This window comes from Polistes dominula, unplaced genomic scaffold, assembly GCF_049000335.1.
Source record: "Polistes dominula isolate Pdom_NZ unplaced genomic scaffold, Pdom_raw_medaka contig_11, whole genome shotgun sequence".
In the NCBI taxonomy this organism is placed as follows: domain Eukaryota; kingdom Metazoa; phylum Arthropoda; class Insecta; order Hymenoptera; family Vespidae; genus Polistes; species Polistes dominula.
Window position 1 is genome coordinate 3565890 of NW_028301154.1, and position 144179 is coordinate 3710068.

At 26.5% G+C, this 144179-nt stretch overlaps 9 protein-coding genes and 4 long non-coding RNA genes across 21 annotated transcripts in view; 8 read left to right on the plus strand and 5 right to left on the minus strand.

Moving 5' to 3' along the window:
• The first annotated feature begins 35568 nt into the window (after positions 1-35568).
• Hdc (histidine decarboxylase) lies at positions 35569-55999 on the plus strand. Its single transcript, XM_089178548.1, is given in 16 exon segments — positions 35569-36334; positions 38709-38995; positions 40219-40476; positions 41798-41941; positions 43992-44058; positions 44185-44347; positions 45639-45709; positions 46220-46239; positions 46367-46465; positions 46562-46697; positions 46700-46781; positions 47996-48108; positions 50694-50864; positions 50982-51058; positions 51201-51336; positions 52286-55999. Coding segments are annotated over 16 exon segments (2289 nt in total). The 5' UTR covers positions 35569-36306; the 3' UTR covers positions 52723-55999.
• A 2025-nt stretch (positions 56000-58024) lies between these two features.
• qvr (glycosylphosphatidylinositol-anchored protein quiver) lies at positions 58025-77178 on the minus strand. 5 transcript variants are annotated; one of them, XM_089178557.1, is made up of 7 exons: positions 77162-77178; positions 76690-76798; positions 75390-75803; positions 72007-72182; positions 67991-68038; positions 65830-65976; positions 58025-64769 (listed from the first exon to the last, which is right to left on the minus strand). In XM_089178557.1, the coding sequence occupies exons 4-7, from the start codon at positions 72032-72034 to the stop codon at positions 64510-64512; spliced, it is 483 nt and encodes a 160-aa protein (XP_089034683.1). In that variant the 5' UTR covers positions 72035-72182; positions 75390-75803; positions 76690-76798; positions 77162-77178; the 3' UTR covers positions 58025-64509. The 5 variants fall into 5 exon arrangements, with proteins under 5 accessions (XP_089034683.1, XP_089034682.1, XP_015188297.1 ...); XM_089178556.1 differs by lacking the exon at positions 77162-77178 and adding an exon at positions 76972-77103; XM_015332811.2 differs by lacking the exon at positions 77162-77178 and having other exon boundaries at positions 76690-77109.
• A 2148-nt stretch (positions 77179-79326) lies between these two features.
• LOC107072674 (uncharacterized) lies at positions 79327-82420 on the plus strand. Its single transcript, XM_089178504.1, has 4 exons — positions 79327-79456; positions 79824-81075; positions 81184-81322; positions 81408-82420. Exons 2-4 carry the CDS (start codon positions 79877-79879, stop codon positions 81624-81626), a joined length of 1557 nt encoding a protein of 518 aa, XP_089034630.1. The 5' UTR covers positions 79327-79456; positions 79824-79876; the 3' UTR covers positions 81627-82420.
• Positions 82132-85097, plus strand: LOC107072675 (uncharacterized). The gene is given in 9 exon segments (XM_089178656.1): positions 82132-82206; positions 82656-83228; positions 83285-83447; positions 83556-83800; positions 83878-84056; positions 84147-84387; positions 84462-84643; positions 84713-84847; positions 84926-85097. Coding segments are annotated over 9 exon segments (1842 nt in total). The 3' UTR covers positions 84975-85097.
• Positions 85098-95555: 10458 nt separating this feature from the next.
• Positions 95556-105464, plus strand: Vps15 (vacuolar protein sorting 15). Of its 3 annotated transcripts, XM_015332815.2 has the most exons (18): positions 95556-95987; positions 97963-98126; positions 98259-98439; positions 98536-98679; positions 98816-99161; positions 99258-99653; positions 99750-99982; positions 100058-100366; positions 100460-100843; positions 100926-101249; positions 102529-102858; positions 102927-103080; positions 103175-103288; positions 103377-103569; positions 103663-103828; positions 103919-104189; positions 104258-104588; positions 104682-105464. In XM_015332815.2, the coding sequence occupies exons 2-18, from the start codon at positions 98035-98037 to the stop codon at positions 104908-104910; spliced, it is 4197 nt and encodes a 1398-aa protein (XP_015188301.2). In that variant the 5' UTR covers positions 95556-95987; positions 97963-98034; the 3' UTR covers positions 104911-105464. The 3 variants fall into 3 exon arrangements, with proteins under 3 accessions (XP_015188301.2, XP_015188298.2, XP_015188299.2); XM_015332812.2 differs by having other exon boundaries at positions 99258-99982; XM_015332813.2 differs by lacking the exon at positions 95556-95987 and having other exon boundaries at positions 97853-98126; positions 99258-99982.
• On the minus strand, positions 105089-107141 carry LOC107072685 (uncharacterized). Its single transcript, XR_001476626.2, has 2 exons — positions 106235-107141; positions 105089-105938 (listed from the first exon to the last, which is right to left on the minus strand). It is a non-coding gene; the product is annotated as an uncharacterized LOC107072685 (long non-coding RNA).
• A 1856-nt stretch (positions 107142-108997) lies between these two features.
• LOC107072684 (neurocalcin-delta B) lies at positions 108998-110924 on the plus strand. Its single transcript, XM_089178469.1, has 4 exons — positions 108998-109590; positions 109937-110267; positions 110353-110551; positions 110709-110924. Exons 1-4 carry the CDS (start codon positions 109506-109508, stop codon positions 110757-110759), a joined length of 666 nt encoding a protein of 221 aa, XP_089034595.1. The 5' UTR covers positions 108998-109505; the 3' UTR covers positions 110760-110924.
• Sec20 (vesicle transport protein Sec20) lies at positions 110553-111986 on the minus strand. The gene is made up of 3 exons (XM_015332819.2): positions 111828-111986; positions 111316-111730; positions 110553-111232 (listed from the first exon to the last, which is right to left on the minus strand). The coding sequence occupies exons 1-3, from the start codon at positions 111903-111905 to the stop codon at positions 111045-111047; spliced, it is 681 nt and encodes a 226-aa protein (XP_015188305.2). The 5' UTR covers positions 111906-111986; the 3' UTR covers positions 110553-111044.
• Positions 111987-116850: 4864 nt separating this feature from the next.
• On the minus strand, positions 116851-118163 carry LOC149030591 (uncharacterized). The gene is made up of 3 exons (XR_016178549.1): positions 118014-118163; positions 117752-117840; positions 116851-117599 (listed from the first exon to the last, which is right to left on the minus strand). It is a non-coding gene; the product is annotated as an uncharacterized LOC149030591 (long non-coding RNA).
• Positions 118164-120744: 2581 nt separating this feature from the next.
• LOC149030592 (uncharacterized) lies at positions 120745-126280 on the plus strand. Its single transcript, XR_016178561.1, has 6 exons — positions 120745-120895; positions 121045-121205; positions 121313-121401; positions 121548-123063; positions 123155-123444; positions 123545-126280. It is a non-coding gene; the product is annotated as an uncharacterized LOC149030592 (long non-coding RNA).
• Positions 126281-126459: 179 nt separating this feature from the next.
• LOC149030593 (uncharacterized) lies at positions 126460-127491 on the minus strand. Its single transcript, XR_016178562.1, has 2 exons — positions 127412-127491; positions 126460-126724 (listed from the first exon to the last, which is right to left on the minus strand). It is a non-coding gene; the product is annotated as an uncharacterized LOC149030593 (long non-coding RNA).
• A 140-nt stretch (positions 127492-127631) lies between these two features.
• Positions 127632-131929, plus strand: E(z) (histone-lysine N-methyltransferase E(z)). 3 transcript variants are annotated; one of them, XM_015333912.2, is made up of 12 exons: positions 127632-127889; positions 128167-128474; positions 128565-128828; positions 128905-129121; positions 129356-129376; positions 129686-129786; positions 129866-130043; positions 130124-130498; positions 130617-130907; positions 130997-131179; positions 131280-131445; positions 131534-131929. In XM_015333912.2, exons 1-12 carry the CDS (start codon positions 127754-127756, stop codon positions 131592-131594), a joined length of 2301 nt encoding a protein of 766 aa, XP_015189398.1. In that variant the 5' UTR covers positions 127632-127753; the 3' UTR covers positions 131595-131929. The 3 variants fall into 3 exon arrangements, with proteins under 3 accessions (XP_015189398.1, XP_015189397.1, XP_089034608.1); XM_015333911.2 differs by having other exon boundaries at positions 127633-127889; positions 129353-129376; XM_089178482.1 differs by having other exon boundaries at positions 127750-127889; positions 128181-128474; positions 129353-129376.
• A 392-nt stretch (positions 131930-132321) lies between these two features.
• Adcy2 (adenylate cyclase type 2 Ac76E) overlaps positions 132322-144179 on the plus strand; it is a 33164-nt gene continuing 21306 nt past the window's right edge. The window contains exon 1 of the mRNA XM_089178671.1: positions 132322-132876. Coding sequence (XP_089034797.1) covers positions 132864-132876 — 13 coding nt within the window. The 5' untranslated portion in view covers positions 132322-132863. The remainder of the gene's footprint in view (positions 132877-144179) is intronic.

A 144179-nucleotide genomic window follows, 5' to 3' on the forward strand; every position in this document is an offset into this window, starting at 1 on the left:
ATCAAAATGGTCGGAGTGTTGAGGTGAGAAACTGACGGAGGAAATCATTTCACTTCTGATTTTTTTAACTTTCTTTTTTTTTTTTTTTTGTTTTTTGTTTATATCATAACTTTATTCCAACTTGAATTTACGCGATATACGTGCAATTATGTTCAAAAGAAAAAGTTTGTTCTATTCTTTTTTCTTCTTGATTTGTTTTTTCTTTTTTCTACTCTTTTTTTCCCCCGTTCATTTTTCATTTTCACAACCTCGTCAAATTTACATCCATCTACCTGTTTATATACATATGTATATGTACGTATATATGCATAGGTCAGTATATATGTATATATGAGAATATATGTTCAAAAAGAGAGAGAGAAAGAGAGAGAGAGAAAAAGAGAAAGAGATAGAGAGCTACCGGGTTTCGAGTCATTCAATTTTATCTCCAATCTCGTTCGGTCTCATCGAATTTCCGTGTCGTCGGCACGCGTTCAGCAAAAATACAAGGCGGAAGCGCGACATGCATTTATAGTCTGCAATATTACACACGAAAGCCGATCCTTTGTACATATCTACCTAAATACATAGTGTATATATATATACATGTTCGAAATAAAACCAACAAAATAAAAAAAAAATATAAAAAATGCAATAAAACATGTTTAATCCTAATTACGTAAAGTTGACGTTGTTAGCAAAGAAAATGAATATTAACTGAATTTCGATCATGTTACTCTCTCTCTCTCTCTCTCTCTCTCTCTCTCTCTCTCTCTTTTTCTTTCTTCTTTAACACGTTGTGGACTAGGTGAATTTTTAGGGAAATTCTCGTCAGGCCACAGGCGTTACTTTGTATTGAAAAAATAGTTGTACGTGTCAGTCACCCGTGACGGACACGGCCTAAACGGAAAAAGTCTAGTGTCAGTCACCGATGACTGACCTGGCGCTCAATGTGTTAAAAAAAAAAAGATAACAACACAACAAGAAGACAAATCAAACTGATAGAATTATCATCTGTTGGTGAAATACCAAGTTGGTTTCAATATCTTTGGAATACACCAACTTGGTCTTTCCTGGTGTTCAACGTGACAACCTAATCGTCATGTTCCCTATCCGTATCGTTGACAACTTTGCAAAAGTCACGCGTGTCCCGTTAACAACAACCAATCAACCAACATACACATACACACACATTCACCCACATGAGTTTACTTTGCATGTATGTATATTCCTCTTCTCTCTCTCTCTCTCATCCATAGATCAAGGTATACCTTATATGGAAAGTTAGATGATAAAGAGAGAGAGACAGAGGGAGAGAGAGAGAAAGAACAAAAATCTAAAAATAGATAGAAAGAGAAAAAAAAGAGGCCCTAGGAAGGCCCGAAAGGTTCACGGCCGAGTGGGTTGCTTTAAATCAGGTAGGCACAAGGTGGTTTGACGGGGAAGAGACATAGCACGCCACGTGGTGGCCAAGAGGTCATTGTCCTTGAAGCAACGAGCTTTGTCGAAGTGACTCGCACGACTCCGAACTTGCCCAAAGTTAGCGGCCAACTCTTTCCCTCCCCCTTTTCCCTCCCCTCCTTCTCTCTCTCCCTCTCTCTCTTCCTTCCTCTCTTTTTTTCTCATACATTTTGCTGGCACCTTTCAGTTCTGACATCACGGCGAAAACCTCAACGAGGTTTCTTTGCTACTTATCTTTACTTCTAACCCCCCATTCTCTCCTCACTCCTTTTCCATCCAAACACCCCACTCTCTGTACCTTCTTTTCTCTTTAACGAAAGGTGTATCTTTTGTGTTTTCTTTCAACCCTCTCACCTCCTCCTCCTCCTCCCATCGTCCCCCTGCTCGATAAAAGACACACCTGCGTATTCTTTCCTCAATTTTTTTTTTTGCAATTTATTTTTATTTTTAATTGAATTAAATGCACAAGTTTTGTTCTATGTGATACGACAGATTTGTAAATTAAATGGAAAAATAGTTGAGTGTCACGGTGAAGAGAGAGAAAGAGAGAAAGAGAGAAAGAGAGAAAGAGAGAGAGAGAGAGAGAGAGAGAGAAAGAGGGATGGGAACCCTTTATTGGAGTTGGGATTTAAATAACGTGTGTGTTCGAATAACGGTGCTTACGAATTCCAAAGGATTTATCTCGCTCGTATCTTAGATTCTTATATTTTTGTAGTATTTAGGAAATATATACGAAAGATTTATCAATTTTTTTATATATAGATATAATATTTTGTTTTGTTATTGTTATTGTTCACAATATGCGGTATAACACGTCCTGTAATTTGTTTTTATTGCAATTATTTTATATATTCTATTGCTACTTTAAGGATTTATTATTTAGAGTTTATCAAGGTCTCTAAGTTCTATGAGTTTTCAACAGATGACACTGTATTATAATTCAATTATTTGGCTATATTCACGCCGTACGTTTTTTACAGATTTTTCAGATTTACATATGACATAACTAACCTTACTTTTTATATATTTTCTCGTGTATTATTATTTATTTTATGTTGTTTTATATCTAATTTGAATTATCATAAATTATTAAGGAATATTCATTTGACTAATTTTGTATTTTCTATTGCTACTTTAAGGATTTTTTATTTAGAGTTTATCTAGGTATCTAAATTCTGTAAGTTTCCAAGAGATGACACTCTATTACAATTCAATTATTCTGCTATATTCACGTCGTACGTTTTTTTTCAGATTTTTCAGATTTACATATGACATAACTATCCTTTCTTTTTATATATTTTTTCGTGTATTATTATTTATTGTATTTTGTTTTATATCTAATTTGAATTACCATAAATTATTAGGGAATATTAATTTGACTAATTTTGTATTTTCTATTGCTACTTGAAGGATTTATTATTTAGAGTTTATCAAGGTCTCTAAGTTCTATGAGTTTTCAACAGATGACACTCTATAACAATTCAATTATTCCGCTATATTCACGTCGTACGTTTTTTTCAGATTTTTCAGATTTACATATGACATAACTATCCTTTCTTTTTATATATTTTTTCGTGTATTATTATTTATTGTATTTTGTTTTATATCTAATTTGAATTACCATAAATTATTAGGGAATATTAATTTGACTAATTTTGTATTTTCTATTGCTACTTTAAGGATTTATTATTTAGAGTTTATCTAGGTTTCTAAATTCTATAAGTTTTCAACAGATGACACTCTATTACAATTCAATTATTCCGCTATATTCACGTCGTACGTTTTTTTCAGATTTACATATATGACATAACTAACCTTACTTTTTATATTTCTTCGTGGTATTATCATTCTTATTGTGATATTATTATATATATTGTTATAATTTACTAAATAGTTTAGAATTACATTAAATCAACATTTTCTAACAAAGCCACATCAACACGTGGCTGAACTATCCTAGTATACATTTATATATATATATATATATATATATATATATAAATCTCAGTACGTTAAAGTATTAAAGATAAATTTTCTTAGAAAAGAATGATTCGGTAAGTTTCGGGACTAAGAAAAAGAATTTGAGAGTTAAAGGAAGGAAGGAAGGAAGGAAGGACAAACCGAATGAACGAGCAAACCAACGAACGAACGAACGAACGAGTAAGCAAGCAAGCAAGCAAGCAAGCAAGCAAGCAAGCAAGTATTAAAGAGAAAGAAGGAAGAAACGAACGCGTAGCACCTGCGGTCGACGACCCTTGCGGTGCTATCGAATACCTGCCGACACGACGACCCGGTCGTTTACTCGCTCGTAGCAGTCGTGTAGAGCTCTTTCGGCGGGCCAACACATAAGGGGGTTCAAAGAGAACTATACACGTAGTTAAAAGGGATATCAGCTTAAACCTATGTCGTAAAAGTATCTTATAGAACAAGGGGGAGGTGGGTGAAAGGAAGAACCTAACGAGAAATAAACCCCATTCTTCTCTCCCCACCTAGCTGATCAATTTCAAATCATCTTGAATCATATCAGCACCATTTACTTCAAGACTCTACGTTTGATAGAAAAATATTATAAAAATGTTATATGTTCATATAAAGGGACTCATTGATAAGTATGATTGACCTAACAATCGATGGTAAATCAAGAAAATATATATATATGTATGTAATAAAGTATTTGAACAGTTGAATTCTAAAATTCTATAATCCCTTACCTATCTCGTTCTTTAAAATGATTATGAAAGTATGCGAAAAATGTTCCAAGTTTAAATGTCCTTCATCCCACTCCCTCACTTCCCCCATTGGGATCAATCTCCTGTTAAGAATTATAAGTGAAGGAATTAAAGTGTGACTAAACATTCATATCTGTCCAATTATTTGTGATAATTCATTGAAAATATGCAAAGAATCGAACGACCTTCACCTCGGTTATTATACTCTTTCGTAAAGGAAGCTCTCTCTCTCTCTTTCTGTGTTTCTTTCTCTTTCTCGTCAAAATTACACACTCGAATGATCCTGTATTCGATTAGGCTAGAAAGCTCTCAGCTTGCTACGTGTGCGAAATAAAGGAGTAGAAGAATGATAGAACAAAAGGAAGAAGAGATAGGTAGTTAGGTAGGTAGGTAGGTAGGTAGGTAGGTAGGTAGGTAGGTAGGTAGGTAGGACCTTGAAGGTATGAAGAAGAAGAATAAAAAGAAGGCATGCTGTTTCGTTTGGTCCATGGTCGTCAAAGTTAACAGAGAAACACGAGGAAAGAAATGAAGAAAGAGAGGCGTCAAGTCAAAGACACTGGGGGTTCTGTGTATGTGTGTGTATTTATGTGAGAGAGAAGGTAAGACGAGTTTAAGGATTGAAAGAAAGAATGAGAAAGATGGAAGTAGTAAGAAACAGCTGGTAGGTTGAACGAGCGCGAGCAAACCACTGAGAGTTCAATGACTGAGGAACAGAATTGCGTCGACTATGCCAACGGAGAACCGTGTTGATAACGACACCAACCGACAATGACAACGATGAATAAAAATAGAAAAAGAAAGAGGAAGAAATAGACGATAATATGTTCTCGAAAAAGAAGAACAAGAAGAATGAGAAAGAGTGAGAAATATATTAAGTAGGAGTTTGCAGTTAGGTAGGTTGGTAGGTAGGTTGGTTGATTGGTTGCTTGGTTGCTTGCTAGAAATAGTTGAGGTAGTGTTCTGTTCTGTTAGCTTTACTGTGTGATGTGTTGTGCTGTTCTGTGCTGCATTGTGTTCTGCTATGTTCTACTATATTATGCTTTTGTTTTTGCTTTGCTACATTGTGCTTTTGATTTGCTTTTGTTTTCGCTTTACTACATTGTGCATCTGCTTTGCATTTGTTTTTACTTTTGCTTTGCTACAGTGTGCACCTGCTTTGCATTTGTTTCTACTTTTGCTTTGCTGTATTGTACTTTTGTTTTTGCTTTTGCTTTGCATTTGTTTTTACTCTGCTTTGCTATATTGTGTTTTTAATTTGCTTTTGATATACTTTTGTTTTTGCTTTTGCTCTGCTTTGATTTTGTTTTTGCTTAGCTTTGCTTTACTTTGATTTGATTTGCTTTGTTTTGCTTTCGTTTGCTCTGCTTCGTTTTGCTACCGGTGGTGATGGTAGGTAGATCAACGTACGAGTTCTTCCTCCTCCTCCTCCTCTTCATCTTTTTCCTCCTCCTTCTACTCAACCTCCTCCTCCTTCCTTATAAGACTACCGATTTATTGCGTCACGCCAACTCAACAAACGTATTCGACTACATAAGCAACAGGGAGGTAGAAGAGAGAAGAATTCCTCATACTGCCTGGAAATCCGCGTTATGACTCATGGTTAGCTAGATAGATATTATATATATATATGTATATACGTCAAGGTCTTCGGGCTTTTATATTCTCCTTTTTTCTTTCCCCTAGTCCAAGGGATAAATATGAGAAAGAAATAGATGTGTAGATGTATATTCTTTGCTTTTTTCTTTCTATTTTATTTTGTTGAATGCATCTTTCAATTTTTAACATCTTCAAGGTCCAACCTCGTTTGCAGCCAATAATTTTGATTTTTTGTTGCTATTAATAAATAATAAAAAAATAAATATTTATAGAAATGTGTGTTTAGTTTAGTTTCTTTGTACTTTGCAGGGTTTCATAGTTCAGGGTTTAGGTTTTCTATTTGAGTACATTGAAATGAAATTATTTAATAATTAAATTAGAATTTTTTTCTTGAAAATATATTGCATATACTTTAACTTTAAACAATTAACTTTAATAATTAATAATAAAATTAATTATAATATATATTTGGAAAGATGTTAATCCACGATGCGCCACTATATTGGTGCATCGTACTGAAAGATGGCATCAGCGAAAGCAATATGGTGACGCGTCGTATTGGAAGATGGCATCCGTTTAAGCCACTATAGTGGCGCATAGTGCTTAAGAGGTTAACAAATGTTTTTTTACTAAAATATACTTGTGTTTATCATTCGTAACAATTTTGAAAGAATAAAAATAACTTTTAAAAAAATAAAATTTCAATGTCAATGTGAATACAAGTGTGGTAGTAAAAAGACCTTGAAGAGGTTAACACCTTCTTTCCTTTTGAAACGTGCCTACCTTTTTTTTTCGTTTCATTTTTTTGTTCCCCTTATTATATTTTACACTGGCGATGACTAACACACACGCGAACAGGATGGGCCAACAAATTTAGTTTAGAGTCTGCGGTTTGCAGATAAAAAGATAAGAAATGAAAAAAAAAAAAAAGAAACAGAGAGACCATAGAACCAACAAAAATTAAAAAAATACTTTTTAGCGAGTCAGACAAAAAAAAACAATTGAATAATTTTATTTTTCATTTATTGGTACTTTTGTTTATCAAATAATTATTGTGCATATAATTTGAGTATCACTGTTATAAAAAAAAAAGCATTTTGTGTAAACTTACTGAAATTGATACAACTAACTGTTTCTTTCGGAATTTTTTTTTTTCTTGGTAGAAGAGTAGAGGTGGCATTTAAAAAAAAGGGGAGAAAGGAAAGGAAAAGGATAGAAAAGAAAAAAGAAGTGTGTAGCTTTCCCTTTCAGGACTTTTTTCCCCCCTTTCATACACACACACACACACACACACCTTTCTTTCGATCAACGATAACGCAATCCGATCTTTCAAGTCCCCTACTTCAAATCTCCTCCAAAAAATCACATTAAAATATCATTATTACGACATTACGCTCGTTACCGTTAACATTACCAACCACCACCATCACCAACACCACCATCAATACCAACACACATCTAATATCATTCGGTTTCGAACCATGGAACGTGAAATATTTTCTTAGAGCGATCGTGGTTCGCTTGAAGAAGAGAGGAACAACTTTCTGGTCATGGGTTTCTCACTCACATACACTCAAACACACACACACACACACATAGACATTCCTTTATTTCTTTTTTTTTCGTTGGGTAACGGTACTTTTCGACGTAATTTGGGTAGAGAACCACCTCCTACGGACTCGTACAATCTCGGTTCATTGCCTGCTTATTTCTTTTACTTCTTCCTTTTCTTTTTCTTTATCTTTTTCCTTTTTTTTTTTTTTTACTTCCATATATATTTTTGCGTATGTGTTAGTATTGGTATGAGTGTACAAGTTTATCTTTAAATTTAAGTATACGTATAAACAAATATTTTATATATATGTATGAGGAGGATTTTTTATTTAGAGATTTACTAGGTATCTAAATTCTGTAAGTTTTCAATAGGTAGCATTGTAGTACAATTCAATTATTTGGCTATATTCACGCCGTACATTTTTTTCAGATTTTTCAGATTTACATATGACGTAACTAACCTTGCTTTTTAGATATTTTTTCGTGTATTTATGTTGTTTTATATTTAATTTGAATTCCTACAAAAGTATTAGTGAATATTAATTTGACTAATTTTGTATTTTTCATTGCTACTTTAAGGATTTTTATTTAGAATTTATCTAGGTATCTAAATTCTGTAAGTTTTTAATAGATGGCATTGGATGATGACATTAAATTGTTTGGCTATATTCACGTCTCGTACTTTTTTCAGATTTACATATGGCATAACTAACCTTACTTTTTAGATATTTTTTCGTGTATTATTATTTATTTAATGTTGTTTTATATTTAATTTAAATTCCTACAAAAGTTTTAGTGAATATTAATTTGACTAATTTTGTATTTTTTATTGCTACTTTAAGGATTTTTTATTTAGAGTTTATCTAGGTATCTAAATTCTATAAGTTTTCAATAGATGGCATTATATAATGGCATTCAATTATTTGACTATATTCACGTCATACGTTTTTTTTCAGATTTTTCAGATTTTTCAGATTTACATATGACATAACCAACCTTGCTTTTTATATATTTTTTCACGTATTATTATTTATTGTATTTTGTTTGATATCTAATTTGAATTACCATAAATTATTAGTGAATATTAATTTGACTAATTTTGTATTTTCTATTGCTACTTTAAGGATTTGTTATTTAGAGTTTATCTAGGTTTCTAAGTTCTATAAGTTTTCAACAGATGACACTGTATTACAATTCAATTATTTGGCTATATTCACGTCTCGTACTTTTTTTCATATTTACATATGGCATAACTAACCTTACTTTTTATATTTTTGCATAGTATTATTATTTTATCTATTTGATGCATAAAATACATAGAATATATTTGAAACAACATACAAAAAGGAACATATATATACAAATTATTTAAAACAATTTGCAACAACAATAAATATATTAATTCTATTTCCATCGATATTTTAATATTTAAAAACTCATTAAATAAATGTTTATACAATTAGCATTGCACATGTACAATCATATATACACACACATACATTTATATGTAAACGCTTCATACAAAATTCGGTTGGACGCGAGCGGTCAGTTAAAATATCGTCAAATAAAATTGTAAACGGTTGGACGCTCGAAATTCTTCGAAATGAAATTTGCGAACGTGACAGGGTAAAATTGTATGTATGTGTGAGAAAGAGAAAGAGAGAAAGAGAGAGAGAGAGAGAGATAAAGAGGGGGTGGGAGAGGAAGGTGGACGCGATCTTCGGACGCGTGTCTCCGTGTAATTAAAATCGACACCGTGGACGAACGAACGTCGTTCGAGCGAGAAAAACATTGGAAAGAGTGAAAGAATGAAAAGGAAATGAAAGAGAAAGAGAGAGAGAGAAAGAGAGAAAAAGGGAAAGAGAGAGAGAGAGAGAGAGGGTTGGTAGGGCTGATTTGTTCGAGTGTAATCGACGAACAAAACGCGAGGAATCGCACGTGCGTAAAATTTTCACGCGCCGAATAATAAAATCATTCCTCTCACCCCCTTCTACTCTTCTACCCACCCCTTCCATGTGTGTGTTTTGTTATTGTCTTTTTTTTTCTGTTTCTATTAATATTCCAAAATTCAGAACTACGAATATCAAGATTATTTTTAGTGACGCGTTGCGTACTACTGTGTACGACAATGTGTAACTGTAAAGAGGGTTGGGGGGGTGAGTTTTTTGTGGGGTTGTACGAATAAACGAATGGGTAAAGTGTTGAAATGCATTTTCCGAGTTTTGCATTTGTATAAAAACTAAAGGAAGGAGGGAAACATAGAAAAACAAAAACAAAAGACATCTCGGGGTTTTAGGATCAAGAGTTGGGACCAAGTTCGTAAAGGATTGTATAAAATAGAGAACTGTACCATTATGAATGGTTTCTAGGTTCTTTTTAATGTCCTAGATATTTTTGTTATTGTTATATTGTTGTATTTGTTGTTGTTGTTGTTACTCATCAGGAAGGGTTGCATTTCTCTACTTTGTTTTGCTACTGTTGCTTGCTGCTGTTGTTGCTGCAGCTGATGATGATGGTGGTGATGGTGGTGCTGGGTTTTGTTACTTTTGTTAGGGTTGTTGCGAAATGAAAAAAGAAAAAGAAAAAAAAAGAGAAACTAGTAAGACAAGTTCGTCAAGAATTTCTCTTCCCTTTTTTTCTTTTTTTTTTTTTCTTCATCAGATTTCACGTTTTTTCTCAAATGATGACAATTTCGAAATGCAAATTTTTTTACAGTCGACTATATAACAGTTTAAGAATTAAATAGGAGGTTTGCACAAATATGAATAAGTGAGCAAGGGGTTAAAGGAAACGAGGGATAAGGTAACAAGGGGGTTGATATCTGTTTTACTATTACTTCTACTACTACTACTACAACTACTGCAACCTTTTTCATCATTATCTCGTTCTCTTGTTTTCAATCTTGTTGAACATTCAGAGAAATTCGAAGTTAATCGTGCGCAAAAAAGGTATTGGTGTTACCTGACTTGGAAAACTAAAGAAAAATAAACAAAAATAAGCAAAAAAAAATAAAAAATAAAAAATAAAAACAAAAAATCCAATAAAAGAAAAGAAGGATTATGCGAATGCGTGAACGCGTACCCGCGCGGGTCGTCCTCAACGGGAAAAAAACGAAAGAAAGAAACTAAAGAAAGAAAGAAAGAGTTAAAAGAGTTAAAAAGAGTGAATAAGAGAGAAAGAGAAAGAGAGAGAGAGAGAGAAAGATAAAAGAGTGAACGTGTACACGCTCGTGCGCGCGCGCGCGCGCGTGCACGCGAACGTGTTGGAGGGTTCGTCGACCCCCGGAGGCTTTTGTTCGCGTCCCCAAGAGTGCCGAGTCTCTTTCTCTCTCATTCCAAGAGTAGAAGAGGATTCAAAAAATGGTGGAACGTACATATCGGCGCCATCCTTGTATTTTTTCTTTTTATTACCCCCTCCCTTATCCATCCTCACCTCCCACCCTTCTTCTTATTTCAGGGCCCCTTTTTTTGGGAGGAGGGGGAGTCCAACTTCAATTTGTTCATATAGAAATTTCTATTAATTTATTATTATTCTATTTCTTTCAATGTGACAAGTAAATAGTTACACACATACATGCACACATACACACACACATGCACTAATATACAAAAAGTTTGGCCGAGTTAAACGTAATCGATCGTAACGCCCTTTATGACGCCAGAGAGACAGAGACAGAGAGAGAATCCCAAGGTCTTTGCCACCTGTCACGACAAAAAACAAAATGTAGAGGGGATTTCATCAGGTTTCGCTACCTGTTACAAATCTTTGAATCATCCCCTCCCTTCCTCCTTCCCCTTCCTCTCTTATCCGCCAAGCTAAGCTTTTCAACGAATCCCTAATTCTATTCAATTTATCGAATGAATCTTTCCAAATTTCTATTTTAACGTGAACGAATGAACAATGTTGGTTGCGTCAGGGTTACGTCAGGGAAATTTTTTTGAAATATTTTTCTTTTGATTTTTCATTGAATATTTTCCATAAATTGTTGATGATAATATATTGATCAAATTTGAAAATGTTCAACAGCACTCGATAATGGAATGATTTCAACGTGGTCATCCGTATAATCTGATTTAACATGGAGCTTACTACTATCATCACTATATATATATAATATGCATTGATGCATTTCCGAAAATGTCAATTTTCCTATATATGTACATATATAATAGAATTTAGTTGAATATTTTCCAACAAAACGTTCATCATTTTTATTGATCAATCCTTTATCGATCAGAACCTTTACAAAAAAAAGTGAAACAATTTATTTTATCATAACTTAGTCCACGTTTTTAAAAACAATTAAAGAAAAAAAAAACGTACACACACACACACACACACACACAAGCTTACACACGTACACAATTGTTTAAGTCTATTGAAATAATTATTCCTAATGATAATGATCTAACAAATAGTTATGAGTCATAGTTCACTATTCTATATAGGTCTGTCTAATAATCGTCATTATCAACTAACTAACTAACTAACTAACAAAGTAGCAATACAATAGTATTAGTAGTAGTAATTTAGGTGTTGTGGTAAATTGTTTCGTTGAGTTATAAATCGATAATAAAGAAACAGTTTAACTGAACAACACACGTTAGTGGGGTGTAAAACGGAATCCTGAGTAGTAGTCACCAACGAGAATTACAAATAGAAAGAAAAGGGTTAGAAGTTAGGACTAGTGGTAGTAATGGTGATGTTGATGATGGTGTTGGTTGGTAGTGGTGGGGGGACAAAGAGGGATCAGAGGGTAAGAATAGGAAGAGTAGTAAGTTTAGACGAGAAGCTAGACAAGGATTACTACTACTACTACTACTACTACTACTACTACTACTACTACTACTACTAGTAGTGGTAAACGTTCGCGGATTCAGGAACCAGAAGAGTAGCAAGCTAGCAAGCAAGCAAGCAAGCAAGCAGGCCGTGTTGCTCTCCGCGTCCGCCTTCGTCATCAGTGTGTTACTGACCTCGAGTGACCCTGCCATCGTGACCGCAACACGGTCTCTCTTACCTTCCGCAAACGAGTACCCGACCGACCGATCGCTCTCTTTAAATTCTTTCCATTTATTTTCTTTCTTTCTCTCCTTTTTGCTAAATACCCTTTTAACTCTGACATACGTTATAAAACCCTTTCCTTTTCATTTTCCAACTTTTTATCCCTTTGATGTTTATGTTCATTTCTATTCTTTTTTTTTTCTTTCGTAATATTTTTGCAATTTTGTTAATAACTTCTTGTTTTTTTTTTTTTTTTTTTTTTTTTTTTTAATGAATTAGAATTATTGGACTATATTAAAAACAACATCTCAATGTTCTTTTTATATTTATTTTTATAAATAATTATATAAAATTAGATCGTAAAAAAAATAATTGAATTAATTCTTACCTCTTATAGTGCTAGGCATGATGTCCGAGATCACATATCCTGTTATCCAAAAAATTTAACGAATCCTCCGTTTAATTTGCTTGTCACCTTTTTTTATTTTTTTATTTTTCTTTTTAGTTTCACAACGTATTTATATATTTATACATATATACCTAATTAAATATATATATATATACTTATCTATTTATAATATATAAATATATGAATTAATGTAATTAAAAAAAAATATATATATAAATGTATGTATGTATGTATATATATATATGTACGTAAAGAAATGATATAACACAAGAAAAAAAAGGAAAAAAGAAAAATTTCTAACAAAAACAAATTATCCTTCACTGTCGTCCTTGATGAAAAGAATCGTCCTGAGGACGCACCCTCACCTTTGCCACCACCCTTCGCGTTCTGTTAACACCGCATACCCGGTAAACGTCACCCTTCGGCACACTGTTGTCATATGTTTTGTATTATAACCCGAACGCACTGTTCGCGAACGCGGACACACGACGATTAAAAAGGTGTAGGAGGAGGAGGAGGTGGAGGAGATGGTGGTGGTGGTGATAGTGGTGGTGGTGGTTATTGTGGTGGTGGTGAAGGAAGAGGAGGAGAAGGGCAAACTACGCAAACGACTACACAACTTCTTGTCCCATCATCGATCGTCGATCCGAAGTTTGACTATATTTATGTATCCCTTTTTTTCCCCCTTTTCTTCAATTCAATCGCAAATAGTCCCTTTTATATGGTATATCTAGTAAATTACTGTATATATGTGTATTGGGTTACTTCCGTTGGAAACTTAACGCGACACACACCATCTACCCTTCTGGGTACCTTTTAATTTCCGTGATTAAAAACGTTATTACCGTCTAGTAATAATAGTAGTACCTTTTGCTTTATTTTTCTATTTATCAATAAAAACCCTTTTTCTTTTTAAATTAATTTATTCCCAATTAATTATATTGTAAAACTTGTAATTAATTTTTGTTGTTGATCGACGATCGATAGGATTATTGATCTATGATCAAACTTTGAATAAATTTCTTTGCAAATATATTTTCTTTTCACTGATAATATTCAACAATTTACGAAAAAAAATCCAATATTTAAATATTAATACTATACATATATATATTTATATTTGTATAAATGTACAAATTTTAAACAACAACAAACAAAAGTTCACTCGAGAATTATATCGTTAAGCGTAGTTTGCCAAAGATCAAGAAAAATTCATTGCCAATGGGATAAAGGCTGACGATGAAAAATAGGAGGACGCAACAAGATCCGTGGTCCGTCGTCTTCGTTGTCGTCTTTTTCTTCCACGTTGATCCTCGGCCGATCTTTCGAGCGTCCTCCTCTTGGTCTCGGTGTTTGTCATCAATGCTGATGACGACCCAAAATCAACCCCAAACAAATAATCCACCTTTTATGGTACTTGTAATCACCTCAGATAACTCGTAGTATTCTTCACAATTTATTTTTACCTTTGTCAATATTATTCTTCGCACTATTTTTTAATCAACCTTTTCAACCAACAAACTTGAACAAAAATCCTTCAGCTGTTGTTGTTGTTGTTGTTGTTGTTGAAGTTGGGGTGATAGGTGTTGTTTGTTCCTTTAGGTACGTTGAATATTATTGTTAATAAATCCAAGATTAAATAACAAAAAGATTTGAGAAACGAGGTTGATAGGTAGGATAGTAAGTTTTGGGGTAGTAAAGGGTGTTGTGTATAACAAAATGTTCGAATGGTGTTTCACGTTTATCTATGAACGAAGGTTTTATCCGCGTGGTGGTCCGGTGGTGGTGGCCGGTGAGTGACTCTACCGCGAACAGCACGGTGAGATCCACAGGTGCTCCGTACGGTCCTCTCTCTGTATGCCCTTACCACTGCCACCCGCCCACCCCCACTCTACTTTCCCACCGCCATCGACACCACCACCGTCGGAGTTCGAACCAGCCAGCGAGCCTCTTCCGCCTCCTCCTCCTCCTCCTCTTCTTCTTCTTCTTCCTCTTTCTCTTTATCTCTCTCTCTCTCTCCCTCTCTCTCTTTCTTCACCCTTCACCTCCTCTTCGTCATCATCATCATCAGCAGCAGCATCATCATCATCATTATCATCATTTTCCTTCTTCTTCTTACTTTCTTACTTTCTTTCTTTCTTTTCTTTCTTTGTGTTTGGGCCCCTCTGCTGACTCCCCTCCCTTCGAGAAGAGGTGAAGGTGGAAGTGGTAGGGCCCCTGCTTCTGCTTCGCGTTACACTCAGCCCTCTTCTTCTTCCGCGATGGGCTCGTCACTAGGCTTTTGCACCGTTCACCGTTATTCCGTTCTAAAGGGCACCCTTTTCTTCTTATTCTTCTTATTCTTCTTTTCTTCTTCTTCTTCTTCTTCTTCTTCTTCTTCTTCTTCTTCTCCTTTCACGGAATGAAATATCTCTGATCGGAGGGAGATGTTGGAAGGGGAGGGAAGAAGGAAGGGCTGTGTTACTCGTGAAATGGAGAGTTCCGGTTGTCTCGAATCATCATCGATTTGATTAATCGTTCGAATGTTGCAATATCGTTTGTTTATTTATCAAATTTCATTTTGAAAAAATTTGTTTTTTTTTCTTTAAGAGGAAATATTAATATTAATATTTCTTTTTTTTTTATTATTAATTTTATCCTGTTTTATTTGTTTGAATTCTTTGTGTGATGTAAATACGCGAAACTAGTCCTCCCTCCCTAGTCCTCTCTTAACCCTCAAGTTTCTGGATAATTTGAGATTAACAAACAATCTTGTAAAAAAGAAATTTTCAGATTCGAAATTATTAACATTATAATTACCAAAATTATAATTCAATCGATAAAAAATTGATCTTCACTGGTGACGCGACTAATCGTCGAATATTTTTGCATCGTTTGTGAATTTGCAAAACATTTTGCAGTCATTTGTACTTTAATTTAAAATGTAAAAAACAAAAAGGACTCGAATAAAATGATTGACAAATGATTAACAAATAATTGCAAGAAAAAAAATAATAAAAAATAATAACGAACGAAGTATTTTGCGAACTGAACAGAAAAATAATATGTGTGTGTTGTATTAGTGTGTGAGTGTATTTAGAGATGCAAAATAAAAATGAAGAGAAAGAATTAAACAAAAAAAAAAAAAAAAGAAAATAAAAATTTAACGGTAATAAAAAATCGTATGGAAATTAATAAAAGAAAATAAATTTTTGTGGATTTCTTGACGTTGAAAAAAAAAAAGATAAAAGAAAAATAAAAGAAAAAATCTTTAACGAGATTACACGGTAACAAAAATTGTATCGAAATAATATCAAAAATTTCTATTGGATTTCTCGACTTCAAAAAAAAAAAAAAAAAAAAAAAAGAAAAAAAGAAGAAGAAGAAGAAGAATAAAAACAAAAAACAAAAAAAAATCAGAAAAAAAATCATTCTCAGCAAAATCGTAGCCACTGCCAGCTGAGTTGGCACGAAGAAGTTGAATAACCTCTGTTTTCATTCATCGAATGCCAAGCTTCTTCTTCTTCTTCTTCTTCCTCTTCTTCTTCCTCTTCCTCTTCTTCCTCTTCTTTTCTCCGAACAAAATGCTTTTTTAATTCTTTTCAATCCATTACTATCGATAGTTCATTTTTTATTTTATTTTTTTTTATTCAAAATTGGACAAGTTAGAAAGTGCAAGAGTAAAAAAGTGCACAAGTGTACAAGTATCCTTTTTAGCTGATTTTAGGGGGTTGGAAAATGGAACGAAGATGAGTTCATATATGAACTTCATATATTGCGTATAGAAAGAGAAAGAGAGAGAAAGAGAGAGAAAGAGAGAAAGAGAGAGAAAGAGGATTGTGTTAGAAACGAATTTCACGATAATCCAAAGAGCGAAATCTTCTGAAAGCTGCTGAGAGGCCAAGCCCGACCGTGTCTGCTGGCGGCCGAACGTGAATATTCCGATGGTCGTTGACCTCGGTGCTGGTCTTTAGCGCCGAACCCAAGGCTAGTATAGTATATCTCTCTCTTTATTTCTTTCAACATCTATACAAATTTCTTACCTATCATCGATTATTTAAATAACAATTTTATATATCATTTTATTATCAAAATATGTCACGCACTATTCATCAACATTTTCAATTTCATACTCAACTATCTATCCCAAGTTTAGAAAATTAAATAACAAAATTATAATTTCAATCAAACTAAATCTAGATAATATTTTATAAATAATTATATTATTATCAGAAATTTCACTAACGTCTAAATATTTTATCAAAAAAACCCGGATAACTACCTATTTTAATTATTTTTCATATTTTATATATATATAAAATATAATATATATAATAAAATATATATTATTTTTATATTAATAATAATTTATATTTATATAATAATATAAATTTTAATTTATTATATTAATTATATTTAATTTATTATATTTAATATATAATTAATTATATTTAATTTATTATATTTAATTAAATTTTATATTAATAATAATTTATATTATATATAATAATAATTTATTATTAATAATAAAATATATATATATATATATATATATATATATATATATATATGGATATCAAAATAACATTTTATAAATAATTATATTATTATCACTAATTTCACAAATTTCTAAATATTTTATCAAAAACCCATCTACTTACTTATCCCAATTTGATTTATTTTATATTTTATATATATTTAAATAACATTTTATAAATAATTATACTATTATCATTAATTTCACGAACGTTTAAACATTTTATTAATAACCCACCCACCTACCTATCCCAATTTGATTTATTTTATATTTTATATATATTTAAATAACATTTTATAAATAATTATATTATTATCATTAATTTCACGAACGTTTAAACATTTTATCAAAAACCCACCCATCTACCTACCTATTTTAATTATTTTATATTTTATATATATTTAAATAACAATTTGTTATTAATTTTATTATAAAAAATTTCACGCACTTTTCTACATTTCGAATTTCAAACTCACCTAACTATCCCAATTTTCATTATTATTTATAATAATTAATAGACTAGTATAGTTTATACTCTTATTTTCTTATTTCTTTCAACTTTTATAGAAACTTCTTACCTATAATCAATTATTTAAATAACAATTTATAAATAAAATTTTATTATTAGAAAATTTACGACACTTTTCAACATTTTGTCAAAAACTACCTACCTATCCCTAATTTTAATTATTTTATAATCTTGTTTGAAATTAAATAACAACGATGATGAACAACGATAATAATAATAATAATTGTTTGTATAATAATTCTAATAAGATTTCATTTGTTATATTCATATTTTCTCATATAACACAATTACAAACGTTCATGTATTATACATAATATAATATATAATAAATACATACACACATGTATAAATGTATGCATACATATCCACCTACGTAAGTATCAAAGTTAGCTTCTTTCGTTTCCGTATAAACGATCCACATGACTCACGTCTATCGTACATATATGTTAGCTCAGCGGAAATATTAGAATTGTATTACAGTTTCAGGATCAGCAGATAAAAGCTAACACTCCTTTTTACATATGTATATACATAACATATATGTATGTGTACATAATTATGAAAGTGGTCTGAGTGAGTAAAAATTACAAACAAAATCAGTTTTTTTTTTAGTTATTTCACAACATAATATTATTTTAAATTAAATCAATTTAATATTATTGTCATAAATGAATTGTATTTGTGATAGTATTTGTTATATTTCAATATTAAAATAATATAAAGTTGTATTATATAGTGTTTGTTATTTTTAAATTAAAATAATATAAAAAATTATATATTAAATTAATAATTAATTAATAATATATTAATAATATTTGTTTTCATATTAAAATAATATTTTTATATATTTAATATATAATAATAAAATAAATATATTATATATTTAAAATAATATTAATTTCAATATTAAAATAATATAAAATTATATAGTAAAATTTTTGTTATTTCAATATTAATATAATATAAAATTATATAGTATAATTTTTGTTATTTCAATATTAATATAATATAAAACAATATAGTAAAATTTTTGTTATTTCAATATTAATATAATATAAAATTATATAGTATAATTTTTGTTATTTCAATATTAATATAATATAAAATAATATAGTATAATTTTTGTTATTTCAATATTAATATAATATAAAACAATATAGTATAATTTTTGTTATTTTAATATTAATATAATATAAAACAATATAGTATAATTTTTGTTATTTCAATATTAATATAATATAAAATTATATAGTATAATTTTTGTTATTTTAATATTAAAATAATATAAAAAATTATATATTATATAGTGTTTGTTATTTTAAAATAAAAATAATATAAAATTGTATACTATAATTTTTGTTACTTCACAATATTAATATAATATAAAATTATATTATAACGTGTTTGTTATTTCAATATTAAAATATAATGTAAAATTATCTTATACAGTCAAAATTATTATTCAATAAATTAATATAATTAATATTATTATTTCAAAACAAAAGATATATGACTTAAAACACTTTCATAATTATATCCACATATATATCTAATAATTTTTTACAAATAATTAAACATTCTTATCTTTAAAAATATTATTTACTTTTATACACTTTCTTCTATTCCTTTTCATTCTACTTCTTCTTCTTCTTCTTCTTCTTCTTCTTCTTCTTCTTCTTCTTCTTCTTCTTCTTTTTCTTCTTCTTTTACTTTTATCAAGAAATATCTTTTTAGCATGAGCGTTTACTTTCTCATATATTTGACCCACCTTACCCACGATTAAGTTGAACCCAACTAAAACTTATTTACCACTACCATTAATACCTTCATACTAATTTAACGTATCCACCCACGCGATAATAACCAGGTTAAGGACTAGGAAACAGTCCTCTTGGAAGGGACAACATTCGTAAACCATTAGCGAGAACGGTAAATTTACTGTAAACTGCTATAACTAATACTATTAATACTATTACTATTACTATTAGTATAATCTACTCAAATAAATCCATTTTCAAGAGAATGATCAAATAATTTCAACATTTACCCATGAAATTTCTCAAAGATCCCCCTCCTCTCTACCCTCATCTCAAATCCTCCCACTACTACTTTAATTGCTTTACAAATTGGACACTAACGTAAGTATAATTATAATTCTTTTCATTTATTAATCAAGATTGATAAATAAAAGAAAAAAAAACATCGATTAGTATAAAAATCCTTTCAACAATTCCTGAAGTTCGTTGATACGCGAGACAGCTTGTAAAAGAAATGAAAAAGAAGAAAAAAAGGGTTTCCCTTGTATACTCCGTTCATCGTCATTGTTTTCTAGTCCCTAGTCCTTCCTACTACATGTATAATCTTTCTTCTTCTTCTTCTTCTTCTTCTTCTTCTTCTTCTTCTTCTTCTGAATAACTCCTACGCGAATAGCCTCTGGCTTTGTCTCCAAGAATAGCAAGAGAAATCCTAACGCGCATCGTAGAAATTATTTCTAACCTCTTCCTATGGTTTGTAAGAGGTGGAACAGTCCCCCCACTCGTCTACACTTCTCCCCACTCCTCGTATAAGACAAACGATATTCGTATTATAATATATTTAGTATTTCAGTATTTGTCTATTTTTTTTTTTTTCATTATTTTTATTCTAATAAAAAATATAAATATTACAAACAAAATGTTTTGACAGAAGATTCTGATCAGATTAATTTTTTAATGATGGTCAAACATACTTGGATGTTCTATAAACTATTAACTGATGATTATTATAATAAATATAAATGTAATTGTTACTCTGTGAAAAGGTGGGGGGGGGAGGGGGTTGGGGTTGGGGAATAATTTTTGTATTATTTCAACTTTTTTGTCATTAATCGAAATAGAAAAAAAGATTAGATAGTAATTGTTCCGATGAAGCGTGTCGCCTACGCGTTCATCCGCGAAGCATTGAACAACATTCGACAATAAGAGACGAGTTTTATCATTGACGAATGAAAAACTAGACGCGAAGTCTTCTTCTTGGTGGTTGCTTGGTTGGTTGCTTGAATCTTAGTGATTTCGGTTAACGGTTTGTCATCTTACTTACTTTGTTACTTTTCTTTCCCTATCTAAGAACATTTATTTCAATATCTGCTAAATAAAATCAACGTTTGTTACAAAAGCAAATTAAAACAAAGAAGACTTTGAATTATTTTCCTTTTTTTTTTTTTATATTATAAATTCGAAAAGCAAACACCATGATTTTTCAATCGATATATTATTAAAATTACCTAAAAATAATATCAAGAATAATTAATTATCTTGTAATATATATATAAGAAAATGAAATGACGAAAACTCAATGAAAAATAAATTATCATTACCAATATAACGAATATAATATATATTTTCTTATTTCCAAAATTTTCCACACGAGCACCAATCTTTCAAATTAATAACCATTGGCAAAATATTAATTCATATAATCAATTTTTATTATTCTTATTATTTCAATAATTGAAGAAGAAGATAATCAAAAAACAAACGTACAAGCAAAATACCAACAGCATCCTGCAAAGTATCTTTAATTCTCCTCTTCCTTTTCCTTCTCCTATCCCAAACCCAATGGGCATTAGAGAGCCATTGTTACGCGTGCGTCGCATTGGTTAGAATGGCGGTTACGAAGAAGGAGAAGAGGACAAAATAGCGCGCGAAAGATCATCAAACCATCCCATCCCATCCCATCCGACCATCCGTCCATCCGTCCGTCCGTCCGCCCGTCCGTTCAAACAGGCAAACGAAGAGCGGGTCCGCAACGGTAAAACGTAACCGTTGTGCCCCCGACTGCGAGAGGCCGATTCGTGAGAGTGAGTGAGAGGGGTGGGGTGGGGGGACACTGGAAGCGTGACAACGACGAACAAGAAGAAGAAAGAAGAAGAAGAGTGGGGATTGGTAGCAGCGTGGTGTGGTGGGGAGGCTGACGCGGAGGCCCAGTCGGGAGTCGGAGTGGGGGAACGGGAGACCCAAAGCCCACCACTGCTCCCCTCCTACTCTCTCGACGCACGATGTAACACTGCCGGATAGCGGTACTCAGCATCCCTCCCCTCCTGCCCCGCCCCACACTGCGTGTTCCTCTCGATGGAAACGACTTCGAGGTTCACGGACACCCGTAATTCGTTCCTCTATCTCGTCTATAACCCCCTCTCCCCCTCTCAGCACCCCTTCTGCGCCTTTCTTTCTTTCCTTCCTTTCCTACACGCCATTTTGCTGCATCATTTTTTCTTCTTTTTTGAAGTGAAAACTTCTTTAGAATGGAGGAGGGGTGATTGAAAAAAATGTAACGGAACGACATAACGAAAACGGGCCGAAACGGACGTAAGAAAAGAAAAAGAGACAAACTTATAGGACTGAGCCTGCGAGAGAATGAGACAGAATATAGCATTGCAGTATTTTCCTATTCTCGGTCTCCTCTTTATGCTATGCTTCGTAGTTATCATCGCTCCTGGTTGTATATGTGTGTGTTTGTGTGCGACTGCATACTACAAAGCGTGGACACATATTATTTCGATACTCAAAATGTTTGTAGGTAGGAACGATAGAAGGGTAGACGAATAAACAGAGATAAGCACATAGGTATGCGACAAAAGAATAGGGTACAAACGAACCGACGTTTGAAATAAAGAAAGAAGGTATGTAGCCTGGATTTGTAAGTTCTATAAGTGTGTAAGTCTGTATGAGTCTGCAAGTTATATATATATATATATATCTTTAAATCTTACATCAACGACATTTGTACAGTAGCGCGTATCGACCTAAACTCGTAACCTAGAGAGATCGCTGGATCAAGTCTCATCAGATTAACTTCTTAATTTCATTTTTGAAGTGAAAACTTCTTTGGAATGGGTGTGATTTGAAAAAATGAAACGCAGCGGTAGGCAGCGATGTAACAGAGCGGCGGGCGTATATGAAACAGCCACGATACTAAATAAGAAAAGAAAAATAAAAAACATGTGTGCAAATCACACGTGTTAGAAGTGAAACCTTCAAAAAACTAAGTTTCGAGATAATGAGATGCCCCCCGCTACCGCCTATGTCACCCCCCGCCTCCGGGAGTTAAATCATCGGATATTTCTAAATTAACGAACATCGTATATTGTTTATCATTAAAATGAACAAATTCATTAGAAAAATAATATAAATTATCAACTAAAAATGAATTAATTCCACAACGTATTATATCTTATAATAATAATAATAATAACTATATCCTATAATAATAATTAACCATTTTCTATCAATAAACATCGGACATTGATTTACCACGTAATAATAAATTTCTAAATCCTAGAATCTTCTTCTAAAAAAAAAAAAAACCCATAATCATGAATTATAACAAAAAATATCATGTGGGCAGATCACACGTGTTAGAAGTGAAACCTTCGAAAAACTAAGTTTTGAGAGAATGAGACGAATGCAGAATATCAGGTGTAGAATAATTATAGGGTTGTTACTTTATAAAAATATTATTATTATATTGTTAACACTTTCAAAAATTAATTTACGTCTTATTAACATAATATACAAAACATATTACACAGTAGGCAAGTTCTCAATTCGAAGAAATGAGACAAGTTGCTTCAGGTAACTAAAAAATGTATGGTAACTAAAAACCTCTCTGCATTCAAGCAATGCAAAAACGCCTTCAATCGAACTCTTTGAAATTTTCCAAGTATTTTCTTTCTGCAGATTTTCACGAAACTAGCGTTATTATTCGGTTGCAAGACACTTAAATAACAATTCACAACATCAAATTGCAAATAATCTGAATAGAAAATAAAAAAAAAATGTTACAAAAGTGATCTATTAAAATTATGCTTGCCTAGTATGAGTAAAAACGAAAAAGAAAGATATATATTGATTGGAAGCTATTTAATAAAGTCCTAAGGTCCTAAAAGTAGTAAGGTTTCTACTAAATTTAGAAAAAAAAACCCACTACTTTTCGGAAAGAACCTCACTACTTTTCGAAAAAAACCTCACTACTTTTCGGAAATACTATACGTACTTATCTTTTTTGAAATACACTGCGGAACTTTCAGAAATACCCTTCGGTTTTTTTTTTAAAAGTTTGTAGGTTTTTTCCAAGAAGTTTGAAGTTTTTTTCCTAAAAGTGCATAGGGTATTTCCGAAAAGGTCGTAGAGTATTTCAAAAAAGATAAGTACGTATAGTATCTCCGAAAAGTACGTAAAGTATTTCCGAAAAGTAGTGAGGTTTTTTCCGAAAAGTAGTACTCTATATTTAGTATAGTAACTGTTTCATAGCTTCGTTACATAGCTCTGTTTCTGTTTATTTACTTTTCAAATCACTCCTATTCTAAAGAAGTTTTCACTTCAAAAAGAATGACCATTGATTAACAACACTTTGCATAGGACACAAAAAAGAAAGGAGGTTCAAATTTCAACTAAATACCTTCACGCATGTCGCATACGTGCGTGTTTATGTATATATATATATATATATATATATATATATATATATATATATATATATATAGTATATAAGTGTATGTCAAGTATGTTAAAGTGATGATTTTAATCCTACAAATGAATAGTTGTGTAGAAGAAAACATGGAAACGATCGGCAAAAGCTGCTGCCTGACATCCTCGTCGTCGGCATTGACTTTAACAGAGTCCCGGGTGGTATAAGACGAGTTGTTGCAAGAAGAGGAAAGGGGTTGGGTGGTTAGGGTGGGATGTTGGTTGGGGTGAGGGGGGAAATGAACGGGGAATGCCTGTTTGTCGAGGTTCAAAGTCGGCCGCAACTGACTCTACCGACAACGATGAGAGGAAAGGTACGTGGTGGTGATGGTGGCGGCTTCTATTCGGGGCTGATACTGTTGCTGTTGAAGTTGCTGATGCTGCTGATGCTACTTGGTTTCCTTTCGAATGGCTTTTACGACGACGACGACGACAACAACGACGACGACGACGACGACGTAAACGACAACGAGGAGAAGAAGAAGAAGAAGAAGAAGAAGGAAATTCAACAGTCGACGGTAAATACCTGGCTAACGGTGCTGTCGGTACACGTAACTCTTCCTTTTTCTCATATAGGTATCCCGTAAAAACAATATAAGACACATCCGATACATCACAGTTCACCTGAGAAAGAGAGAGAGAGAGAGATTCATGCCAATTCCTCCTTTAGAGTCTTACGTTTATGTTAGATCTCTACTTGAGATTATATCTCTCGACTTTACTATATATATATATATATATATTTATCATACAATATAAAATAATATAAAATATGTACAATAAAAAATAATAAAATATATATTTATTATATTATATTCTATATTATATTATAATATATTATATTATATTATATTATATTATATATATATAATTATAATATATACATATATATAAATACTAAAATAAAAAAAAATTACTATATATATATATAAATTTATTAACATATAATTATAAATATATGATATTAATAATATATAAAATAAAAAAATTAATTAAAAAATATTATTTTAAATTAATATTAATAATTATTATAATATATATTATATATATTATAATATTATTCATATATAAGAAATATTATAATATTGAAAACTAATTTATTTCCACTCAAACGATATTTAAATTCAATCCTACCAACTGAATTATATATTTGTCAATTACAATTATCTCTAACTATTATCTCAACATTGTTAACAATTATTTATATATTTATAATTCATTCGTTTGCACGTGTATACATTAAACGTTTATTACTAACCAAAAAAAAAAGAAAAAAAAAAATAAGAAATATCATTAAATAAAAAGATTTATCTTTATTGATAATCAGTTTTGAAAATAAATCGATTAACCGAACGAGATTATCGAGTGGGCATTCTTAACGGGAATTTCGATCGAATTTACGATTAAAAACGGTAGATCAAATTGCTGTTCGAAAAGCACCAACCTTACCAATGAACGAACGAACGAACGAACGAACAAACCATACGAACCATACGAACACCAGCTTCCGTCTTATAATTTGGAGACGGTCGATTTCGTGTGAAACGATTCGTCGAATCGATCGACAACATATATATTCCCCTTGGTATAGTGTTCACAACCATACAACGAAAGGTGTGGAGACGTGTACAAGAAGAAGAAGAAGAAGAAGAAGAAGAAGAAGAAGAAGGGATTAGGAGGGAAAGGGGTTGTGCCAGGCGGTTAAACGCCCACGGCAATCAACGGTACATCGCGTTCCCTCGTAATGCTTCTTCTTCTTCTTCTTCTTTTTCTACTTCTTCTTCTTTCAACTTTAAAATACGTAAATGCGTTTTTTTTTTTTTCAAAATATCCTAAAGAAACCCATGTTCCGTTCTATCCACTAAAATGTTTAATTGATAAATAATATCTTTGTAATTAATTAAAATCATTTATGAATCGTTTAATGCATTCTTTGTATTCACACATTTTCCTTTTGTAATTTTTAAAATCCAAATTTTTCTTCTCTTTTTTTGAAGATTAACAAGTTGAACGCCACGCTCATTTTTAAGTAAGTCCCCGTCAGGCCACGCTCACCACTCAGACATATTATGTCATACGATGTCAGTCAGTAATGACTGACGCGGCCTAAGTTGAAATTTAGTGGCAGTCACCGATGGCTGACGTGGCGCTCAACATGTTAAAATTTAAGTTAGTTTATTATTTTCATCAAATTAGAAAAATATTCAATTTAATATCATAAGACTTGTTGTATAATATTCAATGATATTATTTTATTCTTTATTTTGTATTCGTTCATTGGAATTTTTATTTAAAATGACTTTTTTTTTTTTAATTAATTTTGGCGCCTGTAGAATGGCAACCATTTATACTCGATGAAAATATTGCTTGCGAGTGCCATCTCTCGGCTTATTTATATCACGTGTAAAAGTGGTTGCATTATAGGGAGTTGATGAGACAAATTTTCTCAATAGATGGCGCTGATAAAAAAAACTACTTTATCGACCGTACATAGTATGGCGCGAAAATAAAAAATTATTATGATACTTAAATACATTTGTAAACTATACAAATTTATGAATTATTATTGATAAAATAATACTTATACTATTATTAAATAACATTTAATAGCAATGTTAATAAATTAAATAATCTACTATTGTAATATTAGATAACTGTCCTATCTGATGTCGATAAACGAATTTGTTTCTTTGAATTTTATTATAAACATTGTTGTTAAAAATAAAAAAGAAGAATAAAAAGAAAAAGAAAGAGAAGAAGTTTGTTCAAAAATTAGTTAGATCTGCGAAAATGTTTAAATAACAACATTATTTTGTTGTAAAAAAAAAAAGAAAAATGATAAAAAACAATCTCGCTTAGAACGATCAAAAATACGAATAAATACGAAGCATCGTATTTATAAATACGAAAGTAATAATTATAAATAATATAAAATAAAATAATACAAATATATAATAATATAATAAAATATAAAAACTAAATAAAATATTAATAAAGTAAATATACGAAGAAGAGCATCGAAAATAAATAAAAAATAGTCGTAATTTTGTTTATACGATAAACAATTAGATTCAATTGAAAAAAATTCCCTGAAAAATATAATCTCGAAGTTGTTTAGTTTTATTCACGGATATTCTCTATCGTCATAAAATCGAAATATTATAAAAAGTTTCGTTTAACGATGCGAAACACAATGCGCGTACATTTTAGTTTTATTTTTATTACTACGCTCGTCAAAATCATTTTACGGATCTCATTTCAAATTCGTAATGTAATAATATTTTACACGTAAAAACAAAAAACAAAAAAAGAAAAAAAGAAAATAGATAATTATTTATATAATCGTGTATCTTATAATGTAACTTTTTGTTTTGGTTTTCTATTTTTTTTTTCTTTTTTTTTTTTTATTGTTAAAGTCACATAATCACAATTAAATTTTATATACATATATACATATATATATATATATATATATATAAATATAAATATAAAAATTAATTACTTTATATTTAACTGTCTAATTACCTCATATTTATTATTTTTATTATTATTATTATTATTATTATTGTTATTATTATTAGTGTTCATTTTTTTTATATCTTTAATTTATCTTTACGATGATACATCGTGAATATAAATAATACATAAATAATACATAAATAATACATTTCCTTTTGGTTTTTTTCTTTTTTAAAGTTACATACCCATAAACGAATGTTATATATATATATATATATATATATATATATATATATATATATATATTGAATTGTTCGGAAATTAATTTCGTTTTTCTTTTGTGAACATAAATACAATATTCGCTTCGAGATAAAACCTAGACCTCTTTCAAGTTGGCATAAATAATAGAATTTTATAAATTTAACCACTTACCAAATCTTACGTGTTGTTATTTACCGATTTGCATTAACTAATGCCAAAATTGTGTCAAGAAAAAACGAAATTACTTTTCAAACAACCCAATATAATAGAAATAGTAATAAATATGTAACTCGGTATAGTATAACAATTCTAATAGCTATTGTTAATACGACGATATGGAAATTTGTCTCAACAAAATGTCCTGCATAAATAATAATAATAATAATAAAATGTAAAGAATAAATAACCACAAAAACGCGTAACACAACGTTATCGATTACTTCCTAAGATGTCGGTTCGAGTAAATAAAAAAAAAAAAAACCAAATAATACTACTACAACTATCACCATCACAATCACCATCAACACCATTCACCATCATCATTTAGTTCCTTCGTCAAAATTAATGATTCTCATTACGCAAGACTATACATTATTTTCTAATTACCTCATATTTTTTATTATTATTATTATTATTCATTTTTTTTATTTTTTGTATCCTTTAACTTATCTTTACAATTATACATTGTGGATATAAATAATACTCATACATACAAACACCCATATATATATATATATATATATATATATATATATATATATATATATATATATATGTATAGATGATACGTAGGAAAAAAACAAAACAAATGATAACTCAAAAGTATTCCTTAAGGGAATCATTTTTCTTGAAACCCTTTTTTAAGAAAAATCCTACAAGTATTAATAATTTTTTTCTTCTTTTATTATAAAACAAACAAATGTAAGAATAAATTACCATCCCCCTCCTCGTCCCTTTTCCTAGTTTTATTCAGCCTTTTTTTATACCCCACTCCCCCTCATCCCTCTGCTAGTTTTATTCAGCCTCTTTTTAATTCCTTTTTTATTTCCTCTTTACATCCCTTAAACCCCCCTCCCCTCTCCACTACCATTTACCGTTCTAGTTTTCTTCAAATCGCTACTCTCACCCTCATCCCCCTACTCTTCCTGCAACCCCCATTTTCTTCATCTTGAAAAGAAATAAGATATTTTAGTTGCGCGCGTTTTTTCCCCTCTCCATCATCACACCACCAATGATCATCACAATGTACATATATATGGATATACCACATACACATAGGAACACACACGCTTGCGCTTTTCCGTTCGCGCGTCCGTTCCGTTCGCACACGCGGATTTTCGAAGTGCGCTTGCACTATAAAAGCGGAGCCCACTTGTTGAACGATGTGCATTCTTCAACGATCAACTGCAACATACGCGGATACACCATTAACATATTTTTGACAGAAGAGGAAAAATCGAGAATTTGTTACGTCCAGAGGGAAGGGGGGTTGAAGAAAGTTTAACCCCTTTTTTTTCCTGACCCTTCTTCTTCTTCTTCTTCTTCTTCTACTTCTACTTCTATTTCTACTTCTTCTACTTCTACTTCTACTTCTACTTCTACTTCTACTTCTACTTCTTCTTTATTTGGAATCATCCAAAACAGGTTTGAATAATATTTGATTGTATTTGTCCTTTTTTTTGGAAATTGAACGAGTTAATTATTATTATTATTATTATTATTGTTTATTTTTATTATTATTTGAAAACTTAAGAGGTTTGAATAATATTTGGTTGCATTTGCAGTTTTTTTTTCTTTTTTAATTTGAAACAGTTAATTTCTATTATTATTATTATTAATGGAATATAAAAAAAGGTTTAAACAATATTTGGTTTTATGTTGAGTTTTTTTTTGTAATTTGAAACAGTTAATTTTTATTATTATTATTAATGAAATATAAAAAAGGGTTTGAACAATATGTAGTTGTGTTTTTATTTTTTTAAAAATGAGAGTTAATTATTATTATTATTTTTTATTTTTATTATTAATTGAAACCTTAAGAGGTTTCAATAATATTTGGTTGCATTTGCAGTTTTTTTTTTTTTAATTTGAAACAGTTAATTTTTATTATTATTATTATTATTAATGGAATATAAAACAAGTTTAAATTATATTTAGTTGTATTTTTTTTTTTTGGAAAATGAGAGTTAATTATTATTATTATTTATTATTTTTATTATTAATTCTAATTAATTCTATATAATTGAATTCTAAAAAGATTTCAATAATATTTGGTTGTATTTTCAGTTTTTTTTTTTTTTTTTTTTTTAATTTGAAACAGTTAATTTTTATTATTATTATTAATGAAATATAAAAAAGGGTTTGAACAATATTTGGTTGTGTTTTTAATTTTGTGAAAATGAAAGAGTTAATTATTATTATTTTTTTTTATTTTTATTATTAATTGAAACCTTAAAAGGTTTCAATAATATTTGCTTTTATCTTCAGTTTTTTTTTTTTTTTTTTAATTTGAAACAGCTAATTTTTATTATTATTAATGAAATGTACAAAAGGGTTTGAACAATATTTGGTTGTGTTTTTAATTTTTTGAAAATGAAAGAGTTAATTATTATTATTTTTCTTTTATTTTTATTATTAATTAAATTTCTAAATAGGTTTCAATAATATTTGGTTGTATTTTCAGTTTTGTTTTTTTTAATTTGAAAGAGGACTATTATTTTATTTTTTATTTTTATTATTAATTAAATTCTAAAAAGGTTTTAATAATATTTGGTTGTATTTTTATTTGTTTACAACTCGAACGTATTAATTATTAATAATATTATTTTTTTTATATTATTAATTGAATTCTAAAAAGGTTTCAATAATATTTGGTTGTATTCTTATTTTTTTTCAACTTAAATGAGTTAATTATTATTATTATTATTATTATTAATGGAATCAATAAGAAGTTTGAATAATATTCGATTGTATTTTTATTTTTTTACAATTCGAACGTGTTAATTATTAATATTATTATTATTATTATAATTAAAAATATTAGTTTTGTGTGTTTTTGAGTGATGGATAGAGGGGTGTGTGTTTGAACAATTTTGTTCATAACTAACTGTTTAATTGTAGCATTAATTAAATAAAATTTCTAAGATAAAGTTTGGAAAGGTTTTTTTTTTTTTTTTTTTTTTTTAAATAATATATTAATATCGAAATAAAAAATCAATAAAAAATCGATTCGATAATTTGTGTGTGTGTGTGTTTCTTTTTTTATTTTTTTTGCTTCATTTTCATTACGAGACATTTATTTTTTATTCTGTCGTATGTAATTTCTTTGTTGTTGTTGTTGTTGTTGTTTAATATATTAATTTTTAAATTTATTTTATTTTTACTTTTTTCGTATCGTTAATGAGTTTCTCACGTTTTCTATGTTATAAGAAAAGTTTTTAAAAGATATTTTTTTGTCAATGGTTTAATAATAAGGATCACTCATCTTTTGGGTTATCAAAAGTTAAGAATTTTTTTTTCTTTTCTTTTCTTTTCTTTTCTTTTCTTTTTTTTATTTCTTTCCATTTTTTTTTTCTACTTTCCATTTTCTGATACTTTTGCAATTTAACTTGTACTTATCACTTTCTTTTTTTTTCATTTATTATTTTTTTTTTCCTTTAACTATCACGATATTAAATTTGTTTCAAAACGATTTCAATCTTCGCAATACACATCAACTGATAAACGAAATTTTTCTGAAACACGTCAATGTTTTTTATATTTTTTTTTTTTAAATAAATAATTTAGCAATTATCTAAATAAAAATAAATATTATTCAAATGTTATGTTATCTTTTTTCAATTCAAACGAGTTACGAATTACGAATAAGCATTCAAGTTTTTACAAATAATTTCCTCTTTGTCCTTGCATCGTTGTCGATGGTGACAAATGTGAAGAAAAAATTAACCAAAAAACAAAAAATACAAAAGTTAATACTACAGAAAAACGTGCTTGATCATCATCATCATCATCATTATCTTCCTTTTTTTTTTTAATTAAGTAAAACAAGTATCAAGTGAGAACATTTTAATAAAACACGCGTTAGAACTATTTTCTAATAATTTCAAGTGAGGATTATAAAAAGGAGCAAAGATTAGCTTAAAAATTTGACAAGTGTTTAATCATCATCACCGTCATCATCATTTTTATATTTTTTTTTATTTAAATAAAACAAATATCAAGTGAGATGATTATTAATAATACACGCGTTAGAACTTTCACTATTTTCCAATAATTTCAAGTGAGGATTATAAAAAGGAGCAAAGATTAGCTTAAAAATTTGACAAGTGTTTAATCATCATCACCGTCATCATCATTTTTATATTTTTTTTTATTTAAATAAAACAAATATCAAGTGAGATGATTATTAATAATACACGCGTTAGAACTTTCACTATTTTCCAATAATTTCAAGTGAGGATTATAAAAAGGAGCTAAGATTGGCTTAAAAATTTGACAAGTGTTCAATCATCATCACCGTCATCATCATCATCTTCCTTTCTTTTTATTTATTTATTTTTTTTTTATTTAAATAAAACAAGTATCAAGTGAGAACATTTTAATAAAACACTTGCTAGAACTTTCACTATTTTCCAATAATTTCAAGTGAGGATTATAAAAAGGAGCTAAGATTAGCTTAAAAATTTGACAAGTGTTCAATCATCATCACCGTCATCATCATCATCTTTCTTTCTTTTTATTTATTTATTTTTTTTTTTTATTTAAATAAAACAAGTATCAAGTGAGAACATTTTAATAAAACACTTGCTAGAACTTTCACTATTTTCAAATAATTTCAAGTGAGGATTTAGAATGGGCTTAAAAATTTGACAAAGAATTGACAATTTCTCGTTAATCGTCATGGTCGTCGTCGTCGTCATGGTCGTCGTCGTAGTCATGGTCGTCATCATCGTCCGAAGTATGATTCTCGGCATAATAATGCGGGATAAATCCTTCGAATCGTACAAGCTTAGTGAAAGCTAACGGGAAATTAGAAAAGTCGGAAACGGAAACGGCAAAAGGACGAGCTTTTAATATCACCGACACACACACCACAATCCTCTACCTCCTCCTCCTCCTTCTCCTCCTCCTCTTTCCCTAACCACTCTTAAAGCTTTTTCTTTCTTTCTACCCTACCTACCATTTTCTATCACCCTTTTCCCTACCTAACCACCCCCACCCACTCATTCACTCATTTTACTTTTCACACTGTTACCACTTACACATATTATATTCAAAATGCATTTTTTTTACCTTTGATTCGTAATCTAAACACACACACACACTCACACACATATATATGTACACTTTTGACAATTATCGTTTCGTTTATTGTTTTTTATTTTTAACTTATACAGGTTATTTCATATCATAATGTGAAGCAATTATTGATAAGAATTTACGAGGTCATTTTTGAGTTATTTGGAAGAGTGTACATTTCATTTTAAAATTGTTTTTTTAATTGTAATATTAATTATTAATTATTAGTATTATTATCGATAGATATAACAACTCTAGGTTCTTATACTTCTCTTCTATTACAACACTGAATAATAATAATAATAATAATAATAATAATAATAATAATAATAATAATAATAATAATAATAATAATAATAATAATAATAATAATAATAATAATAATAATAATAATAATAATAATAATAATAATAATAATAATAATAATAATAATAATAATAATAATAATAATAATAATAATAATAATAATAATAATAATAATAATAATAATAATAATAATATAATATAATGGTAATAAATTATATTTTTAAATATAATTAAATTATTAAATTATTATATTATTATTACTAAATATATTATTATTTATAAATAATAATATAAATATATTTTAGAAATTATTTATAAAACTAATACAATAGTATATATTTAGTAATATAATTATATATTATTATAAATATATAACATATATATTTGTATTATATTTATATTTAATTATATTTAATTAGAATATATATATATATATATATATATATATATATATATATATATATATATATATATATATATATATATATATATATATAATATAAATATAATACAAATATAATACAAATATATAAATACAATTATAATACACAAATAATATATTTAATTTATATATTTATATAATCATTACTAAATATATTATTATTATTATTATTATTATTATTATTATTATTACACAATAGAAATAAAATTCGCGATAACAAGTTTGAATCTAGTTGCAAAGGTTAATAATAAATATGACGCATTGTTTAAAGATATAGAAACAAATTTGGTAATAAACTTTCATTCCCGTTAGTATTTCAAACACCAAGTGAAATTCTGTGTTTTCCAAAATGGGATTAGCAAAGAGGGTGGTGTTAAGAGAATAAAGGGGGAAGAGAGTAATTCGTGTTTGATTTTCGTTCGTAATTGTCCAAAAGTAGTAATAGTACTACTACTAGTACTAGTACTAGTAGTAGTAGTAGTAGTACTAGTAGTAGTAGTAGTAGTAGTAGTAGTAGTAATACTACCAAATTCAGAAACAATACTTGTTGTTCTGTTTTGTTTTTTATCAACTATAATACTTTGACAATGTAAACAAAAAAAATAATTTAAAAAATAATAAAACAACAGTTATTGTTGTTATATTTTTTTTATCAACTAAAATACTTCAACAATCTTAAAAAAAATTAATTTAAAAAACTATGCAGTAAAACAACAGTTATTGCTGTGTTTTATTTTTTATCAACTAAAATACTTTGACAATGTAAACATAAAAAAATAATTTAAAAAATAATAAAACAACAGTTATCGTTGTTAAATTTTTGTTTATCAAATAAAATACTTTAACAATCTTAAAAAAAAATTAATTTAAAAAACTATGCAATAAAACAACAGTTATTGTTCTGTTTTATTTTTTATCAATTAAAATACTTCGACAATGTAACCAAAACAAAAATAATTAAAAAAATAATAATAAAACAACAGTTATTGTTGTTATATTTTTTTTATCAAAAAAAATACTTCAACAATCTTAAAAAAAAAAAAAAAGAATAAAAAAAATATATATATATAACGATTAAGATGAAATAATTTCATAGGAATGAATTCGTATAAGTTTGTTCGTAGTAAAATGTTTGAGTGGATTCGTGAGGGTGAGGGTGGTAAGGGAGATGTGAGGATAGGGTTGGTTAGTTAGTAAAGGTGATAGTTGGTAAGGGTTGGGATAAGAAGAAGAAGAAGAAGAAGAAGAAGAGAGGTGACGTAGGAGTGAATGAAAGGGGGCAGTTTGGTTCTAGGACGTTACGAGCCTTGTCACACTACCCTAATAAGCTCGGCCAGCTTGTGTGGGGGTGGTGCCATGTGACACAGCACCCGATCGATGATTGGATGAATCCTTACAAATATTTCAGCATTATAACGCACTACTAAATTCTCTTTACTTCGTTTTTCTACTCATCTACAATCGTCAAAAGTTTGAACGCGTCAACGTTGTTTCAATTTATTAACGTGTTTGCTCTTATGTTTTCATTTTTTTTGTATTTTATTTTTTGGCTCTTGTTGTTGTTGTTTCTTCCATGTATTCGGGGAACATTTTAAATCGTCTCGCTGATTTTTTTTATTAAATAATGATTTTTTTTAATTAAATATCATTATATTTATTAAATTGTTTTTCTGGATTTTCTGGATTTTTTGATTCCAACTTTTTGTTGAAACAATGTTTGTTTAAAGTTTCTTTTTTTTTTCGTATTCGTTTATTTTGTGTTTTGTCCTATGTGAAAAAAAAAACTTAAAAATTGAAGGAAAGATAGAGGGTGAAATAAATAAAATAATAATAATAATAATAATATAAATAATAAACGTAATTGAATAATAAAACAATAAAACAAAAAAGGCCACATGTGCGTGAAACGGGTACATCGTAATTTCGAAATCTGGTTGTTGTGAGACCAACACCGATTTACAAAAAAAAAAAAAATAAAAAATCGAATATTGATTCGTGAATCTTTAAAAAAAGAAAAGGTGAATAATACCTGCTGTTTGTTTTATCCATCAATCCCTGTTGATTCCATAGGGTTGAGCTTGCTGAACGAGTGAAATTCGATCAACGAAGGAAAAATTAAACCACCAGATCGAAGAAGAAGAATATTTAATTATTGACGAACGCAAAATTATCATTGAAGATTTGTTCAACTTTATAAAAAAATTAAGTTACTAGTTTCTCCAAAAAAAAAAACAAAAAAGAAGACAAAGAAGCAACCAAAATGAATTTCGAAGAATATCGCAAACATGGTGAGTACAATTACAATATTTTGTTCTTTCTCTCTTTCATTTTTTTATATTAAAAATAATATAACAATTATAATTGTATGCAACTTTGGAAAAAGAGGGAAGGTTAATTTAAACAAGAATAAACAAACAACAAAATTGAAAATTTTACGTGAACAATGTGAGTGAATAATTTTGACGTAAAACTTCATTCATTTCTAGTCCCTAAAAAAATTACTAGAGATCCAGTTTAAAAAAAAAAAAAGAGAGAAATAAATAAATAAATAAATAAATTTATTTAACAATAATTTAAAAAAGAATAAACAAATAACAAAATTGAAATTTTACGTGAACAATGTGAGTGAATAATTTTCTACGAAAAACTTCAATCATTTCTAATCTTTAATCAAAGTATTTTTTAATAAATGTATCTCGAGATACTCGAGATATTCGAGATACTTTGATTTGTATTTTTTTTATTTTTTTTTTTATTTAATTTATCTAACCAACCACCATGACATCATTTATAAATTTGTTTTTTTAAAAGCTTCATTTTTCACTTGAAACACATCCCCATAAACATTTCTTTCTTTTTTTTTTTTTTTGTTTTTTTTTTTACTTACAAATAATTTATTCTCACGAGAATAATTTTTAACTGTAAAAGATAAAACAAAAAACAAAAAAAAAAAGATTACCAACCATTGCAAACGATCAAAGGATTTTCTATTCGACATTTTAACTTTATGAGAAACCATATGATTCTCTTTTCACCCTCTACCCTTTCCATGTTATTTTTTTTATTTTTTTTTATTTACACGTTTAAGGAAACAAATGAGACATCAATGAAACGAATGAAACATCGATGAAACGAATGGGACATCGATGAAACGAATAAAATCCCTGGAATCAACCTAAATCGTAAAATTTATTCGACAAAGTAAAACAATATCCTTCCTATCCTCATTTATATACGTAAACGGATGTTAAGGGGTGGTAAGGGGGTAGGAAGAATGAAGGGAAAAAGGGATACTAAATACTAACATCGATAAGAATAAACATAGATACGAGTAAACACCTTTACGACAAGATTTTATGGGGTTTAACATGACTCTGATTGACTGACTGTGACTTTGATTCTGATTCTGACTGATATTGTCTCTAATAAAACTACGAACAATAATATAATTTATGTTAAATAAATAAATTCAAATGTTTACGGTTTAAAAAAAGGGTTTTCCAAATTGAGACGCAATGAAATCTTTTATTTATTTTATAAATTTCTTTTAAGAGTACTTGATTTTTGTTTGTTTGTTTATTTACTACACTAACGTGCATGGTACTTTATGGTATTTTATATGGTAGATATAAATTTATATATAAATTATTATTTATTTATTTATTTATTTATTTATTATATTATATTATAATAATAATAAAAAATAAAAGTCACAATATAATAATAAATATATAATTATTAAATAATACATATATTAATATTTATAATGTTAATATTATAAATAGGAATATATTTTTAATAATAAAATTATAATTTGAATATTAAATAAAATAAATATAAATTTATTTATAATTTAAATATTAAATTTATTATAATTTAAATAATAAATTTATTATTTTTATAATTTAAATCATTATATTTATTATTTAAATATTAAACATTTAATATTAATTTAATATATAAATATAATTTTTATAAATTTATAATTAAATTATTATTATATATTATTACTAATATAAATAAAACAATCGTAGTTTTTTTTATCAAAATTTATATTTTAAAATGAAACCTTCAAATTTATCAACTATTCAACTTCGTAGTTTTTTTACACCTAGACATTTTATTGTTTCTTTTTTATTTTTTTTTAATTTACTTATTTATATAAATGATGTTCGACGTATTTAAAGGGTATTACATTCTTCAGTAAGGTTCATTCAATGAAAAGAAAAGAAAAGAAAAGAAAAGAAGAGAATAGAAAAGAATAGAAAAGAAAAAGGTTTGTTAATGGAAGACACCAAAAAACAATCAAAGAAAATGAGTGTTTAGATTTTGTCTATTTTGTCTAGTATCTACAAATATTTGTCATCAAATGTTAACACTTCGTGTTTTAAAGTCAATCGAATGAATCCCTTCTTCTCCTCAACCCTTTCACCCTTTTTCTCTTAAGGATATTTCTTTTTTGTTTTTGTTTTTCTATTCAATCAACGATCCTACACAACTTGAACGTTAGTTTCAAATAAATTTTATAATGGTGGTTTGTTTACATTTTTTTTTTTATTTTCCAATGATTTTCTTCTTCTTCTTCTACTTCTACTACTACTTCTACTTCTGATTTATTTTATTTTATTTTATTTTAATTTATTTTTGTTTTGTTTAAAATAGGAAAAGAAATGGTGGATTACATTGCCGATTATTTTAAAAATATTCGTTCGAGACGTGTATATCCGTCAGTATCACCTGGTTATTTGAGAAACGCATTACCAACATCGGCACCATTGGATGGTGAACCATGGGATGATATTTTTGCCGATATAGAAAGATGTATCATGCCGGGTGTTACTCATTGGCAAAGTCCACATATGCACGCTTATTTTCCTGCACTTAATTCACCAGCTAGTTTGTTGGGTGACATGTTGGCAGATGCCATCAATTGTCTTGGATTTACTTGGGTAAGAAAAATAAAAACAAGATAAATTATGTTTATCATTTTTGTTCTTTTTTTTTCTTCTCTTCTGCTCTTCATTTAACAACAGATCAAATTGAACACGTTCCGTGCCACGTGTACCACCGGTGGTACACGTTAAACTTGTTTTTCAGGCCATGTTGTATCACCGCTGGTACACTTAACATTTTATACATTGAAAATATATTTTTATAACATATTGAATTTTGTACAAAAAAAAAATATTCCTATTAAAATATACAAAATGGAATATAGAACAGAGCACATAAGTTTGTTCAATTGTTATATTTACAATTATTAATTATTGTAATAAATAATTATTAAAATAACATTTATATATAATATTAATTATATTATAGTTTTAATATTAATTTTAATATTATTAATAATTATAATATTATATATAATTTTAATATTAATTTAATATTATTAATAATTATAATATTAATTATAATTTCAATATTAATTTTAATATTATTAATAATTATAATATTATATATAGTTTTAATATTAATTTAATATTATTAATAATTATAATATTAATTATAATTTTAATATTAATTTTAATATTATCAATAATTATAATATTATATATAGTTTTAATATTAATTTAATATTATTAATAATTATAATATTAATTCTAATTTTAATATTAATTTAATATTATTAATTATTATAATATTAATTATAATTTCAATATTAATTTTAATATTATTAATAATTATAATATTATATATAGTTTTAATATTAATTTAATATTATTAATAATTATAATATTAATTATAATTTTAATATTAATTTTAATATTATCAATAATTATAATATTATATATAATTTTAATATTAATTTAATATTATTAATAATTATAATATTAATTATAATTTTAATATTAATTTTAATAATTATATTAATAATTATAATATTATATATAATTTTAATATTAATTTAATATTATTAATAATTATAATATCAATTATAATTTCAATATTAATTTATATAATATTAATATAATTATTAAAATAACATTTAATATATACATATTAATTATTGTAATAAATAATTATTAAAATTATATTGATGATTAATAATTAAATTGGTTGAATTTTGTAAAAGCAAAATTAAATGGCCTGAATGACAAGTCTGGTAAAAAAAGAGCTTGCCACTGAACGTGTTAAAGAGTTTTATTTTATAATTGAATTTAATTTACAGGCGTCCAGTCCAGTTTGTACAGAATTGGAAATGATCGTGATGAATTGGTTAGCTAAAATGATTGGTTTGCCTGAACAATTTTTACATAGGCCTGGTGTAAACGATGGTGGTGGTGTCATTCAAACAACAGCATCGGATTCAACCCTTGTTTCTTTACTCGCAGCAAGAACTCGTGCTATCAGAGATGTTCAAGAAAGTGAACCTAATCGTAGTGCAGCTGATATCAATTCACGTCTCGTCGCATATTGTTCTGATCAGGTTTTTTTCTATCTTTCAATTTATTTTTCTTTTCTTTTTTTTCTTCCAATTTCCTCGTCATACTTTCATAAACAATTATTATCTTCAAATGCGTGGGATTTTATTTTTTTTTTTATTATTTATTTATTATTTCTTTTACTAACAAATTATTACAAATAATAATTAACATTATTATAGAATGGGTTTTATTTATTTATTTTTATTATAAAAAGGGTTTTATTATTTATTTCTTTTATAGTATGGGTTATATTATTTATTTTTATTATAGAAAGGATTTTATTTAATATTTCTTTTACTAACACATTATTTTAAATAATAATTAACATTATTATAGAATTGGTTTTATTTATTTATTTTTATTATGGAATGTGGGTTTTATTATTTATTTTTATTATATTATGGATTTTATTATTTATTTTTATTATGCAATGTGGGTTTTATTATTAATTTTTATTATAGCATGGGTTTTATTTAATATTTCTTTTACTAACACATTATTATAAATAATAATTAACATTATTATAGAATGGGTTTCATTTATTTATTTTTATTGTAAAAAGGGTTTTATTATTTATTTTTATTATAGTGTGGGTTATATTATTTATTTTTATTATAGAAAGGATTTGATTTAATATTTCTTTTACTAACACATTATTTTAAATAATAATTAACATTATTATAGAATTAGTTTTATTTATTTATTTTTATTATGGAATGTTGGTTTTATTATTTATTTTTATTATAGTATGGGCTTTATTATTTATTTTTATTATATTATGGATTTTATTATTTATTTTTATTATTGAATGTGGGTTTTATTATTAATTTTTATTATAGCATGAGTTTTATTTAATATTTCTTTTACTAACACATTATTACAAATAATAATTAACATTATTAAAGAATTGGTTTTATTTATTTATTTTTATTATAAAAAGGGTTTTATTATTTATTTTTATTCTAGTGTGGATTATATTATTTATTTTTATTATAGAAAGGATTTGATTTAATATTTCTTTTACTAACAAATTATTACAAATAATAATAACCATTATTATAGAATGGGTTTTATTTATTTATATGTATTATAAAAAATGTTTTATTATTTATTTTTTTTTATAGTATGGGTTATATTATTTATTTTTATTATAGAATGGGTTTTATTTATTATTTCTTTTACTAACATATTATTGCAAATAATAATGAACATTATTATAGAATACAAACGAAGAAAACAATGTTGTTATTCAAATGTACTTTTTTTAATAATACCATTGTAATATTTTATTTATTTATTTATTTATTTATTATGTAAAAAAAGGCACACTCAAGCGTAGAAAAAGCCGGACTTATTGGATTGGTAAAAATGCGATACATCGAATCTGATGAGGAATTCAGCATGAGAGGTGAAGCACTTGAAGAAGCATTGGCCCGTGACCGTGCTGATGGTTTACTACCATTTTTCGTAAGTATTTAATTTTTCCATACATTTATTTTAATACAACAACCAACAACAACAAACAAACAAAAAACAAAAAGCAAACAAAAAGAAATTGAAAAACTTTTACATTTTTGTAACTCCTGCTTTCAAAGTTCAATTTTGTAGCCTTTCCTAACAACCGTAAAGTCGCGTATTCTCGTGATGGTGGTAACTATCTAGTAACTATGGTTATTACTATAGTAGCGTGCGGGAAAGTAATACTTTCCAACCGATTGACCGTGCGGGAATAAAAATTTTGGTAACTATGTAATAACTATGATTGTTACTATAGTAGCGTGCGAGAAAGTAGTACTTTCCAACTGATTGACCGTGCGGGAATGAAAATTATCTATCACTTTAATTAAAATAAAAAAAAAAACTTGTTAAAAATCTACGTGAACAATGAATGAATTAACGAGACCTTGTACGCCTGCAGACCTAGTATCTGCTGCTAAAAATGTTACACATGATTTATTACCGGCAAAATTTCGACCAAAATACAACTAAGTGATAACTAATATAGTTAAGCTAATGACAACATTTCTTTGTAAATGAATAATTTCTCTCTATTGAACTTTGAAAGCACTCGTTACAAAAAATATTGTTCGATAAATATGTCCTAACTGAGGCATTCACTGGGCTTAATTAAGACACTCGCCAGAAGAAACAAGGCGTTTACGATGAAACCGAGTAATCTTACCACCATTCGCCTAACCGCTCGTGGGGGCCTAATCTGCGTACTCGGCCCTGTTGTAAACGCGCCGTTTCTTTGGCTCATGTTTCAATTTTTAAGCCCTTGAATGCCTCACTTTGACACATGTATCGAAAATATCTATTTTCTAATAAAAAAAATAAAATCCTGGTCTTCCCGATGCCACTAACAATGTTGCATATTGTGTTTCGTATTTATCGTAAAAAAAAAAAAATAAATAAAATTGATGAAAAATACAAAGGGTAAGAGGGGTGAAGGAGGAAATAAAAGAGATTTGGAAAAAAAATTATAAAGAAAAATTGTAAGTAGTTACGGTACACGATATAAGACAAATCACTGATAGTTGCCAATTAACCTTTTCCAAAGTTTAAGTAGTCATATCGTTGCTATAGTCAGACAGTAGACTCCAATTCAGATTGACGTTTCACTAATTGGTCCCTTAGGGCAAACACCATCCGATTATCTTTTCTTAGTTCGAGTTTTTACTCGAATTACCCTTTATTTCAAACAAATTGAAATTTAATGATGATATTGCAAAAATATCATTGCAAATATTTCGTGCAACATATTAAAAATCATTTGTATCATTAAAATGATAAAAACAAATAGTATGCATTTTTTTATCTTAAATGAAAATTAAATAATTAAATTGTTTTCCATATATAAATATATGTATGAATGTTATAGTATTTAAATTTAAAAATTAATTATTATTTATTTAATGCGTTCGTAATATCAATTGAAATTTTAAATATAATAATATTTTTAATATTAAATATAATATTATTATATTACAAAATAATATTATATAATTTAATATTTTAATTTAATATTTTATTTAAATAATTTTATAATTTAATATATTTATTTATATATAATTTATAATTTATATTTTATATATAAAAAATTTAATTTTATATATATATATATATATATATATATATATATATATATATATATAAAATAATAAAATAAAATAATAAAAATATAAAGTAAATAATAAAATAATAATATATAATAAATAATAAAATAAAATAATAAAAATATATTTTTATATATAAAATATATTAAATTATAGAATTATAAAATAATATATTAAATTATATAAAAAATATATTATATCCTATAATATAAATTATTTAATATATATATTTATATATGTATGTGTTCGTATTAAAATATAATTTAAATTATTATTATTATACTACCTGTTGAATAATTATTTTATTTTATATGAATAATTATTTTTTTATTTAATTACGTAGATATAATATTATATTATAATAATAATATAATATTTGTATATTTATCAACTGATCACAGGTATGTGCAACTTTGGGTACAACAGGTGCATGTTCTTTCGATAATCTCATGGAAATTGGTCCGATATGTGAGTAATTTGAAATATTGTGAAAAAAAAAAGAAATTGAATTTACAATGTATGTATTATTAATTAATTAAATAATTAATCTAATTAATTAATCTATGATCGAATTGTTTGATCGATTTGTTATAGGCATGAAAAATGGTTTATGGTTGCACATCGATGCTGCATACGCTGGAAGTGCATTTGTTTGTCCTGAATTTCGTGGTTGGCTTCAAGGAATCGAATATGCCGATTCTTTTGCATTCAATCCAAGCAAATGGTTGATGGTTCATTTTGATTGTACTGCTATGTGGTAAGACATATATTTTTATTTGTTTTATTATATAAATATAATTAATTAAATAAAAATTCATTATATATATTTAAAATTAAATGCTTCATGTAATTTTAAATGAATTGAACATTGTGTTGAATTTTTTTTTTCAATTGGTTTTTATTTTATTGAATTAATATTCGACATTATTTAATAAAAAATAGAAAAAGAAAATAAAAAAAGAAGAATAAAAATTAAAATGAACAAAATGTCGTTTAAAGATTTAAAAAAAAACAATTAAATACAATTTAGTTATTAATTAATTAATTTTAATTAAATAAATTGGAAATTGTAGTTTAATTTTTTTTTCAATTGGTTTTTATTCTATTGAATTAATATTCGACATTATTTAATAAAAAAATAGAAAAAGAAAATAAAAAAAAGAAGAATAAAAATTAAAATGAACAAAATGTCGTTTAAAGATTTAAAAAAAAAAAAAGCAATTAAATACAATGTAGTTAATAATTAATTAATTTTAATTAAATTAATTGGAAATTGTAGTTTAATTTTTTTTTCAATTGGTTTTTATTTTATTGAATTAATATTCGACATTATTTAATAAAAAATAGAAAAAGAAAATAAAGAAAAGAAGAATAGAAATTAAAATGAACAAAATGTCGTTTAAAGATTAAAAAAAAAAGCAATTAAATACAATTTAGTTAATAATTAATTAATTTCAATTAAATAAATTGAAAATTGTAGTTTAATTTTTTTTCAATTGGTGGTTTTAATTTCATTGAATTAATAATCGACATTAAAATTAATAAAACATAGAAGAAAACAAATTTAAAAAAAAAAAAAAATAGAATGAAAATTAAAAGAAACAAATTATCTTTTAAAAATTTATAAAAAAAAAATTAATCAATTTTCACAATTTCTTCTTGTAACTTTTCTCTCTCTTTTCTTTACTTTTCTTTTTTTTTTTTTTTGTTCTATTCTCTCGTAGATTTTATTGCGGAAACTAGGCCTCCTTTTTTTTTTCATTTCATTTCTTTTCTTTTCTTTTTTATTTTTTTTTTCTATTTCTCCTTCATTCTTTCCGCAATATCCGCCTTTAAGAATTCCAACAACGATTTTCTAGTTTTACATCGTGGATTGTGAACAAATCTATAAACCTTCATCCCCCGATGATATTTCAATCGTATTTTAAAGTCGATCAAACCACATGAAATTGTTATAGTTTTTAAATAATACGAATCGGTTAAATTATGCGTTTTAACATTTCTTCTTCTTTTTTTTTTTTCTTAATTTTTATTTTTTATTTTTACAGGGTAAAAAGTAGCCAAGCATTGCACAGAACATTTAACGTTGATCCATTATACTTAAAACACGAAAATTCTGGTAAGAATTGTAAATTAATAATTTTATCTATGATTTTATCAATGTTTTATTTTACATATATATATAAATTATATTATATTATATAATTATTATTTTATAATAATAATTATAAAATATAATATATTAATAATAATAATAAATATATTATATATAAATTATAAAATATATATATTATAAAATAAAATATATAATATATTTATATATATATATATAAAATATTATATAATATATTATAGTATTAATTTATTTAAAATATTATATTAATATAATTTATAATATTATAATTAATTAATTATATATATATAATATAATATTATATAATGTAAATTATAATAATAATATTATAATATTATTATTATTTATTTATAATATTGTTATATATTTTATATTATCTTATATATATATATATATATATATATATATATATATATATATATATATATATTTTTTTTATTTTTTATTATATATATATTTATGTACACAACAAATTAACATTTGCCATTTTCGTAGGACTCGCTATTGATTTTATGGTTAGTATACAAATTTATGACAATATATAATTAATATAAAATATTATAATCTTAATTATTCATGTATTCATATTTTTTCTTTCTTTTTTTTTTTTTTGTTTTTTTTTTGTCCAATAATTATTTTTAGCATTGGCAATTACCATTGTCGAAGAGATTTCGTGCATTGAAACTTTGGTTCGTAATCAGGAATTTTGGTATAAGTGGACTTCAAAGGCACATACGCGAGGTAAAAAGAATATAAATTAAATATAAAAATAGTCTGATTAAAATAATAATAATAATAATAATAGAATTGATAAAACATATTGTTATAATAATGTAGGGCGTAAGATTGGCACAAAAGTTTGAAGCATTGGTATTGGCAGATCCACGTTTTGAAATACCTGCTACGAGACATTTAGGTTTGGTTGTATTCCGTTTACGTGGTGAAAACAATTCTACTGAAAGATTATTAAAAAAATCAATTCACGTGGACGAGTACATTGCGTACCAGCTGCTTTACATGGAAAATACGTCATCAGATTTAGCGTAACTTCTACCAAGTAAGTTGTTCATTTATTTATTTATTTATTTATTTATTAGATTTGATTGAACCCAAAGAATTTTCGTGCTTTTATTGTAATTAATATAATAATTATAAAATAATCTCGCTCATGCACACAAATGAAGTAAATTTTTATTGACATTTAAAATAAAAAAGAACAAAAAATAATAAATAAATAAAATTAAATAAACACTTATTTTTTTATTTATTTATTTATTTATTTATTTATTTATTTATTAGATTAGATTAAATTAGATTAGATTAGATTAGATTAAACCTAACAATTTGCGTGCAATAATTAAATTATTATAATAATGTCACATGCACACAAATGAAGTAATTTTTATTGACATTTAAAATAAAAAAGAACAAAAAATAATAAATAAATAAAATTAAATAAACACTTATTTTTTTATTTATTTATTTATTTATTTATTTATTTATTAGATTAGATTAAATTAGATTAGATTAGATTAGATTAAACCTAACAATTTGCGTGCAATAATTAAATTATTATAATAATGTCACATGCACACAAATGAAGTAATTTTTATTGACATTTAAAATATAAAAAAAAAAAACAAAAAATAATAAATAAATAAAATAAAATAAACTCTCATTTATTTATTTATTTATTTATTTATTTATTTATTTATTTATTTATTAGATTAGATTAGATTAGATTAGATTAGATTAAACCTAACAATTTGCGTGCAATAATTAAATTATTATAATAATGTCACATGCACACAAATGAAGTAAATTTTTATATTGACATTTAAAATATAAAAAAAAAAAACAAAAAATAATAAATAAATAAAATAAAATAAACACTCATTTATTTTTTTATTTATTTATGTACTTATTTATTAGATTAGATTAGAACAGACTAAATTAAACCCAGAAATGTTCGAGCTTATAAAAATTGAAATAATTAAATTACTATAATAATCTCACATGCACATACATAAAGTAATTTTTATTGACTTTTGAAATATAAAAAAAAAATAATAATAAATAAATAAAATAAAATAAAACAAATATAATAAAATGCACGAACATTTTTTGATTCAACCCTAATATCTTGGTTTGTTTTTGTTATATTAATTAGAAATTTATAGAATTTTATTAATCTAATTATTGATTTTGTTTTTACTTTTTTTTTTATTTTTTTTTTTATTTATTTATTTATTTTTTTTTTTTTTTTTTTAGTACAACCAACGAGGATATATTGAAGGATTGGGCAGAAATACGAAATACGGCTAATGAAATATTATTAGGTGACAATAAGGATTCGCCAGTAAGAGTAAGAGTACCATTGGCAGGTAAATCACAGGAAGATCTTAGACAGGTGCAATCCGCATGATCGATAATTCTTCCCAACATATTTTGGAGATTTTATTTACTTTAGTTATATTATAAAATAGTCAAAAAAAAAAAAAAAAAAAAAGAAAAAGAAAAAGAAAAAAGAAACAGATTACGTATTAACACGTTGAGCGCCACGTCAGTCATTAGTGGCTGACAATAAACTTTCCGTTTAGGCCACGTCAGTCATCGCTGACTGACAGTACATAACATGATACATAACACTATCAAATTTACATTGTTTTATGGAATTACAGACAATTTATTGAAAAAAATATCTTTGAAAAATTCAATACAAAAAACGTGTTGAATGAATGCCTATAGGCCAGGAGTCGGCAACCTGCGGCTCGCGAGCCACATGCGGTTCTTTGGATGTGAACATGCGGCTCTTTGGATGTGAAGTTGCGGCTCTTTGGATGTGAAGTTGCGGCTCTTTAGTTAAAAGAATTTAAAGTCGTTCTAAATCGATTAATGAGGAATAGGTTTTTTTTTTTTATCAAAAAACTTTATTTATTAATACTATTAGTTATTAATACTATTTATTGTTGGCAAGGAAGAAAAAGTTTTGTGGTTGTTTAAAAATTTTGAAATTTTGTAAATTGTAATTTATGGCTCTTCCGATTGAAAAGGTTGCCGACCCCTGTTATAGGCATTTCGTTCTAAACGTAAATCATCTTCTATTACGATAAGAAACAATCGGCTTACAATATTAGCCCTTCTTCTAAGTGACACACGTGGCCTGACCGGGGATTTCCTTAAAATTGGGCATTGGCATCCAAAACACGCTCAACGTGTTAACATGAATTATAGAAACAAAGTGTTTAGGTGTTGTCGTTTGAAAAATTAATATATTAGATTCAATTGAAAATAGATATATATATATATATATATATATATATAGAATATATTTTTTCAATGAGAAGTAAAGTGAAAAAAAAAAAATAAAATAAAATAAATAAATAAATAAAAAAGAATACTAAACTCATGACACTTTTTCGAATAAACTATAATAATAATAAATTGAACGAACAATATTAGGATTATATATGTTTTATGAAGTCAGTGGTATATATAATATATTATATATATATGGTATACATATATATGGTATAAATATATATATATATATATATATATATATATATATATATATATATACATATATTTTATATTTTATATTAGCACATTATTATCTTTACTTTTGATTTTTTTTTTCATTGTTTTATCTTCCCTAATTAAATATTACTTACTTATTCTTATTATTATTATTATTATTAGTATTATTACTATTATTATTAGTTATCTTATTTCTTACATTAACAAATTTGAAAACAATTAATAAATTATATATTCTTCCTTCACAATACTATTTATTATTTTATTATTATTCTTCTTTTTTACCTTTTGTTATCTATTAAATTGTTTTTACATTTTTCCTATCTTTCTTTTCCTATTTTATTCCTACTTTTTGTTTTTTTTTTTTTGATTTTTCAATAATATTTCTAATTTGTACACAAACAAACATACACATATCATACTCATCATCATTATCATCATCATCTTCGTCATCGTCATCATAAATCAGTTTCCTTGAATATTTTGCAATTGTATTTTTTTTTTAATATTAAAATTTAATTTGATAATAAGTGGGTGGGGTTGGGTGGAGGGGGTGATACAGGGTTTGTATTAAAATTAATAAGTTAATAAGTCAGGTGTGTTAATTTGTGTATGTGTGTGTGTATATAAGGATTGGATAGAAAATGATGATAGAAGGGATGATATTTATGGTTTATGGTTTATGGTTTATGGTTTATGGTTTAGGATTTGTGGATAGGATTCAAGGTTAGGACATGACTTTTCCTAATTTTTTGTTTGAAAATAAGAAAAAATCATGGCTCGCGTGGGCAGGGGCGCATCCCTGAAGTAAACTTATTTTCATTTTGAAATCATGAAAATATAGTCTACCCGCTACCCTTATTTATTCACCCCCTCCCTCCCTCCCTCCCAGGATTAATTACAAATGATTCATCAGATTTTTGCATTATAATTGCATTAAAGTTGCATTAGAGTTGCATTACAGTTGCATCAGAATTTTCCATCAGAATTTGCATCAAAAAACTTTGCATCTAAGTTTTCTTCGTTTTATTTTATTTTTTTTTATTTTTTCATATAATAATAATAATAATAATAATAATAATAATAATAATAATATATTATTTATTAAAAAATTTAATATATAATATTATTATTAATTATATTATTAGTTTAATATAAATTATATATATAAAATAATAATAAAAAAAATTTATATATTACATAATTAATTATATAATTATTATTATTATTATTATTATTTATTATATATTAAATATTTGTATAATATATTATATAATATTCGGTACTTTTTTTTTGTTAATGAACATTTTCTTGTATGAAATAAAACTATTTTATTAAACACGACGAATCATTTGTTATTATCTTGTCTACACTAATAAATAATTATTGATTTAAATATATATACATATATATATATTTTTTTTTTCAGATACTCGCGAGAAGAATGAAAATTTTGGTTCGAGTTTGTTATTAGCCAATTCACCTATGTCACCTAAAATAGTTAATGGCAGTTTTGCAGCAATTTACGATGCAACCGATGTATTCGACGAGTGTATGAAAAATTTCGGACAATTACGCGTCGAAGCTAAAGATAGTCCAGGTAATTTATATATATATATATATATATATTATTTTTCTTTCAATAATTATTACAACTCTTTTTCACATTTTACAATTATCAAATTATATTGTTAACTCGTTTAAGTATTATTTGCAGCAATGAGACGTAGAATTCGTGGTATTCTAATGTCCGGTAAACAATTTTCTTTAGATTCACGCATGGATCTCGTACAGGTAATTTGAAATCATTTCTTTTGTCATTTTTTTTTTTTTTTTTTTATCATATCGATATAAAGAATAATTGACTTGTTGTACATGTATGATAATATAAAACGTACAGATATATATTTAAATAAATAATAATTTATGAAACAAGGGTTACGTATGTTGCGGAAGATTAACAGAAACATCAAATGAGCTTCCACAAATGAAAGAGGACGATGACAGTATGACACATTTCGAATCAACATTAAGCATCGATAAAAATGACGATGATTATTCTACTTACAACGGTAAATTTCATTTTTTAACATCAACCATGAGATTTCATTAAAAATCTTTGAATACTATGAACGCATATATGCATTTGATAAAAGTTTCATATACATATATGTTTGTCAATATAATTACGAATAATATAATGTTCTTTTGTTTATTAATTGTTTTAACAATATAATAATCTATAAGAAACAAAAAAAACTTAAATTATTAGTAAATGTATATTTAATATTATATTATATATATATATATATATATATTAAATATAATATAATATTTATTATAATACATATAATACAAATTTTATATATGTTATTATATTATTATTATAATTTTATATATTTTATTACGATATTTTATAAATATTACAAAAATTTATAACAATATAATAATATATATATATATATATATAATTTTTTAAATATTTCAATATTTATAATACATATAAAATATAAATTTTATATATGTTATAATAATATTATTATAAATTCATATATTTTATTACAATATTTTATAAATATTACAAAAATTTATAATGTTATATATATATATATATATATATATATATATATATATATATATATATATATATATATATATATATATAAATTTATATAATACTATATTAATTATATATTTAAATAATAAAAAACAATTGATTATTTAATATATATTTTATATTTATAATATATATATTTATTATTTATTTATTATATATTTATATATATTTTCTTATACAAAAAATCAATTACAATAAAAAAAACACACACACACACAACCATACTAATAACAAAATAATTCCATCCCTAATATAAACAATTCATTCAAAATTATTCAAAGAATTACATCTAACACAACATAAAAATCTTTGATCTTTCAATTTTATTTTATACTTTGCAATTTGTTCTAACATCTATGAAAAAAAAAAAAAAAAAAAAAAAAAAACATTTATTTTTATTTCAGAGATATCTCGAGAAAATACGATGGAACGTTCGGAATCTGATGAATTTCATGACGATAATGATGATGATGATGATAATAATAAAATAAAAAACGAAATAGCCAAAGTTCATTCAGTATGTGCTATAGCCAATAGTAATAATGATTCATTTATCAAACAACAAGATATTCAAGGTCAAAATTTATCAAGTATGTCATCCGGAGAAAAGGGTAGTGGTGTTGGTATACCTAGAAGTGAAACCATAGGTGCGATTGGTCATCGACCTTACACAGGTGGTGAATTATTAACGACTCGTATTAAATCGAATCAAACTATCAAGGATGATAAACAACAACAACAACAAAAACAACAACAATACGATGATGACAATTATAAGAACGATCATGACAAGGACGGCATACTTTGTCAAAAGTGTGGTCATTCATTGAAACGTCAGTAAAATTATAATATTATTATTATTATTATTATTTATTATTTTATATTAATTTATTTCTCTTCTCTTTTTTGTTTTTGTTTTTGTGTGTTTTTTATTTATTAATTTTTTATTCTTTTTTTTTTATTGTTTGAGTCTTCTTTTTTTTTTTGAGAAACAACACCTACGAGTTTTGCAATTATTGAAAATCTCAACTCATCTTATGGGATTATTTATTATTTTTTGTTTTTTATATATTTTTTTTTTATTACTTTCTATCTTTCTCTCATTCATTCTCTATCTCTCTTTCTCTCTTTCTTTTATTTTTATTTTTTTTTTTATTTCGATATTCTATCAAACTATTTAAGAACTCACCCTTGCAATCACCGGCTCTAGGGTTTACCAATAAACAAGGTTCAATTAATTTTCAAATTATTCAATTATAGTATGAACAATAATATATTAACAAATTCTTACTATGATTAGTTTTTAAATCAATTATATATATATATATATATATGTTTGTTTTTTTATTTTTTTATTATTTATTTAATTATCATTATTTAATATTGAATTGTTCGAATAATAAAATAAAAAACAACACATGTAATTAAATGAGCCACGTGTATTACCCTTGAGCCGGTAAAATTACAAATTTAATCTAACTAGTTATCTCTATCTATATTTATCCATCTATCTATCTATCTATCTATCTATCTATCTATCTATCTAACTATCTATTTATCTATCTAACTAACTTGAAAATGAAATGTTTATGTCGTTTTTAAAAAAAAATCGACAAATGTACGACGATCGTTCGAAATAAATCGTAGATGCAAACGAAAATTAATTCATTGCAAACAATAAATCAATTTAAATGCCTGTATTCAATGATTTATTTATTATAATTCTTTCCATATATCCTAATAATATTTCAATTATTATATAAATAAATAATTCAATCATTATAATAAATGAATCAATCCTACAATTATCTTACTCTTGATACTCTGCATTCGTTTTATTCTCTCGAAACTTAGTTTATTGAATGCACACATGATTTTTTATTTATATTTCATATAAAATACTAAATAATATTCTTAAAAGTATGCACAAATGAATTACAATATTAAAGTTCAATTTTATATCATTATTTATAATAATATTTGATTTACAAATATTTTTTAAAGTATTTTATTATTTACTTTCTTTGTAATTATTATAAAAATGCGCGCCTGTAAGAATGCAACCCTCCAGACACACTTTGAAAATGTTGCTTGCGAGCGTCATCTGTCGGGACGGAATTTTTTTTCTGCCCGAAATATAGGCAACCCGTCATACACACGTGTATAAACAGTTTTGATTTGAAAAAAATTCTGTCCCAGTAGATGTCTCTCGCAAGCAACATTTTCAAAGTGTGTCTGGCGGGTTGCATAGGAACAGGCGCGCATTTTTATAATTAAATTAATAATTAAATAAATCATTACTAATTAATAGTACAAATAATATTATAATAATATTGTATAATAAAGTATTCTCGAAACTTGTTTATTTGAAGGTTTCACGTCTAACTTGTGTTTTTTTTTTCATATAATGCAAATGAAAATAATTATTGTAAGGTGTTTAAATATTCCCAAAATTAACAAAAATATTTATTCGTGTAAATTGAAATTGTTTAAAAAAAAAAATATATTAAAATAAAATTTTATTTTCATTGAAATATTAATTAAATAATAAATGGAAAAAAAATTTTATTTTTTTAAATCTTCTGATACGTAGACATATATTTATAATAATAATAATAATACATAATAATACAAATACCTCATTTATAAACAATATTCATCGGTATTGGATTAAAAACCTGTAAAATTGTGCTCAAAAAAGTATCAAATATTTATTTTAAAATCAATGAACAATTTTCTTAACAGGTATGTTAATATAATAACTATATAAATATAATAATAACTAATTTAAATATAATAATAACTTTATTATTATAATAATAAATAATAATAATAATAATAACAATAATATTATTATTATGATAATAACTTTATTATTGTCTTTAAACGTCCTGAATTTATTTTACGATAAATATATATGTGTTTATATATATTCTTGTGTATGTGTGTGTATAAATTTTTTTTTTAATGATTATTTTTCATAACAATCTTTCGATATTTTTCCATTTAAATTTAATTGTTTATCTTGTTTATCTAATTTTTTTGTTCTATTTCTTTTTTATTTTTTAATTATATTGACCACTTGGATCTACAATGAATATATTTATATTTATATTTATATTTATATTTATATTTATATTTATATTTATATTTATATTTATGTTATATCAATTATATTAAAAAAATATTTTAATTATATTATGAAAATGATACATCTGATAATTGCATATAAATCATAAAGGTTTCAAAATTAATTTATATAGAATTAACAATATTTCATTTTTATTAATAAATTATAATCGTTCTTACTAACCTATCCTATCCTACAGCATGAATGTGTGTTTGTATATATATATATATATATCTATGTTATTGTTTTTTTTTATTTAATATTTTCTATTTTGTTTTTTTTTTGTATACATCATTTCTTTTCAAAAAAAACATTTTGCAACAATTTTTTCTCTATCGAATCGATTATTTAGAAAAAAATTCCATTACCAAGTAAGAATAATAATAATAATAATAGTTTATAATAATTAGTTTTTTTTTTTTTTTTTACAATTTAATTAATACACATTTTGTTTGTCGAAGAAAAATTCAACAAAAACACAAAATATTATTATTAATAATTAAAAGAAAGATTATTAATTATTATTAATAAGTTCATTTTTTGGTTTTGTTTCTGTTTTTCCCTTTTTTTTTTTCTTTTTTACAATGCAACATTAGAAATAGTGTTTTATTGAATAACCTAATGAACATTTTTGTATATGTGAATGTGTGTGTGTGTGTGTTTACTTTTGACAATAATATTATTATTGTATAACATCTCATTATGCATATGATCGAACAATTAACAATTAAACGTGGATATTTATCGGCTGCGAGGCCAGATTCTAAAATTAACATTTATTCATTTCTACGTATTAATTGTTTATAATAATATATTAATTTACATTGATTAATTGATTGAATTGATTTGATTTGATTGAACATATTCGCCAGTTATTACAAAATGTTGTTGTTCATTATAAAATACATTTAAAAAACATATTGTTATTAACGTATTTATTTCTGATCGCAATTCAATATTAATAATAGCCCTTTTTTATTTGTTTAAATGTTTTTTTTTCTTTTTTTTAAACGAAGAAACGTCATTCAATAAAATATAATTATTAATTTCTATAAATTATATATTATATATATATATATAGTTTTTATTTCTTATATTTTATAGATTTTATAAATTATATAAATAATAATAATTTATTATTAATAAATATATAATTATTAACATATTATAAATTTATATTAATATTTAATATTAATATTTAATATTAATATAATATATAATTAAATATTATATTAATTTATATATATATATTAATAATTATATAATTAATATTATTAAATAATATTATTAATTAATATTATAAAAATTATATAATTAATTATTAAATAATATTATTAATTAATATTATAATAATTATATAATTAATTATATAATATAATATTAATTAATATTACAATAATTAATTATATAATTATCAATATATACTATATAATATTATATATTTATAAATAATAAATTATTATATAATTATTCAATGAGATATAATTAATAATAAATTTCTATAAATTATTTCAATTTGTTTCCTTATTCTTTTTCCATACAATAATTTCTTTCTTGTTTGATACGACAATCAAATATTATTATATAATTATCAATTATTAATAAAAATTCAACATATATATATATATGTATTAAATTCCAATAGGAATAACAATTAATAAAAACTAATCTCCTTATACTTTTTTTTTGTCTATTCCCCCTTGTTAATAATATTTGCTTTTTATTATTTTTTTTCTTTATTTATTAATATTTTTAAATTGTGATATGAGTCTGTTTTTTTCTTTTTTTTTTTTTTTTTTTTTAAATCGATGAGATGATCCAAACAAGGGGATGCCCCATAGAATTCTAAAAATTCCTATGAACTAATATCATTTATTTTTTTCTATATATTATTTCTAATTATTGATAACATCTACAGCCCTCCACCTCCTCCACCTCTACCTCCTCCTTCACCTCCTTTTACTATTATTGGTCTATTAAAAACCACTTAAATTATTTATAACAATGATATGACACGTGATCGAATTAAATGCGATATTTGAATTACACACACACATGTGTATTATATTATACACACATGTATATAATAATCCTATGGGATTAGCTTATAAGATAATTATCTTAAAAATATTATCAATATTTCCCTAACGAACGATCGATTATAAATGATATGATTTTTTATTGATGTTTTTTATTTACCCAAACCCCCCACCCACCCACCCCCTCGCCCCCAAACCCCCTATTACGAGATAACACACATGGACAAAATTGTCTAATTTTGCGACGTTTCTTCGTATTCTGCATTAATTAATTAATTAATTAATTATATAAATGATATAATTGAAAAGCTTAGAAGATCTTATTTTTTTTTTTTATTTACACAACACATAAAGGCATTTAAAATAAAAAAATAAAAATAGAAACAAAAAATATATATATATAGATATATATATATATAATTGAAGAAAAAAGCTGACTTTTCTTATTTACAACATGTAAATGCATTTGAAAATAAACAAATAAAAAAAAAAAAAAAATCAAAAGAAAATAAAAAAATAATATTTAAAGCTGACAATAATAATAAATAAGAGCAAATAGATATTATGATGCGATCGGAAATTAGCGTTATTGTTATTATTATATTAACATATAGCGATAGAAGAATTATTTTTGTGTTAATAGTAATAATAATAATAATAATAATAATAATAATAATGGTGGTAGTAATAATAGTACTAATAGTACTTGTGTATGTGTGTGTGAATATATACATATTAGTAATAATAATAATAATAATAATAATAAAAATATAAGAATATAATTATTATAATAGAAGAAATAGTTATTGTATAAACAATAGTAACGAAGTAGTGTGAACAACGAAGATAATTATACATACATATATATATATATATATATATACATATATAATATTAGAATGAACCAAAAAAGTTCGTGAATTTGTAATTATGTTGAAAATTTACCATGAAGTTGCATAAAATGAATTATGTGGTTTATATTGTAGTAAAATTTATTTTTGTAAATAAAATATTAACCCATTTGAGATTCACTTACACACACACGGTAGGTGCAATCATATTTAAATATTATTAATTATTTTGAATAAAGTATTCGTTCATGTGGGTTTTTATTGTATTAAAAATTTACTTTGAAATTGCATAAAATGAATTATGTTTTTTATTTTTGTAAAATTTTTTTTTGCAAATGAAATATTAACCCATTTGAGATTCACTTGCACACACACGGTATGTGCAATCATATTTAAATATTATTAATTATTTTGAATAAAATACTCGTTCATGTGGGTTTTTATTATGTTGAAAATTTACTGTGCAAATTGCATATAATAAATTGCTTTTTTTATATTGTTGTAAAATTTATTTTTGTAAATAAAATATTAACCCATTTGAGATTTACTTGCACACACACGGTGTGTGCAATCATATTTATATATTATTAATTATTTTGAATAAAGTATCGTTCATGTGGGTTTTTATTGTATTGAAAATTTATTTTGAAATTGCATAAAATGAATTATGTTTTTTATATTGTTGTAAAATTTATTTTTGCAAATGAAATATTAACCCATTTGAGATTCACTTGCACACACATGGTGTGTGCAGTCATATTTAACTATTATTAATATTTTTGAATAAAATATTTGTTCCACACACACATGTGGGTTTTTATTATGTTAAAAATTTATTTTGAAACTGCATAGAATTAATTATTATTTTTATATCTTTGTAAAATTTATTTTTGAAAATAACCCATTCAAATTAAATTAACCCATTTGAGATTAACTTGCACACACACACACACCGTAAGTGTGCAATCATACTTAGCATAAATAAAACTGCATAGAATTAATTATTATTTTTATATCTTTGTAAAATTTATTTTTGAAAATAACCCATTCAAATTAAATTAACCCATTTGAGATTTACTTGCACACATACACACACACACCGTGAGTGTGCAATCATACTTAACATACATTATTTTGAGTAAAATATTCATCAAGATAAGACTTTTTTTTATGTATATATAAATATTAATCTTTAAAGTAAAAAAAAAAAAAAAAAAAAAGAAATTTGTCATTGTAAACTTAATAAAAGTATAATAAAAAAAAAAAAAAGAAAAGAAAAGGACGGTTCTCAAAAATGGCTTTTGAAAAACGTGTTAGAAAAAAGCCGTAGTCTCGAATGGGGTTATAATGTCAAGATAAAATGCACGAACTTTTTTTGTTCAACCTCTAATAGCATTATACAATATTATGAATAATAAATATTAAATAACAATAATAATAATAATAATAATAATAGCCTCGCAGCCGCGCGTGCGACAATGAACAAATGACGCGACACGAGCCGCATGGCTTGCCAGAAAAACATCGGTGAATTCCATCAACCAATGCAAGCACCGAAGCTTATTTGGCAAAAGGCTCCGTTAAAGAAAGCCTCTCTGTGAGGACATGAGCGTTCAACTTGCACGAGTCATATAACTCAAAATACAAATCAAATAATAATAATAATAAATTATTTTATTTTTCTAACAAAAACTTGTTCTTGTTTCGTTTTCTCAATTCGTACAATTTTCTTCCAAATTATCCAAAACAAAAGATCAAAAAAAAAAACAAAACAAATACCCCAAAAAAAATTGAAATAAAAATGTCAAGATAAATTTCAAAGTAAACCCTCCCCTCTGCCCCTCCCCCCTACCCTCCCTTAGAGGGGAGGGAAGGGATAAACAAAATAAAACAATTTATCTATTTATTTATCTATCTATGGATTTTTATCTTTCTGGCGATTTTTTTTTTTTTTTTTTTTTTTTTTTGGTTTTCTTGGCAATGACTTCGAAGTAAGATGAAGGCCCACGCTGTGCTTTTTCTTTTTTTTTTTATTACCTTTTTTTTTTTTTTTTTAATTCTTTTTAGTTTCTATTCTTTCATTTCTTCCTATTTTTTTGTTTTCAAATTTTTCTTGATATTTTTTTTTTGTTTTTTTTTTTTTTTTTTTTTCATTAAATCTGCCTCGCATTGCATATTCCCGTCAGGGGTTTATTGGAAGGTTTCGTAGGTAATTTTGTTTTGTTTTGTTGTTGTTGTTGCTTTTTTTTTGTTTGTTTATCGTCGTTTAACTCGTCGAAAAGTTGGATTTGTGATTGATTATTTTGTTTTACATTTTTTTTTTTTTTACATTTGGAAATTTTTCTTCACTCAAGATTTGCAATTTTCGCGGAAAATTGGAATTAAACAAACACACGATGATAACTTGTGAAATTTAATTGAACAATTTTTGAAAATATTTTATAGTCGAGCAATTTTATGGTTTTTTTGTTTCTTGCTTTTTTTTTTTTTAAATAATTTGAATTGAAATGTATTGTGTAAACAATTGAACAAGATATATTGTATACAAATAAATTATGTGCAGCTCGTAAAAAGAGTCAAACAATTTGTTTATTACAAATGACGACGAAATATTGGATTTTGTATGAAATTTAATTTTTATGAAATTAATTAATAAATTTGGAATAATTTTTATTAATTATTGAATAATACTTTCTTTGAATAATTCAGAATTGAATTGTTTTCAATTTCTTTGTATTTTTTTTTTTTTATTTTTGTGTGATTGTTTGAATGATTTTTCATTAAAGTTAATAAAAACTTTTTGACGAGTAACGACGACGGAAATTGGAATTATTCGAATCACACGCAAAAGAGTTAACTAAATGACAAATTGGACATGCAAGTTTGTGTCAAAACATGCAATGTTTGTGCTATTGCGCACACACAACACGATAATAGTAGTAAGTGGATTTGGAAAATGTTGTTTGAGCGACAGAGAAGGAGAGAAGACACTTCTTTCTTCGATTTAAATTTATAAACAAACAAACAAATGAATAATCCAATTGAATTTTGTTTACTCTATTGTCCTCCCATGCACTCAAAAAAAAAAAAAAAAAAAAAAAAAAAGAACATTCTTCGATTTGCAAAAGGTGTACACCCTTCTCCCTTTTAAATTATGCCCAAAAATTTCTGATTAATATATTCGTGATTGATCATTTTACGTATGTTGTTGTAATTTCGTACATACGAACGAGGTGTGTTATCGAAAATTTTATATAAATAATTTTTGGTATCTTTTATTTAATTTATATCTCAACAATTCATTTTGAAAGTCCAATATTTATCTCAATAATAATAATAATAATAATTTCTTCAATTTTTTATATTTAATTTATCTCAACAATTAATTTATTAATAAATTTAATATTATTTACATAATTAATTATATAATTATATAATAATAATTATTATTATATAAATATATAAAAATTATATAATAATAAATTAATAAATAATAATTAAATTATTAAAATAACTAAATTAATGATAAATTATTAATTAAATTAATATAAATATATTTTTAAATATTTATATATTGTTTAAATTAAAATTAATAATTTTTATAATATTATAATAATAAATATTTATTATTATTAATATTATTTAATAAATTAATTCGATTAACCAGCAAAAAAAACATTCAAAAATCAATTAATCAAATTCGATAATTAAATTTGTTATAAGAAAAAAAAATTCAAATTACAAAAAATACACAAATAAGCACATCTTTTAAATTGATAAACTATGCTATGTTCACACATACATAAAAAAAAACCCCCATAAATCCTATAACAAAATCCTTTGATCAAAATTAAAATATAAAAATGCAAATATCAATGAACCCTAAACGAGAGTTGTGTTCAAGGGTTGTTTCTTTCTTATATATATATATATATATATCTATATTTTTTTGTTTAATTCAAAGATAAATGAACAAATTTTCAAAAACACCCTCGTATCAATTAATAGAATAAACCGAAATAAAAGATTTTGTTTATTTGATATTTGATTGAATATCGTTGATCGAATCAAATCGGTGTGTCATTGTAGTTTGTTGAGAGACATCAAAATATCTAATATGCCAGGTGTGAGCCCAGGTGCTAAGTCGATGGAGAGATTGGGAGAGACCGGACCCTCCCACCCCTGTTGAATTTTCACATGCCGAACTAACAACATAAACACCACCATGCGGCCTACGGCGTTTATATCCGCGAATATATTCATATATATATGTTAATCTCATCTATGTATTAATATATTAACAAATTTTTCCATTAAAAATAATATTAATTATTTTTTTGTGGTTTTTTGTTTTTGCTTTTGTTTTTGTTTTTGCTTTTGTTTTGTTTTGTTTTTTTAAGAGCATGAAGCACTTAATAAGCTTAAGATGTAAAATACAAATATAAATATTGAAAATGGGTACGCGTGTTGTGATCGTGGGCTGAGTAAAGGGGGGTGGGTAGGTGTGTGAAAAAGGGAAAGGGGTGAAAATTCAAATTCACTAAAATTTTCGAAGAAAAAGACAATTTTGTAAAAGTCTAGTGTCAAAAGTGCACTAATACTAGGTGCATAAGGTGAAAGAATAGAAGTGAGTTTTCTTGTCAAAATTATTTTCAATCAAAAAAAAAAAAAAAAAAAAAAAAAAGAAGAAACCAGTGTGGGTGCAATTTAACGATAGATTCATCTAAATTTAAATTATAATAAAAGAAACAAATATATAAAAGAAGATTCGTGACCAAGATTTCTAATCACTTTTCTAATTATTTTCTAATCACGCAAATCCAACTATTTCGCATTAACTTTTTAATCATATTTGCAATACTTCTTTTTTTCTTTTCTTTTTCTTTTTCTTTTTCTTTTTTTTTTTTTACGTTTCATTGTAAAACAATTACAATGTATGATATTTAATTGTTACATTAACACGTTGAGTGGTGGCCACGTCAGTCATGAATGACTAACGATGAACTAACTTCACATTCAGACCGAGTCAGACACCGATGCCTGACGATGAACTTCACATTAAGACCGTATCAGACACCGGTGACTAACGATGAACTTCACATTCAGACCGTGTCAGACACCGATGCCTGACGATGAACTTCACATTAAGACCGTGTCAGATACCGGTGACTGACGATGAACTTCACGTTCATGCTGTGAACTTCACATTAAGACTGTGTCAGACACCGATGCCTGACGATGAACTTCACATTCAGACCGTGTCAGATACCGGTGACTGACGATGAACTTCACGTTCATGCTGTGAACTTCACATTAAGACCGTGTCAAACACCGATGCCTGACGATGAACTTCACATTCGGACCGTGTCAGACACCGATGCCTGACGATGAACTTCACGTTAAGACCGTGTCAGAAACCGGTGACTGACGATGAACTTCACGTTCAGACCGTGTCAGACACCGATGCCTGACGATGAACTTCACATTAAGACCGTGTCAGACACCGGTGAATGACGATGAACTTCACGTTCATGCCATGTCAGACGCCGGTGCCTGACACTCAACTTGTTCACGGCTCGTTTTGTGATGCATGGCCTGACGATGATTTCTATAAGAATTTGCGTGGCCTGACGATGAATTTTGTAAGAATTTGCATGATGCTCAACGTGTTAATAACATCTACTGTTATAAGATTGATAAATTAAGTTTAAATTTAATCGTTTCCCATTGATTAAAAAAAAACCAATTCGTTAAAGGTAAAGACAAAAAATAAATAAAAAAATAAGTAAGTAAAATGTACAAAAGTTAATGCGACATTTTAATCATTCAGATCTTCCAATTTTGTAACGAAGCATTTACTAAACTATAACAAACTATACTACTTTAGCCACCTATCAGCATATTTCTCTTATCAATCTTATCATTCGCTGTAAGTATCAAAGAAAATAAAAAAACAATATACAAAAAAAAAAACCTATATGAAAAATGTTGCTGGGTATACAGAAGACGTTTGATGAATCAAAAAATAGAAAGAAAGAAATTAGAAGAAAAAAAATAAAATCTAAGAGAACTCTCATTCTATTCTAAATTTCAAGTATTCGAATAGAGAAAAAGTTATTAGAAATAGAAAGAGAGAGAGAGAGAGAGAGAGAGAAAGAGTGAGACAGAAGGAAAAATTTGTATGCAAAATTCTTATTTTTTTTTTTTGTGTTTGCAATATTTTGCAATTTATGCAAAAACTTTTACGTTTTACTTATTATCTCTTTTTTTTTTTTTTGGTTTCTTTTTGTTATCTATCTTTTTTTATTGTTTTTGTTATCTTTCTTTCTTTCTTTTTTTTTTTAAGTTCCACCCGTTCACAAAAGGGAAATGGAATAATAATAATAATAATATTTAAAAAAAAAAAGGGATTTTAAAGACAAGAAAAAGAAGAAGAAGAAGATGGAATAAGAAGAAATACGAAAAATTGAAGGGTTCAGTTAAAGGAGTGATTTAGTCAAGGTTGGATTAAGGGTAGGGGGTTTGTTGAACCTATTTTGTGATCTCTAATAATAATAAGAATAATAAGAATAATAATAATAATAAGTGGATCGAAGAAGAAATCGGTGTTATACGACGTGACCATTGCAAAGATCTACTAAGCAAGCTTGGGTTCCTAAAATGTTCGAGCTTAGAAAAACTATTGTTGTTAGGAGTAAAAGGATTAGGTTGGGATTCGAACACGAGGTCGGGGATACACGATTGCACATATCCTCCTCACAGAAACACATGTGACCAGTGCCGGTACTTTCCATCATGCACACGTGGTCCACCATGAATAAGTTTATCTGTAGTTGTGATGTACAGGTCCTTCTAACGCTTTCGTATGCTGTAATTTAAATTTTTTTTTTAATGTATAATAATAAATACATCGAATAATTTATTATTTCTAATTATTTAGAATAATACATTCTAATATATTTTAATTATAAATCATTTCTAAAATAATTTATTACATAATAGGATATAGAGGATCTTATGTTAGATATGTATATAGGATACATATCATATATACATAGATATTTATTATATTTAAATATAATATATACTATAATAAATATAATATATTATAATATATTATAATATTAAAATTATAATTTATTATAATATTATATAATATTAAAAAATTATAATTTATTACAATATATTATATTTTAATATTATAATATTTAATTTATTAATAATTTATTAATATTAAATTATATTTATTATAATATATTATATAATAATATTTATTATATTAATAATAAATATAATTAATTTAATTTTAATTATATATAAATATATTTATATATTATATTAATAATAATAAATAAATAATATAGATATTATAGATAAATAATAAGATATATTTTTATATTTAGGTGTGTTTGATTATTCGAAAATTTGTTGATACTAATACAAAAATTTAAAAAAAAAAAATCAATGTATGTAATTTTATTATTATAATAATATGTATATGAATGTATATTAATAAATATATTTAATCGATATTTCATTAGAATATTAATTTGTTAATTGACACGAACTTTGTAGAAAAGGTTTCGTGATATATTATTAAATTAGTTCTATATAGATAGATAGATGGATAGATAGATAGATCATTTATTTCTAATAATACACAGGTGTATCTCGAGTATTAATATGGATCATTTGATAATCTACTAGTAGAGCGTTAGAAATATGATACTCGTTCAAGTGTGTTTCAATTTTCTATATCTTAATTTTATCTATCCACCGATAAATTCAATCCTTTTGAAATTGTTTAATATCTTTAACGATTTGTTATACATAATTATGAAAATATTCAAACTAATTTGTGACGCATTTAAAAGATGAAAGATGAAAGAAAAGACAAGAAGAAAAGAAAAAAACAAAAAATCACTCACGTGATTTGGCATTGCGAACCATTTTAACGCAACACCCATTGCAGGTCATCAATGGTGGCTGATCTCTCGGTAATGCTGTATAATTAAATGGATCCTTGCATCGTAGATCTGTCCAAGAATCGCATTCGTAGCAATAAACCGAGCGTGCTGCGAAATATATCAACAATCTTATTTCAATATCAAATATCGTAAGATTTAGAACGTGCAATTTCTTCTTCTTCTTCTTCTTCTTCTTTGATTTTATTAAACCGTACCAATCGTAAAAAAAAAAAAATACGAATTTAACACGTTCCGTGGCAAACCGTTTTTACCTGTCTTGTCACTCAGATCATTTGATTTTGCTTTAACAAAAAATCCAACCAATTTAATTATTATTCCCCAATATAATTTTAATAATTATTTATTATAATAATGAATATATATATATATATATATATATATATATATAAATGGTATTTTAATAATTATATTAACCCTTTCGCTCCGGAATGGTTGAGACAAAATATAATCGCTGGATACGGAGCGTTTTGTTTTTTCATATTTGATAGTGTATTTTTGAGGAACGTATATATACGCTGTTCGTACATTATTGGTCATTTTTCTAGGGCGTATATATACGGCCATCGGAGTGAAAGGGTTAATATTATATAAATTAATATTATAATTATTAATAATATTAAAATTAATATGAAAATTATAATATTATTAATATTATATAAATGTTATTTTAATAATTATTTATTACAATAATTAATAATTGTAAATATAATAATTAACAAAAACTTATGTGCTTTGTTCTATACTGCATTTTGTATAATGCACATAAATATTTTATAATAGTAATATATTTAATTTGTTATAAACATATATTTTAAGCGTATTAAATAAATATGTCAAATGGTAAGTGTGTACCATCAATGGTACACGTGGCACGGAACGTGTTAAATACGAACAAACTAACGAACGAAATAAAAAAAAATATATATATATATATATAAAATAAAGGAACAGAACGAAGAGATCGCACGTGAAATCAAATCAAATAATCCATGGTTTTCTTTCTTTGTTTTATTTTATTTTTTTTTTTTTTAGCTACCCTTAAAACGTCCCTTAACTTTTCTTTCTTACAAAAATAAACTGGCTATTTAATAAATATATATTTTTTTGTAACTCCTGCTTTCAAAGTTCAATTTTTAAACCTTGCCTAGCAACCGTAAAGTCGCATATTCCCGTGATGGTGGTAACTATCTAGTAACTATGGTTGTTACTATAGTAGCGTGCGAGAAAGTAGTACTTTCCAACCGATTGACCATGCGGGAATGAAAATTTTGGTAACTATGTAGTAACTATGATTGTTACTATAGTAGCGTGCGAGAAAGTAGTACTTTCCAACCGATTGACCGTGCGGGAATGAAAATTATCTATCACTTTAATTAAAATTAAAAAAAAAAAAACTTGTTAAAAATCTACGTGAACAATGAATGAATTAACGAGACCTTGTACGCCTCCAGACCTAGTATCTGCTGCTAAAAATGTTACACATGATTTATTACCGGCAAAATTTCGACCAAAATACAACTAAGTGATAACTAATATAGTTAAGCTAATGACAACATTTCTTTGTAAATGAATAATTTCCCTCTATTGAACTTTGAAAGCAGTCATTACAAAAAATATTGTTCGATAAATATGTCCTAACTGAGGCATTCACTGGGCTTAATTAAGACACTCGCCAGAAGAAACAAGGCGTTTATGACAAAACCGAGTACGCTTACCACCATTCGCCTAACGGCTCGTGGGGGCCTAATCTGCGTATTCGGCCCTGTTGTAAACACGTCGTTTCTTTGGCTCATGTTTCAATTTTTAAGCCCTGGAATGCCTCACTTCGCACATATGTATCGAAAATATCTATTTTTTATAATTAATTTAACTTTTTAATTTGTTATTATTATTATTATCTCTTTGTTTCATTAAATACCACCGACTTATGATAATAAAAAAAGATTTTGACACAGTTAAAAAAGAAAAAAAAACCGGACGTATCGAGTTGAATAGAAAAACGTTCCACGTTGGACGAAGAACGTTGTAGAAGACGAACTGTGGTCATGTAACACACTGAAGAGAAGTAGTAGCTGGCATTTAAAGTGGCATAATCACTCACTCTGGCACTCCGCATGAGAGACGTTGGCAACCGCGAGTACAATTGCCGCTGAAAACGAAAGATTGGTCATTGTTTTAAAACCCAACAAAAAAAAAAAAAAAACAGGGAAACAAACAGAACTGTTCTGGCACGTTATCGAATTTGGCGCATATAACACGACACGTATTAAGAACACGATTTTTAAGATAGATAAATAGATTGAACCAAAAAAATAGATAGATAAATAGATAGATAGATAAAATAGAATACTACTATACAATGATCAAAAATTTGAAATAAATCAATCGATTTATCGATCAAAATCAAATATACAAATTTATTTCTATTTCAATACGAATTTTAATGCAATTATTGTATTAAGTGTTATTATACAGGGTGATCGGTAACTGATAGTACAAGCGAAAGGGAAGTGATTCTATATGAAAAAATAAATCAAAAATATAGATTCAAAATTTTTCGTTTGAGGCTTTGTTTTCGAGAAAATGTGACTTTGAATTTTCGCACAGTACGCGTCTAATTGATCTGATAAGTTTGTAGGGTATTTCCGATAAGTTCGTAGGGTATTTTCGAAAAGTTCGTAGGGTATTTTCGAAAAGTTCGTAAGGTATTTTAGAAAAGTTCGTAAGGTATTTCCGAAAAGTCCGTAGGGTATTTCCGAAAAGTCCGTAGGGTATTTCCGAAAAGTTCATAGAGTATTTTCGAAAAGTTCGTAGGGTATGTATATATATACTTATATATTTATTATAATATATATATATATATATACTTTTGTATATTTTTTTCGTGCGTCATGATTTAATTCAAACTTTTGATATTTTGGGGTTGATGGGTAGTATCAATCATAGACAAAATGTGAAACAAATGAAAAAAATATTCATTGCAACGCAACGTACGATAAAAACAAACAACGCCACTACAAAAGTACAGCTGATAGATATTAAAAAAAAAAAAAAAAATAGAAAAATAAAATAATTAAAAATAAAATAGATAATGCTAACAAACCGCGTACGACTAAGAGCTCCAATTGTTTTTGTTTTCTTCATTTACAACTAACATAATTTTATGCTGATATTAAAAAATGAATATATAAACAAAATTAATATTATAGAATATAATTTATATATATATATATAATAAAACTACATACACACTACTACGAGATCATAATTAGAACTAACAAAAAACAAAAAACAAAAAATATAAATCTAATATTTTCATTGTGAGTGAACGGTTTAATATTACTGTGCTCTCTAACTATAATAAATTTACACTACGTTGTACTAATATATATATATATATATATATATATATATATATATATATATATATATATATTTTAATTATTATTATTTTTTGTTTGTACTTTCTAACACTAATTCAGGGCACTATATGTGTGTCAACTACTACAATACTGTGTTAATTATTTCAATACCTTACGAGGAAATTTTTCAGAACAAAAATTCGAACGTTGTACGTACATTTAAATCTTCAACAAAATTAATGATTATTTTGTATAATCAATAATAAAATTATATACATATATAATTGATACTTTAACACGTGTTACGTGCCAAGCCCTTTTTACCTGACTTGTCACTCAGGCCATTTAACATTGCTTTAACAAAATCCAACCTCAACATGTTATTATTAATTATTGTCAATATAACAATTAAACAAACTTATGTGCTTTGTTTCAATACTACATTTTCTATTAATGCATTAATATTTTATTAGGAATATTTGAAATTTGTTATAAACATATATTTTAAGCGTATTAAATAAATATGTTTAATGGTAAGTGTACCATCGGTGATACAACATGGCCTGAAGAACAAGTTTAACGTGTACCACCGGTGGTACACGTGGCAAGGAATGTGTTAAACAGTGCAATACATACGTCCGACGTGCACACACACACACGCACACACACACACACACACACACACACATCAACGTGTGTGTATGTATTTACGTACCTAGTGCACACGCGCAGTGATTATACGCATGCCGATTATTGGATTTCTAAAAGTAATTCGCGCATATTCAAGCACTAATGCTTGAATAAAATTCAAAGTATATTTAAAAGAATAATAAATAATCAAATTAATGGTAATAATAAATTTAAAAAAATATAGAAAGAAAGAGAAAGAGAGAGAGAGAGAGAGAAAGAGAGAGAGAGAACGTCTAATTGCGTGTCATCAAAATAAAAAATAAAAAAACAAAATCAACTATGTTTATGCTGGATATAAAAATATATTGTAAATAGTAAATTATATTAATAATAAATAACGTTAGTAAATTATCTACAATATCTATTTGTGTGTGTGTATATATCTATGCGTTAAGATAAAATTGTTTTTTTTTTTTTTTTTTATTATCTACGATATTTTCGTTCAATCGATGGGGTTTTGTTTTTTTCACGAACTCACCCGAATGGTGTGCTCGATCATCTTCTAAATAATTATTAAACATGGTTCTGTCGGCTCATTATAATATATTTTTTAATATATATATATTCTATATATACATACATATATGCAAATTTGTTTGTTTGTTTTTTTTTTTTTTTTTTATAGAAATTTTATTAGTTTCATTTACCAATTATTAAACTTAACTTTTCTAAACATTTAATTTAATCGACAATATTATTAAACAATAATTTATGTAATTTTGATGAGAATTTATCAAATGTAAACAATTAACATTTTTAGATTATAAATACGATTAAATCTGTTTTTATTTATTTACTTATTTATCATTGAATAAATGAAATTAATTTTCCGGATAATTTTAAATTACATTTCAAAGTACGTATAATTCATTAGCACAATATATATTTATTATATATGTATATATACATGTATACATGTATTTTAAAATAATTTAATAGCTTTGAGCAATAATTAAATATAAAATACGTATTATAAAAAAAAATACAATAAATATATAAATAAATAAACAAAAAATATATATATATATAAAATACAATAGCAAAGGGTCTAAATTACAATAAAAATTTATGTATAAAAAAAAAACAAAAAAAAACAAATTTTATCCTAAACTTTTAAATCAATTTAATCATTGATTCGTATCGTTGAAAAAAAAAAATTCAAAATATAATATATCATATTTCTACTACAAAAAGGAACTTCATACGTACGGTAATGTATATGTGGTAGAATATGCTTATTATACGTGTATTGCATCATGGTTAAAATGTGACATACATTTTTCACAATAAATAAAAAAAAAAAAAAGAAAATAATCACAACACCATCATACTGTTTAAAAAATGTCAAATGCACATTGTATTGTATATATCATATACATATATAAATACGTCTAAAAAAAAAAAAAATTAAAAAAAAAATAAATAAATAAATAAAATAACTCCGACGTTTTTGCATTATCAATATATTCCTCATGGGAAAGATAAGATGATATTATTTCTATATATATATGTAGAATATATTATTTTTCTATATATTTATATTATTTTAATAATGTATATAATTAATAATTATTATTAATATTATTAATAATTAATAATTTTTTTAAATTAATAATTATTAAAATTAATATATATATATATATATTTATATAGAATATATTATTTCTATATATTTATATTATTTTATTATATTTATATAAATTTTAATAATTTATATAATTAATAATTTTAATAATTTATATAATTTGTTTTTAAACAATTATCTATTATTTCTAAATATTTATATTATTTTATATATTATATTTATATAATTTTATTATTTAAAATTTATTATTTTATTATATATATATATTATTAAATATATAATAAAAAAATATATATATATATATATATATATATATATATATATAAAATTAAATATTAAATATATATATAGAAATAAATATATATATATATATATATATATATATATATATATATATATATATATATATAAAGGAAATAATTGGTTAAAATTATGAAAAAAAAATTAGGGAAAAAATGATTCGTTTAATCCAATACTCACCTACTGTAATTAAATTATTCGTCCACATTATTTCGTTGATATTATTGGTTTGTCTTCTCGTTATACTCGATATAATATAGTCATGCCGAATATCAATGATTTCTTTCTCGTTTCACTGACGACAGTTGTACGATGTACGATGATTCGTGTGTGTGTATCAATTAGATTGCACGTAACTAAAAATAATGAAACTTTTGTTATTTAAATTTTCTTGCTTTTTTTTTTACTCTTTTTTTTCTTATACAAAAATATTGTATAAGAAAACATATACAAAAAGATTGAACAAAAACACACACACAGACACAACACAAACAATGTTTCTTCGTTAATCATGAAAATTTATATTGAAATATTTTTCAGCCAAAATATTAATGATATTACGTCGAGTAATATTTTGTTAGAAAATTGCAAGGATATATTTGATCTTCTTTGACTTAACCTTGACGCAACCCTGACGCAACCCTGACCACAATCAATTTATCTAATATAATACTTTACTTACGTGAAATTCAACTTCTTAGTAGTCAAAGTTACAAAGTGACAAATATAAAAGTGACAGATTATAAAATATAAAACAAGAAAAAAAAATAGAAGAAAATATTTGCCAATGAAAATAATGATGACGATGAAGATGATGATGATGATGATGATAATGATAATAATAATACGTGACAATGATAATGATAACATAATAACACGTGATATTAATATGATCATTTAATCGTGATGATAATATTTAATTAAATTCTTTTTTTCTCTCTAACGTCATACTGATTAAAATAATCATGGATATTGTTTGATTCAATTGAATATTTTATAAATCATCAACATTAGAAATTCACATTTTAAAATTACGTAGAAATTATTTGTCATGTAATAATATAGTGTAATATTGCGTAATATCTTTGTTAATAAAAAAATTATTAACATATCATAAACAAAAATGAAATTTGTCTGAAAATAATCAAACTTAAATCTTCAATATCATTCAAATGGTGAGGTTTACGGACAAAATATAAGATACCTTTTTTGTAGAGCATTAAATTTCCTACAAAATTCGTCTAGAACATTTTTCTGTACAATCAATAAATAATGAGATATGAATTTTAATCTATTAGACTGAAAAAAAAAATAAAAAAACTGCGATGCGGAGGATATTCCTATTAAAATTAAGAGCTCATATTTGGTGAAAATAGTTTTAAGGTATCTAGCAACCCATTTTTCCGTGGCACTTGAAAAAAAAAAAAATAAGTCATTTTTTTGACCCACCCTAATATATATTATACTTTTTGTTTTTATACTAACTAAAATGAAAAATAAATTGGCATGCATTGGGAATGGTTACGTCATTGAGAACATTTTGGCAACGATAACCAAATGCTAAGATCGAACGAAAAGCATTGAAACGAATTAATAATATTCACCTTTTCAATGTTTCTTTAAATTCAACCAGTTAAATTTACTTCTAATGTCAAATAATTTTTAATCATTTTTATTTTTATTTTTTAGAAACTTTAAGTTTGATCTTGAACTAGTTAACAGTATACTACAGTGACACATTTTGAAATTAAATATATATATGTATATATTATTTTTAGTTCTGATCTTGCATTGAAACACAGTGATTTTGCAATGTAATTAAATGTCAGAGAATTTTGTATTTATGAATTGCAAAAAAAAAAGAAGAAAAAAATTAAATTGAAAGACAAAATATGAATTGATCATTGATTACAAATTAAATTCTAATTGACATATTGAATCTCCCCCCAAAAAAAAATAAATAAATAAATAAAATACAACAACCTAAATGTATTTATATTAAAAAAAAAAAAAAATTATTACTTAGGTTTCAATCTGTAGGATTATTGTGTTCTTATAAATGAAAATTAACACAAAATATAATTTTAAAACAAAAAAACTTGTATATTTAAGTGCACAAGGAATGGCACGTCTTTACCAAAGGGCTGTTTCGAATAAATTGAAAAAGGAACAAAGGTGCAACACGCTCCCTCAAAAATTAATCCTCTTTAATGTAACAAAACTTTTGAATGAAAACAAACATCATTCAAGCTTGATAACAAACTACTATTACTATTACACAGACGGCTATTCCTTGTACAGTTAGGAAAATACATATGGTCTAGCATTCACTACAAGGATAAGGAAAACCCAACTAAAACCTTATCAGACCATTCCAAAATTATAAACAATGCATAATAATTATTATTATTATTGGTACTTACGTATTAACGCCACCGCAGTAAAATTCCGCTAATGTACCAATCAACACCTTAAATTGTTGCGAACAAATCATAGAATAAAAAACTTTATTTAAAATCGCAACACTTTGAAAATTTCAAAACATTTTATTTATAAAAAGTAGTAAGTAATCGGATTTCGTTGGAAAATGGGCCGATATAAAATTTAACATAGATTTAAAACAGTCTAGATTTTCTTTCACTTAATGCTGTCACCATAACCCTGACGAAACCCTGATCCAAACCTGACGGTTGTTGTGTGCGAACAAGATTGCTCTTTATTGACGCATCAGCGGAATTTTTACTGCGATTGCGTTAATACGTAAGTACCTTATTATTTAATTCATAAATTGTTTCTCCAGGTTGTTATTATTCAAGACCCATCCCTGTTGGGGACGGGTCTTGAATAATACGTCAGCCGATCTCCACAGCATGCAAGTTCATACGTGTTACACTAAACTATGCTTTTCTAGAAAAGAAAGAAGAGAACCAAAGAGATTGATTTTCGTTCTTAAATCTGAGTTATACATTCCAATACAATCCAAATTAAAAAGAAAAAATAAATAAATAAATAAATAAAGTAAATACAATAGCTCAAATGTATTTATGTTAAACAAAAATATATTATAGTTGGGTTCCAATCCAAATTAAAAGAAAAAAAATATAAATAAATAAATAAAAAATACAATAATCCAAATGTATTTATGTTAAAAAAATAATTATTATAGTTAGGTTCCAATCTGAATTAAAAAAAAAAAATAATAAATAAATAAATACAGTAAATACAATAGCTCAAATGTATTTATGTTAAATAAAAATTTATTATAGTTGGGTTCCAATCCAAATTAAAAGAAACAAATAAATAAATAAATACAGAAAATACAATAACTCAAATATATTTATGTTTAAAAAAAAATTATTATAGTTGGGTTCCAATCCGAATTAAAAGAAAAAAAAAAAAAACATTCTTGACTTATACCAATATTTAAGATATCTTTATAGCATAATTACACACACGTTTTTAACATCACAATAATAATAAATGAATTATTATTAAAGAGATAAGATAAATGAAACAAATTATTATTTAAAAAAAAAAAAAAAGACAAAAATGAAAAAAGTTACCTCTGGAAATAGCAACCAAAGTGGTGTTGTGACTGCTTGAAGTATTGTAAGAAAATCAATGAATTCTTCTTCTTCTTCTTCTTCTTTTTCTTCTTATTTTGTTTTAATCGTCTTTTGATAATAATAATAATGAAGAAAATAGAAGAATTTTTTAAACGAATAATCTGATCGTTTGTGCCCTACTCCTTCTTCCTCCTCTGCTACAAAGAGCAAATTTCTCGATGCATCACCTTATATGCAGCCTGTTGCAAACCACTCGTGTTTTCATCCTTCTTGCAGAAAATTCGTACATCGAACAACCAAAAACCAACAAAACAATTTGGTCCTTTGTTTTTTTTTTATTTTTTTTTTTTATTTTTTTTTAAATATTTTTTTTTTTTTTTTTTTGCTTTTAATCAAAATCGATCCCCAATCCTGTGAGAACAAACGTGTCAAAAATATGGACAATGATATTATATTGATATGGGGTAAATTTAAAATTCAAGTATATTTTTTTCTTGTTTTTTGTTTGTTTGTTTTTTTTTTTTTTTTATAAAAATAAAAAAAAACTTAAAAATCGAAATTACCTACAAAATTTTAAATCAAATTTTTACGATTTTTTTTTTTTTTTTTTTTTTTTTTTTTTTTTAGTTAGTCACGAGATACAAAAAAAAACTTTAGAGAAAGAAATTCGATCGATTTAAAATATTTCATATAATAAATATGTAAATATATTTTCATGTAATAAATATGTAAATATAATATTACATCCCAAAAAAAATTTCAGAATGCATAAACTTCACCAAGATTACGTCAAATAAATGAAACAACATTTGTTATATTGAAAAAAAATAGAAAAAAGGAAAAAAAGAAAATTATAGAAAAATAAAATCAAAATAACGATTATAATTATAATATTATAATTATTAACATTATATTATTTTGATATTATTAAAAAATTAATTATATAAAAATTAATTTATAAATACATTTAATTTTTATTATTAATATTATAATATTTTATAATTTTAATATTATAATTTTCAATATCCCCATAATATTAAACAATAAATACAATAAAACTATAATAACATGTTCTATCTATTGATATTATCAAAAATCATGTATAAAAATAAGATAAAATAAAATAAAATAAAATAAAAATTATTAAATGAAAAAAAAGAAAGAAAAAGAAAAGAAAAGAAAAATCTAAAAAAAACAATGAACTATAATCTAAATTTATAATTAATGTCATTATCGATACTATTACCGTGACAATGGTCTAGTCGATCAGAAAATAGGGCCACAAACACACACATACCTTTTACCACTTATTCCATAGAAAAAACAATTACACCTTCTTCTTCTTCTTCTGATAATAATTAAGTTCGTTTGATAACATAACTCAACTCTTGAAAATATGTACTTTTCTATTCATTATAATATTGTTATTATTATTATTATTATTATTATTATTATTATAAACAAATGATGATTAACGAAATATGTAAATGAAATTTAACAAGTGATCATCGAAAAAGACTTCCAGTTAGATGAACAATAATTTTGTTGAAAAGATGAATAATTTTCATTGAAAAATAACCAATATTCTTTGAACTGAGATACAAATGAATATGATCTATAAAGCAAATAATTGAAATTGTATAAAATAGAGAAATTAGAAACAAATATAATTAAAAGACATAGAAATATTATTTTCAATATTTCTAAACACTAATTGTTAAATTTCATAGAGACTACTGTTATACTTCAGAGGTTGCTTTCATACTAACTGCAGATCCAGGTCGATCAATAGGGTCGGACTACCCCACCTCATGTTGCGGCAAGCACACGCAACCAAAGACCACCAAAAGCTCTACCAACCAATCATCTGCTTTATCCGAATGATAATCATTGCGCTTGCGTTTCAATTATTTTCAAGAAATGTTTTTAAACATTTACAAATAATCATATACTTATTCAAAAATTTATTCAACATTTTGGTTTTTTTTTTAACAGAATTTTTTTACACGAATTTAGAAAAAAAATAAAATTAATATATATATATATACACGAGTTATTTTTTTTTTTATACTTTTATTATTATTATTATTATTATTATTATTATTATTACTTTATTTTATTATTTTTTTAAATATATATATGCAAGAGTTTTTTTTTAAATTTATTATTATATTTTTAAAATTATAATAAATTTATTTATTATTATAATATTTATAATTATATTATAATTACATTATTTATTATATTATTTATTATATTATATTAATTATTTATTATTACAAAATTATTCTAAATATATATTTAATTATTAATATATTTAGAATATATTATATATTATATTATAATTATAATTTATATATATATATATATATATATATATTATAATTTATTATATATTATAGAATAAATTATATAATTATATTAATAGAGAGAATAATTTATTATATATTATAATTTATATATTATAATATATTATAATTATGATATTATCTTAATTGTTTATTTTATATATATATATATATATTTAAAAAAGAAATTTAAAAATAAAAAAATAAAGAAATTTAAATATTTAATTATAAAGAAAAGTAATAGAGAGTAATTTTTACTTGTCAAACTGTTATCAATAATATTTCATTATAAATATTTAATGATAACAAAATTGGAATACTTTTTAACGTTAACATATTACTGATTACAAGACTCATGCATTTAAAAGTGTCACGCAATAATATTGTTCACATTTAATGTCAAATAAATTTAAAATAAGAATAAAAATAAAAATATAACTCCTGTTACTTTTCTAACGACAAATTTTTCTTCAACAATTTGCAATAGTTAAATAATTTTAATAAAGAAAAAAACAAACAGAAGAAAGTTTTCACTTGTGACGTGTATTTATCATTGCTTTAAAATATAATTACTATTTAATTGAACTAATTAAATTAATAACAATAAATAATATAATAATGATAATGATGATGATGATGATGATGATGATGATGATGATGATGATGATGATGATGATAATGGTCAATTTGAAAATCCTAAATGCTCGGAATAATTCACAGGAATAAAATGTGAAACGTGGGAAGAAGACGAGTATAAAATTTCAGGAAACAAAAACAGATTAGATGAAATGAGTAATGCAGATTTTTTTGTCCTTATCATCTCATTCTACTATGCTGAAAAAAAATATAATAACTTTATGTTAGTTGAGTGGACGAACGTATTAAAATCCATGAATTTACATAGCCAAATCTATTTATATATATATATATATATATATATATATATATATATATATATATATATATATATATATATATATATATATAAATATATGTTTCAAATTAGATTAAAACACATAAGTGCTTCGTTATTCTATTAGCATATGTGTATATCAAATGTTTTCATGTAACATCGAATATTCTCTTATTATAAACGTATTTTATAAAATATTAGATTATTTTTTTATTTTTTTTTTACAATTTTTTCAATTATTTAAATATTATTTATATATTATCATTTTATGATTCAAATAATTGACGTATTATAATATAAAATATTTCTTTATTACATGCAAGATATACCAATTTATTTTCCAATAATTTTAATACTAAATAAAAATTAAACAAAAAAAAATAAGAATATTCTATAAACATAACCTTTTATTTCATGAAATTCAATTAAATAATAAATAAATTTATATTAATTAAACTTATAATTAAATATTATATATATATATAATAAAATCGTATATCTTTATGTGTTAAAAAAAAAATAAAAAGAAAAAAAAATAATGAATGAAATGATAATAACGCATAAATGAATGAAACGTATTTATTAATGAGATTTAAATATTCAAATGTTTACGTTCCCGCCATTCAAGAAAACACGTGCGTACAAATGCCGCGTACGCAAAATTTACTGCACATGCGCAAACGGAAACAATATTCTTTTTGAATTGTCTAATGATGGCGCTAGTAGTAATACCACATTTTCCGGTTAACCTCAACATACTAAAAGGTGCTACTTAGTATCTTGTGACGATATACTTTGTATAGGTAAGTTGGTTTTTTTTCTATATTTATGAATAAAATGAATAGTTTATTATTAATCAAAATAATTTATATTACATATTTAATTATATTTCAAACGAATAAAATAATATTTATATATATATATATATATAAAACTATATATATATATATATTAAATTAATTTACTATTTAATAGAATGCGGTGTTTCTTTCTTTTCATATACTTTTACTATTTTTAATAAAATATTAATATTATTAATACGTTTTAATTTGTTTATATATATATATATAATTTAACATAATTTAACATAATTTTCTATATTTGAATATTTTAATAAGAAATTTGTCTAATGCTATTGCTAAAAATATCTTATCTCTATTATATTTCTAGAAACTTCTATAAACGATTGTATTCGTTATAAATAAATAAACAAGTAAACAAACATGACGAAAAAATTAAAGAAAAGGCCTTTGAATGAAAATACCGTTGTGGTAGAAAAATCTGAGAAAGAAGATGGTAATAAGGATTTGTCATCGACACCTCCAAAGAAACAAAAACTACACGTGGTTGCTGATACAAATGCAAAACCTCAAAAAGCACAAAATAAGGTTAACGTGAATAAACCTAAAAAGGATAAGATTAAAAATAAAAAAAACGTAACATCTCTCAAAGTTAATGATGATAACAAAGAAAGTCAAAATGGTGATGATGGATCAACTGTACAGAGTATATCAAAGAAAGCGAACAAAGAAAAGAATAAGTCACCCTCTACTGTTAAAACAAACGCTAAACCTAAATTAACTTTGGAACAAGTTAAAGAAAAAATTAAAGAATTAAAAAGTAGAGAAACTTTATCTAAAACTGCCAAGAAAAAGTTAGCTGGTTTAAACAAAATATTGGAAGTATTGAAAAATGAAACTGTTGACAAATCAAACGATGCTACTAGCAATAAACTCACAATTAAAGATAATATTACACAGAGTGTTGCTAATAACAAAGGTAAGAAGAAAGTTGATAAAGTTGTAAAAGATACAAAATTGCAGCCAGCTAAATCTGCCAATAAAAAGAAATCTAAGGAACAGAAAATTGTTAAACAACAAAAAGATGAGGATGACGATGAGGACGAAGATGAGGATGAGAATGAGGTCGAAGATGAGGTTGAAGATGAGGTTGAAGATGAAGACGAAGATGAAGATGAAGATGATGAAGAAGAAGAAGAAGAAGAAGAAGATAAAGAAGTGAAAGAGTCAAATAAAAATAAAAAGAATAAACTTCAAGTAAAATCCAAAAAGCCACTTAATAAAGTGAAACAAGTAAAAGAGGATGATGATGAGGATGATGATGAGGATGACGATGACGATGAAGATGATGATGAGAAAGCGGAAGAAGAAGAAGAGGAAGATGAGCAAGAAGAAGAAGAAGAAGAAGAAGGCGATGATGATGATGATGAAAAAGATGAAGACGAAGAGGAAGAGGATAATGAAACTGTTAATGAAAATGTAAAAACAAAAGGAAAAGGAAAAGAAGGCAAAGAGAAAGTAGCAGATAAAAAATTAAAGAAAAACGAAGCTACAAATAACAACAAAAATCAACCACCCAAGAAAAAGAGATTCGTTCTTTACGTTGCAAATCTACCATACACGTAAAAATCACACAATTATTTACAATTATAATGAATATTATTTATTAATTTACTTATTACACTGTTTGTAAAAATTAAATACATTTTTTTCTTCTTTTCTTTTTCTAGTGCTACTGCGAATGAAATTAGAAATCATTTTCTAACAAAAGTTAGTTCGGTAGCTGATGTGAGAATACCTAAAAAAGTAGGCTCTAATCAGTCTCGAGGATTTTGTTACATCGAACTCGAAAATCAAGAAGATTATGAGGTAAAATCTTTGATAATACAATCACATTTATTCTATCCTTTTCTTGCTTCAATAAAATATATTATTTTAACCATTGTTTTTACAGAGAGGACTCTCATTGAATCGTTCAGTTCTTCAAAACCGAATGTTGACCGTACAATACACCACTGATAGTAAACGCGAGAATGCTAAACAAATCATCGCAGCTAAGAACAAAAAATTAGCTGCTCTGAGAGATCAAGGAAAATTAGCTGGAAGTCACAAAAAAACGGACAAGAAGTTTAAGAAAGGATTTAAAAAAAATACAGAGTCATCGATGACTTAGTTATTTTATATTAGAAACGAAAAAAAAAACAATACAATTAATTGTATTGAATAACAAACAACCTGTTAAACTTAATTTTTCATTTCCCATTAATTTTTATTATTAACAATCATATATATATATATACATATATATTTAAACTTATCATGTCCGATTTGTTTTTTTATCGAATTGAACGTTTCTAATTTTATACTTAGAAAAAAGAATAAATAAATAAATAAAAAACAAAACATAAATATATTGTGACATATGTCAATTTGTGTAAAACCAAACGAAACGATGTTAAAAAGAAGCATAACATTTAAATGCAACCGAATGAATATTGATTTTAAATCTTATTAAATTTAAAACGATCAACTATATTATTGTACGCGATAGCATTCCATGTTCATTAAAAAATATTCTAAGAAAATAATCACGATTATAATCGTCATCGTTGATAATACATACATAATACAAAAATTCTTCATATTGTAATATGTCCGATATAAAAGAAACTAATAATATGAATCATAAAAATGATTTGATCTCTAGTTATGATTTTAAAGATATTGTGAAATTGTCAAAGGAAATGATCGAGGTAATGAATTTTTTTAAAAATTGATTAAAACAAAAAATAAATACTCCATATATATACGAGTGGCAATAGATTGACTGATATAATAATACATTGTACTTAGTTAATAAATAAATTAATTATAGTACATTACAATTATCAATTGTATTGTTTAATTGTTGCAATATTGTTCATTCGTAAATAATTAAAATCAAATAAAATCATTTCAAAGGAAAAATTACCAGAGTCAATGATATTTCCCAACGAATTGAACACATACCTGCGCGATCGTATTCGAGTAAGTATATTAAATAATAATATTCATTTCACTTAAACGTTATTCACTCTGGATACTAGTTGCAACTCAACAAACGAGAACACGTTGTATACCAGATAGATGTATATTTTTGGTAGCTCTGAAATACGACGAGTTATCTGAAATGAGATTACTACTCAAATTTATCGTAAAATAGGATTTGACTGCGGAGAATGGTTGTTTACGTCGTACGTTAGAAGAGACCGAAGAAAAGCTACGAATAACTGAGAAAAATATTATTAAATCGCAATTGCCTAAAATAAATTTGGATAAATCTAACGAAATGGCAATAGCAACAACAACAACTATCAATATAACAGAATTGAGCAAGAAATGTAAAGAACAGTCTGCCGAAATCGAGATACTCAAAACTAAGTGTAAACATTTGGAAGATAATTTAGCAAGCAAAATTGTCGAATTGAATAATTTAAAACATGAGATAACAAATCTTACGAACAAATCTACGGAATCTGATAACAGTGAGTGTTTTATTCGTATCATCGAACAAAATCTTAACAAATTTTTAAATATCCTTATTGCAAATAACATAATCGAGATCCAAGGATAGTGTATCCTTGACAAAGGTACCGGAGATGTTCGATCTTTATCTAAGGATAACGAGGATAAGATGAAAATATTAACGGATAAGTTGCAACAAGTGAAAACAAAGCTGTACGAGTCTAAAAACGCTTACACGAGTCTCAAACAAGAATTTAACAAAGCTCAAAAGGTAAAGATTATTGTTTAAAGGATGAACATTGATTTTTGAAATAATATAAGTATTAGTTATTGTCCAGCGAAGTTGGTGATAACGTAACGGTAACTGGATTATCATCCCAATTGGGTGGTTGGCGTGGAAGAGCTGAACAAATTCGAATACTTCAACAAAAGATTGTTGAATTGCAAACTAAGTTATCGGAATATGATGGAAATTTGAAAGGATCCTTTGGTAAAATACACCCTATACTTTTACTATTTTTACACACACACACATACACAGACACACACATATATTCCTTTTACCATTATGTAAAAGATATCGAATAAAATAAAATAGTATCCTTGGAACGTAAGAATCTTGCGAATCTTCGGAACGCTGAGAAAGAAAGGCGACAACAAATCGAAAATTCAGCAAAAGAACTCAGGCAAGCGGAAGTTTCATTGGAAACATATAAAAGAAAGCTCGAAGCTTCCAAAGCTAGAATTAAAGTACTCGAAAATGAATTGAACGTGTCCAAAGCAAACGTAACACTGTTGAACGAAAAAAGAACTCACGACGATCATTTGATTGAAACCCTTAATGTTAGTTTGTTTTTTTTTTTTAATCAATTATCATCATATTATTCATTAATTTATAAAATTTCCTTCTTTTTCATTAGAATCGATTGAAATCCGTTGAAAATAAATATCAAGAACGTGAAATAGATATTAAAAATAAAGAAGACAAAATTGAACGTGAATGTATTAACGTTAAAAATGATTTACAAGCTGCACAAATACAAATCGATCGTTTGACGAGAAAACTCGACGAACGTGAAATTGAAATAGACAAATTAAGGTTTGAAATAAGGATTAAGTTTTTGTTTTTGTTTTTTTTTTTTTAACTCTGATTTATCTTCGATCAAATGAACATTTAAGAACGTTTTAGAAATGGTCTGATAATACCGGAAGATCAAAAATCACAACGAGTTATTACACATACGGAAGATCGAAATGTTATTAACAATTATCGTACGAGTTCTACGAATATGATTACAAATTTAAACGAACCTAACGAATATGTTACAATAGCTATTGCTGCAGAAGCTGAACGAGAAAGATTATTGGAATTGGTGATCGTGTTGAACAGACGATTGGACAAGGAACGAAATGATGCTAATAGTTTAGCTGTATTTATTTATTTTATTTTCTGTAAAAGAAAAAAAAATTGAAATATTTTATAAACAAATATTCTATCCATTAGGAATCATTGAGAAATGAACGATACAAATTGGCTAAATTAGAATTGAAACTTCGAAAATTGGAAAATGAAAGAACAGGAATGTCAAAAGTGGACAGTGGTTGTTACAGAATGAAAAATTGCAAATCTACGTCAGGATTGAAAACAAACGATGAATTTGCAAATGCTGAACAAATTCGTTTCAAGTATTTTTCATTAGATTTTATTTCATTCATTTTAATTTCGAAGAAATTGATGAAATATTTTATTTTAAGGCTCGAATTACTCGAAGAGGAATGTCTCGCTTTAAAAGCAAGATTAAATACCGTACAACAGGACAAAGCTTCCGATTTAGAAACATACAAACGAATGTTAGATCAAGCTAGAAAAACTTTTCAAGAAGCATGCAAGTAAGATTAATTATATAATAATCGATATATAATTAAAATTAATATTACATTTCATTAAATTTTATTATATTCTTTCAGAAATAAACCAGTGACCACACCTGCTACTCGTTCGACAATTACCGTCTAATCAAAATTCACATTTCTTCCTTAAAAATCGATATAATGAAAAATAAAAGATAATTAATACGTTCCGTGCCACGTGTACCACCGATGGTACACGTTATATTTAAATAAAATTAAATCAAAATATGTAATTTTCGATAGTACATGATGCATGCATTGTATAATTTCAATTAAAATAAATATCAAGTTAAACAACAAAATATATATTTATTAATTATTTGAAACTAATAAAAATGATTTATCCTATAAATTATTTATGATAAACCATAATAAATAAAATATTTTTTAATTGAAGAAAAAAAATTTTGTCGTATCTTTAGATTTCTTAATATATTAGAATCAACATATCAAAATTATAAGAATTAAATAAGAAATCATTGAACGATCTCATTGAAATGATCACGATTAATCTTACAGGTGTATATATATATATATATAGAATGTGTAATCAGGGTAGCAGCAGTGATGTAACTAGGACACGAGATAAGGTGTTACGCATCGTATAAAGTCAGCTAGGTGATATCGTCGTGAAAATAATTGAAAAAACATTTCACGTAAAGATATTTTCAACAGACAAAAATCATTTCTAAATTCATCACAACAACCCCTTCCAATGATATTATTTCATTATTTTAAAATGATACACTTTACTCTTTCCCATGTTGTTTAAATCAAACATTTGAAATCTTCATTGTGATAAGAAATGAAATGAAATGAGATAAAAAGAGTGAGAGAGAGAGAGAGAGAGAGAAAGAAGATATAAAGAAAAAAAAAGAAAGAGAAACATTTAGGGTGGATGATCTGTGGAGCAGGCGCGTTATACGGCGTACAACAACGATGGTTTCCAAAGGTTTTTCAACTAACAGGTGCTATACGGTATTATACAGGTGTTGGCGCTCCTGACTTACTGATAAGAGACGAAACCCGTGACGTCAGATCGGCGCAGGTAGAGTATATGAGCGGACACTGAGACCCGTCCACGTCACTCGTTCTTCTACCTTCGTCAAGTAGTTTTCTCGTTCGTGTGAATTCATTATTATTATAATATTATTTTTTTTTTTTATTCTTCTTATTCTTCTTCTTCTTCTTCTTCATCTTCTTCTCTCTTGATTTTTTTCTTTCTCTCAAATAAAACTTCAAGATAAGAGAAACCCATTTCGATTCAAACTTCTATATCAATGTATCATCAAAAAATCATCAGACGATTTGTTTTTTTTTTTTTTTGATCATTTTCAAATGGAAGAGAAAGAAAAAAGAAAAGGAGAAAGAAAAGAAGGGAAAGAACAAAACGAGAGAACGAGGAGGAATTTGAATCAGTGATGGATCAAGCAAACAAGCAAGCAAGCAAGCAAGGGGGTGGTCCAATAATATCAGGTAAGTTAAAGGGAATTTTTACTTTTGGAAGATTATTTGAACGAACATTGGGAAAAACTAAGAAACTAAGAAACCAAAAACGAAAACTAAGACTATGACGAAGATGAAGATGATGATGATGATGATGATGATGATAAAGAAGAAAGGTGGGGGTCGTGCAATTGGTTATCGTAGAAGAGAAAAGAAAAAAAAAAGGAAAAAGAAACTCGTGACCTCGTGTACGCGATACGACGCAGCTGGAAATTAGTCGAATCATCACACGGCATTATCTTTTCATGTGTAAATTTTGAGGGATTACAATCAACCCAACCGTCTGTTTTTTTTTTTTTTTTTTTCGTACAAATTTACAATGATGACTACTACTACAATTAACGACGACGAGAACGACGAAGACGATGACGATGACGATGACTACTACTACTACAACGGTTCGACCTTCCATTACTTTGATTATGTAATCGTCATCGGTAAAATACCTTAGACAAAAAAAGAAAGAAAAGAGAAAGAAAGAAAGAAAGAAACAAACAAACAAACCCAAAAAAAACTAAACCTTATTTCATTTTTATTATATTTTATCATTTTGAATTATCAATTCGAAGTTTTAATTACATATTTTATATCTTATTAATTTCTTTCTTTTTTCTTTTTTTTTTTTGTTGCTTTTCTTTTTATGCTTCTTAATTAATTATTCGTAAAGTAAGAAAAAGAAATTTTTCATTAATTTAGTTTTTTTTTTTTTAATTTTTATTTTTTTCTAATGGTGAAATCTTTTGGTAAATTTTACATACTTCTTTTTTTTCTATCGTATATTATTCTATTTTTGTTTCTTTTCCATCTGCATAGTCCCCAAAGAACAACGAAAAAAAGAAATCGATTTTTCCCATTGAAAAATAAAATAAGATTATTTAAAGAAACAGTGAATATATATATATATTAGGGTGGGTCAAAAAAATGACTTCTTTTTTTTTTTTTCAAGTGCCACGCAAAAATGGGTTCCTAGACACCTTAAAAGAATTCTCACCCAATATGAGCTCTTAATTTTAATAGGAAGATCCTCCGCATCGCAGTTTTTTTATTTTTTTTTTTCAGTCCAATAGATTAAAATTCATACCTCATTATTTATTGATTGTACAGAAAAATTTTCAAGACGAATTTTGTAGGAAATTTAATGCTCTAAAAAAAAGGTATCTTATACTTTTTCCATAAACCTCACCATTTGAATGATATTGAAGATTTAAATTTGATGATTTTTAGACAAATCTCATTTTTGCTTATGAATTTTATAACTCGACAATAAATGACTATTAAAAAGTGCACAATACAAATTTTTGTAGGAAATTAACTGCTCTATAAAAATGGTATCTTATGTTTTTGCGATTAAATTAAGCGTTCAAAAGATATTCATCATCAAACTTTCATGTGTAGTGATTTGTGTCTCTTAATATCTTAATAATATATCTTAATATAGATATATATATACATATATTTTTTTTTTTTCCTGACTGGACGAGGGTCGGTGATGGTGATGGTGGTGATGATGGTGGTCACCGGATACGAGAGTTGTTTTAAGAATGAGTAAAATTGAGCTCGTGTTTATGTTCTTGGTCATTGTTAAACGCAATGCAATTCTCATTGAATGCACAACCACGAGGACGACGACGACGACGACGACGACGACGACGACGACGACGATGACGACGAACGATTATACAAATTTTATTATGCTCGTGTACTTGCAAAACAAAACAAAACAAAAAAAAAAGAAAAAGAATAAAAAAAAATAGTCAAAAAATGAACTAATTCTTAAACAGTTGTTTAACATAAAAGAAATAGATAAATAGATACTGCTTATCTACTTGTTTTTGTTATGTTTTAATATAATAATATCGATTTATGGTAACACCACCCACCACCCACCCTCGTATTAATTACGGTAATTATTCATAGAAAAAGAACTAACTTTGATTAATTTACACACGCGAAAGAGATACAATAATAATATATAATAATAATAATAATAATAATAATAATAATAATAATAATAATAATAATGGTAATAATAATCATAAAAAAAATGGGGTTTTGCTGCTGCATGTCGCGAAAAGATATTGTTACTCGTGTTTTTTCTTATTTCTTTTTTTTTTTGTTTCTTTTTATACTTTGCCAATATCACGAAACGACTGACTTCCTTTTCTTTCAATATTTTTACATTAGTAGTTTCTTAGTTTCTCATTTTTATCCATTTTCACTATGTCACTATGTTGAAAGAATTATTAAAAGAATGAGAATGAGAAGAAGAAAGATAGAAATAGATAGAAATAGACAGATAGATAAACGAGCATTCATTTTCTCATTTCTTTTTTTTTTTTTTTTTTACCTCGGTCATTTGGAGCTAATCTTAATGAGTTATGTTATTTTTTTTTTATTTTTTTATTTTTCTATTTTTATTTTTAAATTTACGATGTTTTTATAACCGTTCTTTTTGATTTCCTTTTTTTGTTTTGTTTTCTTAATCGATACCACTAAAAAAAAATATATTTGAAATAAAATATATGTATGTCTAATAATTTGATAATTAAATTAATAAAATAATAAATAATTATAATAACTAATATTATCTAAATTATTTATTTGAATTATATTATATTATTACTATTATATTATTTATTTATTATTATATTATTTATATTATATTATTATATTATATTATTATTTATATATATATATTATTATAATTTATTAATAAAATTATTAAAAAATTAGATAATTTATAAATATAATATAATATAATGTATTTTAAAATAAAAAAAAACATAATTTTTTTTTCACTACAATTTGTGAACAAAAAAATATTACTACGTTAGCGTGAAAATATATTTTGGGCGATAATAATATGGCGAATTGATTCGTTATCGCGTTATCGCATCCGTCGACTGATAATAGGCAATCGTGACATTTTTTTTTTGTTAAGATTATACAACACGATGGAGAGAGAGAGAGAGAGAGAGAGAGAGAGAGATTCGTTTTCTGTTAAAACTTTACGTATATATTTATAAGAAAGAATAAATTATTAATCAAATATTTTTTTTTATCTTATTCGTAATTATTAAATCGTTTAAACAAATTTCTAACATTTTTCCATATTTCTCTCTCTCTCTCTCTCTCTCACTCTTTCTCTCTTTTATTACTAAATATCTCTCTTTTTTACAAAAATTTAATTAAAATTAAACATACACACATATAAACACGTAATTCAGAGGGAAATATTCTCTTCTTAATTGCATTGAAAAAAAAAAAATAAAAAAATAAAAAAGACTTTCGAAATAAAAACGTAAAAATATAAATCATTTTATAAATAATAATCTATGTACTCTCTTACGAATAGTAAGATTTAATATATGATCATAAATTCTTATCACATTATCAGAAAGATTTTCTTAGTATTAAAACCCTTTCGCGTTAAATGTAGAGAGATAAAGTTGGAACCGTCGAATGAAGAAAGAAAGAAGAAAAAGAAGAAGAAGAAGCAAAAAAAGAATCAAATATACAGAAATTTTCGAAATAGATAATCTCGATAACAAGATAAATATATGACATTCCAAAAATAAAAAAAAATAAAAAGAAGTAAAAGAAGAGTTAAAAAGAGAAAAAAAAATGAGAACTTGAATAAACATTTGATTAAGAAACGAACGCATGTGAACTCGTTTTAAACGTTGCCCTATTTTACAAAATAACCCGGTACTTAACGTATTAATGACACCACAGCAAAAATTCCACTAATGTGCCAATCAACACCTCAAATTGTTGCGAACAAATCATAGAATAAAAAACTTTATTTAAAATCGCAACACTTTGAAAATTCAAAACATTTGATTTATAAAAAGTAGTCAATCGAATTTCGATGGAAAATCGGCCGATATAGAATTTAACATAGATTCAAAACAATATCTATTTTCTTTCACCTGATGCTGTCGCCATAACCCTGACGCAACCCTGACGTAACCCTGACGAAATCCTGACGGTTGCTGTGTGCAAACAACAAAGTTGTTGTGTGCGAACAACAAGATTGCTCTTTATTGGCGAATTAGCGGAATTTTTGCTGCGGTGGCGTTAATACGTAAGTACCAATAACTCTCCAAAAAAATAATATATATATATAAATTACGTGTCACGTTGTTTGTCCGCAATGGACTTCTAAACTACTGAGCCGATTTTAATCAAGTTTTGCACACTGTGTGCAGTTTTATCCAACTTGAAAGATATGATAGTTTATATCTCAATTTATAATCGTAATATTATTTTATTGCGAATTATTTGTTTCGATGGCGGTATAAGGTAATTTGTTGACTTAAAGATGTGTGTATCAGACTGATTGTGAGCCACAGCAACGCGTGGTGGGGCACCCCTAGTATATATATAAATAAAAATTTATCAATAAAAAATAATAGTTGTAAAATATCCTCCGATAACTCCAGTTACGAAAAAAAAAATGAAAACTAATGAAAACGGGAATGCAGTAGCCTCGTTGTTGTAATCATCGTTGTCGTCTTCTTCTTCTTCTTCTTCTTCTTCGTTTTTTACCCTGTTTAAGCAGTTGCGCTCGTAAGAGGTGAAAATGTCATCTGAGCAAACACCTCAGGGAGTCGCAACTTTTTTTCTTCTTCTTCTTCTTCTTCTTTTTTAATATCTCTTCATAGTTTGTTCGGGCATTAGTCGATGCGCGATAATTGTGGTTGATTTTGCAAGTTTAAAAAGTTCTCATATAATTAATATTCACATCTTACATTTTATCATATCAACCCTAAAAAAAAAATAAAAAATACAAGTTACTGTGACCAAGAACAAAATAATTGTTAATTGTATCTACATTTAAATTTATTTTGAAAAAATAAGAAAACTTTTCTAAGACATCCTCCCCATGCAATAGAAAAATGCGTGTATTGGGATATCTAGCACTTGAATACGCTATCTAGTGGCTAAATTCAAAATTAGATTAGATAGGTCGAATTGCTAAGCCACGCCCCTGCCAGAGATCCCAATACCTAACTCACAATTGTTAATAATGTTACTCGTTTTAAAATAAAATTTAAAAAAAGGGGGTACACCTGAACATTTGCAAAAAGAAAAGAAAAGAAAAGAAAAATAATCGGACACGTTAAATAGACAAAAGTTCTAAACGAAATATCTTACATTATATGCGTGGTAAAAAGAAGAAGAAAAATAAAAAAAAATACAGCAACAACATCGAACTAAAGAAGAAAGTGTTAAACAACCGAATGGCACGAGCTAACGCGAGTAGCTCGTGTTTGCCTTGCAATCAGGTGGTGTAATGCTAAAGAAGGAGAAGTAGCTAGCACCTTCCCGATAACGAGCTCAAGAAGCAAGTTTTAAAGCACGCATTTTCGTTCTACTACTACTCGAAGACGATGATGATTCTTCTTAACTTGCATTTATATACCACATGTATTTTAGTTCACACGACACCCCGGAGGATAATTTTTAATTCTTTTGATAATACTTTCTCTTATCTACAAAAAATACCATTAAGAAAATTATTATTTTCCCCAACTAATTGCATTATCAAATAACTCTACGAAACAATTTTATTATTTATTATATATATATATATATATATATATATATATGTTTTTTTTGTATGTAATGTCTTTCATCGTTATAATATACTCGATAACTCGATACTAAATAATATAATAATATAATAAAAAATATATTTTTAATATAATAACAAATAATATAATAATAAACATATATATTCTTTTTTTGTCTTTTAAGTATAATTATAAAATTTAATTCATTTTAGCAAAGACCAACAATATTTGAATTTTATTTAATATTTTGATTAATATGTTTTAAATACCAATTTCAATCTAATTCAATATTTTTCTTCAGCCATTTCATCAACAATTGGAATTTTTTTGATGCATTTTGGTGCATATGGGTCAAGAAGATAAAAACAAGGCGCGAACTATGAAGAGAGCTATCCATCGACAGTATGGTAAAAAAAGACACTGTCATGGAGTTGCTCTCTTTGTGGACGCCGTCCGATACAACAACGACGACGACGACGACGACGACAGACAAACAATTTTTTAATCTACTTTCTAATATCACCATTCAAGAAAAAAAAAAAAAAAAAAAAAAAAAGAAACCCTAACGAGAATTAATCACCAAGAAGAGACGTTCATCAACAAATTAACGAATCAAATATACAAGTAAGTTATTTTTCATATATTTTATAAAAATCCGATGAAAATAAATTCATTTATCATTGTTTAAAATCAACAATTAAAAATACATGGGGCACCTAGATTTACATTCGAACGATTGAATATAAATTGAATGAATGAATTCAATGTATTAGATCGAGTCACAAATAACTTCCGGTTTTTATGAAGACAAAGAATGGCGTTTCTGCGACTGATAAGTGCAAGACACCTTTCATGGAGTTTTTTTTTTTTGCACTCTTTGTAATTGTTCAACGTATCTATTGGATTTTGCTCCAATATTACCATTAAAAGGTTTATCAAAGTCGGAAATACGTCCTACAATCGATTCATCTTTTAAGATCGTATCTCCAGAACGAAATTTTACAAACCAATTTCTGACTGCCCAATCAGTTATCAGTCCTGCACTGTATACGCTGCATATTTTTTCAGTTGCCACCTTAGTGCTATTGCCTTGTTTCAATTCTTAAAGCATTACACATGTCGAATATGCACTTTTTACTATCCATTTCAGTGGTTAAGAAAAACGATTAAATGTAACATTGATTGCATAAAAAAGTTAACAGAAGACTAACTGAATCCTCATCTATACAGTGATATCAAAAATTCGTTTGTTTCGATGACTTATAGTAGGTAAATACGAAAAATAGATTCTACATAGTCGCATCGGAAGTTACTTATGACTCGATCTAATAATATTTTTTATTGTGAAAAATAAAAAAAATAAATGGTAAAAGTTAATTGTTCTGATAAATGTGATAAAGAAAGTCACACGTTCCAATTGTCCCACCACCCTCCTCTTTCTTTCTCTTTCTTTTTCATATGCATTTCCTGTACGTAATAACCTCGTTGATTTTAATTATTCTTATTTTTTTCTTTCTTTCTTTTTTTTTTTTTGTTGTTTTTGTTGTTGTTGTTCTATTCTTTCCCCATTTTTAACACGTGTTAAACTCCTAATGTGCCCTGTATATATCTTAACTTTTTTTCTAACAAATGTTATAGACATTTAAATGCATTTTCTCTTTCGATGCGGTTAGAAAGGCACAACAAATGCATTGTCCTTCCCCCCTTACGTCACACAAATTGTCCAACCCATATGTGTTGCGTGTGTGATCCCATCTTCTATGAATTTTAAAAGAAGAAAATAGAAAAGAAAAAATAAAACACGAGTCGAAAGTAAAATGCACATTTCTCTCTTGACAATAAACGATTGAAACAATGCTGGTGAAAATCTATCGAATATGAAAAAAAAAATAAAGTAAAAAAATATTTTTAAAAATCATCGAAGAAAACGTCACATAAAACTCCTAATCGTTGTATTATTTCAATGATTTTTTTTTGTTTTTGTAAATTCATTTTATTAAACATCAGGGAAAATATATCCAGTGTACAAAAGTATTCAATTTTAGGCTAAATATTTTTCTAACAATTATCTTATAAACGCGTATAAAGTATGTTTGTTTGATTTGATATTTTTGTTAATTTTTTTATTTTTTAAATATAGAAATTATTTGTTAAGTATAAGTATGATTCACAATTAGTTAACAATTAGAAATAATTATTACTCATTTATTTTTTTAACTTGTATTGTACACCGATTAATAATCGAATATATTAGGTTGTTCGGAAAGTAATTACGTGTTTTCTTGACACAATTTTGAAATTAGTTAATGCAAATTGGCAAATAACAACACTTGAAATTGTTGATTGTTTAAATTAATCAAATTAAACTATTTAAACCCACTCGAAAATCCCTAAGTTCAACCTCGAAACAAAAATTGTCTTCATTTTCACAGAAATAAAACGAAATTACTTTCCAAACAACCCAATATATTTCGTTAAATTAAACAAACGATCGTAACAAAAGGTTTACTCATTTTTATTAATTTGATTTAATTCAATCGCAAAAGATAAAAGATATTAATCTATAAAATGTCAATTATTTATTTGTATATTTGTACACGTTAATTTGCTTATCACATAACACGAAATAAAACTATGTGTAATGATTTACAAATAAAAAAAAATATATATATATATATACATATATTTCTTAAGATTTAGTTAGTCCTTGTAAAATACAAAAAATACAAAAAATAAAAAAGAAATAAAAGAAATGAAGATGAAAAGATGGACCATCATCAGAGACAACGATGGCACCAGACGACAAACAAAACCTCGTTATATTATACTTTCGAGATATTAAAGTTAGATATCTTGCATAGAAATAAACGAACATTATAAACTCGACATTGCGTTCGTAGTTCGCAGTATACCTATCATAAATAACTCCATTTAATTATCGCGATAAGCAAGTGAGTTCGAACTCCACCCACCTTGTTCAAGAGAAACGCGATCTTTTTCAATGTGTATTAAGTATGTAAGAAGAACATCCTATGCATACACACGCATTCATGCATGCATTAACGACTAATTTACTTACGTATGTTCAAAATATGATCCCCCCCCCTGATGAAAATGTAAAAAGAACAAGAAAAAGAAGATGAAACATCAAAAGAAATGCATTTTAATTCTTGTCGAACATTGTGAATGAAACTTTTTCAATTAATTACAAATGAAATTTATCAAAGTATTACAATCACAAGAAGATAGGGTATAATTATATAATTTAAAATGAAAATATTTCAACGAAATGTTCCCACTTGTTTTATATTCAAATAACGTTAAGTAATAATTTCAGTTTTTTTTTGTTTTTTTTTTTTTATTTTCTTCTGTATATCTTTGAATTTTATCTAAAATTGTGGTGATACGTTAATAACTATGGGTTAATAAATTTGTTTCTCTCTTAAGTGTCGACGAAGAAAACCAAATGCAATTATCGTAACCACACATATACATGTAACATGTAACATATTACGTTGAGCTAACCTAAGTTATAGAAAAGAAAAAAAGAGAGAGAGAGAGAAAGAAAGAAAAAAAAAGCATTCTTCCGGCAAGTGCGTGTTTCATAACGCTCCGCATCTTCGGTTTTGTTAAAAGACACACCAGAGACGATATTATTACGTGTTCTTTCAATGTATATGTATATATTTATTACACATATACATATATAGTAGATTTACTTAAACTAGTTAAGTGTATTTGCTGCACAGAAGACATACAACCTCGTAAATGTCTTTTCGAATTACCGAGTTTCTCTTTCTCTATCTATTTATTTTTAATTTTTAATTTAAAAACAACAAATTCAAAATGTCTTACAAAAGTGTTATGATGAAAAAGAGTGATGATATTTTTTTTTGTAATAATATTTCAAATAAAATCGTCGAAAAAAATATTATCGAAAAAAAGATAATCGAAAAAAGAAATTATATAGTTCGAATAATCAGCCAGATGTTGATTAGATGTAAGTTTCGTGTGTGTTCTTTGTATGTGTATAGGTACGTATAAAAATTTCTAATAATAAAATTTATCTATTAGCACGCTCTTATGCGTGTATGTGTAAAGAAAGTTTGTCATTCTGTTATGTAATAATTTTGGAAAAAAAAAATCAGAGCAAGAAAAGTAAATTAAGAAAAACAAAAAAAAAAAAAAGAAGAAATGAGGAAAATATTAAAATGATTTCGTTTCGAATTCTAAAATATCCCAATTTCATTTTTGATGATTGCCTTTGAAAATAACGCGACGATGTTTTTTCTTATCTAGTTTACCTATAGATAGGTGTATAATACATATATATATATACATACATATATACATACATACATATGTAGAAAATTCCGAGGACACACTTGCTTGACGCGTGTCTGGTGGAAATTTTTCTGCTCGACTCTTATCTTACAAGCTTAAAGTCAAAATTTCGAAACGTACGTAAGTCTTTTCAATATCCGTTTCTTTCATTTCTTCATGATATTGTAATTATCATCATTCCCTCGTTTTAGAAGAAATTTTAAATCAAACAATAAATCGGTAAGTAAATACACAACATATACTTGATACAATAGATTATTTAAAAGAATAATAAAATCATCATGTGTATTTAAACTTCTACAAAATAATTACTTCTTTTTCTTTTTTTTTGTTTTTCTTTTTGCGCATAGAAAGATTAACTTATCAGGTAAATCCCCCATCTAACCATATAAAATCAACATTCTCTTAAAACGATTGAAACAATTCGAAGAAATTACTTGTAAAACACGAGACATAATCAAAGTTTTATTCAAACAACTTCTCATTTTGATATTTTGGAATTTGTGCATTTTGAAATATTACAATTTAACATTCTTTTTTTTCTATAAGTATATATTTATATATATATTTTTTAACACACTGTAATTAGGGCACGTGTATATAGATGTAGTTTTTACTTTGACTACAGTAATAATATATTTTCTTTTTAATATAATTTCAATAAAATACTTTTCATTAATTATCTATTATTTAAATAAACACGTATATCTTATTTATAAACGTAAAATAATTACTAAATACCTATTTTTTATTCTACTTTTCTGTTTCGTATAATACGACATTTAAAAAAAAAAAATCCTTAATTAATTCTCTAACGCGAAAATTACCTGTATAAAAAATAACTTTGATCGAATTTTCATAAAATTAAAAAAAAAAAAAAACAATGTAAAAATAAAACTTAACAATATTAATTATTTAATTATTTAATTATTTTTATCGAAGTTCTCATTAAGATATCGAAACTGTAAATTATTTTGTGTCTATTAGAAAACTGTACATAAAAATTCTTTTTAATAATAACCAAAGTGCATTTTTTTTTTTTTTTTTTTTTTAATATATATAAAATTCATCGTAATGAATTATTTCTTTGTTTTATTTCTTTATTATCTAACAAGGAAATGTGGATTATTAAATAAATCCGTATGATAATATTACATAAATAAGTGTGACGATTGAATTTGTTTAAATGGCGTCGTCAGATTTCATTTTATCTAAAGATAATGAAATACATGATTAATCGATAAAGATATTGTATCTCTAAATTCTAATGTATTATAAAATATATTATAGAGTATTAAAAAAAAAAACCTATTTAATTAATTTAAAAGAAAAAAATACAAATTTAATGAAAAATAAATTAGAAAACAAAAATTCAAAAATTTACCCGCACAATTCATTAATAAAAAAATTATAAAAATACAAAGGTTACCAATAGCTAAGAATTTAACAACTAGATCAAATTCAAATATTGCATTGCACAGATAATATTACTTTTCATTTTAAAAATACTACAATTGTCTTTTTATTTTATTATTTTAATTAATGATAAAATGATCTGACTCGTAAAAACAACATTTATTAATTTAATCTAATAACGTAACAATCAAATGTGCAAAATGTATAAATCTAGGAATAATTTTGCCTAAACTAACCTGATTTCATTAGAAAGTGAAGTTAGCACAATATGGATGCCGGAGGTCAATAAATCAGTACTCAGTAACAAAATATTCTTACAAAATGGGAAATCAACTAGTGGGCATTGCCCCCAGCCAAATATTTCCAGTAGAACATTATTTAACAGATCACAATGATTTATTATTCGATATTAAGTAAGTATTCTAACCTTAACCCAATTTAATGAGTTTCATTAAATGTAAACTTATCTAAAAAAAATCTACATAACATTTGATGATGACATTATTGATACACGCAAATAAACATTTCATATTGTTATTATACAGTTTAGGAAGCACTAGATTTTTTAAAGTAGCAAGAGCAAGAAGCGATGAAGGTTTGATAGTAATCAAAGTATTTGCAATACATGATCCAACATTACCATTATCAGCATATAAGGAAAAACTAGAAGAGATTAGATATAAGCTTGCTTCTGCAGTCAATTGTTTACCCTTTCAAAAAACTATTGTAAGCTTTAGAAAATAATACTAAATAACTAGTTATAATATTTATCTATAATGACTGTATATAGATAATTATATTATTATGTTTCTTTTTAATCAGTTAACAGAAAAAGCTGGCTCGATAATGAGAGAATATGTTAAATATTCCTTGTACGATAGAATTAGTACTAGACCATTTTTAACTTACATTGAAAAAGAATGGATTACTTTTCAAGTTCTCTACGCACTTCACCAAGCACACAAGGTAAATATCTTTAAGGTTTCTGCATTGGCAATTTAACACATTGTGAACCATCAAATTTATCACATTTGTTTACATTTAAAATTTCCTAAGATAAATTTATATATCATTTCTTCTGATTTGTTTTTTTTTACAATAGTTTGGAGTTTGCCATGGTGATATCAAATTAGAAAATATAATGATAACCAGCTGGAACTGGGTTCTGCTAACAGATTTTGCTAGTTTTAAACCGACTTATCTACCAGAGGATAATCCTGCTGATTTTTCATATTTTTTTGACACATCAAGAAGAAGAACATGTTACATAGCACCAGAAAGATTTGTTAAAACACTATCCTCTGAATTGAGCAATAATATTTTATTACCTGAACAAGAAGTCAAAACTGGCGATTTAAATCCAATGATGGATATCTTTTCTGCAGGCTGTGCTCTTACAGAATTATATAACGAAGGACATCCACCATTCGATTTTTCTCAACTTTTAGGTACAATTGATATTTTGAATATATGCAAATATTTTAACAATCTATTACAATCTTGTGTAACTTTAATTATTTCATTACTTTAAACGTTGTTTCTAGCATATAGGAATAATGAATATTCAGTCACTAGACATTTAGATTCTATACAAAAAGATGGCATAAGAGAATTACTTGCTTCTATGTTAGAGAGGAACCCTGCTAATCGAAAAAGTGCAGAAATTTATTTAGCACAAGCTCGTGGAACAGTATTTCCAGAATATTTTTATTCATTTCTACAATCGTACATGCTGATTTTCTCTGCAGCACCTATTCTTTCGCCAGATGAAAAAATAAACAGATTAAAAAAAGATATTAGAAATATCATTAATATATTTAAAGAGGAAGAAACTCGGACGAAAAATAGGAAAGTTAATGATGATAATAATGGCAAATACGATTTAAACGTAGAATCTAAAAAAAGTGTTGATCAAGATGAAGAAGATATAGTAGTTGAAGGTATAGTAGACAGCGATCAATGTTATAAAAATGAAGTTAAAGAAATGGATCATACGTCCTCATCAATATCTGTTCAAAACTGTGATATTTCGATAGAAGAAAATTTACATTTGAAACCATCTCAAGCAATAAGGAATAGTCCAGGGATAGATGAAAGTACTACTCGTGCTGAAATTTTGGATGGTCTAGTTATCGTAACACAATTGGTAACCTCTTGTATAAGAGGTCTTCATCATTCACAATCTAAATTACAGAGTTTAGAAATTCTACTTGAATTGGCGGAACATACTTCTGATGAAACTATCCATGACAGAATCTTACCGTATATTGTAAGAATTTATTTATTATTTAATTATATAATGCTTAAGAAAATTATGTATAACATATAAACTGTATTTGTATAGTTTTGTTTAGTTCATGATCCAGCACCACGTGTAAGGGTATCCGCTATTCATACGTTAACTAAATGTTTACATCTTGTGAGATCGATTCCATCTTCTGACGTTAAAATATTTCCTGAATATATTCTACCTGGATTAGCGCAGCTCCCTCAAGATGATGCTGTTATTGTGAGAGCAGCTTATGCAGAAAATATTGCTCATCTGGCTCATATTGCAATACGATATTTGGAAAATTCTCACTTATCTAATTTTGGGAATAAAGAAGGACCAAAGCCTAGCTATGATAATGAGCTACAAACATTGCACGAAATGGTAAACAAAACAATGATTAAATGTATTTAATAACTACAGTTGCATGATCTTTTCCTAATAGTTTATATTGTTACATAATACTGTATGTTTTAGGTGCAACAATCTGTATCTACACTTTTAACAGATTCACAAAACTTGGTAAAGCAGACTTTAATGGAAAATGGAATAAACAAATTGTGTGTATTTTTTGGAAAACAAAAAGCAAATGACATTTTATTAAGTCACGTTATTACTTTCTTAAATGATAAAGAAGATAAAGAACTTAGAGCATCATTTTTCAAATGTATTGTTGGAGTAGCAGCTTATATAGGTTGGCATAGTAGTCCAATACTTATGCCTCTCCTTCAACAAGGTTTAGCAGATCCTGAAGAATTCGTTACGACAAAAGCTATCAATGCAATGACAACTCTTACTGAATTGGGTTTATTAGATAAATCTGCTTTATACCAACTTTTATCGGAGACCATGGTTTTCTTAGTATGTTTTTATTTGTATATAATTAAAAATATTTTCTTTTTTTGTTTTTAATCGTCAAAGATAACAATATCAATGTTTACAGGTACATCCAAACTTATGGATAAGACATGCAACTGTAGGATTTATATCAGCATCAGCAAGAACACTACATGTAGTTGACGTCCAATGTAAAGTTCAAACAATGATTCAACCGTATTTAAAACATTCACTTATTCAGATTGAGAAAGAAGTTTTACTGCTAGAAGCTCTCGTAGCACCTATTCCACGTACAGTTTATGATGCGATAGTTAAATATAATGATATAGAGGAATTATTTGAAGTTCTTGAAGAGAAACAATCTGCAAGGGTTAAGGCAACTACTGGAACGGTATCACAACAAAAAAGCATGTCAACTGCATTAAATAATGTAAGTTTAACTGTTGTCATTAAAAAAAAAAAAACATGTGTGCAGATCACACGTGTTAGAAGTGAAACCTTCAAAAATCTAAGTTTCGAGAGAATGAGACGAATGCACAGTATCAAGAGTAAGATAATTGTAGAATTTATTTATTATAATATTATTACCATATATAACAAAATCCACCGGTATGATCTTGGGGTAGATGACAAAAACTATCAATTTCTAAATTTAATCAATTTAGATGGAATGCTGAATGCGATAGCCATAGATAGAATCGAAAATGGTAGAATGTTTGTCGACAGAAAGATACGCCGTCCTAAACTAAGAATAAATAAGTAAATATACTATATTTTTTTTTTTTTGAAACTCAGGTAGATGAATATTTTCTTTCACACTTTTCACCCTTCTTTTGAATTTGAGATATCTTTATTATGGGTTAGCACACACAAGTATTTCTTTTTGTGTTGCAACTAATTATTTGTAGATGCTGTTAAAGAAGGGAACAATAGTGTTCTTTTTTTTTCGTTTCATCTAGTTTGGAATTACAACGATTTTAAAATCTATTTTTTATTTTTGTTGTTTTAATTCACAATTTTTTCAATTTAAAAAAATTTTTTTTTCTACATCTTTAAAATAAGTTATATTATTGTATTTTTATTGGAAATATAATAGCAAATAAGGTTTATTTGGTTGTGTCACGCGCGTGTCCAGTTTCTTCTATTTAAAAACTTTTCTATTATATTGAAAAATTATTATAAATTTCCTAAATACGCAAACATTATAATTAAAAAACATGTCTTTGGATACTGATAAGAAAAATATTCTACAGTGTTGTCTAATTCTTTTTTTTTTGATGTATCTTGTAATCATTTTATTTTTTTTTTGTAAAATATTGCAGACAATACAATTATTATATTCCGTATATTTTATAATTATTAATTATAATATTTGCGATATAAAGAATTTAATATTAATTTTTTAATAAAATAGAAACATTTTTAAGTAGAAATAGAAAGATAGAAATAGAAAAAAATAGAATAGAATAGATATATTCTGTCTCATTCTCTCGCAGGCTCAATCCTATATGTTTGTCTCTATTTCTCTTCTTACTAAATATCGTGGCCGTTGCATAGCGGCCTGTTGCTCCGTTGCCTCGGCATCTACCAGTTCGTTGCCTGAACCAGCGTTTCATTTTTTTTTTCAAATCAATCCCTATTCTAAAGAAGTTTTCACTTCAAAAAGATTTGTAAAACTACAATTATAGAGAACTGAACACATCTCTTAGCTTTTTAGACGTTTGAACTCAGAATCGATGTCGGAAATGGTTGAGGACCAATTGCTCATAATGAAGCCACATTTAATGAAAATAAATAAATACCGTAATTCAGCTGATACTAAACAGAACATAGTTAAACCTGTGGATGGAAAATTAGAATTAAATACTATGAAGGATAAAATAAGACATCATATTGTAATACTCTATCCAGATACAAAAACTGACTTAGGTCTTCCATCTTATAAACGATTAGATAGGAGAACGTCTGATACTACTGGTACTTATGCATCAATGAATCAAGAATGGCGTACGATGTTTGCAGCTCAAGATAATACTCAGGTACTATTACATTATTACAACATATGAAGATAATAAAAAATTTCTAATATTTCTTAACAATAATTTAGCATGCAATCTTAAAAATGGCTGATTTGGCTATAACTAGTGGAAGTCCTAATCAAAGTATACATGGAGGTGATATACATTTGTCGCCACAGCATAGTCTGTCCGACATGAATAGCATAAATGACCACTCTCTTCACGAACGTTCTTATATACAATGTAAGATACTTTATAACATATACTTATTTATTTCTAATGCATGAACAGTTTTACTGAATTATTATATTGCAACAAACATTTTATGGGTTTGCAGATCGATGTGCACCCTGCAGACTGGAAGTAAGACAATTAACTTATAGAAAACAGGAACAACATGCTGCTGCTTTAAGAGCACAACATTGGGCCGATAATATTGCATGGCAAACTGGTAAATAAAAATAATCAATATTTCTATCTAAAATTACAATATCGTTTCTATTCATTATTTCATTAATTAATAATAATATTAATAAAAGGCTCTAGATTATTACCAAGTGGATGGAGACCTCGGGGTGTTCCTGTTGCTCATCTTCACGAGCATAGAGCTGGTGTTAATAGTTTAGTATCTATCCCAGACAGTAGTCTCTTTGCTAGTTCTTCAGCAGATGGGTGTATTAAAATATGGGATGCTAGCAGAATGGAAGGTCGTAATATTGCTAATCGTTCTAGGTATTTTAGTTATATTTGTGAAAAATTTTTTTAATGACTATTATTTTATAAAGTGTGTATATATATAAATATTTATTATATTTTGTGTAATAGGCAAACATACATGAACAGAAATGGTCCTCTTGTTGGTTTAGCTGTCTGTGAACAAGGACAATCAATAGCAAGTTCTGCTAGCCTTTCTGGAACGGTATTTGTATTGAGGATAGAACCTAATTCCAGTAAAATGAGTATTCTACATTCTCGACAATTAGATGTTCAAGTAATATATTCTTTTTATTATAATTTATTATACATCGTTAAGAAATTTCGTTAGTCATTAATTGAGAAATATAATCTTTTCATTTTCTAGGACGAAGGATGTGTAGTCGATGTACAATATTTAGATTCTGGATCACAATCACTTCTTGTATATGCTTCGCTATATGGATCTTTAGTTGGTTGGGACTTACGATGTCCTAAAACAACTTGGCGTTTGGAAAATGATTTGAAGAATGGAATAATAACTTCATTTTGTGTTAATAGTTATCAGCAATGGTTAACTCTTGGTACAAGCTCAGGTGTTCATATTTGTTGGGATTTACGATTCCTATTACCAATTGCAACTATAAAACATCCAACAGGTAATTATAAATTTTATTACAAAATTATAAATGATTCGTAATTGATAATATTTTTATGCATACATTAGGAGCAAGAGTTAAAAAGGTAATAACGCATCCAACTGAACCTTCATGGATAATATCAGCCGTACAAGGAAACAATGAAATTTCCATGTGGAATTTAGAAACTGGTTTTAGACAACTAGTACTTTGGGCATCAAGTACACCACCGCTTACTCATAGTCAAAGTGGTTACAGCGTTCATTCGATGTATTCAGGATGCATTGATCGCTCTGGTTTCTTATTAGCTGGTGGAACTGACATGCGATTACGTTTTTGGGACTTAAACACACCCAATGATTCTCATGTTGCATTACCTGCCGCCAATGACGTTGTTTCACCAAATTCATATGTATATGAGTAAGTGTTTACTTATATTAAATAATTCTATTTTCTCTTACAAAATAATTTTATATTTTAAGATAATATCTTTGTCGATCTAATTGTTTACAGACAACGCTTGATAGACGGTACAAATGTAGTTCAAGAAGTATTGGCAGGTGGTTGTTCTATGCCACCATCAGGAGGAAGTAGTAGTGTTAGAGGAAGAAATCCAGAAGAAGGTGGACAAGGACCAGAAACTCCGCCATCTGGTCACCATGATACCATATCTGCTGTATCCATGTCCAATACGTGTATACTCACAGGCAGCAAAGATGGATTAATTCAAGTTTGGAAATGATTGTTTTCCTTATATCATTTACTCTATACGTCATTTGTTCAAGCTTTTGTAAACTATTGTTTACTTTGTGCAAGATATATATATATATATATATTCTAAATTTTATATATCCATATTTATATACACATAAAGTAATATATATATATAATTTCTATCATAGTATTTTAAGACGATAATATTTCATACATACTGTAAATAATTTATTTTTGTACGTTACATAAGTACATACTCGATAATAGAGAGTATTCCAATACGATTAAGTGATACGTAATCAATAACATCTACACGTATGACTGGAGAACTGGTTTCTTATTGGAATAAGGAAATCGATGAATGATGTACAAAGCTTTTCTTATTTTTATGCTTGCCTATTTTTTGCATAATAACACACATTCAAATACACGTGTATACATACACTCGTCATGCACGACAGATAGGCAATCCGTGACTCTAGTATTAATGCTTATTTAGGACTAATGTCTATATCTGACTGAAATACTCTTTTAAATAGAGTTTAGAACATTATTATAATAAATTCATATTTTTAAAACTAACACATTTGTTGTTATTATACCTTTAATAATCATATTACTATTTTGGCACGGATAATGTCATCAACTTAAGACAAATTTCGAAATATCATTTTACCATGGACACACTGGAGCAGCGGGATAAGGTACTTGTCCTGGAAATGTATAAGGATCTCCATTTATAGTCCTGCAAATTTGCTTCCAACGTTCTTTTCCACCTCTTCCTTGTCGTTGATTGTAACGTTGATTCAAATAATAATCAGATCTATGAGCGGGATAAGCTTGTTCTCCAAGAAGTAAATCCAACCATGGGGCACAAATAACGTTGCCAATTAATAAAAAAAGAAAAAGAAAGTTTTCATCTTCTCAATTTTTCGATTGATGTGAGCGTAAAAAAAGAAATCAAACTTGTTGTTTTTCTTTTTACTTTTTAAATTAATTACTGTTCCAATTTATGCACTACTGTACTCACTTCGATAATTTCAGGATACTATTGACCTAAAATATGTTTATACACAAACGTTATTACTATAAATGATTATTTCTCAACTTAATAAATAAAATGAAAATCTAAATGAACAATTATTAACTCTTCTAGTCGGGAAAGTGAATATGCTACGAATAAATAACGCATATCAAAACGCGGCATATTACATCACGTACTTGACGCTCTCTTTTGTGACTTTCAAATTTCACACTTTCTGAGCATTATATATGATTAGCTATGCTATCTCTCCTTTTTCTTTCCTGTTCTTTATACGTATAATACATTATTTAAAAAAAGTAGAGCTGACCTGATATCAATGAAATTTTTCTTTCAAATATCTCCCCAGTTATTGTGATGCACAGTAACACATAATTAATTCTTCTTTTTCTTTTTTTTTTTTATTCAAAATGATTATTTATCCTCGAGGAAATATTTTCTATTTGAAAAAAGTATTAGAACTTGTACGTTATAAGAAATACACTTTCGTAATGAAGAGATGCTGGGTGCTTACAGTTCTTTTATATACACCAACAACATACGCCCTACTCGTTCAGAAAAATCATGACGATTAAATACTTGCGAATAAGATTCTACGAAGTTTAACGACGAATTCATATTTGACAATGAGATTAGTTTGCCTTGCAAATTTAGAATACGATTTCTAACATAAAAAAAAGTCTTCCTTAAAAAGAACGAAAAGAAAGATTATTTTTATCAGCTGAACCCCCCACTTGATATTCTATACGAGCAAATATAACATGACAAAAAGAAAAAAAGAAAAGAAAATAAAATAAAGGGGATACTTCTCGTCGCATTGAACTTGGAAAGAACCGGGAGAATTTTCCGACCATTGTTATTCGAAATCATTTTCATTCAATAGACGTATGTTGTTAGAATATCTTTACGTATTCTACATGCGTATAAACATCATTTAAAGAAATAATGAGAACGATTTACTGATTTAATTACTATTACTCATATCATTTTCCACAATTTGTCAAATTATCTCGATCCAATGCAAATTATCCGTTTAAATGGAAAAAAAAGTCAAACAAACTTTTGTTATTTTTAATTTTTATTTTCATTTAATATATTAATTTTTAATTTGTGTAATTTTGTGTAATATAGAAATGCAAAACAAATTTTACAGCTTGTTAAAAATAAAAAATAAAAAATAAAAAAGCCTTTTATTGTTTTTATTGTTTCTTTTTTTTTCTTCTTTTAAAATGCACTAAAACTAGTAAAAAATAAACTTGAAATTGCGAATAATTTTGCATACAAATTGTTATCGATATTGAAATTGTACAACTTGTTAAACGATTTAAAAAAAAAAAAACGAATCCCCCAAAACTCGTAAAAGAACGAATAATTGAAGGCATTTAATTATTTTAAAAGGAATTAATTTAATTACATTAATTTAAAAATATCATAATATGAAATAACAATTTTAATATTCCACAAATAAATGGGTTATAAAATATGTTTTTTTTTTGGCTTTTGTATGTATCTCAAGTTATTACGAGAAGAGACGCTGTGTGCGACCTATATAATTTCATTCATAAGACTTCAACGATAAACATATAATTCTCATCCTTGTGGTTTTTATCTTTCACACGCACCAACAAAATTGATAACTGTTTTACATTGAAATATAGTGTCAAGGATGACAAGAATTCGAACCTTTTTCATTCTCTTTTTTATACATCTTTTCTTCATTACTTATATTTTTTTTTTTTTTTTTTTGGTATATACATTACATTTAAACAACTTTGACAACGATTGGCAAATGATTATACAATTATTTGACAATTAACTAGATAAATACTTGACAATTAACTAGAGATAATAATCAGTGGTTTGACAATAATACAATTATTTGACAATTAACTAGATAGACACTTGACAATTAACTAGAGATAATAATCAATTTATTTTTGGCAAATTAAATAATAAATAAAAGTACTTGTAATTATAATTATAGTTAAGCTAAATAAATAAATGTAAAAATATTCAAAATTTAATTTGATGTCAAAGAAATATATCATGTAAAATGATTATGCTATTCATTCAAAAATTGTTTATATGTTGAAGTACGAACCACTTCTTGTAAATTTCAAGACCATAAGTAGCAACAGTTTACATCCATAAAATATCCAAGTCATTTAAAGCAAGCTAATCTTGCAACTAGCACTATCATTTCCTATTACCGTAATAGCTAGTTTCCAAGCTACTAGACTATTAATAGCATTTGGCAGAGAAAGTCTGCTCTTACGTTTAATCCGAATCAGTTCGTCGCAATTTGATTTTCTATAATTCGGTAACAAGTTTATATTTATTGGAAAAATATCTCGTATAAATCATCATAAATTATATGATACTAAGCTAACAAAGATGAACTTCGACCGTTGATAAGAATAACTGGTCACGGTCATTTTGCAAAAATAAAGACAAAACATTATATTTATCATAATTATTTCAAGAACGAGATTTATCTTTCCTGTATCGAAATGCGTAGAAAATGTAAATTAAATGTAACAAAGAAATTCGCTTCATCCCCTCATCAACACAACTTATTTGTATTCCTAAAGAATAATTCTTTGCACCTGTGAATATCAATTAGTCTCTACGTTCATCTCTAGTAAAGTAACATTTATATAATATTGTCAAGAAGTTTATTAAAAAGATATAAAAATGAAAAAAATATTATTAAAATTATTTAATCGATTCTACAACAACAACAACAACAATGAAAAGAAAAAGAAACACACGACATTAAAAATTGAGGAAAACAAAAGTCTATATAAATGTAATCTTTAGAAATTTCAAATATTTTCTTCAAATAAAAAATTAAAAGGACAACGACTTGAAGTTATTTATCAGATTTTAAAACAAAAAGGCAAAAACATAATAATATTTAAAAATTAGGAAAATTGTAAATATCCTTCTTTAATAAACATTTCGTGGCAACGTGCCTACTCGACGAATATCAAAGCATGTAGTTTAAAATCTTAACAGAGAATGAGAGAGAAAGAGAGAATAGTAGCACGGTCACGACGAATCGTCTAAATATTTTCATGACTGCTTTTCCCCGAAAACGATTCTCATACCCGAGACATGAAGGGTCATCGGTGCCCACGTGCGTCAGTTCCGTTCAGTTTCGCGATTGAGATGGTTTCTGAGCTTTCCTCTTTTCTGCGGTCGGCTTATTTTAACGAATCAACAATTCTTTTCTAATGCAACGTCACCGTATTTTGGAATACCGCCAAATCAAATGTAAATTTTAAACGAAATAGGCGCGATCTTTTAACAGAACTGATCAAACGATTATTATTATATTGTGTTTATTCTAATTATTTAAATTCAATAATTTCAATATTTTTTAATCTTACGATGTAAAATTCGGAAACGACTGAAAATAATCAAATGAATTTCCTATGATTATTTTTTTTAAGTTCATACCCTAAATTTGGAAACATGTTTTTATATATATATATTTATAATTATGATAGTTAACTAAGAGAAAATTAATTGAAAAAAGAATTTTATCGTGCCATAGTAATCTAAATAATAAAAATATAATGGAAGTTCCACGTCGTCCTAGTTTGTCCATGAAGATGCAACGTAGTTTGACAAAAGTTAAAAAGAGTATTCAAAGAATAACTGGTATGATATGTAAATGAAATTAACACGTTCGTTTCTTAGCGTTACATACGTATAATATGCTGGTTCATTTAAAAAATTCCGAATTATTATAATATTATTTATTAATTATGACATCAGAAATCAGCTATTTTTAAAATAATTTAATTTATCACGTATATGTGTTTTATAATCTACTTAATATATTTTATGTGTATATAAATTAATATGCGTGAATGTTGTATAAAATAATTTTTTTTTTCAACGATATCATAATAACAAATGTGTTAATTAACATAACATATTAAATTTCTAAGTGTTGTTTGACTTTTTTTCTTTGATTTGTTATTACATATATATACATTCGCAGAGAATTTTCAGGACGAAGAAAAGCAACAAACGTATGTTCTACCAGAAAGATTATCTTCTTTGATGCATAATACAGGATTTTCGAAGGAAGAAATACAAAGATTATATCGTGCATTTAAACAATACTGTCCAAGAGGAACTGTTACTACAAATGATATAAAACCAGCCTATGCTAAACTTTTTCCACTTGGTGATTCTGCCAAATATGCACAAATGGTATTCAATAATTTTGACAAAAATAAGGACGGCATTGTCACATTTGGAGATTTACTTCTAGGAATAGCTACGATCGTAAAAGGAACTAATGATGAAAAACTTAAATGGATATTTCAGTAAGAAACCTACAATTTCTTACAAAAACAAAATTTAAATTAAATGCGTTTAAAATATATCTTTGATTTTTACCAATATGTTTAGATTTTATGATTTAAATGGAGACGGTTGCATCTCAAAAAACGAAATGACGACCACAATATCAGCTATTTATGAAATGATAAACAATGATCAAACTGTTTGGAGTATGGTAAACAGGCACGTGGATAAACTTTTTGAAAAGATGGATATTGATAAGGATGGAATGATATCCATAGAGGAATTTATAACCAGTTGCAAAAATGTATAGTTAGATTAGATTTTTTAATTACATTATTTATCATATCATTACTTTTTTTTATTGCAAAATCTTAAGATAATAATCCTAACAAATGGTAAAAAAAACCTTTTAAGTTTAATATTATTAAATAAACATTATCTTTCGATTTTATTCTTTACAGGATACGCTTATCCAGAATCAATTGACAGAATTTAATCATTTTTGGTGGTAATATAGACTGAAAAACAATATTCAGAGATCGAATATTCTTTATAAATTTAGTACAAATATATTATACACTTTGACTGTCCATTTTTTAGTTAATTAGTTTGTAAATATATTATTTGATTCATTAATAAATAACAATTACGAGAAAATATCTCGTTCTAAAAAATAATCAATTTGTCTTTTTATAGATCATATGGTCTTAATTCATCATTACATTATAAATAAAAAAGGAATAGATTTGGAATAGTGTTATAGATTGATATAACTTATGTACAACTTATTTGTACATTTAAAAGAGCCTTTTTTGTAAAATATAAAAGACACAAGCAAGGAAGAAAGCAAATGCTAAAAAAAGTACTACTTTATCAGTAACCTCACGTCTACCATATTTTCCTAACAATTTTCCTGATTGCACTATTACTTGCTGTTGATGTTCCAATTCATTTTTAGTTCCAGACACTTTATCCGAAGATGTTACTAAAACAAAAATAATTAATTACTACTAGCTTGTTCTCTATATAAGAAGATATAAATCTAATGATTTGTAATTATATTCATACAGAGTGTGTCTAAAGTGTCTGCACTTTTCTGAGTTGTTTCAGCTAAGTGTCTGGAAATGCTTAATAGTTTATCTGTTACTTGACTAGATGCACTCGCTAAACCCTGTTTATCCCTTCGTTTACGAAGAGCATTTTGTTGTTCTTCAGATATCGAAAGTAAATCCTCTCTTGACAATTTATCTATAACACATGCGCTAATAACATTGGCTTTGCGAAATGTTTTAAGAGATGCAGTTAATTGGCACTTGTATGATTCAACTTCTGCTAGCAATTCTGTTCTTTCCTTTTCGTTAACTTTGATTTCGGCTAGAGAACTCAACTTTTCTATACTGGATTTTAATGCTGTAATTTTTTCCCTTCCTTCTGTATTAAGTTCATTAAGTAATTCTAAGGGTCCACTACATTGTTGTATATCCTAGAAATTAGATTTTTTTCTAATAAAGGTATTTTAACCAAAGAATTGAGGTTATCTTTACTAAATTTATTTTATAACGATAAATTTCTTAATTTACTTGTATTAATGCAGTAAATTGAAGATGGTTTTTAATTATTTCCTGTCGTATTAATTCCGCATTATTATTAATATCCATCGTATTATGTATCTTTACTTTAAGGTTATACTGTTTACGTATACAATCCACTATTTGTAAACACTTAGAATTACCGACAGAGGGAAAATCTACTTTTATCTACTGATGTACACCAGATATATCAGCAATAATTCAAATATATTTCACTAAAATTGAATTAAAATTTAAATAACAGTATTACTTACATATCAATAAAAAACGTAAATAGACATGGTAAAACCACCAATTTCTAAACTAGTGTATGAAATTAAACTATTTTTTCCCTACATCTGTTTTAAAGTACTTATTCTGTTCATATCAAAATAGAACACCCAAAAAATAAACAATTTTACATATAAACAAATCATAAAAATAATCAGAATAAATTACAATAGTATGTAATTTATTCATTGCCTGTCACAATTACTTTCATAAAATCAAACTGCATGTAGATAAAGTAAGATCTTGTAGACCTGAAACAGATATTTTCAATGATTAAACATATTGTTAAAAAACAAATTCTAAAGCCTTATAACATTTCCAAATATATTATAAATTCTTATATTTAATTTTTAGGGTACAAGCATTTGTGTGCCTTCAGAAATGCCATTATAAATATATTTGACTTCTTTAAATAGAAGAAAATCAAAAAGGTTTGATGATAAATCCAACGATGATCACCTGCAACAAGAAGAAAACTATATTAATAATACAATCGAGCGATACAGAGTAGCCTAACATATGAATCGTCCAATTCGCAGATGCACTTTTCAATTTAATTCTCTATTTATTTTTATCAAATCTCTATTTACCGTTAGCAATAAAATTAAATTTAAACACGTGATTTTACATTTACATAAGAAAATATATATATAAAAAAAAGAAAAAGGACAAATATCAAGTAATTAAAAAAAATATTTATTAATTATTATAAAATACTTTAAAACTACTATTCTAAAGAAAAGAAAAATTACAAGTTTAATAAAATACGATTACAGTAAAAAATCTTAAATACAAAAAAAAAGAGAGATTACTTTAATATTCAAAAGACAATAATTAGGTTTCAAAATGTGATAAAAAAGGAATTTAAATATTTTGACTAGAACTAACTAAACACATATGCATCTTTTTGACGATATAGACACGAATTTGGTGTCCCAAGGAGATGGAATGATCCGTCATCCCCAATTATAACTAGAAATTAATGACGAGCAAAAAAGTAAAATATAAAATATCACTAGTGAATCATTCTCTAAAGGTTCGAACTTGCTGTTGAATCTTTGAAAATAACTCAATAGCTTTAGTAGTTGCCCTCTTGAGCCACAATTAAGTGGGGGCCTCTTCGGCATTAAGCCTCTTCTTTCTTCATTCTTTGAAAACTGCATTTGGACATTTCCTACGTACGAGTAAGATAAGATCTTTCATACTAAATTTGCAAATGAACTAGTATTTTGTTATGATTCTAATTCTCACAATTATTAAAAAATTAATTTACACTTCGCGTTCTCTTTTCTAGCTCGTGTACCATCAATGAATTTAAAGTTCATTAACCATACACGAGAGAACATTTAATCGAATGTCCAAGCAGATAATAATTTCCCTCGATGACCTAATAACACTTCGCACTTTTAACGTCGAGTAATAAAATCGAATTGAAATAGAAAATGCAATAAATGTAATGCATTTTCTAGCAATACTTTAATTTCATTAATTCTTTATATTTAATTATATCAAATAATTCCAGCTGTAAGACGAAATCGCGATGGTGCGTAGTGCTAATCCTGAAATACTAAAAACTAAGTATCAAATACATCAAAGAATTTGCGAATTTGATTCGACTCTATCTCGTTCGAGATAAAATCGAAGTAGAAATGAATCTTTCAAATGGTTGCAAATACCTTTGAATCATGATACATAATAAAGATCACAGAATAGTCACAAAATAAATTAACAAATCAAGCATAATAGAATGAGATGATCAAATTTTGTAACAATTCTGTGTATAAACCAGGAGGCGGAATTTCCACTCCGGAGTGGAAGGAAGAAGTCTAATGCCTTTCCTGGATCCTACCTACTTAAAATTAAAGTTTTTCACATTCATTCAAAGAAGTATGCTACCTGCCTGCCTATTACCAATATTTTTACCCATTTTAAGAAAAAACATACATACCCACCCACTCACTCCACGGTTCTCACACATACCACCAGGGTGCAAAAGCCTAAACTAGAGAGCATGCCCCGGGGCACCTCCGACACCCTAGCTCAACCACGTTTTCTAAACTTATATGCTAATGGGTATACGTACGTTTTGCTGTAATCGACTGCCAAGGCTAATGATTATTGCATAAAAAACTAAAGCAAAAATACAAGTATACACTAGCATATATATGCATACTAGTAATATACAAGTATATCAAAGTTTCCACAAATAAATGCAGTAACTATACTATGCAAACGAGATTATCAAACAAATTAGAAATATTTAATATAAATCTAAGAATACAGAAACGCGTATTTTACACATCACACGTGATATGTAGAAGTAGTGCTTTGAGTATTTAATAATGTATTAAATGAATAAAAAATATCGCGAAACGATGTACAATATACACTACCTAATACGCACACACAGGTGTAAAGTACATCGTGCAATCACTAGCACAATAACAGCCGCCAATAGGGGAAAAAACTAAAACTAAACCCACGCTAACTGTTTCTCACCCATACGTGTAACACCTGGGCACACGCATAGATGAGAACGCAGAGAGTATGGGGGGAGAAACGGGAGATTAGTATATTAGAAGCTGAAAATCCTGATCTAAAAAATATGATTAAGACATAAACACATAAATACATTTGTATAAAAATTCATCTAAGCGACTAAGGACTCTACAAGTCATTTGGTGAATAATGACTTAAACAAGCGAATGAAAAAAAAGTTACCCCATATGAAACAATTATTGTTTCGAGGTAAGGATGTATTAAAAGACTCTACAATGATGATGGATATTTTTTGCAAACCTCGGACGACTTTTTCATTAAATGGCTGTTCTAATTAAAGAACTGGGCTTTGAGCCGCCACTTAACTGCCAAAGTCTATCCGTCGCGAATGAGTTTGTCTTCTTGCTCATTTATTTAAAATATTAAAGTATCGATTACTTGATTAATATCAATAAATTATTCTCGATTAGATAAACTTGTACGAAGAAATGCATGTAAGATATTTATTACATGGTTTTCTGGACGAAAACGAGTAAATTAATGCTCGATTTCATCACTACTGACCACGGAAAAAACACGTAATTAAAAAGAGAATGCATTTATTAATTGCATTATAATTTAAATGAATTTAACCGATGAGACAAGAAAACCTATCCTGAACTAATAATAAAACATACAATAAAACATACAATAAAATATACAATTTTCATGAGTAACTCCTAAAAAAGAATTACTCATGTGCTCGTCAATAATTTATTTAAATAATTACAACCAGTAACTCGTGCCGATTAGGACCTTTCATCCTCAGCATGATTGAGCACTGGAGGGACTTTAAATAAAAACTTACGGTTTAAGAAGTTCTGCGATGGCTCCAAAACACTCCTACTTCGCAGCAAGTATTGTAGTCTGACGATGGAAGTCGATACTCGATTTGCCATTGAAGAAGATCCATCGAAGATCCATCGAAGATCCATCGAAGATCCATCGAAGAATTCATCCAACATCTTTGAAAGGAAGAAATTCCACGGTTATATCTGTATAATAAAATAGAACAAAACGATAAGTTATCTGGAATATTATCTAAAATACTATAAAATAAAATCGAATAAAATGTAAATAAAAATGAATACTTACAATGCATTTCAATGAGATGCAGCTCTATTGCATCATGGTGATGCACCTCGCGTGAATCTAACAACGCGGTATAAACGAAAATAAGAAACTATAGATGAGTTTCTTATCGCGAAACCGAAATTTTATTATACGACGAACAACACTGACTTTAATTCGCGTTTGATTTTAACTTATTACTCGTCCGATCACTGATTCTAGACTGCACTAATTCAAAAACTGCATTGCACGCAGTTTGATGTTACCACCACAAACACTGCACATATTGCTTTGCGCACTATTGCAATCTGAAACTGAAATAAAAAACAATACAATTAATATCATTACTATTACAGAAAATCATTAAAATTTTTGAGGAATTATTGAATACAATAATATACTCACTTTAAATCTTTATTGATGAATGCACAATGGGTCTCCTATCCTTAGGATAATGATGACAATGCACAAGTAATGACTATAAAACTGCATTAAATGCAATTAATTCAATTAACACTAGATTTATGGACTGAGCAAATTTGATTCATTTCAAACTTTTTTGTTACATATATATAAAATAGAAATATTTTAATTAATTGTAATTTAATAAAATTTAAATTTAATTAATTTTAAAATAGAATATTTTTTAAAAATATATATTAATTTTTAATGCTGTAATGAAATATGCATAAATATTAATTCCTCTCCTCTACCCACTTTTTCATTTAAACAATGTTTGTACATTTTTAAAAAATAGTGAACAAATCTAGTGTTAAACGAATTTCTAAATGAATTTAATTAATAAAATGTGAATACCATTCCAACGATGATCTGAAACACAAATAAAAACAAAATAATATAAATTGTTGTTATATAAAAATTATTATAATTATTGAGAAAATGTTTAATATAAAAATTGACTTACGTTTTTTCTTCATTGATGAATGCACGATGGGTCTCCTACCCTTAGGATGACGATGAGCACACATTTAAACCGATTAAAAGAAACTTGCGCTTTTCTTAACTGAGCAAACGAAACTTTAACATGCGACGATCAACACTGAATCTACTATTGTCGACTTTTTTATATTTTATTTTAACACGATGCAACACACGAGAACCTCATTGCCTACGCGCTCGATTGCAATGATTTTCTGAAACATAACAAGAAAAAGAACAATTAATATCATTGTTGTAATAAAAATCAATTGAAATTATCATAGAAATGTTTGATTGTAAAATATACTTACTTTTAGTCTTCGTTGATGATTGCAGGATGGGTATCCTACCCTTAGGATGACGATGTATAAAATAAAATTAAATAAAAAGTCTGAAAAGAGCTGAAACATACTAAAGACTATATTACAATATTTCCTGTAAATCATTTCTGAAGGCAGGGCACACATTAAAACCATTGAATATTTTTGATAGAATGGTATTCAAGTTATTAAATATTTGTGAAATTTATCAAAGTATGCAACTATTTGCTTGCTAAATTACATACAAAGTATGTAATGCTAGTAAAAATATTAATTAAAAATCTTTAAAGTTGTCTAAATAAAACAGTAATTGTATCAGCAAACTCAATAAAGAGTAACATAAAAAATAAACCAGATTTTATACCATTCTATGCAATGAAAAGCTTTTTAAACTATTAAAATCAAAACGATAACGTTAGAAATAAAATTATTAAATAATTTAATACGATTTATTTTCGTAGATGTTGTCTCGTTGAAAGATAGAAGACGAATACGAGGTACGTTACTACATAACCTTGGTAGAGGAGATCTCGGGAGTGTCGAACGTTCGGCTATTATACCTATGTTATCGGCTGTTTACGTTTTGTTGTCGGAAATTCGACGAAGAAAATTCCTCGAGAAATTCCTGGAAATAAAAATACACATTTATAATAACTTATATGTCGAGTGTATTGTTTTCTTATTCTTCTTCTCTCTCTCTCTCACTCCTTCTCTCTCACTCTTTCTGTAGTATTTTTATATGCTTATATGCTTATATTTAAAAATAATAATGCTCACCTCGCCGTACATGAAGAAGATAAAAAAAGTTGTCACAAGGTAAAAAAAGGTTAGTGAAGTCGTGTTATAACTCTCCCATGTTTAGAAAGCTAAAAAAAAGTAAAATATGAAAAAACTTACGTATAAAAATCTTGCATGTAGTATGTGGTATATAACATTTATTATATTGCATTTGATTATATAACATTATATATCATTTGATATATAACATTATTTGTGATAATAGGAAGGTATAATTTAAGAAATTATTTAAAACAATTACCTGAAATTAACGGGATAACAAAATCCGCTGCAACAAGTATACAGAAGACAGATTAAAAAATTCGAAAGATTCGCCATATTGAAGTGCATAAAACAGGCGCATAAGACTGGCGCGAAAATACTGCATGCGCGAAAATGATGCGTAGTAGATCTTCTTTCCACCTATAATAAAGAAAAATTTCGAAAGATTAAAAATACGATATAGAAGCATAAAAATTGTCAAAATATACTCAAAAAATCAAAATTGATCCTTTTATTCTTTATATAATGTAATAGAAAGGTGTGAACCTTACAAAATATCTTTTAATTACCTGATCTTAACGGGACGATGACACTCCGATGTGTTCTCCACGAATGACGCCATGAAACTGAAGAATTCGGACGAAAGCTTGGCTGTGATTGGCTAATTCATTTTTTTGACCATGAAAAGGGTCTTCACAGCTTCTTACACGGACAGAATCTGACTTTCTTCATGACCACGCTGGTCAAACTACATATGATAATTTATTTATTAAATAAATTAAAAATCATTTCTATTTTTCTAATAAATGTACACAACACTTATAAATATTCTAAAAATAATGAATTGAATAAAGACAATGTAGACATTACGAAAACTTTGTCGTTTCGCATAAAAGAATACAATCATATAGATGAGAATTGTCGATATAAAAATGTCTAATATAAAATGCAGCATATGAAAGAATAAATTGCCAAAATCTGTATCGATAAAGAATCTTTACAATTTAAATACTTTCAGAAATGCATAAGATGTGCATTATTTCTAAAATATTTACAATAACGTTTATACACGATTCACACGAAGATCATTCTACATGATTTTCTATGCTATAAGATCCTACATTCTCTTTATTCTATTCATTATTTTTAGAATAATTATGAATAACGTGTACGTTTTATTTCTAATCGAAAAAAGAAACATAAATTTATAATATATCAAAATTATTTTCTATTTAATGTACCTTAAATCCTATGAAATATTTAAACCAATGTATATGCATAGAAACAATCTGAAATGTAATTAGAGAATATTAGAATGATAAAATAATTGTTAAATAATTAATATAAGTGCATATTGTTATCTAATAACTTATTACACATGATCTATGTATCTTTCTCTTCAAGATTCACCTTTTAACTGAGGCATTATCCTCTATGAAAATACTTTTATTGAATGTTGTCTATATGACTGTTTGAATGTTATGCATGTTGGAAATGAATATGATATTCCCCAAATAAAGATAATTCTTAATTAAAACTATGGCAATGTATCATTTTTCTCCATCTATTATTATTATTTTATGGCTCCTATGCTATTATGACACATTTTTATTTATCAAAATACTTATATAAATTTGTTTTTGTCATTTTCCAAATGCTGCCCATGTATGTAACGCAAATAACATTCCTATTAAACAGAGATTCACATTATATCACTCTAATTTTTAAACTTTTTTTACTAGTACTTTACACAGTTTTATTTGTAAACATTTTAAAAATAATGAATAAAATAAAAAAAGAATACATAATAAGAACATAATCTCAATGAATAGAAGAAAATAATCATGTAGAAGAGAAACTTTGTCAAAGAAATTTGCAAAACAATTGACAATCGTTCTATTGCCAGTATTATAAAGATAAATCCCTATGATAAAAAAAAAGTCTTATCCATAAAGATAATAGGAACTTATGTAATGTTAGTAATCGAACGATTGTCAATTGTTTTACAAATTTCTTTGACAAAATTTCTCTTCTACATGATTATTTACTCTAATGCAATGAGATAATGTTTTTATTGTGCATTCTTTTTTTATTTTATTCATTATTTTTATATTGTTTACACGTAATGTGTGTAAAGTATTGTGTATAGTGAAAAAAGTGTAAAAATTATAGATTTATACTCTGAATTGCTGTTTATTTCGCATGTTATTTGCGTTGCATAAAAGGGCAACATTTGAAAAATAACCTAAACAACATTGGAAAAAAGTATTTTCATAGAGGATTATGTCTCAGTCAAAAGGTGAATCTCGAGGAAAAGGTACATAGATTATATGTAATAAGTTAAGAGATAACAATATGCACTTATATTAATTATTTAACAATTATTTTATCATTCTAATATTCTCTAATTACACTTCAGATTGTTTCTATGCATATACATTAGTTTCAATATTTCATAGGATTTAAGGTACATTAAATAGAAAATAATTTTGATATGTTATAAAAGTATGTTTCTATTTTGGATTACAAATAAAATTAACACTTAATGCTTATAATTATTCTAAAAATAATGAATAGAATAAAGAGAATGTAGGATCTTATAGCATAGAAAATCATGTAGAATGATCTTCGTGTGAATCGTGTATAAACGTTTTTGTAAATATTTTAGAAACAATGCACATCTTATGCATTTCTGAAAGTATTTAAATTGTGAGGATTCTTTATCGATACATATTTTGGTAATTTATTCTTTCATATGCTGCATTTTATATTAGACATTTTTATATCGACAATTCTCTTCCATACGATTGTATTCTTTTGTGCAAAACGACAAAGTTTTCGTAATGTCTACATTGTCTTTATTCAATTCATTATTTTTAGAATATTTATAAGTGTTGTGTACATTTATTAGAAAAATAGAAATGATTTTTAATTTATTTAATAAATAAATTATCATATGTAGTTTGACCAGCGTGGTCATGAAGAAGGTCAGATTCTGTCCGTGTAAGAAGCTGTGAAGACCCTTTTCATGTTCAAAAAAATGAATTAGCCAATCACAGCCAGTCTTTCGTCCGAATTCTTTAGTTTCATGGCGTCATTCGTGGAGAACACATCGGAGTATCATCGTCTCGTTAAAATCAGGTAATTAAAAGATATTTTGTAGGGTTTACACCTTCCTATTATAATATATAAAGAATGTAAGGATCAATTTTGATTTTTTAAGTATATTTTGACAATTTTATGTTCCTATATCGTATTTTTAATCATTCAAAAATATTTCTTTATTATAGATGGAAAGAAGATCTACTGCGCATCATTTTCGCGCATGCAGTATTTTCGCGCCAGTCTTATGCGCCTGTTTTATGCACTTCAATATGGCGAATCTTTCGAATTTTTTAATCTGTTATCTGTATACGTGTTGCAGCGGATTTTGTTATCCCGTTAATTTCAGGTAATTGTTTCAATTAATTATCTAACGTACACCTTCCTGTTATATATATGGTGTTATATATAACGAATGTTATACGTGAGTTTTTTCATATTTTATTTATTTTTTAGCTTTCTAAGCATGGGAAGAGTTATAACACGAATTCATTAATCTTTTTTACCTTGTGGCAAGTTTTTTTATCTTCTCCAGATACGGCGAGGTGAGCATTATTTTTTTTAAGTATAAGCATATAAGCATATAGAAATACTACAGAAAGAGTGAGAGAGAGAGAGAGAGAGAGAGGAAAAATAAGAAAACAATACACTGGGCATATAAGCTATTATAAATGTGTATTTATATTTCCAGGTATTTCTCGAGTCGACGACAAAACGTAAACAGCCGAAAACATAGGTATAATAGCCGAGCGTTCGACACTACCAAAGTCTCCTCTACCAAGGATACGTAGTAACATACCTCGTATTCGTCTTCTATCTTTCAACGAGACAACATAACCGAAAATAAGGCGTATTAAATTATTTAATAATTTTATTTCTAACGTTATCGTTTTGATTTTAATAATTTAAAAAGTTTTTCATTGCATAGAATGGTATAACAACTGGTTTATATTTTATGTTACTCTTTATTGAGTTTGCTGATACAATTACTGTTTTATTTAGACAACTTTAAAGATTTTTAATTAATATTTTTACTAACATTACATACTTGATATGTAATATTTCAAGCAAATAGTTACATACTTTGATCAATTTCACAAATATTTAATAACTTTAACTTTTAATTATGTCAACTCTCATAGATAATTAAATTATTTTTTAATATTTACCATTGAATATTTTATCAAAAATATTCAAGGGTTTTAATGTGTGCCCTGCCTTCAGAAATGATTTACAGGAAATATTGTAATATAGTCTTTAGTATGTTTCAGCTCTTTTATAGACTTTTTATTTAATTTTATTTTATACATCGTCATCCTAAGGGTAGGATACCCATCCTGCAGTCATCAACGAAGACTAAAAGTAAGTATATTTTACTATCAAACATTTCTATGATAATTTCAATTGATTTTTATTACAACAATGATATTAATTGTTCTTTTTCTTGTTATGTTTCAGAAAATCATTGCAATCGAGCGCGTAGGCAATGAGGTTCTCGTGTGTTGCATCGTGTTAAAATAAAATATAAAAAAGTCGACAATAGTAGATTCAGTGTTGATCGTCGCATGTTAAAGTTTCGTTTGCTCAGTTAAGAAAAGCGCAAGTTTCTTTTAATCGGTTTAAATGTGTGCTCATCGTCATCCTAAGGGTAGGAGACCCATCGTGCATTCATCAATGAAGAAAAAACGTAAGTCAATTTTTATATTAAACATTTTCTCAATAATTATAATAATTTTTATATAACAACAATTTATATTATTTTGTTTTTATTTGTGTTTCAGATCATCGTTGGAATGGTATTCACATTTTATTAATTAAATTCATTTAGAAATTCGTTTAACACTAGATTTGTTCACTATTTTTTAAAAATGTACAAACATTGTTTAAATGAAAAAGTGGGTAGAGGAGAGGAATTAATATTTATGCATATTTCATTACAGCATTAAAAATTAATATATATTTTTAAAAAATATTCTATTTTAAAATTAATTAAATTTAAATTTTATTAAATTACAATTAATTAAAATATTTCTATTTTATATATATGTAACAAAAAAGTTTGAAATGAATCAAATTTGCTCAGTCCATAAATCTAGTGTTAATTGAATTAATTGCATTTAATGCAGTTTTATAGTCATTACTTGTGCATTGTCATCATTATCCTAAGGATAGGAGACCCATTGTGCATTCATCAATAAAGATTTAAAGTGAGTATATTATTGTATTCAATAATTCCTCAAAAATTTTAATGATTTTCTGTAATAGTAATGATATTAATTGTATTGTTTTTTATTTCAGTTTCAGATTGCAATAGTGCGCAAAGCAATATGTGCAGTGTTTGTGGTGGTAACATCAAACTGCGTGCAATGCAGTTTTTGAATTAGTGCAGTCTAGAATCAGTGATCGGACGAGTAATAAGTTAAAATCAAACGCGAATTAAAGTCAGTGTTGTTCGTCGTATAATAAAATTTCGGTTTCGCGATAAGAAACTCATCTATAGTTTCTTATTTTCGTTTATACCGCGTTGTTAGATTCACGCGAGGTGCATCACCATGATGCAATAGAGCTGCATCTCATTGAAATGCATTGTAAGTATTCATTTTTATTTACATTTTATTCGATTTTATTTTATAGTATTTTAGATAATATTCCAGATAACTTATCGTTTTGTTCTATTTTATTATACAGATATAACCGTGGAATTTCTTCCTTTCAAAGATGTTGGATGAATTCTTCGATGGATCTTCGATGGATCTTCGATGGATCTTCGATGGATCTTCTTCAATGGCAAATCGAGTATCGACTTCCATCGTCAGACTACAATACTTGCTGCGAAGTAGGAGTGTTTTGGAGCCATCGCAGAACTTCTTAAACCGTAAGTTTTTATTTAAAGTCCCTCCAGTGCTCAATCATGCTGAGGATGAAAGGTCCTAATCGGCACGAGTTACTGGTTGTAATTATTTAAATAAATTATTGACGAGCACATGAGTAATTCTTTTTTAGGAGTTACTCATGAAAATTGTATATTTTATTGTATGTTTTATTGTATGTTTTATTATTAGTTCAGGATAGGTTTTCTTGTCTCATCGGTTAAATTCATTTAAATTATAATGCAATTAATAAATGCATTCTCTTTTTAATTACGTGTTTTTTCCGTGGTCAGTAGTGATGAAATCGAGCATTAATTTACTCGTTTTCGTCCAGAAAACCATGTAATAAATATCTTACATGCATTTCTTCGTACAAGTTTATCTAATCGAGAATAATTTATTGATATTAATCAAGTAATCGATACTTTAATATTTTAAATAAATGAGCAAGAAGACAAACTCATTCGCGACGGATAGACTTTGGCAGTTAAGTGGCGGCTCAAAGCCCAGTTCTTTAATTAGAACAGCCATTTAATGAAAAAGTCGTCCGAGGTTTGCAAAAAATATCCATCATCATTGTAGAGTCTTTTAATACATCCTTACCTCGAAACAATAATTGTTTCATATGGGGTAACTTTTTTTTTCATTCGCTTGTTTAAGTCATTATTCACCAAATGACTTGTAGAGTCCTTAGTCGCTTAGATGAATTTTTATACAAATGTATTTATGTGTTTATGTCTTAATCATATTTTTTAGATCAGGATTTTCAGCTTCTAATATACTAATCTCCCGTTTCTCCCCCCCATACTCTCTGCGTTCTCATCTATGCGTGTGCCCAGGTGTTACACGTATGGGTGAGAAACAGTTAGCGTGGGTTTAGTTTTAGTTTTTTCCCCTATTGGCGGCTGTTATTGTGCTAGTGATTGCACGATGTACTTTACACCTGTGTGTGCGTATTAGGTAGTGTATATTGTACATCGTTTCGCGATATTTTTTATTCATTTAATACATTATTAAATACTCAAAGCACTACTTCTACATATCACGTGTGATGTGTAAAATACGCGTTTCTGTATTCTTAGATTTATATTAAATATTTCTAATTTGTTTGATAATCTCGTTTGCATAGTATAGTTACTGCATTTATTTGTGGAAACTTTGATATACTTGTATATTACTAGTATGCATATATATGCTAGTGTATACTTGTATTTTTGCTTTAGTTTTTTATGCAATAATCATTAGCCTTGGCAGTCGATTACAGCAAAACGTACGTATACCCATTAGCATATAAGTTTAGAAAACGTGGTTGAGCTAGGGTGTCGGAGGTGCCCCGGGGCATGCTCTCTAGTTTAGGCTTTTGCACCCTGGTGGTATGTGTGAGAACCGTGGAGTGAGTGGGTGGGTATGTATGTTTTTTCTTAAAATGGGTAAAAATATTGGTAATAGGCAGGCAGGTAGCATACTTCTTTGAATGAATGTGAAAAACTTTAATTTTAAGTAGGTAGGATCCAGGAAAGGCATTAGACTTCTTCCTTCCACTCCGGAGTGGAAATTCCGCCTCCTGGTTTATACACAGAATTGTTACAAAATTTGATCATCTCATTCTATTATGCTTGATTTGTTAATTTATTTTGTGACTATTCTGTGATCTTTATTATGTATCATGATTCAAAGGTATTTGCAACCATTTGAAAGATTCATTTCTACTTCGATTTTATCTCGAACGAGATAGAGTCGAATCAAATTCGCAAATTCTTTGATGTATTTGATACTTAGTTTTTAGTATTTCAGGATTAGCACTACGCACCATCGCGATTTCGTCTTACAGCTGGAATTATTTGATATAATTAAATATAAAGAATTAATGAAATTAAAGTATTGCTAGAAAATGCATTACATTTATTGCATTTTCTATTTCAATTCGATTTTATTACTCGACGTTAAAAGTGCGAAGTGTTATTAGGTCATCGAGGGAAATTATTATCTGCTTGGACATTCGATTAAATGTTCTCTCGTGTATGGTTAATGAACTTTAAATTCATTGATGGTACACGAGCTAGAAAAGAGAACGCGAAGTGTAAATTAATTTTTTAATAATTGTGAGAATTAGAATCATAACAAAATACTAGTTCATTTGCAAATTTAGTATGAAAGATCTTATCTTACTCGTACGTAGGAAATGTCCAAATGCAGTTTTCAAAGAATGAAGAAAGAAGAGGCTTAATGCCGAAGAGGCCCCCACTTAATTGTGGCTCAAGAGGGCAACTACTAAAGCTATTGAGTTATTTTCAAAGATTCAACAGCAAGTTCGAACCTTTAGAGAATGATTCACTAGTGATATTTTATATTTTACTTTTTTGCTCGTCATTAATTTCTAGTTATAATTGGGGATGACGGATCATTCCATCTCCTTGGGACACCAAATTCGTGTCTATATCGTCAAAAAGATGCATATGTGTTTAGTTAGTTCTAGTCAAAATATTTAAATTCCTTTTTTATCACATTTTGAAACCTAATTATTGTCTTTTGAATATTAAAGTAATCTCTCTTTTTTTTGTATTTAAGATTTTTTACTGTAATCGTATTTTATTAAACTTGTAATTTTTCTTTTCTTTAGAATAGTAGTTTTAAAGTATTTTATAATAATTAATAAATATTTTTTTTAATTACTTGATATTTGTCCTTTTTCTTTTTTTTATATATATATTTTCTTATGTAAATGTAAAATCACGTGTTTAAATTTAATTTTATTGCTAACGGTAAATAGAGATTTGATAAAAATAAATAGAGAATTAAATTGAAAAGTGCATCTGCGAATTGGACGATTCATATGTTAGGCTACTCTGTATCGCTCGATTGTATTATTAATATAGTTTTCTTCTTGTTGCAGGTGATCATCGTTGGATTTATCATCAAACCTTTTTGATTTTCTTCTATTTAAAGAAGTCAAATATATTTATAATGGCATTTCTGAAGGCACACAAATGCTTGTACCCTAAAAATCAAACATGATTATTCAAAATCCTATAACAAATGTAAATTCAAACATTTTTATATATGCATCAAAGATAAAAATAAAACATTAAATGTTTCGTCAACAATTTTTATTTCTTATGGGAATAATTGGAATATGTTTAACTAGAGGATTAAAAAAGCTTGTTCTTCATATAATAATTTTTAAAAACAAAAAAATTACTATTTCTTACAGTCTTGAATATAAAATGATGGAAGATCAAGTTTCTAGTGCATTTAACACTCCATCAATTGAAAAGGGTATGTTTTAAATGAAATTATTGTATTAAAAAGATATTTCAAGATGGAAACGTTTGATTTTATGCAAGAGATCTTTTTGAAATTATTAATTTTATCTGATCAATACATTTTAAGTGTAAAAAATACTTGGTCAATACCTAAGTTCAAAGACAAAATTATATGACGTACAAAGTGCAGATATTAATGAAATTAAAATTAAAGAAAGAACTAATTCTCTACCTAATAATAAGATACAAGAAACACTATTTGAACAGTATTTTAAATTACACCATTGACGTTTACAACATAAGAGACTGATAGAAAATCATAAATTTTGATTTTAATTTATTATTTATATTGACTTGAAGTATATCCAATTTTCATCAAATTTATAAAAACATCTTTATATTTTGTAATTTAAATGACTTACAATTACAAGAATTAAATAATTTAAAGTGGATTTTATTTTTATTAAAAATACTGTTAATCTTCCAGCTGATTGGTTATTTCAGAATACCAACCTACATATCTCTATGCATTATCCTGGTTACTATCATCCTTTCTCTAACCTAACCTAAACGTTTAACAACACAACATCAATATTACCGCCACCTGGTTTTATGAATCAAAATCAAAATTAACGCTGAAGGAGACTTCCTATTGAATGAAGTTGGCTGATTTTTACCAGCAGTGTCGGTGCAAGAATATCATACATTGGGAGATTTTCATTTTACTTATTTTACAGTATTAATGATATTTTCTTTTTCTCGCCATGTCAAAGGCAAAAGTTACCGCAGAATGGAGAAAGCGAGTGAAATCGGAATATATGCGATTAAGACAAATAAAAAGATACAAACGAGCAGACGAAGTGAAAATCGCATGGAATAGGAATCGAGAGATTATGAAAAGTTAGTTCACTCTTAATAATCTATAAGGAATAGAATATTTTTCCTTTTCCTTTTTGTTTTTTTTTCTCATTCTATTTCTTCTTTTCTTGCATCTTTATTTATTTATTGTGGTTTATATTAATTTTTAATTTATTTATTTTACTTATTATTATTATTTGACAACAAATACTATTATTTACTTAACTCTTTAATTCAATTAAAATGTGTAGATAATAGAAATATTTTTATTGCATGTAATGTTATGATTGTATATTTAAATAAAAGTTTCTTCGATCAGCGCTTCTTTCAAAGGAACAGAAATTATGGGAAGAAGGAAAAGCGGTATGGGCAGCCAAGGAAGATATCCCAGCTTCTTGCATGAAAAAAGCAGAAGTTACCAGTTTAGAAGGAGAAGTACAAAGTTGTCCTGTCAAAATATTAAATGCTGTTACTCCTATACCCACCATGTATACTTGGGCACCAATACAACAAAATTTTATGGTGGAAGATGAAACCGTATTACATAATATCCCTTACATGGGGGATGAAATTTTAGATCAGGATGGAACTTTCATCGAAGAACTTATTAAGAATTATGATGGAAAGGTAATTGATAATTATTTGAGAAGAAGAATAATTATACTTTTTTGATACTACCAATGACTATTATAACACATAGTCATTATTATTTTACAGGTACATGGAGATAGGGTATCAGGTTTTATGGATGATTCCATTTTTGTTGATTTAGTAAATGCTTTAGCTAATTATGAAAAAGACGATAAAGATAAAGAACATACTAAAAGAGGTAAAGAATCTAAAGAAAAAGAAGATCAAAAAGAAGATGAGAAAGAAAGTAAGGAAGATCCCAAAACAGAATCATCGGTTAAGTTAGCAGATAAGCCAGTGGAAGATTCTAAAATTCAAGCTATTCCATTCCCATCGATGCACATATTCAACGTAAGTTATTTGTTGCATGCTTAATGGTTTAAAATTATAAAATAATTGAAAATAAAACTGTTGCTTCCATCTATAGGCAATTTCTAGTATGTTTCCGGATAAAGGAAGGCCTGACGAGTTAAAAGAAAAATACATAGAACTAACAGAAAGATCGGATCCAAACGTATTGCCACCAGAGTGTACTCCAAACATCGATGGTGTTAATGCTAAAAGTGTACCAAGAGAGCAGACTATGCATTCGTTTCACACGCTCTTTTGTAGAAGATGCTTCAAATATGACTGCTTCTTACATCGTGAGTAGACAGCTAGTTTAATGTTTAGTACTTTCAAGTTGTATCTTGTCAGGCAAAAATACAATAGAATCAATGTACAATATTGATAAGGATATATGTAAATATTATTTATATATATATATATGTGAACACAGCCTCTAGATACAACTTATTGATAATTTTATATTCTATATGATTAAGAAGCTGGATGTATATTAATTACAATAATTTGTGATTCCTGATTTATCGTAGCAGCCAGGGGGACCTCGCCGCAAGGTAAAGAACAACATTGCATACAAACGAGCGCATTCGATCGAACGCTTTTTTTTTGTTTAGCACGGAGGCATCGCCAAGGGTTCATCCACAATCAAATTTCATTCGTCGTTCATCGCTCGCTCTTTCTGTTTCTCTCTTTCTCTCTCTCTCTCTCTTCCTTTCTATTTCTCTATCTTTCTCTCTTTCTCTCTCTTTCTCTCTCTCTCTCTCTCTCTATCTCTCTCTCTCTCTGTCTACTAAATTTCTCTCCATTCGCGATATAATAGGTTTATATTACATTCCACTTTAAAATTATAACATTTATTTTAGGTCTTCAAGTCTGCCATCCTGGACCAAATTTACTCAAACGAAAAGGTCCAGACTTGAGGCCGTTTTCTGAACCATGCGGAACGGAATGTTATATGCATTTGGTATTTAATATAATACATAACATAAAGTATACATTCAATAAAACATTTAATTATATTTTCATATTATTTTCTTATTCAGGAAGGTATGAAAGAAAAGCTTGCTGCACAGGCAGCCGATATAAAAGAAGATGAAGGTGATGAGAAACGTGGTGGTCCTAGAAAAGTACGAAAGCAAGCAAGCGTTGATTCAGGAAATGAAGCTAGTAGCGAAGATAGCAATGACAGTAATAAATACAGTCAAGGTGGTTGTTGTCAAGGTATAATAACATCCTTAAACTTTTAACTGATCAAGATTTAATTATTTTATAAGTATTTATTCATATTTCGTAATTAACAGATTTCAAACAAAATGTTAATAAAGAAGTTAAGTCGGAAGAAATGATGGAAGACCAAGCACAACCGGAAAATCAAACTCCTTTCACGTTGTTAGGTCTTGATAAAAGAGTTAAGACGGAAAGCGAATTGTCGTGGACCGGATCAGAACAAAGTCTTTTCAGAGCTTTACATAAAGCATTTCCCGGTAACCCTTGTGCCTTAGCACAAATAATATTAACCAAAACTTGTCAAGAAGTTTATGGATTTGCTCAAAAGGAAGCTTCGGACATTCCAGCGGTGGAACACTTGAAAGATTTTACACCACCAAGAAAGAAGAAGAAGAAGCATAGGCTTTGGTCTATGCATTGCAGAAAGATACAATTGAAGAAGGATTCTGGTAATTATTATATGTCAATCATTAATAATCAATACAACATGACATCACAGTCAGAGTGTCTCCTCACGCGTTCTTTTTTTTGTTTGCGTTTACCATATGTATAAAATCATACTCACAGGTGCCAATCATGTCCACAACTTCGCACCGTGCGATCATCCAGGCCGTCCATGCGATAATTCTTGTCCATGTATACAGGCGCAAAACTTCTGTGAAAAGTTCTGTCAATGCAGCAGTGAATGTCAGAATCGATTTCCTGGCTGTAGATGCAAAGCTCAATGTAATACGAAACAATGTCCTTGCTATCTAGCAGTAAGGGAATGTGATCCTGATCTTTGTCAAACCTGTGGAGCAGATCAATTTCAAATAACTAAAATATCATGCAAAAATGTCAGCGTTCAACGGGGTCTTCGTAAGTATATATATATACATAAACAAATTTTCTTCACATCTGAAGTATAAAATTGATTCAAATTATCATCCTGTATTCTTTTTATTTAGATAAACATCTTTTAATGGCGCCATCCGATGTAGCTGGTTGGGGAATATTTTTAAAAGAATCAGCTGCAAAGAATGAATTCATTTCTGAATATTGCGGCGAAATAATAAGTCAAGATGAAGCTGATCGTAGAGGAAAAGTATACGACAAATATATGTGCAGTTTTCTATTCAATCTAAACAACGGTATTTCTTTAACACACATTTTCTGTTTTTTATAAATAATTATAAAACTGTATTGAAACGATGCTATAAAGGGATATAAACGTTATTCTTCGTTCTATAGATTTTGTAGTCGATGCAACACGTAAAGGAAATAAAATAAGATTCGCCAATCATTCAATTAATCCTAACTGTTATGCTAAAGTTATGATGGTTAATGGTGATCATAGAATAGGCATATTCGCTAAGAGAGCTATTCAGCCAGGGGAAGAACTGTTTTTTGATTACAGGTTAATTTTTATACAGGATAATGGTAACAAAAAGTGTCTAATATAAATTTCATTGAATTATTTCTTGATTTTTTTTTTTTTATTACAGATATGGCCCAACTGAACAACTCAAATTTGTTGGTATTGAACGTGAAATGGAATTTCTTTAAAGTTATACAATTTTAATAACAACTTATATATATATATATATACATATATATAAACATCGATAAATTTCTTTTTATACAGTTCGATTGAGAAACAAAACGAGAGAGAATATAATGAATAATAGTTATTAATAATATTTCAATATCGATAAACTTAATCTGCCTAGTGCATATCAAATCATTTTTAAAGTAATACATGTATAAAGATTTATGAACTGGTATGCATGTGCGAATGTGTATGTGTGTCTGTGTGTGTGAATATGTTTCGCTGTATATGAACGTCGATTAGTATGTGATTTCTTAAGCCGTCTTTTTCGAATAAAAGTATTATCGTTTTACATGTGTTATATTTAATACAACATTTAATGAACTTATTTGTTTCATTTTAATATAAACACATTAGAAAAGAAAAAGGAAATATTTCTTTTTGTTTTTATTATTGGTTATTTCGTAATTACATGAGCAGATATAATTTATTACAATTAATTTATTAAATATTGCAATGCATATCGTATAAATGATAACAAAAATAATTAAAACAACTCGTATTTTAATATTGCGTAATGTTAAATAAAGTCTTCTTTTCTTTTTTTTGCTATTTTTGTGTTTTAAAAGAATTTAAATTAAAACGAGCAAAAGAAATTCCCGCGAAAATTTTCAAACGAACAGGATTAGTTCGAAAAGATACGAGAAGAGCGCTACTGTACAACTCGTAGCCGATCAGCCACCAGTTGCGGACTTCGCGGCCGCGAAAACGGATCGAGAGATATTTTCGTAACGTTTGTGTGATATAATATAATATAAAAGATTTAATTAAAAAATAGCTATCGCGTACTTTTTAATGAAACAAAAAAAAGAAAAGAAAAAAAATAAACGAAACTAAACAATTAATTAAATAATAAAAAGAAAAAAACAACAACAACTGCGAAGAGATAAATATAGAAACAAGTTAGATCGTTATGAAGATAATTAATAAAAATTTATCTAAAGTTTCGATTAAACGTTCATCGTGTTGTTTATTTGCAATAATTCGATTCTTTTGTTCGTTTTTTTACGATCACGATCGATAAAGTTCATAAATATTGAAAGAATAATATCGTTTGGTTACGTTTGTGATTGAATCTATCAACGACGGATCATGTAATCATCAGTAAGAAAAATCTACGATAAAATTTGAAATATCGTCTCTACGAGGTTTATAGAAGATTTTCTATTAAAAAGAAAATAAGATTTTTATTTGGATCGAAGCCAGATTTAAATTGTTCAGACGACATGGAGGAGGAAGGTAATTATAATATATTCTTAATTTGAAAATAATAGAACATTTGTTATCGCGCGTATGTCATGTTTCTCTCTATTTTTTTTTGTTTCTTTTAGTTGTTGTTGTTTATATAAATAATGAATATAAATGTTGGAATAATCGGTCGGTAAAGTAGAACGCGATAGAAATAAAATATAAATGAGATTCATATTCTTTATCGTTACTTTTTATATTTTTTTTTTTTTTTTTTTCTTATAGTCCCATTTGTTTCTTATCTTTGTTCGTAATAAATAATATCCGCCATGATTACGAAATGACCAATAATAAAATGAAGAAGGAAATATATTTCTTTTTTATTTCTTTCCGAATAGCATGAGAAAATGTCGGTTAAGAAATAAAAAAAAAAAGATAAAATGGAAAAATTACGGATAAAAATAAGTAAGAATTTGTGGAAAGGATGAAGAAATAGGTGGTTGAATTAAAAAAAAAAAAAAAAAAAATACCGGAGGGGTAAATATAAAATGACGCCATGATGGAAAAATTTTAGCGGGAATAATGGCTGTCGTAATCGATTTCAATCGAACGGGTGTTATTATTATAGAAAAAAAAAAACACTTCGATCTATTTCTCTTTTTCTCTTGTTCTCTTTGAGTCGTCAGAAACGTTTTGTAATTCTAACCAATGTCTTCATCTCATCGTCACTTCATTTCTACTAATGTAAACATACAAAATAAATTGAACGCTTAAATCTGATCGATTGATTGTTCGATCGATAAATTGATCAAACAATTTCAATCATTTTGAACGATAGTTATGTTATATTATTAAATTATTTCTAAATATTTCTTTATTCAAATGAAACGTAATATACATTATCACTTAATTGTATTCTCAATCAATTATCCTTTTTTTTTTTTTTAATCATAATATTAGCTGTCAAAGAGAAAATACTTTTGATATTAATAAATAGAAATAAATTTCTTCGTGTCAATCATCAACGTCAATTAATATGATATGAATTATATAAATATATATCTCATAGAAAAAATTAAAAGTTTAAATAAAACTAAAGAAATAATAATAATAATATTATCCGCGAATTTTCATATGAACCAATCAGACTCATTAACAATATTCTAATAATAATAATAAAAATGATAACGAAGAAGCGTGAGTAAGAGCACTCGTGCTGTTTTACACACCCATTCAGATTAAAACTTATGGGCTTGGGTTTAATGCGGTCTACCCATTATTACAACACATAGGTATACATAAATTTATACACAGTTATAGACTGTAACACACACAAACACAGGAAAAAAGAAAAAGCAATACGGATAAGACGTATTCGTATTGTACGTGACTCGTTCCACGATTAAATTAAACAGCAACAAACGAACGAATCGTCTTTTTTATGGCTTTCAAATGAAATTTTCAGTTTAATGAAAACTGTGAAATGTTTCTCTTTTTTTTCTTCTTCTTCTTCTTTTTTTTCTTTTTTTTTATAAGGCACAATTATTAATGACACAACGAACGATTTAAATTTGAATTCATACGCGGAACGATCATGATTGGATTAACGAGATATTCAACGTTCATTGGTTATTTTAATCGGCTTTGTACGACCACTTTCGTTGTGTTAGTAAAATTTCAAATTTCTCTAATTGTGAAGAGTGGGAATTTTAATTATGGGAATAATTAATTTTATATTCCTTTTTTGGTATGTGGTCTTTTAGACATATTACGGGATGATTCATACACGTGTAATACATACATACTTATACGAAATGTTAAAAGTTGAATTATGTGTTCTAATATCTAAACAAAATAATATATTCTCTTAATTGTTTATTTTGTTTTAAATTAAAATCTCTTATTAAAAAAATTGCCCTAAGGAATACTCTATTTGAATAGTCAAATAACAGTCGATTTTATTTTTTTTTTGTTCTCTTTTTCTCTGTTTTCTTTTTATTTTTATTTTTTTTTCTTTTCTTTTCTTTTCTTTTTTTATCGAGGATGAGATTCTAAGAGTGTCGTTTGAAATGAAGACAAATCCACCAAGAGAAAGATTTTCTAATCCTTTCTATCTTATTCAAACGTTACGTTTTACACGACATCTTTCTCTTTTCCTGTTCTTTTGTTTTATTTAAGTGAAGAAAAGTAAATTAAAAAAAAGTCATTGAATATTCGAATTTATATTACGAATGATAAATTAATGAACCAATTATCATATGACAAAGTAATATGATAAAATTAAAATTAAAAAGAGAAAAACAACATCGTGCGTGATAGGTCAAAAGTCATAGTCCTCTTTTATTTTGGGGGGGGGGGTAATTTTTAAAGAAGAACAAGAAATATAAAAAGATAAGGGAGAAAAATAAGAAATGAAAGGGTTTACAAGAGAAGCAAAAAAAGAAATAGGAAAAGAATTGTACTAAAGTCATGGTAACAGTTCGTTTCCGTGACATAGTTAGTTGCGTGTCTAGTAACGAACGAAGGAAAATGTCATGACGAACGGTACGACACAATGGCCGATTGCCTGTCGATAACAAACTCTCGTCGACATCTCCTGTCAATCGGAACCTCTTACCCGTGTCACCTAACAGACCGAGAAAGACAAAGAAAGAAAGAAAGAAAAAGAGAGAGAGAGAGAGAATGAGAAAGAGAAAGAGGGTGAAAGTGATACAAAGGGGAACGAATTGTACCCCTCCCTTCTCCAAATTTGTTTCTAAACTTTCTAGAAAGAGACAATGATAGAATCCTAAAATAGATGAATCCTAGAAAGAGATATAAAATCAGGATAAGGGAGAAAAGGGAATAGAATCAAAAAGTGAAAGAAAGTAAATCAAAAATTGAATAGCAGAGAGAGAGAGAGAGAGAGAGAGATTGTTAGGTTTAATGAAAAAATAATTACGATTTGTTCATTATTTTTCAATTCGATGTTAATTTTTGTTCCTCTTTCTCTCTTCCACCCTTTTTTTTTTTTAAATCTATTTAATTAAAATTATATAATACGGTACTGTGTTATTGTAAAGGGTTGAAATTGGCACTTCTTACGACGAGAGGTAATTACTGTAATGATTCGTCTGATTGCGTCAGGGTTGCGTCTAAATTTTTTTCTTTTTTTTATTCTATTTTCATACTATTTTCATACCTCGTTTTTCAGTATTTTATTACCAATGTTTCTATTGTTTTTTATTTTTTATTTTTATTTTTTTTTTTTTTGTTAAACTCGATAAATTATTTGCTAATTATCATTATCCATATTTTGATCCTAAATTTAATCACGAAGAGTAAATTAATTATATTTGAATAGGATTGCAAGAATGAGAATATTTTGATTGCATCATTGATTGATTGAAATGTAAAGCCTTGTGTGTTTTTGTGACGAAAAACAATTAGCAAATGTATTGCCTAAAAACACACCGGTTTTTCACATTTTCTTGATTAAAACTAAAGTATTTTCAAAGATAAGAAGGGTTCAAGGACGACCTTTCAAATAATTCCTAAATAGAAAATGATTTACATAGGATTATTTGAAACAATTTCAAAGGTAGCAGATGATAAATTTCAATGTTAAATCAATTTTAATAGATATTAAAAGTTATTCATGTAAAAGTTTATTTTTTGTTTGTATTATTTTTCTTTCTTTTTTTTTTTTTTTATCGTAAATATTCTTTCGTATTTCATATACATATATCACAACGAATGAATTTATATAAATCATATCATATAAAAATAATAAAATAAATATAAATCAAATATATAAATCTCTTTTTTGTTTTTGTTTTGGTATACGTTGAAAGATTTATCCAATAAAAAGAAGAACAATTTATTAATCAATCGTGATAAGTAAGCAAATGACCTACCAAGAATACGATACACATATTAATTAGTGAACTTGAAACACACTTAAGGACAATTGAGATATCTTAGATGACCTCTCTTTTTCTCTCTTTCTTTCTTTCTTTCTTTCTTTCTCACTTTATATCGCAATGTTTAAAGATGTTAACTACTTCTTATCAATTACGATCGGTGTTCTAATCGGTGCTAACTTCTTTGAAACCTATCACAAAAGTCATTCTTACTTGGTTTTTTTTTCTTTCTTTTTATTTCATATTATTCTTAACTCTTTGTTTGTTCTTTTTAATTTCATTTTTGACAATTATTCAATATCAACCCTTTAATTCGAAAATATATTTATATGTAAGAAATTAAAAAAAAAAAAAGAAAATTGGAAACATAAATTGGATAAACACAATATGACAATCTTTTACAATCTTTTTTTTTTTTTTTTTTTAAACAGATCCATTCACGAAGAGAAAAAAAGAGAGAGAGAGAGAGAGAGAGAGTGAGAGAGAGAGAGAGTGAGAGTGAGTGAAAGAGAAATTGAATAGTCCCTTCCGGCCAGTTTGAAAATAGTTTTTGTTGGCTATCAGCCAATAACCACGTTGATCTTCCTGCGTATCATCCTCTTCGTTTCCGATAAATGTTTTCTCTTTAACATTTTACTCACTACGTATTATATATATTCATATACAAATGCATTTATATGTTACATACATATATACATAGATATAAAGATAGTTTCCATTTTAATTAAACCTTACACATTGTATAATAAAATAATTCTCATTATTAAGAGAAACGATGTTTCTGCTATAAAAGATATACATTTTTCTTTTTTATTGTTTATTTATATTATTATTTATTATTTATTATTTATTATGTGTTCGATTAAAATATGTGTTATAGAGAGAGAGAGAGTATTTTATTTCTAAATTAATACATTTTTTTTTTTTTTATTTCAAGATTTGATATTGAATATGTCACTTCTATCGAACAAGTATTTATTTAAAAAAGTGATATCATATCAAATCTTTTTTTTCTTTTATTCTCTTTTAAAACAACAATAGTCCGTTTTATTACTTTTTTTTTATGTCTTTTTTACTTTTTTTTTTTATAACACTGATATTCTTTCATTCATGTTTTTTTTTTTTTTTTTTTTTTTTTTATTATTCCTTTATTTAAACTGGAATAGTAAAAATATTCCACCCACTATTAGTTTTTCTATTCGCGTGGTTCTATTCCACTCTTGCATGTTTTCAATAAATTTCCATATTTAAAATAAATATTTTTATTCGTAATAGTTTTTTAAATTTTTCGTCTTTCTTTTTTATTGTCTTTTTTTTTTTTTACACGACATATATAACACGTAATAAATTTCAATGTAAATCAATTTTAATTAACTTCGACAGGTATTATTTCCATTATAGAATATATATATATATCGTTCAAATTGTAATTAACGAAGAAAAGTTATTGATGATCAAAAGAACCAAAAAAAAAGAGCTAATACGTATGATATTATATTTAATTGATAATAATTTCGAAACGTATTCATTTCCATTAAAATATCTTTTAATAATGTAACGATATTTGTACAACAACTTTATGAAATATTTATGTATATAAACGAAAAATCCCCATATATGCACATACATACGCACGTAAGCACGTATGCATACATATGTATTTTACATAGTTATTGTTTATTTCTAATAAAATACAAAAAAAAAAAATATAAGAAATTTTTCCATCGAATTGAAATCTCAACAAGTAGAAATATAGCTGTAGGCAGTGTTATCATGTCACGTATTTTAACGATTTTATTTTTTTTTTTTTTTCTTTTCTTTTTCTATATATTTTTTGTTTATTTTTATAATCGAAAATATCGAGAGAGAGAGAGAGAGAGAGAGAGAGAGAGAGAGAGAGAGAGAAAACAAAAAGCACGTATATAAAGTTTATCTCTAGGTAATTTTATTTTACTACGTTTGGTCGTCTACTAACGTTTCGAATGAGGTCAGATACGAAAGCTCGTCACAAATAATCATATTCGCTAGGAGCTTAAAATGCGTAGACGCACGCACTTGTCGATCGATGGTCGAGAGAATTTCATTGTATTTAAAAGAGATAGAAAGAGAGAAAAGGAATATATGTATATATATATACGTATATTTCAATAAACGAGAGAGAATAAAAGATACTAGGAAAGTCGGCTATTTATTAATAGTGTCAAGGAATTAAAACAGAAAAATAATCAATATTCAAAGATTAATTTAAAATTTAGAAATCTTCAAATAGTAGCCATTTTGTCGCAATATCTTAGCAATAATTTTCGCTTGAAAACTTTGTTTAGATCTTATATAGAAATGACTAAAATAGTATACGAAATAAAAAGAATCTCCAAAATGATAAGAAAACAATGTGTTTTTAATGCAATAAATATATCTAAAAAAAAACGTATATATATTTATATATATATGTATATATATATATTTATATAAAATAATAATATTATTCAGTAATTTATAAATTAATTATTATAAATAATTTATATATTTCATATTTTATATAAATTATTATAAATATTATTATATTATTAATATATATATATATATACCTTTAATGCAAACTAAAAATTATTCGTAAATGATTAGAAAAAAATGTAATTACTTATCAAATATATTAATTTAACTTTGTCTTACGACTTTAGTAAACTTGCAAATCAAACTTACAAAATGGCAATACAAACTATCAACTTTAGAACGTTTCTAAACATTTTAATTAATTATTAAAATTAATTATAAACTTAGAAATCTATCGAAGGACATTTAACACACTCCCTTTAATAATTAATTATTTCTTTTTAATCATTATTAATTTCTTTTTTAACTTATTCAAATATATATTATATAATAATAAAAGCTATATATATATATATAGTAAATATGAAAGATTAGTTTCCATCTAACAACAATGAGGTTCCAACAGCATAGCAAATATGTTTAATATTATATTTTACATGGTCGATTAGGCAAAGTGAATGGAAGATCGAATTAGCTTTTGCTAAGCGGTTTTCCGGATACTCGATCGAACTAAATTCGTTTTGACGTGCTATTAGGATGAACCACCTGTCGAAACGTATGCTCCTTTTACTTCAACTAAACCCATTAAGTAGTTTTCTCTCTCTCTCTCTCTCTCTCTCTCTCTCTCTCTCTCTCTCTCTCTTTATATGTATATACATATATTTATTTTATAAAATCATTAGTTCGAATTCGTAATACTAGAAAATATTATTTACTTTCGAGTATTTCAGAGAAACAATTTCGTAAACGAAACGTTTCATTTAAAGCAAACCGATCAAACAACTCGTCTTATGTTTGTTCATTTCCATTATTTTACGAGAAATGTTTAATGTTACTTCTTATTCTATAATCTTTCATTTTAAGAGATACAACTTCGGCATAAATGTGCTTCGTTTTAAACAACCCATTAAACTCGTCTTGTTCGTTTCCATTATTCTACATTTAATGTTTTATTATTCTATCATAATACTTTGCTAAGGAATTAAATTCCAATTGTTTATTCTATGTTTTTATAATAAAATTTGTTCATTCTAAATATATACTTTAAATGTTGAAATATTTATATATAGTATAACAAATTTTATTATTATTTTTTGAAGAATTATATTAGAACACGTTTAGTACAATATTATATAGAAGAACTGAAATACTTATCTATGAATTGACGTAGAAATATTTGTTTGAATTTTTTAATTTTTTTTTAATAGAATAATTTATAGATATATTATAGGTAGAGATATCGAACGTTTTATGAGCTAATTTTGCGTCAAAATTGACGATAAATTATACGTTCAGGTGTGCGTCAGCTGTCAGCAAGTTCGCGAGCCAAAATTTCGGTCGGTCACGGAATTAGGTTATTTTCTTATTAGCTTTTTTCTTTTTCTATTCTTAATTTTTGTACTCTTCATATTAAAGACATCTTGTATCTTACGATTGGAAAAAAAAAATAGTAAAGTAAAAATGAAACAACGATCAAACGAATCGGTATTCGTTTCGTTATATAAAATAAAGAGATGGGTTTGAAAAGGGAGAGAAAATAAAAAAAATAAAAAAAAAGGGAAATTGTGTTGATAAAAAATTTCAATAAATTTTACGATAGGTCGACGACGTGTCGAATGTAAAGTACAATACATATTTTAATTCGTTGACTTTATTTATAGTCATTTACGATTTTCACGACACGAAATAACACAAAACACAGCTAAACTTTATTGCAAACCGAGAGTTTTATGGACTCGAGCGTGTGCTATTTTAAAAATAATGTACGCGCGACGAGTATAACGTAATTCCTTCGACGAAAATACGTGTTGTAATATGGATGGTTCGTTCGTTCGTGCATGGAAACTACAACTTCTCCCTTTTTTTATTTTTTTTTTATTTTTCTACGTTTACGATCTACGATAAATTTTCAACATTTGAATAAAACGAGATAATATTAAGTTATAGTTTATTAACAATTGATATTTTATCGATCAATCATCTACGATTCGAATATTTTGTTTAATATTAGTTTGTTCGTTGTACCCATCACTACTGTGAAATTTTTTGTTCGTTATACCCATCACTACCACAAAATTTCTTGTTTGTTATACCCATCACTACCACAAAATTTTTTGTTCGTATTTGTTTAAATTATCGAGGTTCATACCCATCGCTAAAAATACTTTTATTGTCAGATATTATTATTACTTTTTTTATTCAAGACTTATTATATATTTATTACGCTTTCTCTTTTATAACCATTGCTCTTTACCTTTTTCTTTTTCTTTTTCTTTTTTTTTCTTTCTTGTTATTATATTATCCGGATCATAAAATTCAGTGAAACATTAAGAACAAACTCCCTGTGGTTGCGGTATTGTAGTAAAACCCCATGAAATTTAACGATCACACCGAATGCATTAGACAAAACGTGAATGATCATCTTCTTTCTAGTTACCAACATTAATTTGATCAGAAAAGTTTATTTCATTCAATGATAGATGATACTTTTTTAAAAAGAAAAAGTTAAACATATTCTAATATATCAGAGTAAAAAACAAAAACAGGTGTTCTTTAAAGGATTGAAATTTATTGAAATATTTTTTTCATTTTATTCGCATTATCTTCTTCCAATTTTAATCCTTATTACTTTTAAAGAAATATTGGATTGGAAAAAAAAGGATGATAGGGTGAAATTAAAGGAAAAGGAAAGAAGTTTGTTCTCGTATTTTCTACACACACAAAACGGGTTTTAAAGTATTAATTCTAACCATGGAGAGTTTTTATAACGAGACTTTTGAAATAATAAATAGGTTTAGTTTTTTGTTTATGCATAAAGTCATATTTCTGAATATATATATATATATATATATACAACAACGACAAAAAAAAAAAGAAACTTTCTTTCGTTCTTTCTATTTTTCTTCTTCTTCTTCTTCTTCTTCTTCTTTCCCAGACGTAAATTCGCATGAAATAAGAACATACTTTTCATGACTTGACATACCACACAAAGCGTAAAAAATCAAAATATATTTTCTATATTCCCGTAGAAAATGAACTCCATTGTCAGAAAGATTACTTTTCGCGTTATTTCCAACGACAAAGTTTTAATCATAAAGTATAAGAAGGGTAGAAAAAAAAACAACAACACATAACGAAAAAGAGAGAAAAAAGAAAAGAAAAGAAAAAAGAAAAATATATTCAAATGAAAGGAAGAGTAAAATAAAGAACGCAAAAGTTACTAACAATTTACTTTACTTTGTGTTAAGAACGTGAAACAGAGATTCACGAAGAGACAATTGAATTCTATCAAGTTTCGTGTTTGAATTCCTTATTCCAACTTTCGAACTTTTGATATTTTCCAAAGAGTTTCTTTTCTTTTTTTTTTTCTATTCGATGAACATTTATTTTCTTTTTTTTTTCTTTGTCAATCGATGGAATTCGAAAATTCCAACGCGTATAAGATTTTTATTGTATCCAGGTGGTGAAAGAAGTAAACGAATTCTTTCGATTTTCTAGAAATGAGAATACGAATTGAAAAAATATTTTGAAAAAATGTATATACCTTGAATGTAATAAAAAAAAAAATAAAAACAAAATGTATATAAAAATCGTTCAAAAATTTGTTGAATTATTGAAAATTAACAAATACAGCTATAATATAATTTTGTATTATAATAATATATAATATATTATTATAATATTAATATTATATATTAATATTAATATATTCAATTATTTATAAATAATTATAATTAATATAAATAATATATAATATATTATTATCATGTAGGGGGGGGCCTTTGGGGTAAACACCCTAAAGGGGTATACCTGAAAATAAAAAAACTTCTATATAATATATTATTATAATACAATAATATTATTATTTAATAGTATTATTATAATATTTATATATATATATATATATATATATATATATATATATATATATATATATATATTATTTATTTATTTATTTATTTATTTTTTGTTCATTCGATAAATCTTTTGTATAGAACTTCAATAATTCAAATGAACTATTGGAAATAAAATATATGATTCAAATATATTATTATTATTATTATTATTATTATTATTATTATTATTATTATTATTATTATTATTATTTTTAAAGGTGCAATTAGTTAATGGAAAACTTAAATGAAAGAATATAAATTTTAGAAATATATATATTCATTTTTCTTAATTAATTATCATAGAAATTTTGAATTTATTTTCAATTTGTTTGAAAGATTGAAAACTTATTAAAATAATCATTTTTAAAAACTATTTATCTTACAACAAACCTAATTTCTCTTCTTCTTTTCTTTTAAATTTTCTTTATAAAAAGCGTTTAACTTTGTTTAGATTTGAAAAAGAATAAAAGAGATAAAGAAATTTGATAAAATATTCAATGACAATGATTAATTATTTCAATATTAAAGCTTGAATTTCTGATCGATCGTTTAAATTAAGACGTGTATATATACATCATAGTAATGCAATACCTTTCGCAATGATCAGTTTCAACTTTCATGTACAGTGCTGATCGTAAGTCACTCGTGAAATCGTTAATTAACGAATCGATCGTTTGATAGTATATAATACAAATACATTGTATATATTATATATACACAATGTGTATTATCATTTAACAATTGGTCATCCTTTATTTTCATTCTCATTTTATTATATATTTTTTTGTTTAATATCAAAATCAATTTAAATGAAATAATATTATTAATTATATTATTGAAATAATATAATATATTTATATATATTACATTTATTTTATATTATTATATTTATTATTATATATAAGTATAATAATTTTAAGTTATTTTATCGATCGATCATCTAAGATTGTAATATTTTTATTTATTATTAGTTTTTGTTTACTATACCCATTACTACCACAAA

Excerpts from the sequence above, each read along its gene's own strand:
- qvr (XM_089178557.1), bottom strand. The coding sequence starts at position 72,034 with ATGTGGACGAATAATTTAATTACAGTAG. Across the intron at positions 68,039-72,006 it reads GAATAATTTAATTACAGTAG|CGGCAATTGTACTCGCGGTT; the intron begins GTGAGTATTGGA and ends TTTCGTTTTCAG. Across the intron at positions 64,770-65,829 it reads GGTTCGCAATGCCAAATCAC|CATACGAAAGCGTTAGAAGG; the intron begins GTGAGTGATTTT and ends TTTAAATTACAG.
- LOC107072674 (XM_089178504.1), top strand. The coding sequence starts at position 79,877 with ATGACGAAAAAATTAAAGAAAAGGCCTTTGAATGAAAATACCGTTGTG. Across the intron at positions 81,076-81,183 it reads GTTGCAAATCTACCATACAC|TGCTACTGCGAATGAAATTA; the intron begins GTAAAAATCACA and ends TTCTTTTTCTAG. Across the intron at positions 81,323-81,407 it reads AAAATCAAGAAGATTATGAG|AGAGGACTCTCATTGAATCG; the intron begins GTAAAATCTTTG and ends TTGTTTTTACAG.
- Vps15 (XM_015332812.2), top strand. The coding sequence starts at position 98,035 with ATGGGAAATCAACTAGTGGGCATTGCCCCCAGCCAAATATTTCCAGTA. Across the intron at positions 98,680-98,815 it reads CACTTCACCAAGCACACAAG|TTTGGAGTTTGCCATGGTGA; the intron begins GTAAATATCTTT and ends TTTTTACAATAG. Across the intron at positions 99,983-100,057 it reads ACAGAATCTTACCGTATATT|TTTTGTTTAGTTCATGATCC; the intron begins GTAAGAATTTAT and ends GTATTTGTATAG.
- LOC107072684 (XM_089178469.1), top strand. The coding sequence starts at position 109,506 with ATGGAAGTTCCACGTCGTCCTAGTTTGTCCATGAAGATGCAACGTAGT. Across the intron at positions 109,591-109,936 it reads GAGTATTCAAAGAATAACTG|AGAATTTTCAGGACGAAGAA; the intron begins GTATGATATGTA and ends ATACATTCGCAG. Across the intron at positions 110,268-110,352 it reads AAACTTAAATGGATATTTCA|ATTTTATGATTTAAATGGAG; the intron begins GTAAGAAACCTA and ends CAATATGTTTAG.
- Sec20 (XM_015332819.2), bottom strand. The coding sequence starts at position 111,905 with ATGGATATTAATAATAATGCGGAATTAATACGACAGGAAATAATTAAA. Across the intron at positions 111,731-111,827 it reads AATTTACTGCATTAATACAA|GATATACAACAATGTAGTGG; the intron begins GTAAATTAAGAA and ends TCTAATTTCTAG. Across the intron at positions 111,233-111,315 it reads AGACACTTTAGACACACTCT|TAACATCTTCGGATAAAGTG; the intron begins GTATGAATATAA and ends TTTTTGTTTTAG.